Consider the following 116688-nt stretch of genomic DNA (forward strand, 5'->3'; position numbering starts at 1 on the left):
GAACAGCAGAAAAAAAGAACAATAGCAGCAGCGTCATGTTTGAGAATGTTTCGAATAGGATTAGCAACTCTTGAACATAAAACTTGTATCTAAATATATAACATACTCTTTGACATTGTCAAATCTAAACAAGATTTTTTCACACATCGTTGTCAATATATTGGAATTTTATACGTCTGTCATACAAGTGGTGAAAGGTTTAATGAGGTATAAACCAGGTTAAATCCACCCTTTTCTACATAAGAAGATGATTGTACCAAGTCAGGAATATGACAGCTGTTGTCTATTCGTTTTATGTGTTTGAGCTTTTGATTTTGCCATTTGTTTATGGACTTTCCGTTTTGAATTTTCCTCGGAGTTAAGTATTTTGGGGTTTTTACTTTTTGTTAAAACAAAATATCAGATATAAGTTTGTAATACTTTCATGACCTAAGTCATGTAAGTCAGTTTAAATCAAGAAAATGTTATTATTTTGTTGCATAGATGTAAAAAAAAAAAAAAAATCTACATTTTATTTAAAGATTCATGCATCATCTTCATACAACTCATCTTTGGACCTTCAAAATTTGTACCAAAGGACCCTTTTACCACATCTATTTCATAATTGCTTTGTCAGATATATTCTTGTTATGACAACCTCATTTTTTAAACTAATATGCATTAATGCATGTGTACGTTCTGACCATGCAGCATGACAGTTATATTGTATAACCTTATATATTATTTAAAATATATCTTTGAAATAATTAGAGAACAATAAAGTACGAAACATGAGTCGGCTAACATTATGTAGAAAAATCCATTATCTTCATCGGTAATCCATTTTAAGTACGGATTATTTAATGGTTATAATGTACAGGTTATTACGTCCCAGTTAATTAAGACCCCTCATCATATATCAGTTTATCTCACGACATAGCTGTATCCGACCTATTCTTCCTATAGGAGCGCAATAATTCTGCAATAACGGACTTGGTATTTTTAGAGAATGTCGTTCTGATTCTCATAGTTCTATTACATTGATGTAATCTTGTTGTGACGCTTTCCCCAGTATTTCTATTTAAGGTGACAAATTGTATACATTTTTGATGAATAACAGATGGTATTTACTTTATAATACAATTGCAACTATAGAAATATCAGTTATTATAACGTTTGACTTTGTTATAGATGATCATTTTCTGACATAATACAATTAACTCAAATTGAATAGTCATGTCAACATACTGATATTACTGATATCTCACTTCAGAAATAACTTAATGAGGTGATCATTTACCAAACTACTCTTGAGGAGAGATAGACATATTGGTTTCTTCTCCAATATTTATTGTTAATAGACTAATGTTTATTTAGTAGGGCAATTCATTTAGTTTCTATAAAAAAGAAAACATATCGAATGAGAAAAATAAAAATAGATGTAGTCCAAAATATACATTTTGTCTCGTGTATGGCATATGACAAGGGTGTGGAAGTAAACTCATCATAGATACCATGATTGACATTTTGTACGCTAGACGCGCTTGTTGTCTACAAAAGACAAAAGAAAATTTCAAAACAATGTTCAAATTTGAACACAAACTGACAACGGCTAAAAATAGACATGGGAAAAACGAAATAAAGACATAAAAATTGTTTGTTCACAAAACATAAAACACAGACTCAAGACTGAGCAACAAAAACGCTTTTAGAAAGCTGGTGGTGATCTAAGATGCTCCGGAAGGGCAAACAGGTTTTGTTCTTCAAATGTGTAATTTTAAATGTAGAAATATTCATTACATTGTGGCATATATTTTCTATTAGCTTAGAGTAATAACGAGAACTCATATATTGGTATTTCATGTCTTCATTTCTTAATTGTAGTTGTTTTTCTTTTGTGCTTTGTAAATAACCAAGTGAGTCAAGTAATTTCCAACTAATTTTTACAGTTTGTTCTAACGTTGTATTTATTTAGCACTGAGTAAGAGCTAGCAAACTAATAGGAATCCCGCCACACTGTATGTGCCTGTACTAAGTTCAGCACCTGTTAATTCAGTGTCATGGTGTTTGGTTTATTTCTGTCATTTTTTTTCCATTTTTGTAAAGAGTTGACCCATGAATGCTTTTTCGTTTGATTTGTTTCCTATTTTGCATGCTAATCTCCGAAAATATCATCAACTCAATAGTAATAATTTCGATACGAACATGATTTATACATTGTACTTAGCCTTCTTTAAATGTTCCGTTGATACATGAAAAAATAATTAGACAACTTATATTCTAAGTTCCCCATGCAAGATTTAACGAACGTTGATATTTGTTTACAAATGTCCTGTTTAATTCGTATAATTCATCATTTGTGTATGTCTTATACATGCTTTGCGTTCAAATGTTTATGTTTCAACGTTCCTGGTTACGATGACACCAGACAGTGATTCGAAAGAACTGAAGTGACCAATAGTTATATTTATGTACTAACGCTAGGATGATAGTCATTTCTCAGGGATATAATCAACTCAGAAATATCATCATGCATAGTTAACCTTAGATGAATTTAGCCCTATGTTCGGTTTTCTTGAAGAAGTTAATCCAGACACTGACACTCGAACGCACAAAAGAAATAAAGTGATAACATTTGACGTCTCATTGGTCTTTTTTGTCATATGACTAATGCTCTGTTTTTTTAAGCTGAAAACGATTTATATTCATTATCAATTTTCTACAATATTTATTAACAACTTTAACATGCTTAAAGCCACACACGAAAGAGTCAATAGTATATTGTTATTAGGTAGATGGGAAGAGTAAGCTATCTCAAATATATAGGAAATGAATGTCGACACACGTACCTGCAATTTTTTCTTTTGATAGACGTTCCTGAAACAAAAAAAATATAATTGTTATTACATGTATACAGTTGAAAAGGATCGTTTGTTTATATGAAAATGTATATTGAGTGATACTTGCTAGTAAATTAAGACAGCTGTTCACCAATGTTTAAATATCATCATTCAGGGAGGCAAATTAAAAAATGAATAAAACCGGAGGAAATCGCGTAAATTCTGTAATACCCGAAACCACGGTCTTCTTCGTGGTAGCGTTACTTTCTGTGAATGTATCACCAACCATGCGATTCTAGTACCAAGAGATTTTCAACTGAAGAACTTTGTGTCTTTTCAATATCATTTTATACATAATATATAGATAAAAGAAGATGTGGTATGAGTTCGAATATTTTAATTAAGTTCGACGCTATTAATCAAATATCTTTTTTTTTAAATTCAACATTATAAGGTATGGGGAAATTTGGATTCAAATCCCCCTGTATTTAATGAATGCTGTATGAAATGCTGAATTATTCGAAAACTAAGGATTTTTATCTCTAGAAATAGATAGCCTTAGTCGTTTTTGATCTTTAAAACCGTATTTTAAGTAGCTTTAGAACTGTTTTGATTCTAACGCCACTGATTCTAGTGTGTGATATCCAATTAATTGGCGTTGTAAGTTCATTTTTGACTTATTAGTTTGAATGTCCCTTTTGCATCTTTCGCCTCTATATCATAATTTCCTGTGTATTGAATTATTGAAATACTAGAGCTATTCTACCCCTGGCAAATAGGTATCATACCAGGCTTATAATTCAATACGCCAGATGAATGTTTCGTCTGCATAAGACGAAACAATGACGCTCAGATCAAAATAGTAATATAGCCAAACAAATACAAAGTTGAAGAGCATTAATGACCAAAAATTCCAAAAAGTTGTGCCAAAATATGGCTGATGTAATCTATGCCTTGGATAAGAAAACTCTTAGTATTTCGAAAAAAATCATACTTGTAAACAGGAAATCAATAAAAAATAAATGACCAAAGTTTAGAAATGTTAAGATTGAGAATATATATATTACTATGCTTTCACTTTACATGACATGAATCAAACTATCGAAATAAATGTTTAAATTGAAGTCTGAAAACTTGTGTTTTAGCGATACATCAGAAGTATTTAATTGAGTGCTAAAAAGTCACCAAAACATGAAACATATTTGGTTTTTAGCAACTTTATAACCATTATGGTGAGATATTTAAGATAGAATTTTTGCTTTCCTTATAGTTATATTTGCTCATTTATTGTATTTAAGTATATTCATTGGTGTTAATTTCTTGACATAAGCTGTATTATTGATTGTTTTGAAACAAACACATGTCCATAACCAAACAAAAGTCGTAAACAGTATTCCGTAGTACTTTATCTATTTCCATTAGTTAATTTCTAAGGAACTTTCGTTCTCGTAAGTAACCTAGGTTTGTAAAAAATAAACCATACATTAAAAGGAAACACAACCTACTTAAGGAAGAACCAAAATTAAGAAAGCTTTTAAAACATCGCAATTGAACATAGCCCAGCTGCGTTGTTATTGTGTAATTCCTTATTTCAAATGAATTAAACCATGGTTTTAGTTTCAGAAGGTATTGTTATAACGAGGACATAATTAAAAAACATTAGTTAGTGACAAAAGCACATGTTGACTGTCAATAAAATGTTTTAATGTTCTCAGTGCTGCAGATCCTTTCTATAGAATGAACCAAACTTTCTTTACTATTAGACAGTAACTTTTTGAAATTACCAGCGGATATTATTTTTCCTTTTACAGTCATTAAGTTAATGAAACTAGTCATGGTTATTTTCTTATTTGACTGACGTAACTGTTGGCTTATATAAAAAAAAAAAAAAAAAAAAAAACGAACGCAACGAAAACTACAGATCATCTTTCTTTTTAAATGAAGTGAATTTCTGTGGTTTTTTTCCATTTTTTGTTATGATTCTTGATCAGCATCTTCTTAATGGATTCTTAAGTAAATTACTGTTATTTTTTTTTTTGGTACTTTTATTAAAAAATTACTGCAGGTTTAAAGCATTAAATTGGTAACAATTATTGCTGCAATACTAATTTCACAAATCCCTTAGTTAGTGCTGATTTTACATGGTTGTGGCAGTATTGTGAAGTTCCTATCGCTTTATAATACTCAGACATGCTTAATAATCTTTTAATACTTTTTTATGCGTGCTTACAGAAGTTTATTTTAGGGTCACGTGTTGTGCTCACATAAATCAGTAAACCACTTCAAACGTTGTTCATCAATTAATTTTATTTTTCAGCCGTTTCTCTTAGTTTTAGTTTGTAACCCAGATTTGTTTTCTCTCAATCGATTTATGAATTTTTAACAGCGGTATAATACTGTTGCCTTTATTATCTGCTGCAAACAAACGCATTTTTTAAAATGTTGATTAGTATTCATTTGAATCGTGTGTTATACTGTCAAAACTATCTTGGAAAAACAGAATGTATTATTGTTTGATTTTTTTTTAACATCTTGGGACATTCTACCGTTATATTTTTTCAGGATATTCATATCAATTGCAGCAGAGCAATTATCAGTTAATGTAACATCAAATTAAGCTGTCCAATAAATTAGGTGCATGCCAATTATTTTTACGTGAAATGTCGAATTAGAATAATAAACGCAATCTGATTGCCTGCTTTTCAGAATGCATTGTTCTCACTTTTTGGGACGTCAAAAGTAATTAAAAGATAATAAATTAATTACATGCAGTGTAACAATAAAGTCAGTCATTGACTGGGTCATGTGTTAGACTAAAACTAAAATTCTGAAGTTACAAATGAGTATTTCAGAGTTTTTAGATTGTTCTTCAAAATTCAACTATTTATCAGTTATTCAATTTATTCTTCATAGCTTCGCTACAACTTCAAACAATTTCCCCATATTCTGGATTAACAGGTACTGTCGGAAGGCAATCTGATCACAATCTGCTGTACAGCATTGCAAAAGTCTTTATCTGGACTCAGTTGTATCGTGTTCTATAATTATCGGGACTCTGACGTGGGTATACTTGCAGAATTTTGTTTTATTAATGGGACGGTTCCGACAAGTTTTCGGCAAAAGCGGTTCGCCTATAACTGTCGGGATGCTGGCCAACATCTCCGGACAATTCCCGATCCGTAGGAATCAGTTAAGAAGTTACACGACTGCGTTCAGACAGTGATAGAACATTCAAAATAATTGAGGATACTAATCCAAGAGACGGACGAAAGATACCAGAGGGACAGTCAAACTCATAGATTGAAAATAAACTGACAACGTCACGTTTAAAACTAAAAGCAGAAATAAAAAAAATAATAGTACAGAAGACAAAACATAGAAAATTAAAGAGTAAGCAACACGAACCCCACAAAAAACTGCGGTGATCTCAGGTGCTCCGGAAGGGTAAGCAGATCCTGCTACAAATGTGGCACCCGCCGTGTTGCTTATTTTATTATAAATCCGGTAAAAAGTCTAATTCGGTAAGGGAAAAGGGGAAGGGTATTGTAGTTACGACATAAGGAACATATCCGATTTCATCATAACGGTCAACCAACTCGTGATGTCGTCCGTAAAATTTACGAAGGGATGTTTTCAACTTCACCACTTGGAACTCTTGGTTTGATAACATTCGTGAGCAGCAATCCTCTATCAACTATCAAGGAATTCATAATAGGAAATACAAGCCTGGGAATATTGTATCAATTGGGAGATATATATTCCGTATAAAGGCGCTGCTGGAAAGTTGCTACATAGAAATGGAAGGTTCACAATTAGGAAGTTGAAATCGTTTCCTTTGTCGTATAGTTTGGTATTCAACCGACCCTCATTGTCAATTTTTTGAATGTAAGTCAAGATATGAGGCAGACTTAACTGTATCTGTAGTACTTTGTCACTTTTCGTGTCTCAGCGATGTCTTATCTCATACGGGGTTCATTTTCAGCACTGTATAAACGCCACATTTATGATAATGAATTTATCGTCGGATCCAATTGATTCATACAGTCCTGTCGAATTTTCGTTTAATAACAAGTCAAATAAATTTTACAGATTTTGTCTATCATATAAAGCATAATTACTATTGGTGTCAGCTTGTGTGAGAAACAGATCTTTTAACACCTCTCTTTGACAAATTTCATGAGTATTGAGTATTGAGAATCCCCGTCTCCGTCTGCCACTTTGTTCGTCCGTCTCAATGCTGGTTTTCAAATGATAACTAGAGAGCTGCTACTTGAATTGATTGAAATTTAAATTAAATTTTTGGACCACAAATGACAAATACAATTCGATTTCGTCGTTTTCACTTTCACAATTCTAGAGTTTTAAAATATACATGTTTGTAGAAAAACAATAGGTTTATTAATAGAGAAACCCTTTCGAAATTGAATTATATTTTTATGGGTCGTTTTAAACCAATACGCAAACAATTTTGAAAACTTGTTATGAGGTTGGGCTGATAATGTTGACTTTCTAATAAGCCTATTATATTTGTTGAATATTGACAAAATTTACATACGTATACATAACATTTCCTAAATTACATGTATATATGTATTTTTTCACTACATGTTCAAAGGTCATAACTTATGATAATATTTTTTGGTATATTATTTACACAACAAACATACTTTTACTAACATATCCAATACCAAGTTACTGTGATGAAATGGTTAAAGTTGTCACATTTTTCCCGACACAATATTTAGACAATTAAGAATATTGCATATGTGTATGTTATGCATTGCTTAGCCTAGGTAAAGGAATTTGGTGTATAAGAGCAAATTTATTCTTGTATCACGAAGAGTAAGGTAACTTTGTTTAAAGGGGCATTAGCTATATGAATTATAAGAAGAAAAAAAAATGTTTTTTCAATCATTTTAGAAAATAAAATAGTGAAATAATAACTCGCTCGTTGAAGCCAGGTTGTTTCAATTTTGTCATAATAATGAATTATTCACTTACAACCGCATAATTCGACCTCATTCAATCTGTATTCATGTAACCTTCAATATAACCCCTTAGATAGAGATGGCGTATAGAATAAAATCACTCGAAACGATAAAACATATTATCGAGCCTATGCGTAGTCATTTTTTTTTATGATTCTTCTATAGGTATGTTATACATAAAAAATCAGAATGTGAGTCTAATCGATAAACATGAATTTGACTGCCAATGCCTCTTTAATTACACACCATTGGATTATTCAAAGTTCAAAATGTGGAATTCTTGTGTAAATTGAGTTTGTTGATACTATTGCACGAGGAAAAGAGTATATGAATTCAGTACTCTAACTGTTACTTATATTTTTCTATCTTAACTAATGACGTTTCAGCTCTTATAACCGGATTCCTTGCGTTTTAATGTTCCTGGAAAGAGCCTCACACTCCCAATCTTTTTCAAGTGTAATACACACCGTCATAATGGAACAAGTCGTTGTGTATACTATAGTGTCGAATGAGTGCATGTTGTGTGAACATTTGAACTCATGCCGTCTTGGCTGGAGTAGCAATTGTAAAACATGTGACAAAATGCACATCAGAAAAATAACATGAAGATTTTTGTCTGATAAACAAAGCAAACGTTTGCGTGCTTAAATTGATTTTTCTTTCGAGTATACTGAAATGATCTGCCATGCTGAATTACATTTAGGCATAAACCCAATACCGTATTAGCCACAAATCCGATGTATATTCATTGATTTAATAAAAAGATCGAAACACAATTTTCTAAAACAATAATTTTGTTCCCCAATAATTACATTTTGTTCGTCAAACTATATAATCTTTAAACTAGCGATTCTTTATTGCATTTATAAGATGGTTTAAGCCAAAATAGATAGACCTTATGAAAGAACATGTTTCCTGATGTTTCTGCATTTATTCTGTCTTAACTGTGAAAAGGACGTTATTTCTGCCAATAAAGAAGGACAGATACGACATTACAAATTTTCTGTTAACTACACATTGTCCTTGTTTCTATTAGATTATAGTTCAAACGTTAAAAAACTATATTTTTTATTGCTGATTATTACAATTGCAGAACATGATATGTCCAAAATTTTATCAATACAATCTTTAAAGGACTGTTAACTGGATCTGATAACAAATACTGTGGATATCTTTAATTTTGCGGACTGATGAACACTTTCATTTTTGTGGATATTTGATTTCGTTGATGTGCAAAAATCTGTATTCAAAACACAAAATCAGGATAATAAGACATACAGAACTTAAATGTAAATTCAAAAAGGAAAATTAAAAAAAATCCAAAAGTAAACAACCAACGGACTCAAATGAAAAAAAAAACCGCCATATTCCTCCCTTCGTAGAGGCATTTTCCGAAAGAAAGAATGTTTTTTAGAAAACTCATCTCTGGCTCTAAATTAACAAGACCAATCAGAAGATTTAGATTTTATATCTTTCAGATAAAGGTTTACAGTAACATCTTGAAATCCTGGATGCAATATATTTGGTATAAGTTTATTAAATGAAAAGTGTAGTTTATCTTTAAAAAAAAAACGAGGAATATGGGGCCACATAATAATAGTTGATAGATTAAGCACGAGTAATCCGGGACATCTTGCACGGCATATTCTTTGGAGGGGCGGTGGGTTAACATTGTTATTTACAATCTTTCGTTGTAAATTGATATTTCAAATGATGTCGTTGTGTATGCCATGGTCATTGTTTTCTTTTTTTCTCTTATAGTATGAATATACGGTTTACTAAATTACTTTTCACGGAAATTGTGCTCGTAACAAGCGCAGGTCATTAGTCAGTTCCCTGACACCAATTCTAATGGTTATTGTACTGTTATTAAAGCACGATATCTAAAACTACATAACTTTCGAATTCTTACAGATGATGGTTAAAGTTTTCATCAAATCTTTAATAGATTTTCAAAACCTATCCACTGTTTTCCTGTCCTAAACATGTTCGCTACATGAATGCATATAGTTGTTAAAGAAAAAACCGAATGTATTTTATTTGATTTATAGGCACTATTTACATCATCAATTTGATTATACTATGTTACAATACTAAATGTACTACATAATTGATGATTTCTATTTGGTATTATCCTTTTGACACCTGTAGAAATCCCTTAGAGATATCAATTTGGAAATTTCGTTAAACATGCAGGTTGTAATTTTCAAATACTGTATGCAACAATTAGGATTGTCGTTATTATACATAGAATTTGGAATACACTTACGGCTGATAGGTTTTATATTACAGCAAGATGAAATAGATTTATAAACAAAACAGTTAGTCTAAAAATCAATCCAGAATAATTAATAATTAACAATATATACACACTTAATTTAGTTATAAGACCCTTGCTATTGAAATCAATGGAACTTTTGTCGATTGAGCTATAACTTGTGAAGAAGATTTAATGGAGAATTCTCTTTACTCTTGTTTGTTCATATTCAAAACAAAAAAAGTATAGCGCTATCATTAAAGGGGAAATGATGTAACGATGCTTTTGAGATAACAAAAAACTCAGTTGAAACCTTTTTTTTCAGGTTGTAATGAAAATTAGTTTGATGTCAAAACATGTAATTGTAATATTTGCAAAACTGATCCCTTTTTCGGTCTTTTAATGGATGGATGTCTTATATTTTTCAAAAGTATTACAGGATTTTTCTATATTCATCTAACTAAATATAGAAAATTTGGAACTTTAATACCTAAATTTAAAGTTTGAGATTTAAAGGAGTAGGTCCGGTAAGGACTCATTTTGGCTTCAAATTTCAGTTTCATCTGACGAAAGATTTTGACCACTTTTTAAAGACTTAATTGTCTATTTCACTTGATTTAATTAGTGTAAGAGTCATTAAAAACGATCCGATTCGAGCTCAAATATGAAAAATCTCTCAAATATGCCAAAAAACGTCACATTTCATCCACAACCTTTATATATGTTATGTATTATCATAAAATACAACTTACATTTCAATATTAAGGATGAACACGAATGCGGCCACTTTCGTTTTACCAGGAAACCGTCTAAAATTTAACTAAAATGATAGAATTTTGAAGATTTCAGTAATTTAGCATGACTTAATGGTGCTACAACCCGATATAGGTGCATTGTATTGTCAAAAACAGCCCATATTTATGTAGCAGAAGCATTCAACTGTCCAATAAATAACTAAAAGTTTACATTTTAACAATTTTGTAAAAAAGTTATATTTTAGGGCCAAAAAGGGGTCTTACCGGACCTACTCCTTTCAAAACTCAAAGAGTCTAATAAGAAAGCAATTACAATGACGTGAAAGCTGATAAAAGAGAGGTCAAAGGTACAAAATACAAAATGTGGTGAGGGTATATGTATTTACAGGTGACCGACTCTCTTCTTAGCTTGACAGTAATTACATCAATAAGTTTTAAAACGTATAGACATTTGTTGAAAAGGAATTGATTCATTGTATCTAATTAATCAGACAAAACACCATTTTATTCTGATCAATACAAACTATAAATAACAACAAAATGTAGTACTGTAAATGCAAATATTTGTTTAATAATGTTTACAACTTTTGTAAACTATATCAATCTTTTACCAATTATTAAAATGTTTTGCAAATGTTGCATTAATTTTTCCCTAACAGAAATGACTACTGGTAGGGCATTTTACGATGGCTCTCAATGTTTAATATCGGACTGCATGAGATACTGATTTTAATCTCTGAATTATTCAATTTCAAAAGTCGTATTCAACCTTCAACACTTGAATCTTCAGTATCAATATCGAATCTCGAATGATCGTTATAGGTTTTCTTGGTGTGCGCACGAAAGCAGGTTTAAATCATGTACATTATATGTTTTCTTGATTCTTTAAATAAATTGTCCTGTATTATGAGAAAATACCTTACCTATGAGTAATTGTAAACCGCGGCAAAACACTTCTTTTTAGAGTGAACATTGATGTTTGTCCTGGCATACTAAATTATAACCTGGTACCTTTGATAACTTTTTGAATAAAAATCAAATGACAAATATGAAAACGGATTTTTTCTTTAAAAAATTTAAGAATTTCTGTATCAACGGATGCAGGAATAGAAAACAAAAGATTTTGTATTGCATATAATTTGTTTACAACTGTTTTAATAGGCGTCAATGCAAAATAGCATCCCCGTTGATTGTCATAATTGCTGCTTATTAGGGCAATATTAAAATAACTTGTAAGCACATCATATTTTTGTTTTGACTTCCTTTTTTGATACCACAACAAATGTGAAGCTTACATAATTAAATGAGTCTTTCCTAATCGCCGTCTTTTGGATCTGTTTACTAAAAGTAGAGAAATTTCTGCCTATTTTTATGTAATGAGTAATATTGGTTAGCTGATCAGTAACAAAATAATAGTGTTTTTAACACCTTACAAAGCAATTTTCGCCTTTGAGCTTTCGTTCGACAAAAGTCTTTGCTACAAATTTTATAAACGTCGATTCAATCTGAGCGTCACTGATGAGTCTTATGTTGACGAAACGCGCGTCTGGCGTATAAAATTATAATCCTGGTACCTTTGAAAACTAAATAGATATAGGAAGATGTGGTGTGAGTGCCAATGAGACAACTCTCCATACAAATAACAATTTAAAAAGTAAACCATTATAGGTTAAAGTACGGCCTTCAACACGGAGCCTTAGCTCACACCGAACAACAAGCTATAAAGGGCCCCAAAATTACTAGTGTAAAACCATTCAAACGGGAAAACCAACGGTCTAATCTTTATTAACAAAATGAGAAACGAGAAACACGTATATATTACATAAACAAACGACAACTACTGTACATCAGATTCCTGACTTAGGACAGGTGCAAACATTTGCAGCGGGATTAAACGTTTTAATGGATCCAAACCTTCTCCCTTTTTAAAACATTGTTATGCTGTTCTTCATGATTTATTGATAACACCAGGTTGTCCTCTATAATTATCAACGAAACCAAGCTGTAGTTCAATTGATATTCAAGAAATAAAGTCGTTTTCTAATGGTCGACTTTGAAGATCCTATTACTCTGATGTAGTGTTCAACCTTTTTCGTCTCTAATATGCCTGAGAAGTATCTGATCGTTTATGACGTCTTTACACTAAATCCGTTAAAGTTGGATGTGTACTGATTGATATTTTAGTCTTAGATGGTTTTTTTATGTATTTCTATTTTATCCATCTGATGATTTAAGTCTTTTTCAACTGATTTTTAAAGTTTGTTGTTATGTTGTACTGTTACAAAACTGTTATTACATTTACATTTATTACATTTGTCGTTTAGGGGCCTGTAATCGCTGATTATACGGTATGAGCTTTGTTCATTGTTGAAAACCGTACGGTGACCTATAGGTTTCACTTTGTAAATACAGCTGTTTCTCGAACCACGTCTCTTTTGGGGAGATTTAGAATATTCATAGATAATTAATTTTGTTTACATACTAGTTCCCAGTTCTGATCTGTAGGTTGCATCTCATAGAGACATAAATGTTACCAGTAAATATACATGTGAACATTGTTTATATTGAAATGTGTGGCAACCCTACAGTCGGATATTGGTAGTTAAGAAATTTAGTGTTAGTTAAACTCTTAGAAGTTCGGGGAATATAAACGTTGAAAATATGCCGCACAGCCCTATATTTTGACCTTTGAAAAAATAGTAGTGCATATGAACTTTCCATTCTAGGAGATAATTTTGTTTCAAAATTTCATAGTAAAAGTGGTACAGTTTTAGCCGTAAAGGGAGTTCCTATGGGAAAATGCATTGTCAATATTTACAGAAATGCAACCTATAGTTGGAAATTTCTATGTCATTTGGTCTATTCTTATTTTTATATTCAGTGTGTGCCCAAAACATTTACCAATCAATAGACAACTTTCGGTTTCGATGCATTTCCGTAAAAAAAAGAAGGTTTTAATGAACTGCATTCGTGCGTTTAGCTGCATCGTTACTTCCGTTTCCATGTTGAGCTAGTGGTTGGAAAACTATGATGCTACTTTTCACGAATTATTCGGCAAATGAATTCTCATAATTTACCATCTCATTAGTAAATAGTTACCAAAAGAACCAGGATTATAATTTAGTACTCCAGACGCGTGTTTCGTCTACATAAGACTTATAAGTGACGCTCATATCAAAATAGTGATAAAGCCAAACAAGTACAAAGTTGAAGAGCATTGAGGATCCAAAATTCCAAAAAGTAAATTGTGATTAAGTACTTAAGAACAAACATTATTTGTAGTTTATCCTGCACAATTACGACCCCTCTATATAATAGACGAGTTTTTTCCGGTGAAGGAAAAACTCGAAAGTGTCTATTTAAGTGATATATTTTGTTTTGTGGCATTGTTTCACTTTGTAATTGAGGTGAATTCAAATTATTATATTTATACGTTATTATATAGAATACTTGAGACGTTCAATCAACTTTACACTGCATGCACATATGATCTCCTCTGTATATTTCATAGAGTCAGGGGTTGATTAATAATAGCCACAAGAGTAAAATCCGATATCAAACAAGTATCAACGTTTTATAGATATAAGAAGATATGGTATTAGTGTCAATGAGACAACTCTCAATCTAAGTCACAATTTGGAAAAGTAAACCACTATAGGTCAAAAGTGTTGACTGTTTATACTCTCGTACAAACAGTGTCAACTTATATAATAATCAAAATAAGAAGTTCTATTGGTCTCATATATTTTAGAAATGCATGCTAATACGTTTTCTGATAGGCGAACAAAATGTTAAGCCTGTATCTATGATGAGTGAGATTATAATAAAAGAAAGTACAACGAGCAAACACAAATAAGTGAATACCATTATATATTCCAATTCTTTTTTTTTCTTTTGATTACTTATGGATAGAAATGAAAATGTCTGTTATGAATAGCAAAAATGGTATTCAATAATTCAAAAAATACATATTTGGTTATTAATGGGTTGTCGTAAAAATTTACGTTACCATTAAAGTGTTCATTAATTTTTAAACAGAGGTAAAATTCACTTTCTTTACTAATAGACAACCAAACAAAAGTAAATTCGATATTAATGACATATTTTTAAAAACTCATTCATTATATATTTATAAATGTTTTGACTTATAGTTGTTAGGAGAGCATGCATGGTAAATGGTTTCGTATTCCAGGCCTTTTCAAGTCATTTCAGATAAAATGTAATTCTGATTGTTAACCTTTACAAAACAACTTGCATATTTGAAGTCATAAATCGATATGAATAATTTTATTTTCAAGAGGTTCATCTTTCAAAACCTTAGAAACGTGTCTATGAATGAAATATTGCTAACATAAAAAACATGAACTTACCATAGTAGTAAATATTATCTCTTTTGTCTTTTCAATTTCTACACTTCTTTGGACTTAAATATTTTCTAGAATATCACGTGATGTGATGAAAAGTTCCTGATTGCTTAATTTAGCATTTAGTGTTAACGACGTCAAACTTCCCTACAAACATTCAAGCTATATGGTTTTTGTTGTAGCTAATTCTATCAATATCTGACTTAACTTATAATGATACATCTCAGAAGATTGCTAATCAATGCATGTAAAAGACGATATAAGTGTTAGATGAACTGTGTAAATATTTAATAATTAATTAATACCAAAAACAGACACAATATAGTTTAATTCATAGAGAATGCTTTCGTTACAGTTAGATATTTAGTCGGAATAATAGTTCTGCTCTTAACAGACTAATAAACATTGTATCATAAAGTTATTTTTGTATTGTAGGAAATGAAATGCAGGAATAGAAATAACTGATAATTTATATCTATATATGCATATTATTTACTTTTATAAAATTTAAGGATTTTTTTCTAATACATCGGTAAACGTTTTTATAATATGTCAACAGTATTCATCCCATATCCCATTTTCATCGAAAAATAGCAATAATTATGAGAATTTATGTTATCACTTTTAATCTAAAAAACTGGACAAAGGCTGCAGTTTGAGTTCTTCAGACGAGCGTTCCCGTTACATACTTCTCATCAGTTGAGTTCAAATCAAATCAGATGAAAGGCAGATAAATATATATAATTACAGAAAGATAAGCATGCAAAAAGTTGTTCCAAATACGACCATACATCCCCTTGAATTAGGATAGTTATCATTTCAGGGTTAAAAAAAATGCAACATTTTATTAGTATTCAGTTTTACAGTAAATGACCGTCTTAATGATACTGCATGTTATAGCGGTTATGTGTAGTGGGCTGGTGATACATAAGGGAACGAAACGCTCTCAACAGGGACATCGACCCGAAGATGAGAAAAAAACAAAAACAAATTAACCCTGAATAAAAGATGAGCTTTTCCCCCCAATCTATGTGTGAAGAAAACCCATCATTAACTTTTCTTACACTTTGCTAAATTCCACACAACATCTTAAGATCAAATAAAATGTATCCATTTTATTTAATGCAAAGTGACTTGTATGGCTGGTTCTCTATTCCACATTGATATCAATTATTATTAAATTGTTTTGCATATTCACACCCATTACTATTTGTTACTCCTTATTGTAGTTCTAGGACACTACGACTTTGAATTCCTACTGTCCAAAGGTGCAGATTAAAAAGATAATGTAATTCTAATAAAAATATAAAAGCCTAAACAGGATTATACACGTACCACTACAAACAGGATTCTGTGGCATCTCACTATTTAACAGATTCATGATAGCCAGTAAAAACGAAATAATAATTTGAGAACGGTAGTTTATCGAATTGCATTTACACGTATATAGACTTTATACAGATATCACTTTTTTTATTATTAGTCTTTACACCTGACGTTGCACTAATATTTTATAATTTTACTTCAATAGATGATGCAGATATATATTAAAGTTTCTCTATGTTTGAGTTCATTCAAACCTTAATTATCAGCAAATGTAATTTTGAAAAAAGGAAAGGCCTTTAATTATCCTATATTCATTTGTATTTTTACTTTTATTCAAACACAACAAATAAGCACCAGAACTATAAACACCCACATACACATACACATAATGTATATATGTGAAACATTATCTGGTAATACATTTACTTAACACTTTTCATACTCCAGTGACATAACTGTACTTACTAGACAACTAACTGCCCAGTAAGAAGGGGGGAAAAGTAATTATGGTGTTTAAAAGTGTGATTTCTCTGGACAGCTTTTCGTGTTAGTTTTCCAATGATAAATCAATACGAAAGCTGATAAATGTTTGTCTTTAGGGGTATTATCAGACAACCTAACTTAAATTACGAGACAAACTGACAGCTATCCGAAATTTATAACTCAAGATGTATTGAATTGCTACTTAAAATGGGTTTATTAGATCGAAAAAACTCCGAGACTGTATTTACACTACATTTTATAAATATATATCCATGTGTTTACATGGAATCACTTCATAAGATAGAGATATTCCCCTTCCCTTTCTTTTCAACGATCACACAAAAATAACACTCTATAAATAGTGCATGAAAACCGTGAATGAACATTGCAGACATATGAAATAAACGATTAGAATACTAAAAAGCGGATATCAAAGAAACTCCATGAAACAAAACATACACGAAGCAAGCAGAACACATATTGTAGTGTTATTGATATGTTTATAGTTGATAACAGTTGTATTAATAAATGGAGACCAGACCGCCACCCAACTACACAAAAACAACACATTTTATAGAGTAGACATGCATGATCAAATATATGTGCAATATGTCCAGCTTTCAAATCCCTGAGTAAATAAAATGTTTTAAAATAAACAAAGGCTGACTTACAAAGGTCTCCCAACTCAAGCAAATTGTCAAATAATTAAAACAGTTAAAAATATTAAACAACAAACCTAAACATATTTCGTGGGTGAACTCAACTGAGAGCACTGATCAGCAAGTTTGAGTATGGACTTAAATCTCAAAGCAATAATCAGATTATCTTAACTGTGACGGACAGTCTCTTGTAAATTGGGAAAATGATTTTAGAAGATAGCAGCATCTCAATTAGTTGAATCTCATAAATAACGTATTTATTTTTAAATCCTTGAGAAACCTAAAACATTTTTTGCCTCAGAGTCAATATTTTGATGAGAAGGAGCATGTGTTCACTCCTGCATATAGTTAATAACTCCCTCCATCTAAAATGACATTTTAATATCTTAGAAACATGAGGTGAATGAAAAAAGTTAATTAATTAGTCAATGTTGATAAAGCCTCTAGTGTTAACGGTATTAGCCCAACAATTGAAAATTGTTTCAGATATTTAAACAAATTTATGGAACTCAATACTATGGCCTTTTACACATTTTTTATTCAAATGCCACGGATGATTTTTTTTGTAGATGTAACGTGCGTATGGCGTCCAAATTTTAATCTTAATATCAATGATGAGTTTATTTACAATACTGGGTCGATATCATTGCTGGTAGAGGTTTCCTCCTTGGAGGTATCACCAGCCAAGTTGTCACCACTTCTTTGTTGACCTGAATTATCATTGGTATGGTCACATTTATAAATTAACTGTTTACAAATCTATAATTTTCTAAATTACCTTAAACAGGAATAGAATACAGTCAGGATTCTACTTCGTCAAAATTATCTCCCCATTACGCCAGTTCATTTTCACAATCGTAGAAATGGAAGCCATTGTAGAGATGACGCGTTGCCAAATTTGCTCATAGATACCAATAAATGTATCCACATTGCACCATTGCATCCTTATATGCCAGTTTTTTTTTTTTTTAAAACAAATGTATCAACTAGCAAATGAGCATCAGCTAATGATCTTGTCTGCATTGATTCAACTTAAAACTATTGTCTGATCGGTTGTCAGGTGGAATTTTCGAAAATTTATAAACATTTAAAAAAAAATTTATTAAATATTTCGTGGAAGGGCAGACGATTTTTTTTAGTTGTTAAAGACTATAAACCTAAGTTATGACACACAAAACATTATAATTTTTCTAAGATATGCATTTTCATCATCCAGCTTGAAATACTGTCGTCAAGTACTTTCAGTAAAAAAAATAGCTATTCGAACACACCTACTCTTTTTTTGTGATTCATTAGATAGGTATTTCACTTGACCTATCTATATCATCTTTTAGCACTGTGATTTTTTTATGTCATAAAGTCAACCTGTAGCTTTGATATTTAAAAATGATAGAACATGAAGCGAGACGATGTATGAAATATTCTTGCTTTGTACGTTATCAAGACAACATATTCAACTCAAACATGCCCTAACATAAAAAGGTGCACTCGATTTTCTCTTTCCGATACAATTGTAACCCTTTTTTTGGAATTTTTTCTTGAGTCACTTAATGGAAGGGCAGACACGAAAATTACTGAACTAATAGATTGATATGTTTTCCGTCCGTGGTAACTTTTTTTAAAAATCGGAGGTTATGCATTTTCTACATCCAACTTGAAAGATACCCATGTCGTCGACTTGATATCTAATTGTTCTGCTTAACTATGTTCTAGATAAATTGAAGACTTATGCAAATGGTGTTTTTAAAATAAAACACTTCGTAATTGAGAAGTAAATTGTCATTTTATTTGTTTCTATTAATTTTTAAAATTTTTGTCACTATAGTAGACATTACAGTAAGCATTTATCGCCTTCTCTAACAAAGAGCTTCGAATCTTTTGTTCTATAACAACCGGGTTTCCGACTGAATACATTGACCGTATTTGGCTAATCCTTTCGGAATTTGGGACCTTATTGCTTTTCAACTTCGTAGTTTAGTTGGCCTTTTAACACACCTTTTTATTCAAGCGTCACTGATCAGTCTTTTGTGGACGATAAAGCGCGCCTGACGTACAAAATTTAATCCTGGTATCTATGATGAGTTTATTAACAAAAACCTTCATACGGATAGTTCCATAGTATTCGTGGCATAAAATACAAAATCATTGTAGTTTGTTATCCATGTGTTATCCCTTACTTGAAAATGTATGTATGAAAGAAAAATAATTTTAGTATTATAGATCAACTCAATAAGTAATTGATTAAGTAAAACTTTTAAAGGATGTGTCGAAGCATATCTTTTAATAAAACTTTTAGAGATTTAAGCCTCGTTTTTTGTACATGTCAAACAGAATTCCCATGTTATGAGCCTCAGGTCAAAACATCAATTGACGCGAGTTGTCACTTGTGCTAATTGTTTTATCTGGTACTGTTTTTCTATAAGAAGTATATCACGATACTTTGGTATTCTTTTTAGTCGCACAATCGGGATTCATATATAACTATTTCCAAAAGTCGCCCTGTACTCTGTAAATATTCTAAAATAATAGATGCTGTTTTTTCGTGTGTCTCTTTTTCCTGTTGGTGTTAGCAGTATTGCAATGTCTGCCTGGATGTTACATGTCTCCAACTAACGTATCATTTCTGTTCGTTCATATTGGTATCTAACATAGTTGAATAGGAAGTGTTTCTTTTTTTTCTTTTTTTTGTCACAGTCGTATTATTGGATTATAAATAAGCCTAAAGCTATGGTGGTACTTATTTAGAAAGTTGTAGCATGCTCGTAATCCTGACAAAATTCTCCCTATTTCAGTGTTCGGATAGTCTTGTAAATTTCCTCGGGCCCTATATTTCCTTTTTCAAATGTATGGCAATATTTGTTGTACTTGTTCTGTGTGTATATCAAACTTAATTTGTTAATCCAGAATTACACATTACTGTTGGTGTATGGCTGGATTTTATTTGAAAGGTTTGACGTTAATGGTCTTCTGTGCCATACAAAGGTTCTTTCTTGAAAAATAGGTAGACTTCACATTTTCCATTTTGATATGTATTCTCCATTTTTCAGTCCACTTTGATTCTTGTTGAATTCTTTTTATTTCCTTCTTTTAATCATTTATGGATATCACAGAGAATCGTTTTATTTTGCTGAAAACTATTTGGAGGACCGTGCATAATTGATTCTTATGAATGTATAAGAGTCTTCTAGGAATGATATGAATGCTGGTTTTACACAAGGATAAATGTTTGTTTCTTTATTATTCTCAATTTATATCAAAAGTATATTGTGGGGATTACATCAACTTATAAAAATCTCTTCGAGGTTTCTGAATTTTCGACTTTAAGATGTATCGAATTCAAAAATGGTAGATACACAGGTTTAATAAGAAAGAATTTGATATAATGTTTTCAAAGAAAACCCATAAAGATCATCCATCATACAGCCAACTGAAAGTGTTGGTGTCTTAACGAGAACGTGGATAGAACTTTAATACTAGTAGTTAGTGATCGTTTCCGTTATGTTGACAGATTGTTCAAAGCATATGAAAACTGTTTACTACAAAAAGTATAAAATTGATGCTCGATCCCTTCAACGCCGGTTGTAACAAAATCGAATGCAACCTATAAAATGGAAATGTAATTGTCATGACATCTCGACAATGTCTAGTGAACAATATTTTTTTATCCTTTTGGTGTACTCGAGTCCGACCCCGAATTTTGAGGCTTTAATGTGTTGTTACTTTAGTTTTTTGTGCGATAGTGTTTTCTTATGTATTGTATATCTTTTCGTCAATTTACTGTTTGGCTATGGTGGTGTTGTCTGTTGTTCTTCGAACTATTGTTTTTGATTGACGACATATTATCATACTCCACTTTTAATCATATATTTAGATGTTCAGAAATCTGGCAAATGTTTCTACCTTTTCAAAGTTATTTAAGGAATGACTGTAATATTTTTTCTGTCTATAAAGAAATAACATAAAAAATTTTTTAAGCTAAATGTTCACAGTAGAAGGTTTTTTTCCTCTGCTGAATTGTAGACGGGGTAATCATTTATTAATATTATAGTAAGCTGAAGAAGAATGACCCATATAGACAACCTATAGTAGGCCTAATCATAATCTGAAGAGGCCTTTGCTGTAATGTTATTCATGCTGATTCCATTTTTGTTACTTATGATCTCAAATATTTTTATGATATTCTTTCTTTTAACTCATATAAGTATAATTATTTATACTTATTTTTCTTTATGTTTTATATGTGTTTAAATAATTTTCTTTCTTTCTGGTACATGAATTTCGTCGAGAATGTTACAATAGAATTTTTTGAGAAAAATATATGACGAGTTATCTCGCTTTTAACTAGTACTAGCCATTATCGCGTTGGATTTAATTTTACGGTTATGTTAAAATTTAATCATTGTACTTTACTTTTTCGTTCTACTAAATTGATTTATACATTTAACCCTTTCTTTTCATTTCAATGTATTATGATGTTAATGGATATGCATATGTTTGTACCCAACAACTAATCAAGCAGAACAATCGCTCTCTTGAACGCAAGGGACTAAAATTTAACAACAATCAGTAAGACTTACCATCATCATGCGTCCAATTTTGGACATGGTTTTCTATGTTCTTTATTCCTTACCTCTACACGAATTCATTAGTGACGATACGCATTTGAAACGGAGCTGGAAGTTGTAGTTCAGCATCACGTTTCCCATGTCAATCAAGAGATTAAATATATTTTAACGTACATTATTACTCTCAATCTATGCTAAATAAGTTGTAGAATGTATACATAAACATCCTGAATTGATAAAAATTAAATGATGTTATATTTGAACGGAATATCTTACTTCTTGACGCATAAAAATTAGGCAGAAAACTCATTCCTTTGAAAATACCAAGTATGTGATACCGTAAAGGTGCTGTTTTCATTTGTTCCGATATAAAAGAAATAACTTCAGGCAGGTTGAGATTATGTTTTTACACGAAAGGATAATGGAAGGATGATTATCTTTCATTTCCAAAGTCAAGAACGTTACATGTAATCTCTACAATTGTGACAACATGTTTGATGTGTAGTTTACAAAAACATGAAACTCTTGTCTATATGTAAACCATTTGTCAAAACGATTTGTTTTGACAAATAAAATGGCGTTTGCATTTACTTTTTGTCGCCAAGTTGCAGTCCAGTCACATTTTCTCATAACATCTTATGCTATTCAAATGAAAATAGTTTTAATTTTATGATTTTGGGTTTAAACTATTTGATTTAACGGTTTTAGCCTTTATAACAACGGAGACTTCTATTGCATGTGTAATGGTAGTCTCAGATCACAGGAAAGTTTTACTTAATTTAAATCAAAGTATTCTTTTACACTATAATTCACGTAACAAGTATATGTATGTAACAAATTATGTCACCCCTTAGTTAAATACCAATACATGGGGTATATACATTGACTCATAAAATATTATAAGTTTAAATAAATCGTACCGTTCCTAGTGATTTGCCGCATTGCGACAACCTATTTACATCTACAATGTATGTGCTTTTCAAACAAATAAAGATAAGTTTTCAATTGAATTACTTTCGTGTTATGTTTGCAGATTTACAAAGAGGGTAAATAGGGGATTATTACTGTTTTATTACCTCTATATATCAAGTGTTGGATAAATAATACAGTGTAATAAATGGTAATCGTGTTTATACCTGCAATAAATCAGAATTATATTTCATCAAATTAAAAAGAAAAACCAATTTCACGTTCTGACGTAGATATGATTAAAGTAAATTGATTTACAAATACATGTATGAAAGGGATCACTATATTGGGTGTCCATCCTGGCTAATGCTTATAATAAATGCTCAAATATGAAGAAGAAAAAAATCGGTTCATGAATAAACATGTTTTAAAAAAAAAATGTAGAGAAAGTAATACAATGTGTTGCTACATACTCTTTTTATGCGCAATGGCACACGATTAATTAAAGACCATAGATATTAAGCTGGTTGAATTCAATAGGTTTGGTATCCGAAGGGTTCACGGATAGACAGCATATGCATACATAGATGCCTGAAGACGACGTGTCTAAATTGTGCACTAAATTCATCTAGATGCTATTGAGAATCAAAATCGCTTTTGTTATATTTTTCCTTCTTAACACTTTTTGAATACTCCTCAACGATAAACGATTCTAACTCAAACTTTAAAGCCAGACTAAAGACATGTCCTTGCATTTATCTTACGCTATACTCGTTGGTCTTCATCTGTAAACAAATGCATCTTTATGACCATAAGTGTGGACACAGAAAGTCGCGATTTACAACATGGTGTACATTCGCTAATGTTCAAGTTTCACTTACGTTAAATATAAGGTTAGGACTAATTATTTATCGGTACTAAATACATAAAAAAATAGTGTTATGACTTGGATTGATGCCTGTAACACATTGTTTTACATCCCCTGCATAATTCTACTACTATATTAAAAAAAACCCATTAAATGCTGTTTTATTTGGATTGTGCCTGCATTACAATAGACCGATTTACAAAAATATAATTTTACTTGATATTAAACATAATATATCACCGGAAAGCTGATATATCATCCTATAAGACACATTTATCTGACCACTACCGAGCGAGATTTTATGTACATGTAATTATAAGTAACAAAAAATTTTTTTTTAACCTTTAATTGCTATACTAATTATGTCTGCTATTAATGTATACCTTTGTTAAAAGCATGTCCAGATTATCCTACGTAATGAACAAATATTCGTGTTACGTTATCGAAAAAAAAGCAACAAAGTGTTTTATAGTTGAACGAACATTGCATGTTTGAATTTGGGTCTATCCATGTGTATCTACACGTGTATTTCTGTTGAAAATTAGAGCATTTGTATTTTTTATAAATTTGCAACATAACGTTGACAATCTTAATGGTTATTATTTTTTATCACACATTTTCGGAATACAATATATCTACTATATTGGTATATCGCATTGACCTTTAAGTTGTTCAGAAGTGAGTGAACGAATTAAATCATTAGAACTACTTCTAATTTAAAAAATTAACAAATACCTATTAGATCTAATTCTTTAAATAATAAACAGTAGATCAAATACATATTAACTGAAAACTGTATTAAATATTGATAAATATAGGCAGTATTTATCACGTGGAAAATATTGAAGAGACGCACACAGCATTGATGAGTCGCAACACTGGTCCGAGACCACAATTAAGGTGGTACCTAACACTACAGGGAGATAACTCTGTAAAATCAGCTAAACCTTTTAATGACGTTGTGTTCATGAGGGAATATTAAACTTCTCAATGATAAAAATAAGTGTTTGTCAAACTGCTATATAACCAGGGTAATTTTTCTGATTAAACGGTTGGTTCAAATTTTTTGAAATTTTTATATTTTTGTCAAAGGGTCAAAGTAAATAATTTGTCAAAATTTAAAAAAAATTAAACAAGCCAAATTAATTTTAGTTAAAGTGTTAGGTACCACCTTAATTGGTAGTGCATTTCTTTTAGAACATAAATGAAAATTTAAAAAATCCCACCTGCGCTTTCTCAATGAAATTTTTTACAGTGTGTTGTACTCCTTTCGGGACAAATTATATCAAAATTATAGAAAACTTCATCGGCTCTAACTAAAAATATGGTCAATTTTGTGTTGAGGGCGTCTTGAAATCTTTTGACAGCTTCCGAAGTGCTAATTTTAACCCTTTTCAGCCGGACCAAATCACTACTTTCCTTTAAAATTCTGGACCCAAATTTTTTTACAGTGTAATTTCAACCCCCTACTTCCAATTTGAGGCATAAAACATGGAAAAATAAATTTGGAAGGGATATGAAAAATATTGGCAAGTAACCCACTGTCAACACTAGGGACTATATTCGTTGTTACCTTATTTTTTATTATATTTCGATGTGTATTGAAATTAACACATGATATACTTCCGTGTAAAATTTATCTACGCGTCACTCTATAAGACTTCAGTGTACAACATCATAACCGTTCAAAATAATTGATACTTTATACGAAAAAAGAACAAGAAAGGCAAGAACCCTTACAAATATCACAAATTTCCATTACCATAAGATAAATTCCCGTCTTCATAGAATCTCAAAGTTCCTCACTGTTAGAATTTGGGGTCCGCAGTGCTTTTCAACTTCGTAATTTGTTTAGACATTTTAACCTTTTTAAAGACAAAACACGCATATGGTGTACAAAATATCAATCCTGGTATCTACGATGAGTTTATTTAATAACTACAAACGCCGATCTTTTTTTATCAAAATGTTACGTTTCTATTGCATAATTCAAGTTAAACTTTTGGATTCTATGAAGACGGGAATTTATCTTATGGTAATGGAAATTTGTGATATTTGTAAGAGTTCTTGCCTTTCTTGTTCTTTTTTCGTATAAAGTATCAATTATTTTGAACGGTAATGATGTTGTACACTGAAGTCTTATAGAGTGACGCATAGATCAATTTTACACGGAAGTATTTCATGTGTTAATTTCAATACACATCGAAATATAATCAAAACATAACACGCACTATTGCTTTACTGGTCCATTCTTCGATGACAACGTTAATGCCCGCGTCACACTGTCCCGATTTTTATATACGATTGACACCCGAATGCGAAAACTGTAAGTTCGTACGAAGTTGGTCCCGATCTCGTTAAAATACCAAAAAGTGACCGAAGCAAGTACGATGAATAACGAAGTCTATACGATGGTGCCGAAATTATATACGATAGCAAAAGATGGACATACGAAGGTTAACCGAAGACGGGTATTCAAGCTTCATATCTCAGCCGAAGCCTACACGATGGATCACGAAGGCTACACGATGGATTACGAAGGCTACACGATGGATTACGATGATTGCGCGATGGCCATACGATGTCTAAAAGACGTCGTGTACAGCTTGTTTGAACTGTAAAATGTGTGCACTAGACTGAATAATCACCCATAATTATGCCCATGTTTACTGATCTATATTAAAGGTAAGGTAATGGGTTCGTTGATCCCTTTTATTCAAAAAGAGCTCTTTCCAGGAGAATATTATAATAATATAGACAAAAGGAAGGATGTGGGGAAAGCAGCAAATACCGCAAAATATGACATATAGAAAACAAAACGATTATGGAGTAAACATTCGTGTGACAACAACTCAGACGATACATAAAAAAATTAGAATAATGAGGAAAAAGTTGGTTTCCCTATATACGTGTACCTGCAGTGTCGGTGTACAAGGCGCGTTTATGATTTTCATTATGTTACTTGATATGAAAAATTGACAAAAAATAATATTTTACTTGTAAAAGTAAATCCTGAGCCTGTAATATCTGCACTTCTTGTTCCATTTGAATTAATAGAAACAACTCTGTCGCCTTTCTTGTTCTCATAGAATCATATGATATGAGCTCCATGTTTTGTGAACGTCTTTCTTAACTGTCGTATAAGACTGACCAGTGCATATCGCGCATGGCACTTTAAATGTATTTTAGCGCGAAAATTTACTTACATTTAGCTTGATTTATTGCCGTCGTAGTTCCATCTTGTCGCCTTCGTACTTTTATTCGATGGCAACACGACGGGATTACGAGGTCTTCACGAAGTCGTGTTGCTATCGTAAGACCTTCGGGTAGCTTCGTGATTCATTCGTGAAGTCATCGTAATGTCAAAACTGCCCGATGGAAACGATGGAAACACGAATGCAATACGATGTTCAAAGATGCATTCCCGGTGACATTACGATGGTGAGGATGGTGATACGAACTCAATACGAACCCTCAACATCGGACGCACCTTCGGGGATTTTTTAACATGTTAAAAAATTTAGAACCCTTCCCGAAGTTTTCCCCGAAGGCTAGAAAAAGTGGCCGATGGTTCTGCGATGGTTAGAGATGGCACTACGAATAGCCCGATCTGGATACGATCAGTCCCGATTTTGAAAATTTCCATAATCGTGTTGCCATCGGCGTAAAAATCGGGACAGTGTGACAAGGGCATATAGACTGAGTATTCAGATCGTTTGACATGGTTCATGCCGTAATATATTTTGACGCTAACTATTCCGTATTGTCTGGATTTCTCTAAAGAACTATAAAACAATATTGCACTCCTGAACAACCGACAAAAAAAATAGGACAGAAATAGCTTCTGTTGTTGTTGCTTAAAAGGCATTTATAAAAAAATGAAATAAAAGTCATATTATGGTTTGTATTTTGTATTAAGACATATGGTATTGTATTGCACATGGTTAATTGTACATTATTGAGGCATTATATACTGTATGTTTGTCTAATCGGGACACATTTGTTCATTTATTGTTGGCAAAAAAAATTATATACATTTGTTTTAATGTTACAATCTGTCTCTGTAATTTCATTTAGCATTGTATCTCTGTAATTAGAAATCGTCTACTTCCTTCGATAAATTACAAAAAGTCGAAATGACAATGTGTCAGGCATTACCAAAACCCATTGCAAATGAATGGTATATAACAAAGAGGTAAACTCTGTTTCAGCTGGTATGGAATGCTTTTTGATTAAACTGAATGCATACCGTGTATCTAAAAAAATGATGCTGAATGGTATGTGTAATGTTGAAATAATAGTATGAAATTCAAAACAGTGTAGCTGTGGCCATTGATTGACCCATCAAAATCATCCATTGACTGGGACAATTTACGTGAACGTTTGTCTGTAACAACCACTGTTCATGACGTACCTACGATAGACATTTAAACTGTGGGGTCAACAAAGGTTTCTTAACGCCTTTAATTATAAAATAATTCGAAAAATTAATCAGGAATAACCTTTGTGTTTTGATTTATATAATTGATATAAATCAAAATATCGTGTTATTTCTGATTAATTTTTCGAATGACTTTATTTAGGTGTTGAGAACCTTTGGTGACCCCATAGTTTAAGTGTCTTTAAAAAGTACATAGTGAGCATTGGTCGTTACATACAAACGTTCACCTAAATTGTCCCAGTCAATGAATGATTTTAATGTGTCAATCAATGGCCACAGCTACACTGTTTTGAATTTCATACTATGTACATTTAAATCTTTTAAAACACAAATTAACATTTCATCTACATAAAGATTCCTACTCATGTTATTTTTGAGAGAGTATTTACAACTACTGTCGACCATCATTACATTTTCATTCTACCAACTTGGCTCTTTGTAAGCATAATCCGTTTTTCTCTAGTAACACATTAGTTTCATAAGATGCTTCATTGAGGATGGAGTATCTCATTTACTTTGTCAACAATGCGCAAAACTCTGAAAAGACGAAACAAAAGATAAATTTATTAGTAGCGTGGGCATTGATGATGCTTTTTATAAATATTAATATACATTGGTTTCAGATATATATTAATTGCAGTATTTTATTATTCTTCTGACTCTTGCATTCACTACCAATCCAATATTTATATAAAGCTCATTACCTTTAAATGCAAGGTTACTGAAACTGTTGCCGAACATATGCTTTTTTTAATTATCAAAAATTATTTGAAAAGTGATAATGTTTTCCCACTGATTGTATACCTGCATAATTGATTTTTCCTGAAGAATTTTTATCTGCTGCTACTATCATTTCTGTGACCTCATCATAAGACAGCCGTTCTCCAAGGTTCATCATGACCTCTCTGAACTCCTGGGATGTAATGTACCCGGTTCGATTTGTGTCAAAAATTCGAAAAGCTTGAATTAAATCTTCTTCTGAATCTATATCCCCCATCTTTTTAGCAATCATCGACAAAAATTCGTCGAAGTCTATTTCCCCATTTCCTGTAATGACAAATGTATTTAGAAGAACTTAAAAATTATAGACATATATAGTATTATATTTCGTTGTTATGAATATATTTCACGTCGCTCACATGTTTTTAAAAAGTAAAGGAAAAAGATTAAAAAGGAATTGAAGTTCATACCAAACATTGAGTTTATTCGATATGCACTTGGTTCATTACACTACATAAAGTGATGAATAGTGATTAAGGAACGTGTTTGCTTAAGTAAAAAATGTTTATAGAGCTTTTTTAAAGTTGAAAATTTAAATTCAATGAGTAAATACTTATGATAATCAAAGGACTAAAGTGACAGCTCAGTTTCACAATATAAATATTAAAAAAAAAGAGAAAAAAAGGTAAATTGAAAGTTTATTCCTTAAATGTAAAATAATTTACAAACCATCCTCATCAACTTCATTGATCATCGCATGTAATTCTTCGTCGGTTGGCTTCTGACCTAACGACCTCATAACTACTCCAAGTTCATTGGTTGACACTGTGCCGTCGCCGTCTTTATCAAATAACTTAAAAGCTTGTCGAAATTCTGTAAGAGACATTGATTTTATTCAAGAATTCAAAAACAACCAAAAGGATAATTGTAATATAGTAAGATAAAATTAGTTTATAATTTAACATTATTTTATTTTCGGAGAAGTGAACAACCTTAAAAAGTGCAAAGAATTAGGGGAAAATAATGTACAGTTAAAAGATCGACCACGTAAATGTGTTGTTGTAGTTTGAATTGATCATTATTGCCTGGTAAAATATTTTCATGGCCGGAATTTGTGCTTTTTTTTTAAATGATAATCTTTAATGTATTATTTCCTACTGTAAGAGATTTATATGTTAGGGTTACAATAATCTTTATACATTTGTTGGCATAACTCGTCTGTTATCAGAAGACTTGCAAGTAATTTGTTTGGAAAATGTCTTTAATTTTATGAAGAAAACGAACTCGGTTCTCTCGTATACAACCATGTAACTTAAAGACTGAAACAAAAAGCCAGATTTCAGTATTATAATTTTCTTTTCGTTCTGTTTGATAAACTACACAATAGATATAGAAAGATGTGGCATGGGTGCCAATGAGACAACTGTCCATCCAAGTCACAATTTATAAAAGTAAACCATTACTGGTAAAGGAACGGTCTTCAGCACTTGGCTAACACGGTACAGCAAGCTTTAACTCATTATAAACTAGACAAACTGCATACATCAATATTATGCCACATAAATTTGAAACAGTAAATAGTGATGTTTAATTAGCATTTGCTTTGATTGTGTTCCGATTGAAACACGAAGTGCATGTCCCCGTAAATCAAAATGATCAGCAATAAATAATTCACTAAACATGTCCGAGTTCAAAAGATTGTCCAAAAGTGCTTAAGTTTAAATAACAACATGTACATGTATTTAAGAATAAGTCGATCATCTTCTCTTTATTTATACCTCATCATACAATTATATGTTACAGTAATTTGTTTACTTTGAAATATTTTGCACGACTTTCAGACAGAAGGGGCTCTAGGATTACATCTCTATTTACTTTTTTTTACAAACAATACACGGAACATGCTTATTGTTACTTTTAAAATCGAATGCATATTTACAACAGTTATGAGAGGTGTTTTCGTTAAAGTCATACACAAGAAGTGGCACTGATATATCATTTTAAATTAAATGATATTTCGTCAAAATTACATAAACCATCCCTCCTACAACAGAATAGGTAGAAAAAACACTTATATATATAACGTTTGCGCTTTTAAAAAACATCAGGACAACCAACCCTATTTCAATAGATTGTGCGTTCATAAAAATGTATTTAGTTTGTCAATACATTCCCACCCTTGCATTATTTACTTTCTAGTATATTTGTCAACATTTGCATAGTATTAATCAAATGTAGTGATTCTAAAGTCAACACGTTGTTTCCATTCATAAAAGTCTTCTAGCCATGCATTGCGGAATTGAAACAATATATGCTCACCTTCTACTTGCACAGGGGTAAGGCCGTATGTCGATGACTATTGAAACAATATATGCTCACCTTCTACTTGCACAGGGGTAAGGCCGTATGTCGATGACTATTGAAACAACATATGCTCACCTTCTACTTGCACAGGGGTAAGGCCGTATGTCGAGGACTATTGAAACAATATATGCTCACCTTCTACTTGTACAGGGGTAAGGCCGTATGTCGAGGACTATTGAAACAATATATGCTCACCTTCTACTTGCACAGGGGTAAGGCCGTATGTCGATGACTATTGAAACAACATATGCTCACCTTCTACTTGCACAGGGGTAAGGCCGTATGTCGAGGACTATTGAAACAATATATGCTCACCTTCTACTTGTACAGGGGTAAGGCCGTATGTCGAGGACTATTGAAACAATATATGCTCACCTTCTACTTGCACAGGGGTAAGGCCGTATGTCGAGGACTACAAAAGACAAAATACAAGATAGGAATATGAAAAACATGTATTCTTAAGCAGAAACTACACGTATGCGAAAGACATAAGCAGAAATTTCAACAATTGTTACACATTATTATTTAAATGATTAGAAAACAATGGTTAAAATAACGGCAAATTGTAATAAAAATATTTTAAAGTCAAATTATCAAACAGGAACGTTCGAACACAGCAAACTGTGATATGAATGAAACAATCTTTCAGATACACAAGCAAAAGCATTTATTTTTTAAACTCAAGGAGGTTTCACAGTATGACATTTAAAGAACATGGATATGGTTGAAACTTTCAAATACAAATTGAATAAAAATCAAAAATGTACTGTTCATGTCAATATTAATATATGTGCATCCATTACAAGAAGCTGAAAACGCACGTGTTTAAATCCGATCCAATACTGAGTATAGAGCATGTAGGTTTCATGAGGATACAAATTTCAAACACATACAGTGTATAAACAGAACAGCCTCATTAATACGTGTGCACCAATTACCAATACATAACACAAAATATGCAATAATTTCAACAAAGCAAACATATTATACAAAACATATATACAATGATTGCAGCAAAGGTTCTCAAAGATGTGAATGGTAACTTCAAGGATAAAAAATATAGAAAGTAAAGTCAGAAGAAGTCACCAGACTGACAGAATATAACATGATGGTAGGGATTCCAGACCCGGTGTAAGCATTGATATAGAAAACATGAATTATTTTACACCAGTTGGTTGGACCAAACCTGTCGCTTTTGTGAAAATCATCCTGGATACTTTGTCTTTTTCTGTTTGAACGTTCATAGAAAATACAATTCAGACAAAATAAATAGATGAAAAATGTAATCTGTGAATAAAATTAACATTGAATAAATTAGTGTTCGTCCGAAACGCTTTTTTTGACAGAAATCGAGCAGACCAGACTTATAGAACACTCGTCAATATGCTATTGCACGTTATTTAGTAGATCACTTGATTATCAGCAGTCATCGGAGGTCATCTCGATGGCTCTTTACATGGCTTTAAATATTTAATATTGTATCAATAACTTAGGTTTAAAAATATGTTTTATTATATATACTAGTATTCATAATCCATCTGTACCAGTACGTTACTAAATAAATAGGATGTGTGTTAGAATCTATACATGACAGACTAATGCTTTCATTCGAACAGTATACACTATACATAGTTATTAATTTAATAATGCTCATGACATTTAATAAGACTACGTATTTATTAGTAATGCAAATCAATGTCACATAGCAAACAAAGTGAAGTGCCAAAACATTAAATGCATTGAATATTTTATTGAATAGAATTAAATTAGAATGGTAATCCTCAACAACAATTCGCAAGTATATATAAACCTAATTTTACTTTGTATAACATTGTAAATAAACTTCGTACATTTAACAATAATGGAAAATATGTGATCAATTGAGTTTTATTGAATTTCAAAAAGGCTTTTTATAACAATACAATAAAGATCAATCTACCGCTTGAAACTATACACACTTAATAAATATATTTATGGAGTTAAGTGTATGTATAAATTGAAAACACAACTATTTATCAAAGTCAAAAACATACATTGTAGGGAGAATTATTCTTAAATGTGAAAAACATTTTTTCAGTAAATTAGAAAAGTGCGCTTACCATTTTCAGGATGTTACGTTTACTTTCGTTCTAAACCCGGATGTTCTTACGGAGCGCCATCTACAGTCGAAAAAAAAACATAATTCAAAGCAGTACTTGAACGCAGTGTGTGTCGCTATTTGTAAGCGGTGTTGACATTTAGTTGTTTTGGGGTATTATTAAAAGATTAAAACAGGAACAAAACTTTATAGATCCGATTTCATGTACTGATAATTACATTCGGATATTTTTTTTGTTCAGCTGTGATACTTAGCATTTAAAGCTAAGTATGGATTGTATTATTCTAGATCACGCTAGCCCACTGAAGTATTACGTTTGTTTTAATATTAATGTTTTAAAACATCAAGGTTATATGTCTTTAAATGGCATATGACGTGAATTTCAATGTATAATTAATTCCACTGTCCGATATCTTTGTGCTCTTGTTAAATTGATAATTGAGTTTTCTCAATATAAGGAGGGCTAGTTTGTAGTCTAAAAATAAACATCGTTAAACACTATACAGCACATGTTTGAATGCTCTAATATTACGTTGCCTGGATATACAAGTAGTGTTCAATAAAAACACACAATTACGCAAGCTAAATGCAAAATCATGTCTATATACAATGATTAACGGACGCCATCACGAGTTGGCTGACTGTTGTGGAATATCTGTGTCACATAGAAGACGAATATGTTCCAATAACAAAAGTTTGGTCCTCTTTTCCTTGCAAGTAAAATCAATAAATGAGACTTTTCGCAAAATTTCCATCACAACCATCAACGTCAGTTCCACAGTTGTCTTTAAAATTTCATTTATGAGATTTAATTGTCCTTTGATACTTTCAGTCTCATTTTTCTGTAAAATTATACTACAAAACTAAATGCCAATCACTAATTATAAAGCAGTTGATAAATTGATACATTGCAAGGTATTAAATAAATGGAAGTGTTTTAAACATAGGCCATCAAAGATTTGCCATATTCGCAATTTTTTCAAAATGATAAAAAAAAAACAAAAAAAAACATGATAAACTTGAGACAATAACTGATGAGTTTCCTTACTTGTGAAGAAAAACTACTTTTAGTCAACCTTTCCATTACTATTGCCATTGAGGTCGTCCGTTCTCCTTAACAGTTTTACGTTTCTATCTTATTCTCTGAAACACCCGCATAAATAATTGCTTCTTAACTAGAATAACTTTATAATAACTGTCATATTATATGCTTCTGATTGGACAAGAATCATAGTCACAAGTTTGATTTGCCATTTGAAAAAAAACACGTACATAGTTTATACTACAGAAACCATGACAGAATTTAACTAAACTTGACCAGCTTTATTTAAGTACTAATGGTTCTCTACAAACTGATCTCATTCGGTAATAACGGATGCAAATTGTGGCTTTTGGGTGCATTCTTAGGTTATGATTAAATAATTTGACGGTAAGCAATACAGGCTCCATAAGTCCTCCAGTCTATCACACTCAATGCACTAGAAAAAATACATGTACACGTAAATATACTAGACAATTATTATACAGCATACAAAAAGCCTACGATTTTGTTACTTGTTTTTCTGCTTTATATCGATCTGAGCTAAGCACTTTTCAACTGATAGATATAGGAAGATGTGGTGTGAGTGCCAATGAGACAACTCTCCATACAAATAACAATTTAAAAAGTAAACCATTATAGGTTAAAGTACGGCCTTCAGCACGGAGCCTTGGCTCACACCGAACAACAAGCTATAAAGGGCCCCAAAATTACTAGTGTAAAACCATTCAAACGGGAAAACCAACGGTCTAATCTATATAAACAAAACGAGAAACGAGAAACACGTATATATTACATAAACAAACGACAACTACTGTACATCAGATTCCTGACTTAGGACAGGTGCAAACATTTGCAGCGGGATTAAACGTTTTAATGGATCCAAACTGATAGTTTATTCATATGCTGTGCTGTTACCTCTGTCCAAGGGTATGGGAGGATTGGGCGCGAACAAACATGTTTAACCCAGCCGCATTAAATAACTATGAGTTTGTCCCAAGTCAAGAGCCTGTAATTCGGTGCTGTTGTTTGTTGCTTTATGTCGTATTTGGTTTCTTTTGATCAGGCCATTGGTTTTCTCGTTTGAATCATTTTGGAGCCTTATCTGACTATGCGGTATGGGATTTGTTAATTGTTGAACACCGTACAATGTATGTTGACCTATAGTTTTAACTTCTGTGTCAGTTGGTCTCTGGGGGAGGTTGTCATATCATTCAGATCAATATGCCTATCGGCTAATAATGTATTATAATGTATATATATATAAAAGTCAAAACAACGTCATCTTAAGAAAATATATATTTATATATTATATCGTTACAAAGCCTCCCACAATGAGAAAACCCAAACCATATGTCATCTATTATAAAAGGTTTTGTATGTTCTTTTTATTATGTTCGTGTTCGACAACTGAGACAGATTAAACAGGGATATCTTCGGTAATTTATTAGTGTATACCCTCACATGTGCATATGTTATTCTGAAGTATTAAATTTGGTAAACGGTCTTGTGTAATATTTTAGTTTATTATCTTCCACTTTAAGTGGAAAGAGTTGCACCTGTAACTGCTGTCTTCTGATACCCTTAAATTACTTGAATGAGTAACTCAGCAAAGTTATGATCTTTCAAAGAGACAATTCTCAAAAGCGCAATTATATATATATTTTGTTAACTATACAGCTCACAGCTGAAGTTAATATACTTTTTGTTGTATTTTCGCCCTTGTACCTGTACCAGCGTCAAATGAAAGGAGCAACATGATTCAACTATCATACACAATCTCGAAATATATCGATTTTTATGCTAATTTAGGGACGACATCAAAAGTTCAATAAAGGATAAAAAACTTAATTCACATAGTTTTTTCACTGAACCCCAATCCCCCTCTTAACTTAATTTGGGAAAAATTGATTGACCCATATAGATATATGTAAAAGTCAATGTCGGATAACCACATCTTGCAGCAGTTCAACCCCCACCCCCAAACTATTTGAATTAAGTTTGTTATCCTTCATTGAACTTTTGATGTCGTCCCTTATCATTTCGATATTATTTATGACAATTCTTTTTTAGATGATTCAGTGATGGTATTAGATTTTTAATATTGAAAATTTAGGTTTATATTTTAGACAAGACAGAGGCAAAACACTTGTAACTGATATCAAGATGGGACCTAACGACTTGAACTACCATATAAACTAATGAGGAGATGTGCTTGTCGATGAGACACCATGTTCTATCCATCAAAGACTATAACGAACTTAAACAGACAAAAAAACATGATAAACACGAAAGCAATCAACAACTAAATAGTATGGCAGACTGCAACTAACGACGACAACTGGATTAAAGGCTCGATTATGTATTCTTACACATTTTTCGAAGTGTAATTCTGAAATTAAACAGAAATACAACAAAATGTCTATATGCCAAATTACGATTTAAAGCATAATCATTAGAGTGGAGAGTTGTCTCAATGTCTATCATAACACATCTTCGTTAGTTTTAGATATACTTAGTCTCAACAATATTTATTTGACGGCATCTACCATAAAACACCGTTCCAAAAGTGTAACAATTTCCATATAAATGTACTACAGTAGTACGGTCAATTTATTTAGCATGCACATACCAAAGTTAACATAATTAACCTTTCAAAATCTAATTTAAACAAGCCATGTTTATACATTTGTTTGTCTTTATGACTATTTTCACTACGGGAATTTTTAGGATGATGGCATTTTTTTTTAATACACTACATTTCATGTAGGCACGTGCACTTGTTTTCAATTGACCTCGTCAAAGTCAGTCAAAGTACTAAACATGCCTTTTAAAGCTGACTATGATGTAAGGGCTTTGCTCATTGTTGAAGGCAAGTAAATCTACCTGTAGTTGTTAATTTCTGTGTCATTTGGTTATTGTAAAGAGTTGTCTCATGGCAATCATACCACGTCTTCTTTTTTATATTGAATCACGTAATCCTACACGTGCTTCATACCATGAATTAGTAACCAGGTTAGAATTCAGAATAATGTCTGATTCACGATCTTAACAAAAACATTTAATATAACAGAACAAAATCATAATTACACAATATTTAACAATAAATAAATACAATGTACAAATATGGATGGCAAATTTTTAGTCGTTGTTCATGGTGAAAGTTGATATCTTTTATTCAAAGTAGAAAATCGTCTAAAAATAGAATCTGTACGAAAGCTTTCAGTATGTCTACCGGAAGACTGTAGTTTATTTGGCATTTCTTTTACTTAGATGTCATCATTCTGACGAATTCTGAAAAAAGAACAAATTGCTATAAATATTGTTCATTCGAAACATCATGCATTTACATTCACCTCTAAACACAAATTATTCAACAAAAATGCGGTAATTCATTTACAAGTGAACCTTATGAAAAATCTTTAGTATATTTAAAGACCTTTTTGATAATTGCAATTTAAGTATATAAATATACTTCTACAGTATTTAACATATATATGTTAATTTCAATATATTGTAATTTATTACAACAAAGCGTAAACATTGAAATCAAATGTTTATCAATAAAAACCTACCTTCGTAGTTGACTTGACCATCTCCGTCCAGATCGGCCTCCCGGATCATTTCATCAACTTCTTCATCGGTGAGTTTTTCCCCAAGGTTTGTCATGACATGTCTGAGTTCGGCTGCACTGATAAAACCATTGCCATCCTTGTCAAACACTTTGAAGGCTTCTCTAAGTTCTTCCTCGGAGTCGGAATCTTTCATCTTCTTTGCCATCATGGTGAGGAACTCTGGGAAATCTATTGTTCCATTTCCTTCATGAGTAGAAAAATAAGAATTAGGTTTGTAAACACCCTTTCAAAACTTTTTGCGTACTATCGAAAACCGAAGCCAGTTTTATTTTTATTTTGAACATACAATATAGAAATAAGAAACTGGGGTATGTTTGCCAATGAAACAACTCCTCACCAGATCTCAAATGACGTAGAAGTTAACAACTATTGGCAATGGGCAAATATTATACCCAGAATTGAAAAAAACAAATATGGTATGCAGGAAAAACAACAACCACTGAATTAAAGGTTTCTGACTCGTGACAGGACCAAACAAAATGTTGCGGGGTGAAATATGGTTGTTGGTGCTAAACCCTAGCTCCTCTAAGATGAGACATAGTTATCAAAGGTACCAGGATTATAATTTAGTTCGCCAGACGCGCGTTTCGTATCTGTGTTTCAGTACAACATAAGAACAAATGATACAAATTGGTTGAAAACAAACTCGTCAGATCGATACAAAGCACTAAAATTAATTCACACACACCACAAAATCATCTCCCGGTCGAAAAAATATGAATTTACAAGATTAATCGTGTTAATTTTATATACAAATATATATCTTACCATCGGCATCGACTTCGTTGATCATGTCCGATAACTCTGCCTCTGTTGGATTTTGTCCGAGAGATCTCATAACAGTTCCAAGTTCTTTTGTGGTAATGGTACCGTCACCATCTTTGTCAAAGAGACTGAAAGCCTCTTTGAACTCTATTAAATAAAAATAAAAACATTAGATTTGTAGTTTTAAAAAAAATATCATGGGAAGTATTCTTTAACTGCGTCTAAAGATCTTCTGCAGAGGTATATTTCTCTTTTGAACAAAACAAGTTGAAATTACCTCAATAGACTAAAAGCACTTATAATAACGAGAATTATCAATTCAATCGTTTAAGTCATTATATATAGCTGTTATAAAATTTACTTATAAAGACGTTCTTATTTTATTATCGCTCTCTTAATTTTTTTTAACAGTTATGTCAATTTCTTATTTACAACATGCTGATGAACTAAATATTTTCTAAACTGTAAATATAGTTGTCATTGTACACTTCAGACACAACTAAAATAATATTGATCGTGAACTTTGTTCATCAATAAAACTATAAATGTCTCGGCTGCACAATATAAATCTACATTCTCTACCTACAAAAGTGTTTCACAACTCTGAAATGTGGCTATGTTTTTTTGATAAAAACTCAGTTTTTTAAACATTTTCAAAAACATTTTCAGGTCCGATTTGGTGACGTTTTTCTACTGAACTCATAAATGTGTATTTGTTTTTGTATTTTCATTACCTGTCATTACTAAGAAATTACTATAAAGAGTAATTTCTATTTAACCATATTGGTTTTTTTTGTTGTTTTTTTAATGTTTTTTTTATTAATTATGATTGACAAAAAATGAACATAAAATAAACGCTTCATGAACTTCAGCCTTTCATATATATTTTTTGTAATTAAATCATTTTCATGTTCTTATACATACCAGCAATTTGTTCTTCTGTAAGTTGATCTGCCTAAAGTAAAAGAATATGATATATAAAATAGCGCATACATATTAAATGTATTATTCAGTTCATCAAAAGTTTAAACCAAAAATTACACAACATAGGGGGATAGTTAGACTTGCTACAATTCCCTTTCTATTATTTCTTTCTTACTTATTTATATGTTTACTGATAAGTGCCAGCCTACTGATTGCCCTTAGAGAAAGCCTTCCTCCTACAGATGTCAGTATAATTGTAATCTCACGACCTAGTTGTAGCAGTAAAATTATCAAAGGGGCAAAATTTAAAAAAAAAGAGGAAAAAACATAATTAGGAAGGGACATGTAGTAAGTCTAGGGGATATTCTAATATTTATAAAAAAAAAAGAAAAGTTGGAGAAGGCAAGGCTCCATAATCACTTAAGCACTTGTCATAAGCAATAGGGAGCATTCTTAAATGCAGTGTTGTATGTTATGACATGAATACTGTTTTTTTGTTCTTTAAAACCAATATTATTGAAAAGCTCACTTAACCCAGCCACACGTTGTAAGTGGCCGTATCAAGCCAGTGGTCTCATCACTCCTTGTCCGGTTGTCTGTTCATGTTTCTGGTGTTGAATTAAGCTTAATATTTATTGGGTTGATTTTTAGTAATTTGTATTTGTATTCAGATATCGCAGATCAAATTTATTCGTTCATTGTTTAATCATACGTTTTTTGATTGAGTTAAGTCTGCCAATTGATATTTTATCGTATGTTTTTCTTTGTTATGATGTTATGCTATTGTTTCAGAAAAAGGGAGAAGGTTTGGATCCATTAAAACGTTTAATCCCGCTGCAAATGTTTGCACCTGTCCTAAGTCAGGAATCTGATGTACAGTAGTTGTCGTTTGTTTATGTAATATATACGTGTTTCTCGTTTCTCGTTTTGTTTATATAGATTAGACCGTTGGTTTTCCCGTTTGAATGGTTTTACACTAGTAATTTTGGGGCCCTTTATAGCTTGTTGTTCGGTGTGAGCTAAGGCTCCGTGTTGAAGGCCGTACTTTAACCTATAATGGTTTACTTTTCAAATTGTTATTTGTATGGAGAGTTGTCTCATTGGCACTCACACCACATCTTCCTATATCTATGTGTTACTGTTTCTGACATTGATTTCTAATTGTTCATATGAAAAACAAAGTCTAATAAAATGACTAGTGGTTCCTTTTAGATATAACCCTTGATCAACCCTCATATTCTGTTTTTGATCATTGTAAATGTGTCGAACGAAATAAATGAGTTTTTAACTGATAAAGACTTTGTATACATTTTATATTACATTTACATGTTTTTGATTAATATTTATTTGTTTAATGTCGCCTTGATTTTGATAAGGTTACATAATTGTACGGATATTTTATGATTTCTCATGACAACTTTTATTATCAAAAATTCTTACCCACTAAGAAAGAATTATGACTCACTAATAAATATTTATTTTATACCAGTTTTCTGATGTGGTAACCATGGCATTATAGGCCTCTGTCGTCTAGTCTAAAGTTCAGAAACAATTTTTATCAACACTTAAAGAAAACTTTTATACTGTTCATATAAAGCTTCTGTTTTCGTTATTATAGGTTTTTATTATCATGTTAATTACGATTAAAACAAATATTTATTCAAGTTTTTAAGTTTTAAAGTTAATGTAATAATAATAGTTAGTAGAGTGGTGCAAGGGTTTAAACATGGAAGTATTATATTTCATTTACTTCCAAGGTTTAAAGAATACTAGAATGGACGAAATCTCTGATTCTGACATTGTATTCGAATAAATATATAAAATGTTCACGAGTTCGTTTAAGAATGTTAATTACACTTTCTAATAAATTGCCTTCGCATAACTTTTTAGTGTTGATTTTATAACGGTCAGAGAAATAATTTTGAAAGATGCATCCCCATTTAGGAGTATATCCCCCATTAGAGGTGTTGACTTGACTTTTGAAGTTCCTTATTACTAGTATGTAAAATAAACTTTTCAAACCAAGCCTTCAGATGAGTTAACATGGTATTTAAGCACATAATTACTAATTCAAACAATATGGTAGTGGATTAAAACACTTATGACAACATAAGAAGTACATTAGTTTCTCTTGCGCTTAAAATCCCCCATGGAGATTTTGAAAAGTTGGCAGGTATGAAGATGTGTTGGCTATAATTTATTTCGACATTTTGATTAAAAGAAATAGATACGTATAATCTTGTGATTAACGTATCAATGAAACGCTTGTCAATCCAATAAATCAACGAGTGTTTTCTGTATTGGTTTGATCATAGATTAATGAGAGAAATTGACTATTTTAATAGTTTGGATGATTGGGAAATTTAGTTTAAACATATTTATTTATATTGGATTGGGAACCAGTTATTGCAAATTATAATATTAATCCCTTTCCATTTTGCGGGTGCGATTGCTGCCTTGTAGCGGCATTAGCCTCCTCTTTTTCGATATCTACAAGGGTTTCTTTTACGTACAAGAGATGTGGCTCTCTCTTAACACGGGACAGCCATTTATCGCTTCTTTCCGACAGACTACCATCGTTTCTCAAGACCATACTCGCAAGTGGTGTCAAGAGAGAGCCGAAAATTGGAAATGTGATTTTTCGAAGGTCAAGGAAGTGTATTTTTAAATATACAATTCCTTCAACACATCAACACGAAAAGTAATTAGCTACATAACTCCTATTTACACGTTTTTGATGATCTTCAAAACTCTCAGAACAAAAACGTATACGCTTTTAAATCAGTTAAGTTTTATGTTTAAGACACATGTTTTGCACTGTTTGTTCTTTAAAAAAAATGAAATATCTTTTAGATGTATTTAGTTTTGATATATTATTGAAAAGTAAATGCCTATACATTGATTGAAACGAAAATTATTTAAAAAAAAAAATGTCTTTAACAAAACTATTTGAAAGTTTACACCTACCATTTTGGTGACGTTCTGACTGATTGGTGGCTAACAGCGAAGTGGACATAAATCTCTGGTTTTCACCTGTAGATTAAATAAATCCAGTATTACCATCAAACGGATTCCAAATTAATAGAGGTACCTTAAAGGATAACATTTTCATGACAGCGTTAGGAAAAGAGGATTACAAAATTTAAAATACTTAACTACAACACATTATATAATTTAAATATAAAAATGGTAATTGTATTGTAACATAATACAATACTTTATAAAAATAGGCATACAGATGATTAAACGTGGATTAGAAAAATTAAAACCACCAAATCCGTATAGGTAACAATCAAATATATTATACATTGTCTTACCTGTTTCGACATGCTGGTGAAAGTATCGAAACTATTATATAACTATATTATATTGATATTGATTTTTTATCAATATAATCGCACATGACAATAATATCTACTCTGATTTGTGATAAACTAATAAGCAATACAAATGATTAAAAATATATGACAGGTTTAAATAATATATATTTTCCAAAATCAATTCGAGTTAATATGTATATTTACATGTAACTGAAAATTATTGTCATGAAGAAGTATAAAAAGAAATTTCTGAACATAATTTTTCTCTGGTTAATGCATATGTTTAACAGATTATTATATACTAAATACATATAGAGTATGTAATAAACTAGCAGTTATTAAATAAGTCTTACAGCCGATTTCATTGAGTGTGTAGCCAAAGACAACATTTTTGGTTAGCTTGCTTGCTAGCTGAACCGTGAAGTCATTATTAGGTTAGGTAAACTACCCTCCCTTAACAATAGACTAGTCCGACAGATAACGAATCTACTAGGACTAGGCTTCTTCGAAAGGAAGGTAGTATACCTTACCTATCAATGACTTCATGGTTCAGCTAGCAATCAAGCTAATGAAAGATATTTCCCTTTAGATACACACTCAATGAAATCAACTGTAATTATCTTAAGACACCCTGTTCTTACCGATATTAAGCGTATCCTCTTGATAGTACAAATGTAACAGCTTTAGACTAATACATTATTTATCATTCAATTAGTAAAAAAAGTGTCTTTACTTATTCGCTAAATCAGAAAAAAACACACAATTGTATGCTGTTATATGTCTTAAGATTTTTCACAGTAGATGAACCTATGGAAAAAAAATAGTCAGTAAATTTTAATTATAATTACACCTTATGTGAGAATCCGGGGTTTTGATTGGTTAATAGCCAGTGTATTTTTCACCAATTTACTGTTATCAAATGAATATCGTTCATTAAAGTCAACAAATATATGCATCACTGAAAAGCCAATTATTGTTAAAATGCGTATATGGTGCAGAAAAATTGGTACCGTTTGGCAGCATGAGCTTTGAAAAGCTCCTGCAACGGACTATAATAATAACATTCATTAAATTTTGTAGCTGAAGAATGACCAAATACACAAACTAAATGCATTACAAATCATTTGAGAAACCTGAAACAGCACTGATGGTTGTAAAATACAAAGCAAGCTCTAAATAAGAAGCAAATAGCTCAGAAAAGTATAAGTACAAAAAATGTAGCATGTTGCTAAGTTTACAGTTGGCAGTGTTTTTATGACTGCTGTTATTTGTTAACTTTTTTTTTATTATTTTGGCCATATTGTTGAGTGTTTATTTTCGGTCTAAAGTTTTTATTGCCCCATTTGGTATTTTTTCATCTTTTTAAAACCAGGACAGGTATCTAAATAGATACGTACGTACGTTCTTCAGCAATAGACAAGCGCGTGAACATTATGTCAAGCTCGACGTTATCGCCCCGAATAAGATGTAACATGGTTTAGTTTTGGTGCTGGGATGAAAATGCGGATATTGTTTTATTTCAAAAAGCTGTTATATAATAAGGTAACTATAGAATTTAAGAGAGGCATTCTCGTCGGCCATAGCGCAGATTCCTTGCACGGATTTTGCAATGCTATTGGTCTTTTTTTAGTATATTACTCCGGCGACGTTCTTATTGTTTGGTTTTCAGATAATTTGACAAGGGAACGTCACCATCGAAAAATGTATAACTAACGACTTCAGATTAAAAATCCTCTCTTTTGTCGTAAAATTTGATATCAATTGAGCTTCCTGTTAAAGATATATGGAATCTCCATTGCGAACAAAAATGTTATCTTGTAAAAAATAGTTATCGTATCAAAGCATATATAATAAGATCGTTTCGAAGAAAGCTCGCAATGATTAAAAGTATACATTGGAATTTGATGTGACTGTCATACAAGTGAGATATTAAGCTAGCTTTAAAACCAGGTTAAATCCACTATTTTCTACATAGAAAAGTCAGGAATATGACATTTATCCTTTCGTTTGATGTGTTTGATTAGGGACTTTCCGTTTTTGAATTTTCCTCGAAATTCTGTATTTTTGTGATTTTACTTTTTAGTCTGGCTGATACGGAAATGAATCGTGTCTTCTAACACTATGTCGGCGACAATACATCAGCCTACAGATTTCCAACATCACAAAGAAAATAACTCAAACATTTGAGCTGCAAATAAGTGAATCGCTCACAATTCCCCTTACCCTTAAAAAATTAAATTTGAAGGACATGTCTTACAATTAATTGCTTAAAGAATGATTAAACACGAAAAGATGGAAATGAAATTACACTTTTTAATATTTTCTTACAAGTGGAGTTATTTTCAAATTACGGTTTTATATTTTACCAGTCATTAGGGATGACAACGAATGCATTCTAAAACTCTCATACGAATAAATTGTTTTTGATATGTACTCCCCCTAAGCAATATTAAATATTTTCCTTTTGTCGTAACACAAAAAGTATTCCATTAACGTTTGTAAGCAAGATTATCGGCGCTGAATAACATTTGTGGTTGCACTCATAACATTCATAATCATGCGAAAGGGATAACAGTACAGCATTTGATTGTACACAGATCGTTAACCTGTGATATGTATTAAATTGCCTTTTGTATTACTCACGTCTTATACCTTAAAAAGGCAACAAAAGAGAAAACAAAATTACCAAATATTTTCCAATTAAAAACTCTTTTTACAATGAAACCTTCATTACTTCGAATAGTCGAGTACTCGTGAGTATTTAGATATTTAGATAAACTGACGGAAGTAGAAGATTGAATCAGGATGCTGTCGTACAAATTATCATAATTTTGCTAATATCTTTCGAAAACTAATTATATTGTTCTTATAAGAGGCAAAAACACAAATACAAATGAAAACCAAAAATAAACAGGTTGCAGGTATTCCTTAAGGATCCACACAGACTTCATCAGGCTTAGTACTGTTTTGATTTGAATCCCTATATTAGTTTTTATGCCAAACTGAGAAAAGATCCGTCTTAATTCATTTAAAGTTATATGATGTGAGTTTCTGGTAATTTATACTGTAATGAACATATTGAACCTAAATGCATGTTTGTATATGTCGTGTACATGTGCAACCACAAAAACTTTGTACAGGTAATTACTTGTACGATGCCAACATACAAGTAATTACTTGTACAATTTCTGCTGAGAAAAAAAAATAAGTGTTCAAATGCTTAAAGACATGGTCAGGAACTACTCTGATAACACAAACTATTAAATATTAAAAGAAACTAAGCGGCATAACTCGATAAATGTCACACCATCAAAATTCAATATAACCTCCATGGAATTGTGGTCAGATTGCAAATGAGTTGATCAATTGGTACTATGCAAATCTTAAATGTAACTTTTACGACGCACAACTTTTAAACCATAAAAAACAATCTGGACCTATATTTTATGGTCTATGACATTGTGTTTGAGTTTTGATCCAGAAGTATTTTTATTATCATCGATATCCAAGTTCGAGATTGCTCTGACGTCCAACGGGTGTTTTGCACGGCACAAGCCTGTGTGACAAAACAGCATACTCTGTACAGTGATCGTTTTCGTTCCGGAACTATTTTCCTTTACTCCACTAGGGAAGAGTAGTATGCGGATCGGAGTTTGAGCTGCTGGGAAGTTTGTCAAAACAGTTGTTCGACAGCAATCTCGAACTACGATATCCAGAAGACGAATAAACTCATTACTTAAAAAGGTAAGTAAAGCCTCGGGTACACCTTACCGGATAGCACGAACGGACGCCTAACGGATGAAAGTAAAAGTTGTCCTTTGACAAAATTGTTATCCGTTGGGAGTACGTTGATGTACTGAACGAATAAAACGAACTTGTAACGGATGCATAACGGACACACACCGGACGAGTAACGCATAAAACGGACACCTAACGGAAGCGTACCGGATAAAACGGATGAACAAGATTTACGGAAAAATCAAAGTCGACAATAATAATACATGCAAATCGCATAAATATTCAAAATGTTTCTGTGTAACTGGTTTTGGTTTGTTCTTCAAAATTCCACCGAAGGGCATTGTCTGGCCTGAATAAGAACTGCTTAATTGTGAAGACTTGCCTATACTCTAAGATCAATTATGAATTTATGAACCTTAAGAAATCTGATATACCAATAATTGGCATTTCTCGCGCGTAATTTTCAATTGGCATTTATCCCGGCGTTTCAGATCCGTTCATCATCCGTTTTATCTGCTATACGTACGGTAGAAGTACGTTTCTCATCCGTGCAACATCCGTTTTATCCGTTTAACATCCGGTAGAAGTCCGTTGGTGAATTTATCTTCCAGACCTCCAACGGATGTATAATGGACACGTAACGGATACAAAACGGAAACGAAACAGACGAGTACCGTATAAAACGGACGCCCAACGGACGTTCAACGGACATTTTATCCGTTGGACGTCAGTTCAAAGTTTTGAACATGCTCAAAATTTTCCACCGGACAGAACAGACGTCGAAGGATAAAACGTACGCTTGACGGACATGCAACGGATATGGACGGACGTCTAACGGATAAGAACGGACGTCTAACGGACATGAACGGATTGAAAAAAAAGTAATTCGTTAGGCGTCCGTTCGAGCTATCCGGTAAGGTGTGACCGAGGCTTAATGGACAGAAATCTAGATCGGTAAAAGCCAAAATCTCCAAAAAAAACAATTTCAAACATGTCCTATATTTTTTTGTCAAAGACATTTATTTTCAAAAGATTTGGTGAAGCAGTACTTTAAATATCATTAAATCCAAAAACCCAATTTGTGGCGGACGAACAGACATCGAGCAGACGGGTATAATGAATAAATCAAGCATCCTGCAACGGAAAGTGCTTTATTTCAGAAGTTGTATTGTCTGTTTAACCTTGAATTAATATTCAGTAAATATATATATATGTCTGCCATGAATTTCATTTTGATTTCAAATGCTATAACCATAGACTTTTCATGCAGTTCAGAACACTTTGCAGCATACATGTTTGTAAAAATGCATAACACTGTGTTGTAGTAATCAAACGGATAGCATCATATTAACAAAGTCTGAAATAGAAAAAGAAATCATTAATTACAATAGCAAACATACAAATTATTGGACATATGCTACACAAGAAGAAACCGAACACACCAAGGGGACATTAAAAAAACAAATGTCGATGAATATATGCGTATCGTGTATATGTATGTGTTTTTAATAATAAAAGCTAGAGGGACAATGCAAGTAAACTAAAAAAATATCAAGTTATAAACAACAAACAAACAAACAAACAAATATTTTATTTGCCAATCATGGCGCCCACAATGAGCGGAATAATTGCAGTATAAATTTTCAAACATAATGTAATGTAAATCAAAAAATGGTTAAACAAAGTACTTAATGTGATTGATTTTGATTTAATTGATTAATGTAAAATATCACAGCAAATAAAGTAAGTAATTTGTAATAATAAAAATATATAATATGATATGACCCATTGTTTCTCACTCTAGTTCTAAGGCAAAGGTAATTAAAACTGAACCAAATAAGCATAACATAACTTTTGTACTTTCAGGTTTCGTTACTTTGAAATGTTTGGTTTTTCAAGTTCATACTAGAATGTCAAATCTACTAGTATAAGGATTGGCACAGAGAAACATTTATTCTGAAAACAACCGAACAAGTCGTTGAAATTGGATATAAATTGTAAGCACCATATACTCTCAAACACAGTTATTTATACAATTAGCTTTTGGAAAAGTGTGATATCCACCAACAATCTCTTAAATTTCTTTTGTGGCAATTCTGTTCTCTTGTTCATACTGTATATTGAAAAGGATTCGTGCTCGAGATAACTATGACTTAGGAAATACTCCAGCATAGAATAGCTGTGTGTCCCAAAATTAATTATAAAAAGTACTTGCAACTGGACAATACGTTATCAACATTCTAAAGTTTATTTATACACTACAAAATAAATTTGCATTTAAAACCTGCGTTGATCACATAACAGTAATATTCATAAAAAAAGAATCTATAAAACTTATGCATGAAATATTTGGCACTGGACGTTATGTTTCTTATCGTGTGCCTTTAGTGATGGTGGAAACCTAAAATTTATTAAAAACCCGGATAACAAGTTTATAATTTGATGGGCTTTTGAAATACACACAAACTATTGACAAACGTTTAAAAAAATACTGTTAAAACCCCGCCATGCAATATTCGGATAAATATAAAAGGCATCATCGGAGTTTATAAGTACAAAATAATTAACAAAGTTAACGATTAATTCAACTCCAGAACTATGTGTATGTTCGCTCTAAACGAATATGAAATACTTGCAACTGGACAATAAACAACTGCAGTCAAAGTTACTTAATAATAACAGATTAATTTTGCAATTATTATAATCATTAAAAACCTACATCGAACTAACTTAATCTGATAAATGACATCTTCATCACGTGTGTCTTCCATCATAGAATTGTCGTAAACATTATCAGCGATTTTATTTAAGAGATACATGTAAAAGCGCTAAAAGACGTGTAACGTTTTGGCGTTAAATATTGGACACGTTTTGGCGAACAACAATTATCGGACACGTTTGGGGGTTATGAAATCGGACACGTTTGGGAAATAGTGTACACTTCGGACACGTTTAGGGAGAAAAGACACGTTTGGGAGAATCGGACACGTTTGGGAGGAAGGACACGTTTGGGAGTGTTACATATATATTATAGTTACCATCATAGTTTACTCGTCCATTTCCTTCCTTGTCTGCCAATTTCATCATCTCATCTGCTTCCTCTTCCGTTAAACTTTCACCGGATGTTAGCATCATTCGTTTTAACTCCTCTGCACTTATGTATCCATTGTCATCTCTATCAAAAACACGTAAAGCTTCTCGTAGTTCGTCGTCTGGGTGAACTTCTTTAGACTTGGTCTCAACATAGGAAAGAAACGTCTCATAGTCTATTGTTTCATTACCTGTAAAGATTCATGCACTTTTAGTATCTTAATTTTAGAAACGAGTCCGAAAACATCAGACATTGCTGATACGTCCTGTGGCAAATGTCATTCATGTTCAAGATGAATTCAAAAAATGTTTCAACAAAAAACATAACATGTAAACTTTATTTACAATTATTTTTTTACTAGAGATACATCTGTAATATTAGTAGTGAGAGAAAGTGTGAGAGCGAGTAGCTAGTTTTTTCTTCAATAACTATATTCTTTATCATGGATATGAATTTTTAAAAAACAAAATGGATATTCTTATACATATTTTTGAATGTTTACCCCAACACCCATAATCAGGTGGTGATTGTAGGGGTATTGTAAAATCCTGACAATTGAAAAGCAAATAAAAGATAGCCAAAAAAATAATGCATATGTATCTTAATCATTTGTAAAAGATAGTAGATACTGTTAAGTTACATTTTTGTAAGTTAAATATTCCAACTCTGACCTTTGTAAGTCTTTTGGATTTTTATTTTAGTTCTTTTACATGTTTCGGAGATAAGTGTGACGTCGATTTCGCTGAACTGATATTAAATTACATTATTAGGAATTTCCTCGTATCGTTGAAGTCTAATATGTGGCCCTATGCTGTTTCTACTCTTAGGTCGGATTGCTGTCTCTTTGACTTTCTCAATTCTTTCAGATTTAAGATTATTTACAATAAACATTGTAATTAAAAAAAAACGTGGAAAGTTTTCATTTGAACTTTGATGTATGATTGTCTCATTGGCAATCATACCACCTCAGTGGCACCTCTTTTTTTTTATACTAGTATTATTAAAGATAAAATCACGGCATATTTATATCCTGCTATGGAATCGGCATTTTTCAACCATATATGTTCTGCACATGAATGTTTACCTTCGGGGTCAACTGTTGCTTGAATAGCTGAGATTTCTATTTCTGGAGGATTCAGTCCTAAGGCTCGGACACATTTTCCTAGTTCTGTTTTTGGTATAATTCCCGTATCAGTTTTATCAACCATTAAAAATGCTTCTTTAAACTCTGTAAAGTGTATTCAAAATTTAATACCAGTAGTCAAACTTTTAAAAGTGTTAAGTACAGCTCTTTATAAGAACCAGACAGACTGCCATATACATGTGATTTATGAGGGTTTCAGATTTTATCTATAAATGGCATAGAAGAAGCAGTACCTGAATTCCGCTAAAAAAATGTGAGTGGAAAAATACGAGTGGTTGCCATGGTAACGGACACTCTATAGAGAAATTTAAGTTATTCTGTAAAATGTAATTCCTGTTAAACATGTCTACTATGATGCAGTTAATACACAAATGAAAACGATAAAAACTCTGTACAAATGAAGTACTAGTACTTATGATTATTGAAAGTGCAATTACTGTCCAAAAGATTGAAACTTTCAATAAAATTAACGGTACCAATTTTCTTGCACCAGATGCGCATTTCGACAATCCATGTCTCTTCAGTGATGCTCGTAGCCAAAATATTTGAAATCCAAAGCTTATATAAAAGATGAAGAGCTATAATCCAAAAGGTCCAAAAAGTATAGCCGAATCCGTGAAAGGAATCAGAGCTTTGCACGAGGGAGATACATTCCTTAATTTATAATAATTTCTATCATTTTGTAACAGCAAAGTATGTCTTAGGACTGTTGTCTGATGTATTAATTTCCATATATGTTTTATATATTTTAATATTAAATAAATCTAACATCATGCTTGAAATGGAACATACCTAAGTTCAGTTGTTCTTTTGGGTCTGTCTGGAAAAAAAATATAAAAAATACACTGTTCTGAAAATCAAATCTATTATAACAAAATGATAACCACTAATTACAATTACTGATTGCCTCGTCAGACGCTTTTCGAAAATGAATCATGGTCAAACTATTTCAAGTTTTTTTTTAAATTCTTAAAACAAATTGAATATTGATTCCATTATTTCTTTGGTAATATTACTTATATATATTAGGTAAAAGACAATGATGTTGATTGCTATTGTCAATTAGTTTTGTTGTGAAATAAATGTGTGTATGAAAAGCTCGGACATTATCCTATAGCATAAGTTTTGTTGTCACTGTTTTGTTATACTATTAAAGGATTTACTTTTAACGAAATTAGTGTTTTGTCTTTTTGCATTTTTGTGTCTTAAGATATATATATATCTTTGTTCTCACAAACCAAATTACAGATGCTATTAAATACAAAGTATTTTGTTTAGACTTCTTTCACTTTTTGGTTGTTTTTTTTTTTTGGCATGGCGTTGTTAGTTTCTCGTCGACTTATGAAAATTGAATATCCCTTTGGTACCTTTCGTTTCTTTGGTACATTTTAGAATAACAATAAAAAGAGGCAACATATACCAATAGGGATAGTCAAACTCATATAAAAGTCGAAAACGAACTGAAAATAACATGGCTAAAAACAAAACTGACGAAAATGATAGTCTACAAAACTAAACTGGTGGGGAACTCAGGTGCTCCGGAAGGGTTAGCATATAAAAGCGGATGAAATGGTTACATATATGATGAACATGACTATAGAATATGAAATGTATTATCTTACCACATATTGCAACGGTAAATTATCAGCAGACGTCATATTGTACACTTATGACGTCATGTTAGTCATTTCATTACGTCAGTGTATGTCATTTCATTACGTCAGTGTATATGTATCATGTATGTCATTTCAATGTATTACATTGGAGATCACTTCTAACCTCTTATTAGAACTGTCAGAATGATCTGTCATAGAACTGTTCTAAACTGTTCTAGAAAAGTTCTACCTAGAACTGTTCTAAGTAGCACTTCCAGAATCAGTTATAGGTAGATTTGTCAGGATCAGTTCTAGGGTAGAACTGTCTAAAACTATTCCAGGAAGATCTGTCAAAATCAGTTCAAGTCGTGGAACTGTCAACAGAACTGACCAAATCAGTTCTGAAGATATCCGCAGAACTGTCAACAGAACTGAATAAATCAGTTCAATTACCGTACAACTGTCAGCAGAAATGTCTAAAAGAGGGACGAAAGATACCAAAGGGACAGTCAAACTCATAAATTGAAAATAAACTGACAACGCCATGGCTAAAAATGAAAAAGACAAACAGACAAACAATAGTACACATGACACTAAAACTGTTCTAGTCGTAGAACTGACCAAACCTGTCAGGATTGTAGAGCAGTTCTAATTGACGTCACTGCAGTAAAAACAGTGCTGTGATGAGAATGTTTTAATATATATCATATTCCTTCGATGTGTTTATATAAAAAGACAAAGAGTTCTTAAAAGTGTTCAATGGATATAACTGACTAAATCAATTCTAGCCGTAACAGTTCTAATCGTACAACTGTTCTAGTCGTAGAACTGTTCTGGGCGTAGAACTGTTTAAGTTGTAGAACTCACCAAAGATCTAGGTAGAACTGTCTAAAACTGTTCTAGGGTAGAACTGGCAGGATCTGTTCTAGGGTAGAACTGTCAGGATCAGTTCTACATTGTTGTATGTCGAACTGTCTTTATCAGTTGTAGATCTGACCAAATCAGTTCTAGGTTAGAACTGTTCTATCTAGAACTGTCTAAAAGGTGTCAGGATGACAGTTCTACATATTGTCCTCCTGATAGATTCTGACAGATCTGATGAGAGGTTAGAAGTGATCTCTACTGTATGACGTCTTGAAATTCGTACACTTGCTGTGCAACGCATGACTGGGTCATCGATTTCGTTTTATTTCTACAAACATTGCACTTTAAACGACCTTTTAATTTGAATTTCTCGCCAGTTGATGTACAGAAGACTAATGTAAATAAAAAGTTTGAAATTTTTAACTATAATGTACAAAGTTATTGCGCTATTATATCTCATAAACCGTGAACAATCAATTTAAGTAATAGATATTAGTTGTTAATGTATAAAACTAAATGCTTACCATTTTGATATCGCCACCTTAGTTCAAATGAGATGTTTTGATATAGCGTATTGGATTTGTATTAATAGATTATATTTGACTATGCGAATATTTCTATAGTGTGTTGACGTGTGTATTATATTTTATTGACTAAAATTGATTTTAAATATAGACCTATAAGAAAAGATCCATTTAAATCCAGCTCGAGAAGTGTGTTTATCAATGAACATCAAAATAACTATTTTAAAGTATGTGTAGTGTGCCAAAAGCAGTCAACTAACGGATTTTTGTTTTAACTTTCAACATGTTTAAAATGTAATACAGTGAGACAAAGCATATTTCAAAAATTGAAATCTATAGGTTTGTGTTGAACAATAACCAAATTCGTAACGAAGGAAACTTAAGACCAAGTTTTAGTACACAGAATGAGATGCAATCTTTAAAACGTCATTCAAGAATATACGGAAACATTTTTGGTAGGTGGTGCAAATTTTGTCTCTCCTGTTATAATGCTCAAGATATTTTGTGTTAAAATATCCAGAAAAGATTATCATAAAATTTTAAGCTTGTTTTCATGGTCAATAAGATGGTCTCAAGAGTAAAACATCCTATATATTTGCATTCTGTGTGATGATATATTATTTGTCTATGTTTCATGTTGTACTGTAAAAAAACCACTAAAAGCCACAAAACTGTCCACTAACAACTCTAGTCTAATAAACTAATTAAGATTGTTAAGAACGTTTAGCATTTTTTCTCTCTTTCTAATAAACCCAACATCAAGTAATTTCCTCGCAATTTGGTTAACTTTTTTTTGGTAACAAGAACGTATGTTAACGACATGGCACATAGTATGAAATTCAAAACAGTGTAGCTGTGGCCATTGATTGACACATTAAAATCATTCATTGACTGGGACAATTTAGGTGAACGTTTGTATGTAACGAACAATGCTCACTATGTACTTTTTAAAGACACTTAAACTATGGGGTCACCAAAGGTTCTCAACACCTAAATAAAGTAATTCGAAAAATTAATCAGAAATAACACGATATTTTGATTTATATCAATTATATAAATCAAAACACAAAGGTTATTCCTGATTAATTTTTCTAATTATTTTATAATTAAAGGCGTTAAGAAACCTTTGTTGACCCCACAGTTTAAATGTCTATCGTAGGTACGTCATGAACAGTGGTTGTTACAGACAAACGTTCACGTAAATTGTCCCAGTCAATGGATGATTTTGATGGGTCAATCAATGGCCACAGCTACACTGTTTTGAATTTCATACTATTATATTTAAAATATAATACTCTTCTGTTGAAATATATGATAAAGCGTATAAAACATGGCAAAATCCGTATCACATGCCGTATCACCCTCTACCAATATCATCTCTCGGGCCTAAAGGCCCTTGGGCTGATATTTGTGTCTCGGGATGATACGACATATGATACGGAATTTACCATGTATTATTCTCTATATATAAGTTCTATCCTGTTACCCCTTTGGTCTATCTTGTTACCGATAAAATCATTGCATATATATTGTAATAGTCAAATAGGCTTAGAAATGTGTGTTTGGAATCAAAGTGAGTTGGTAGAAGCTAGGTGTTATTTGTGTATGAAATACAGTGAGATCAAATAAAAGTAAATATATACGGAATTTTAATTGTTTAGTGACAGCCTATATTAATCGCAGGATTTTAGTTGCTTTGCTAGTGCATAATACCGGAAAGCTATCTACAAGAAGACGACCACCAACGTTAATTCTCTAGTTTGGGTTTGAGTTTTTTTTTTTTATTAAGGTCAATGCAGAAGAGCGCTCTGGTTGCACGAAAATCATAAAATTTAACATTCGTTATCGTTTAATTTGACCTGCTCTTGGTCTAATTACTGTCATTATTGTAAATACAAAATATCAGGAAATAATATGTTTACTGTACTTTTATGTTGGTATCTTTTTTTCAGGGCTGATGTTGTGATATATCACATTAAGAAATTTCACTGTAAAATGAGAAAATATCAATCATATACACGTTTTTTCAACGGTGATGTATGTTTCAGTTGACATACTTTAGTTCTTTGATGCATGGCTTTTGAATCTAAATAATGATATTTCAAAAATGACTATTTAGTGTTTGTAGTCAACCTTCCTAGCAAATAAGGCCGAAAAATAATACACGTTTCCGCTAACCCTACCTACCTTCCTTTTTTGTTCCTCCGTCAAAAACTTTGATGCCATTTCGGAACAAGCATTGTTATAGTCAGACTGATTCCCTAGTTGTAACGTTAACCATCTTATAAATGTTTGTCAAATAAAAAATTATATTACCTACCTACATTGTGTACCTACCCTTTTTTCAGCATGTATAAGCGGAAGCACATGTATTTTTTTTTTTGTGTCTTATAATGACAAGTAACTACTGAGATTAACATGTTAAGCTAATAAATAATAAGTAAAGCGCAAGACATTTTTTATTGTAAAATGTGTCGTGAAGAGAAAAGGTTATTGCTAGTCAATGTAACGTTAAGTCCTGTTAAATCTTACTTCAAAATAATGATATATTAAGTTATGTTGAATACCGATTACTGCTGCTGCTTGTCAAATACTGAAGGTTGGGGAAAATATATCGGATTTAATATATTTTATACTTTCAATCAAGTTCTGGCTCATTACTCGCAGGATCTAACAGTTGTGAAATAAAAACGTGTAAGTTTTAACTTTGTATCTAAACAGAATAGTTGTAATGAAATGCAATGTACACAGTATTCGTGTATAGAAGTTGGAAATATAATTTAATTTATTTTGATACGGCTCTCTTTTTTAACTTCCCTACTTTTTTATCTAAGATTTGTTAAGGGCTGTAGATTTTGACAACAGATTGATAATCTACTCTCCTCTCCATCATCTTTCATATTGAAATGAATAGCATACGAAGCACAGTTAAAATAAGTCAGTTAGGAAAGACATTCAGTTCCCGTTTAAAATCGGTATTACAACCGATACAAGTAAAGCTTCTTAACATATGCATGCAATACCCTTTCGACATATTAAATGATTTACTGAAATTTTATATCCTAACAAAATTATGATAACTTACCTTTATATACTCTAATAGCAACACGAATACTGCACGGCAAAGTTGATCTTATGATTTCCCAAATTTTTAAACTTTTTATTTTTTTAAATTCTTACAAACATTCTACTCGAATGTTCTAAATGTACCATAGAAAAGAGTAGACAGTTTAAACATTCAGACTATACTCTAGAATAGTTTGGGACAGTACAAATCTAAAAAAAGAAAGGAAAGAAACGCCACCTGCTTTGAAATCATATTCTCATGTTAGAAACTATAGTTTCAAACTCGGAAAGAAAAGAAAGAAAAGAAAGAAAAAAAAACCTATATATAGATATAGGAAGATGTGGTGTGAGTGCCAATGAGACAACTCTCCATCCAAATAACAATTTATAAAAGTAAACCGTTATAGGTAGTTTGATTTCCTAAGAAGTTAGTAAAAACGGACAGTTATTCCTTCATATTGAGAAAATATAGATTATTTAGACATTGTTAGATAGCAAGGTGTATTGCTAAAACAATGCAACAAATTGATATGTTATTAGATCTCTATTTAGTCCAAAGGTAAAATGTATATATTTATGATAGTAAAGGAATAAATCGGCAATAAGTCTGGTATCATCTGAATATCAGTACCTTACTTTATTTGTACCATGACAGATACTGATATACCCTAATTTATTGACAGATTAATTGAAAAGGGATTCTGTGGTAGTACTGTACAAAGAGGAGAGAACTCCTTACTAAAATATGCTCCCCTTTATATACTATTATATCTTAATAATAAGTTCCACATCAAACATCAAACATGCATAGAGCTTTGTAAAAAATGACAAATTCCTCATTGGCTATTTACGTTGTTGGGTTGTTGTCTGATAGATGCATGATTAAGGTCTATCCTCTTTTACTCTTGAAATTCTTTCCAAACACAGACCTATACTTTCATGAATTACATTGTATTTGTAACATAAATTAGATTTTTTCCTTTGATGTTTTTATGAAATAATTTGCTTAAAAAGTGTGGTGAGGCAAAACCATGGTATATTATATGCAAATTAATGTTGTACCATACTTTGCTAATTAAATATGCAACTCAACTAGAATTCAAAGGAAAAAGGCGGAGCTTCAGCCATGGTATAACATATTCATGTTCATGTTATTCCATGGCTGAAGCTCCACCTTTTTTTTTTAAATGTATCCGCCTCTTAAATATTTAGGAAACTGTTAAACGTACTAAAAGGTCAAGATCTTCATTTGTTTTCATTTCATAACAAAAAGCAATAAATTATGTGTACCCACTAAAACGGACAAGCAGTTTATTCTTTTAATTGCTGTCATTGAATATCAAGAGAGAAAATAAATCCCGAAATTGATTTGAAACTTTGATACTCTATAGTTTTCCTGGAAAATATTCACATCCCTCGGTATAAGTGTACTTCCAGTTGCGTATATATTACATGCATGTCGGAACAATTGTGATGATGGCGAATTTCTTCCTTTTTTCGAGAACAATCTAAGTGATATATAAATGTCCATAACTTCGATGAGCCAAATAAAGTTATATATCGACCTGTATTTAAATCTCTTCTTCTTCTTCTTTTGGTATACTATAGTCTATCGTCATTTGATGATTACATACTGCATGTTGGCATACGTGGACTTGTCATTTTACAAAACTTTTACCCCAATTTACGCAAAATGTATGTTTCTTTCTTATGTTCTATGTATACATGTATATGTTTTAATTTGCGCTATAGGTCCGTAACTTATAATCCAGGCGTATATACGAATGGTCGACAAGTGCGTACATTTTTTAAAATCAATATTTCTGGCCTTCACCATTGACAACGAGTATATATTACATTTTACCAAATTTACCCTTGGAAAAAATACGTATATAGATTTTTATTTCATCAAATCTGTTTGGTTTTTTTTTGGTATTATTTATATTTTTATAAATAATTTTCTTTTCACCAGAAATGTTATTCATAAGCAAGCGTATGAGTTTAGTAATATCACTTTCGGACACGCAAGATAGAGGTCTATATTATACACCTAATAGTTCAAAATGGAAAGTTATAAGTTATCGGCCGTGTACACTTATCAATACACTAAGAAGTGAAACGATGCATGAATTTGCAAACTCGACAGGAAATCGCTTAACTACCTGGACGTGTCACCTCACACCCCCTACAATATCTTTGGGAGTAATACCTTTAGCCATGCGGGTGATAAGTGGAGCGAAGATCCTAATTTATTTGAATAAAGTTTATTACATAAAAGAATTATGAACTAATTAGATTTCCGAAAACAATTCAAGTTTCACGGAAGACTTATTTATGATTTGAAATTTTGACTTTTTCACTATTAAATTCCTATATTATCAGTCTAAAAATAACAGATCATGGTTATTTAAAAAAAAAAAAAGAAAATTTTCCGTATCAAGTTAGTTAACTAGTCGGATAAAACAACCATACGATTGACGAGATATCGACACGCAATTACGACTACATCGGTTTACTGTAGTTTTGGTCCTTAGACATATCGTGACTGCAAATCGAAGAAGGTGACAAAATGGCTGACCGCAGAGAATTGATACTCTAAATTTAAAATCGATGGTGATCTCTTATCTAGCAGAATAAAACTTTAATATCTATGAATTTGAGCATTTTTATACAGAATAAACATAATATCAATTTTTGATTTTTTTGCGAAGTTTCCCTTTAAGAAACCTTTTTCAAACTATATAGAATTGTTACGAATTCCCCTAATTTTGGAAACAATTACTAAATGTTTCTTCTTTAAGTTGTGAAAAAATGAAATGTGAAACTATCATTTCCTTTGCGAAGATCCGATTAAATTTCGATTTTAAAAAGGGGGTACCTATAGAAAAAAGGAATAAATATCGGCTACAAATATCTGTGAAAAAACATAGATTTTTTTGCGATCAATTAGGGGAACGTACACCCTCTACGCTCTCTGGATCCGCTACTGTTTGAGTACAGTGTTTTATCATTAAAATTGTGTTTTAATAAATAATCTAATAATCGGATTAATAAAATAACGGAAGAAAGCAGTTTGTACAAAAACTAGAAATGTATAAATATGCATTTTTCAATGAGATGAAAATTCTGTAAAATATGATAAATTTGTATGATACTTGAAAACAAAAAACAAAACAATTCTTACCGTCATTAGAATAATTATTTAATCCTTGTCCGACGCTGGAATCCGATATTTTTGTTTACCTCAGTCTGATGACATTATGAAATTACTTGCGCAAACAACCATACACTGGGCGCAAAACTAAATAAAAATCGGGAAAATTTGAGACATTTTCTTTCCATTTTGCAAATTCAGGGGTTCTATTACATGAAATACACAGAATATCATACACGAGGCGCAAAAGTGACTTGCGCGAGCTTCCATTTCATTGGATAAAACTGTAACGTGATCAATTTCCAATATAAGTTGAAGGTCTTGAAGCTGTCAATCATTTTATTTATATTACAAATTTTATATACCATGTGTCTTACTCATTAACATATTTAAACAAACTCATCCTTCGGATTCGTTTGTTTAAATATGTTAACTCGTAATAACCATGGTATATATAGTACATGTTCAAATTTATCTTAAGTAAATGTAATAAAATTATAAATATCACGAAGTCAACAATAAGGATATTTACTTTTAAATAGTGACTTGAGAATGTAGTCGTCAGGTTGTTAACCTTAATATTTGTCTTTAATCTTATGGTGGACATTTCGTGTCCAAATTTTTGACATATTAAAAGTTAAGAAAAATATTGTTCAAATGGCGAATTGGAGATACGTTCGGCCCAATCCACTGGTCCATGATACTATATTAGTCGCTACCAGTCACCTTATTTTTGCGTTCCCATAATAAAATAAATTTTAGAAATATACAAACTTTATTTGTTTTAATTGCATACATGTTCTAATATAAAGCATCACAAAATGTTGACCAGCAACGGCAGTATGATACTGTATGTATTGTTCAATATTGCTGTAAATATAACCAAGGCACTTAATTCGTCAACACCTTGGAGAGAATTGCAAAATATATTTTTTCCTGAATGACTGATACGATTTCCACATTCAGCTATGTAATCGTTGTTTTCATTTATTTGTCATCATCTTGCAGAATTCTGAAAAAGACAGTAAATATCATTAGGAAAACAATCATATTTTATTTTATTAAATTAAAAGTATTTTTAATGAAGTGCATGTGGTCTTTAAATATTAATTAAATTTTCTTTCGAACGAATAAAAAGAATCAAAACCTATTGGACAACCCTCAATGAAAAAAACCAAATGATGTTACTTCTTCATCGGTTTATAATTTAGCTGATCGATAATTAAGTCCCTCTGTAAGAATGATGAGTTGGTGACTTATAAATCATGTGGGAAATGAGCTTTCAAATGGACTTGATGCCACCATCCGATTTAGTACAGTTTACATAAAATTTGATTATTTTGAAGTTTTCGTGGATATTAACGTCAATTGTCCTTCTTGTGCTCTGCATTTTCCTACCGGAAGTTTGTAACTATTACACAGTATAAAAAATTTGGTCTATAATATTAAAAAAACTCACCCTCATAGTTTACTTGTCCGTCACCGTCAATATCTGCCTCCCTGATCATCTCATCTACCTCTTCGTCTGTTAATTTTTCTCCAAGATTTGTCATCACGTGTCTAAGTTCAGCTGCACTGATGAATCCATTACCGTCTTTATCAAAAACTTTGAATGCTTCTCGTAACTCATCCTCATTGTCACAATCCTTCATTTTCCTGGCCATCATGGTCAAGAACTCTGGGAAATCTATTGTTCCATTTCCTATTTTAAGATAATCAAAATAGATAATCAAAGTTGCAAACAAATAAGTTTCTTTAAATATTTTTTAAGTACAATCAATGAATCCAGCAATGTATTTTTATTGAGAACGTTGTTTTTCTAAAGGAAGATGGATTTTGTACGTTTCTGCATATATGTAATACCCTGCATAAATGTAATGGGTATTGCATCTATGGTTTCTGTCAGTGATAGAAACCGGCTAACAGGACACAACAAGACGATTGTTTTATATGGGTTTGAAAAACAGAAATGCTCAAAGCCCTACAATACATTAGGTTCTTTCAAATTGACGGTCGACATACATTTATGTTGAAAATCGAAACAAATTTCTGTGCAGTGAAATCCTTAGAACAAATGGGACTGAGTATGATAAGTTCTTGAATAACGCGGTAAGATGTTTCTATAAAAAATAAGTCATGGTGGTCATATACACGTATAACAGAAAATAATAACCCCGTCAGAAAACACGGTTGATCTGGCAATCAGGAAAGGTAATCAGGTAGCTGCATTTTCAATCTTTCACAATATCTTAACAACTTGTGGTAACACTAAATATGAAATATACTTTGATTTAGAAACGTTGGTGCAAACAGTTTTCATTTGAATATTAAACTTTTTCAAAACTTCAACATTTAAAACACTTTATAAAAAAAGTGCAGCAGCATTCGTTGTAGTTGATAAATACCATGTAAATGACAGTTAGTTAGTTCCGAACGCAATTAAATGATTTCAATTGTTTCTATGATTCAAGAGCAATAAAATTTAGAATGGAAATTCAAATGGGGAATGTGTCAAATGACAACAACCCGACAAAGAGCAGAAGACCTTATTGACACTGAACACGCTTAGCAGAGGAAACCAAGTACAAAATTCGAAATACACATGTCAAGTTTAATTACATCTTACATAGCTTGCTTATTATTTTCTTGCACTTATATTTCCGCTTTGAGTTAGGGGGAAAAAATCTATCAATGTGTAATCTGAAGACAGAAAATCAAGATGGTCTATAATGGCAGATGGTTGTATTTTCAGCAACTGTAAGGGACGACATCAAAAGTTCAATGAAGGATAAAAAACTTAATTCAAATAGTTTTTTCACTGACCCCCCTACCCCCCTATTAACTTAATTTGGGAAAAATTGATTGACCCATATGGATATATGTAAAAATCAATGTCGGATAGCCAAATCTTGCAGCAGTTCAACCCCCCACCCCCAAACTATTTGAATTAAGTTTTTTATCTTACATTGATCTTTTGATGTCGTCCCTAAACACTTCAATAAAAGGATTTTTTTCTCGCGTACATTAATTGCAGTTAAAAATGAAACAATAATTCTACTGTTTATAGTTTACGAAAATTTTATGTTGATATGAATTATATGGACCCCTCAATTAATATGTAAGTCTCACAACAATTTTATTATTACATGTGACGCATTTTAGGAATTTCAACTTTCTGTAAATATAATTTGACCTCATCATAATAACTGTATTCCTTTCTGTTAGATTCATATGTTTTTGAAACATTTTAGCATACAGAACCAGAAAAGTAAGATTTAGAAAGAAAATATGTCTTTTTGTTTGACTTTGATTTTAATTTAGTGTGTCAAATTATCTCCCTTCATTTAATAGAAATTGCATCACTCGGACTCTTACCATCAGCATCTACTTCGTTAATCATGTCTTGTAGTTCTGCCTCTGTTGGATTTTGTCCGAGAGATCTCATGACTGTTCCTAGTTCTTTTGTGGTAATGGTACCGTCGCCATCTTTGTCGAACAGACTGAAAGCCTCTTTAAACTCTGTTAAAAAAAAAGAGAAGGACAACTGAATTACAAAGCAATGGTCAAAGTTAATCGAGCAATAAACAAGGTAACCATTCTTGTTTCGAATTTACGAAATTATTCCAATAGGGTTTATTCGTTTATAAATTTCGATCCAAAATCTACCATGATGTTTATTTTAAAATATGAAGCATCAAGTACAATACACAAATGTTGTTATCTTATATATTATGATTGATTTACAACCTTTGCTGTTTACAAGCCTAGTGTTACAAGTACACCATTTTTTGATTATGTCATTAAAAAAAAATAATGTGAACTACCAATGTTAATGTCCGGCTGGGTGATAGTGTTATGCTAGTATAATTACACATCTTCGGTAAATCACGGGTTTTATTCTAACAACATGGAACTTATATATATATATGTCCAAAATGACAACAGCAGGGTTACGAAGTAGACATTTCATTAGTATAAGGTTAACTTGTGTTATTGGGTGCTATCATTTAACTTTTGTTCTGCATTTCCTTAAATTCATATATAACACTTTCAGAAGCACATATTTTCGACAAATTCAATTAAGGATAACTGTGATGAAATGAGAATTCTTTCAATGAAATACACACTTATCTAACAACTGAAGTGCACTTATAACTGAAACCTTAAACTCATAAATTAAAATAAAAACCATCAGTGTAAAATCATTCTATGTTTCCGTTGATTTTTACGACTTATATAAAATACTTGGAAAGACGAAGACTTTTGTAGATATGTACAAATCTTAGGAAGTGAGAAATATACAATACAATTATAAATGAACTTCGATTTCGTAAATCAAACATGACCTTTTATATAGGGTGTCGTTCTGTGCTTAATACTACATATAATTTGCGGGGGCATAATACCACAAAATCTAAAGCCATTTTAATCGATCAAAGTACAATTATCAAATAAAATAAACTAAACATTTGTTTAATTACTACGACAATACGTATTAAAAAAATATGTATAGGCTTTAAGTGGGCTCCTCATAAAATTTCATGAAATAAGTTTTGGAAATGTCTGAAGTTTTAGCCATCAACAAACGAACAAAACTATAATTCCCTAATTAACACAGTAATGCCAAGATATGAATTAAAATGTTGAATTGATAAATTGACAGCAACATATGTATGGGTGTATGTATACTAGAGTTTGCAATAGCAAAATAAGGGAAAGAATAAAATTTTTAATTATTAAACAACAAGTAGGACAACATATATCAGATAGAAATTAAAACATTTATCATAGTGCAGTGTGCATTGTGGGTACAACATGCATAATGTCAAATATGTATTCGATGATAAATATGCAAAATTTGATGTTTGTTTCTGGACATTTTTTTTTTGTTTGTCATAATTTTGGCAAATACCAACAATACTTTATTTGAACACAGGTTTATATTGGTAAAATATGTATTACAAAATCAAATTAGAAACAAGATATGGAAACCCCAATCTTTATATCAGTTCATCCCGTTTGAATGGTTTTACACTAGTCATTTTGGGGCCCTTTATAGCTTGTTGTTCGGTGTAAGCCAAGGCTCCGTGTTGAAGGCCGTACATTGACCTATAATGGTTTACTTTTTTAATAATTTGGATGGAGAGTTGTCTCATTGGCACACACCACATCTTCCTATATCTATGAAGTATGAAAATCAACAGAATTTTTTTGCTATACATATTCTGATATTTACCAGCAACTTGTTCTTCTGTCAGCTGATCAGCCTGCAACCCAAGAAAAAAAGAAATACTAAATACATCTGTCATTTTATAGGAATACAATATATATTAAATATTATAACTACTGAAGTACTATTATATAAAAGACTGTAGTGAGACAGTAGTATTTACTTAATAGAGAAGATTAGAAAATTCATATTTTGATTTAGCTATCTAGAGTGCTTGGTCCTCATAGGAACTCGTACACATGCGACTCGTGGTCGTTCCTCATAGGAACTCTTGCACGTGCGACTTGAGAACAACTATGTCTATTTGTAGAAGTGTATTTTTGTATTTGCTCTGTTCTTATTTCGATGAATGTAATAACTAAGAAAATACAGTAGTTCAATCATGGATTTCCATAAGATTCAAACCAATCACATGTCTCACAAAAATATTCCATACACAGCCATTTCACTGATTATACGAGTATCTTCAAATCTACATGTCTGCTTCTTAAATGATGTTTTAAACTAGACTTAGATCTGATATCGTTGAACAGTTCTCGGTAAACTGTATAATGAATTGTTAAAAAATACATGTCAAATTTGTATTTGGGCATGTACAGTTGGTGAGGAAATGAACAATAAACCGAGCAATGTACATTTTTAAAAAGTATAAGGATGTCAATGATAGAACAAGCATAGTAGTACATTGTTTGTTTCTTCATTTGTATGTTTGTTACGTTGCTATCTGTAACAGTTTTTGTCGAACTGTTTTGGATGTTTGGACAAAATATAAACTTCATATAAATATTGTTACACTACAATATGACAATTCTCGTACATAACCAAAATAGCAATATATCTCTCATTTACATTTCATTGTACACATGGTCGAGATTTAAAGCCCGCGAAACAACAATATGATTTGACACACTGTCGATTATTTTACAGATGTAATTTTAATGTGGATATTAAAATCTTAATGCTTTTAAATTGTCAAGTTCTTTGTTGTTTGACGACTAAATATTTATATCATTTCAATTGTAATATATTTAAAGTCCACCGTACAATAGAATTAACGAGTTTAAATGACTTACCATGTTGTAACGTATGAAAATGTGGTGTGACAAGTAAGAGGATGATCAACTTGTATACTTTTCCGTCGGTTTATCTATTTCGACTATTTTACAAGAGGCGCCAAGGGGATAAAATGACAATATGCCCGGAAGCAGCTAATACAAAATTAACAATTGTTTTCCGTTTACACCTAGAGGTAAACATTATCTCTTAAACTAACCATAATTTGCGCTATTGTTCTTTACAATCAGACCCTTTTGCATAATTTCAACAAGCATTTTTACCTGTATTATATATGGAAATATTTGTTTAATAGTGTGTATCAGTTCATTGACTGCGGGCCACCTACATGTGTCGAGTCAGTTTTACCTTTTGTAAACTTGTTTTCAAACATATCATAGGATTGGATTCATGTCAAGGGGCAATAGTCATTTATTTAAAGAAAAAGTAAATAGTTTGTTCACTTTAAAAATTTTAAGACGGGTGATTTAATTTTGCCGCAATGCGACAAACAATAATCCCACATATCCGCAATGCGACAAATCACTATGGTATAAATATATATATTTAGAAGTTTTTACTTTCTGTTCAATCTACCGTGATATTTTTATATGATTTGATTGACATATGAAAAAAAGGCACCCAAGGGACACCTGAAAAAAAGGAGATTTACATTCGAATTATAAATTAACCAGGATTATTTATCACCTGTTGAGAACAGTGCGATAATAGTTGAACAAGAATTAACCAGATTTGTATACTTTGACTGTTAAATATAAATAAGTAAACGATACAGTTTACGAAACAGCGGGAAACGAAGAAGTTTGGAACACAATCCTAATGGGATTTTTTTTCTCAAAACACGAGAATCTATTGTAGATGAGAAATACGTTTCCAGTGATATATAATTATATAAAAATAAAAGAAATATTTCTATGCATACCTTTTATTGTCATGCCGAACCTTTTATGGCTTACTTTTAGACAAAGTATGGATGGTGGGTTCACATTTCTGTATACTTTCAAATTTTTTTAACCAATTTTCAGTAAAAGGGTTTTTTTGCCCATTTCTCAGAATTCGCTTTTTTTCGCCATTATTCTCTATTTGAATGTTCAACAGCCCATTCAACATTATGTGTATTTGGCATTGCGCTAGCTTTCAGTAGATGCTAGTACTCTAATTGTCTATTGTTCTTTTTGTGCCTCATACCGATCTGTTTTGTTATTAAGCTAATTGTGCCTCATACCGATCTTTTGTGTTATTAAGCTTATTTTGTGCCCAAGCAAAATTTTAATGAGTATTAATGTTTAGTTGCTTTAACTATTGATCATTAATTGTATAAAGTTTTATACTGTTAGTGTCTCATAAGTCAGTATTTATGGCTGGATATTCAGGCGCGGATCCAGAGGGGGGGGGGGGGGGGGTTCCGGGGGTTGGAACCCCCCCTTTTTTTGGACGATCAATGCATTTGAATGGGGACATATAATTGGACCCCCCCCCCCTTTGTCCTGGGTTAGGAACCCCCCTTTTTTTAAATGGCTGGATCCGCCCCTGATATTGATTGTTTTATGTGTAAATATTATAATTGTTGTATATGTTTTATGGCAATCAATATGTGACACTTTAATAAACAAAATGTATTATCTTATTGCAACTTATGGTTACAGTTTGTTCTTATTTTGTACTGCTACACCACTGTCACAGATTAGGTAAGGGTTGAGCGCTCACCACAGGCACTTTGTCTCAGAAAAATTTTCCTATATACCTTAATAAGGTATATAGAAAAAAAAATACTGAGGCTGCTTAATAAGGTATATAGGAAAAAAAATTCTGAGACAAGTGCCTAAGGTATATAGGAAAAAAATTTCTGAGACAAGTACTTGTGTCGCTCACCCACCATGGCGTATATGCCTGTCCCGAGTTTGTAGTCTGTTGGTCGTTGTTTGTCGTTGCTTCGTGTCTGTAATAATTGTTTTAGAATGCATTAGACCGTTAGTTTTCTCATTTCAACTATTTTACTTTTTTATATTAAGGCCTTTTATCTTCGGCTGTACTGTTTTCTCATTGTCAAAGACCGTGAATTTGCCTATATTTGCTTTAATTCAACTATATAATAATGTATAAGAATATATCACCGATTTATTTCTGTCCCTATCCAATATACCCTCATTTTCCAGTGGCAGTTCAAATTTCCCTGACCATCATCCTAGATGGCCTCCATTACAACAACCTACCTATTGTATTTATTGTGAACTTGTTTTCGTCCTGAATATGCATGAAATATTTGCCACTGGACGTTAAGCAACCAACAATCAATCAACCGATTTATTCTTTCCGAGGCTTAAAACTCTCCAATTTTGTTCATACGTGGTATCTTGATTATTCATACTAGGATAAATGGTTCGGGAAAAAAGTTGAATAAACATGGATATTATTTTTTTACCTTTGAGGGGTGGTTATGAAATGGATACCAAGAGTTACTTCCCGTTCACCACTGATTGAACTTGTCTACTGATTAATGCAAAATATTCACTAGGCATAAAGTTGTAAATGAGTTATTTAATTTCTTCCTTATAAATACTGACGTTTTAAACTGGTTCTGACCCATTGTATTGGATGGAAAATAACAACTTAATACCTTTATTTTGGAACCGAAGAGTCCACTTTTGACTTTAAATATTGTATAGTCCCTGGTTGGAAAATATTTTTGTTTTCTCATCCTACCATTACAATTTCTTATTCTCAATTGTATACTCATTTAGCCTTGCTAGCAGATACATATAGCATAGAAATAAACTATTAAAGGGATATTTATCATGAACGAAGGATCCCCCCTCTTGTATACGCTCTATAGGGGTAAATTCAGTAAAAAATCTCCCATTGACTTTAATGCTAATCTATGTGTGGAAATAAATTTATACCTGATTTACCTTTAGAAATTAAAAACTTTCATATATCATTCATGAAAGTACAAATGTAGCCTTATCTTTTGCAACAATAAAAACATAGGGTCATGCGGCATTTTTGGGCATTCACATGGCCTTGTTTACAAACAATGTAGATTCGCACTGAATTCCTATGCTGACCCCCATTACTTTTCAACCCTGTAGGGGAAAAATTAGTACATTCGGCATTTATTTTTTATTTTTTTTCAACTCTAGTTTTGATCCATCTAACAAAAAATATTAATTACAAACATTATCTACCAATCAGAAGAGCACATGACTTCACTTTTAGACAGTCCTGATGACGTATATTTATTTACTGAATTTACCCCTATAATACTCATGATGTACAGATAATTTTTACTACTTAGTCTAGTATATTTAAAATTAGAAGAGTTGTCCTTCTTACATTGAGTATATTTTTTAATAAACTGTAAAAGGCGGCCAAAAGAAATAGCACCAGAAGAAAAAGTGTCTAGATGGGAATTCACTTCTAAAAATAATGTTGTTAAAAAAAAGCTGTAATGTACCCCCTTTTCCCGTCCGTTCACACTTTCAGTCTCATTGCCCATTTGGAGTATGCCTGGTTCCATAAACACAGATTTTGGTAGCAAGAAGTAATTACTTTTAATTAGTATGCTACACTTACATTTCTTATAAGCCAAATAGATACATTGTGTTTGAACAAAGACAGGCCAAGAACAATAATATTAAACAGCACTAAACAATAATGTGCTCATACGGATGCCCCACCCACACAGTCATTTTATTCTTCAGTGGGGCCTAAACTCTTACGCGACATTAAAATTAAAAAGCTCAGATCATAGGGAACATATGTACTAAGTTTCAAGTTGATTGGATTTCAACTTCATAGAAAACTACCTTAACCAAAAACTTGAAGCGGGACGGACGCACAGACCGAAAAAAATAATGCCTCTAAGTGTCGATTAAAAAACGTAATAGAACACAAAGATAGCAATAAAGATATACCAGTTCAGTACTGTTTAGAGAATCAATACAATTTTTTGAAATACAGCGATAATACAAACGACAAGTAACAGAGGCGGATTTAGAGGGGACCAGCCCCCCCCTTTTTCTGGGAAAAAAATGGTTGATTATATAGGGATTCATTGAAGCATGACGGGAGTGGGGCCCCTCTAAGGCAGTTAGTGGGCCCCCATTTATGAAAAATTCTAAATCCGCCACTGAGTAAAACAACAAAACGGCATTTAGTAAAAGGGACGATAATTTGAAATATGCAATTATACTTTGATATTAAAAGGAGATACCTAAAGTATATTTGTGATAGCTCTGATTCGCTTGTTCACAATTTGTGCGAAACAACAAAGAACGTCAGTGATTGAGGGATTTTCATGCCTTTCATTTCTGTAGTTTTCATTTTTGAACTCAATCATTCCCCATTCTGTAATTTATACGCCTTTTTGTTTATTCTTTTTTCCTTTAATCTCACAATGGGTGCCCAATAATCAAAGACATAATAAAACATAAATTGTAATACATAATTTATTACATGTAACAATAACATTCAACAGATGAAGCGACAAGTAGTACACAGAAATGGTCGTTCTTCGTTCGTTGTCCTTTTAGCAATGATAATGTGTATTTATAATGTAGAAAAAGTCGCTTACGCATTCATCAAACATATATAAATTGAGCAATGGACGGGTCACTTAGCTGACATCATGTGGACAAATTCTGAAAAAAAAATATATGCATACATTACAAGTAAAGAAAATAATATATGTCATCATGTACAAATAAAAAAAAAATAATATGCAAACATGTACAAACAAAGAAAAATAATAATGTACATACATGTAAAGAAAAATCTTGTGCATGCATGTATACAAGTCAATATTAATTTTAAACAGTTTGACTTAACACTAGTATTTATATAAAAAGCTGTAAATGAAATAGGATTTCTATACAGTAGATATAAACAAAATGGGTCAGCAGTTGATGTTTCAACTTGGTTTGTTCTGTCCTTTTTAGTTTGAATGTTTGCTTGCCACTTGGATTGATTTTGTAAATTTATATGCCGCGCAAAATATCAAATTACTATTTTAGTCGGTAATCCGTCTTTTCTAGTACAGGACAAATCATTATATACAAGCAATATTTTCGTATGAACTTTGATGTGTGACAAGTTAACGCCTTTCCATAGAATTCACCAAAGTGATAACATCTATCTTGCAATGTGTTAAAAAGTAAAAACACAAAAATACTGAACTCCGAGGAAAATTCAAAAAGGAAAATCAAAAATCAAAAGGCAAAATCAAAAGTCCAAACACATCAAACGAATGGATAACAACTGTCATATTCCTGACTTGGTACAGGCATTTTCTAATGTAGAAAATGGTGGATTGAACCTGGTTTTATAGCTAGCTAAACCTCTCACTTGTATGACAGTCGCATCAAATTCCATTACATTGTCAACGATGCATGAACAAAATAAACATACTCAAAGAGTAAATATTACAACATACTGTTAATTTTATCGAACGTATCTTTCCGTGTTTTCTATCGTGCCTCTTAGCAGCTAAAAGTGTTTAGATCTATTTGCAACAGATATCGCAACAAGTCGAGAAAATTTATACATATTAATGTATGTCAATTCATAATTGTACCTTGATAATTAACTTGTCCATCCCCATCGACATCAGCCTCTCTGATCATTTCATCCACTTCTTCGTCGGTCAGTTTCTCTCCGAGATTTGTCATTACGTGCCTGAGTTCAGCTGCACTAATAAAGCCATTTCCATCTTTATCAAACACTCGGAATGCTTCTCGTAATTCTTCTTCGGAATCTGTGTCTTTCATCTTTTTCGCCATCATTGTAAGGAATTCTGGGAAATCTATCGTTCCATTCCCTAGAACAAACCAGATAACACTTTGTGAGAAAAACCATCACTAATGTAGAAATTCATTGAACAATATGCCATTTGGACTTTACTGGTCAAAGTTATAATAATCAAGAAACAGTTTTAGGTCTTCGATTGTACCGCAATCGTTTTGGTTCTTAATATCTATCTCAGAGATGAAAGATTCATGACATGTCTTGTTTCTTCAGATTGGTATGGAAGCGTATATGGTACAAATTAAGTATACTTATTGTCAAAGAATGTACGCTTCCATAGATTGGGCCTGATGTTTTTGTATTTGGTTTTAGAAAAAAGAACTTTAAAAAAAAAACGTTAACAAATTTTTATATTAGGAATTTTATTTACCATTGGGCGCAGGATTCAAGAAAATAAAATGACAAATCATTTTAATTTAGGTACAATAGTTGCATAACAAAAAACGAATGTTGAAGATATTATAAGAGGGGGGGCAAGGGGTTTAACTGTTATGCTGTTATGGGGCAATTTAATTCTTTGTTATCTGTTATTTTGAAAATATATTTGCTGTTAGCTGTTATTGTCTTATTCTTTGTTAGCTGTTATTGGGCTTTTAGTTTTTTTGTTATCTGTTATTGTGATAATGTATTTGCTGTTAACTGTTATTGAAAATTGGAATGTTAGCATTTTTTTTGACAGTCAATATTCGGTATAAATTGAAGATCATTGGCCATTGGGGTCTACCATTACTAATATGTTTGTCCCGTATTCAGAGAAGGATTCCATTAACATATACCCATCACAGAAGTGAGGTCCAGGACAATTCAAGTATATCTTATGATTATCCTTTGTAATAAATTCCATTTTTTTTTATGAATGTGTATTTAGAATTATCTTAATTTTTTGTATGAGAATAATGTTCCTTGTTTTCCATACGAACATATTAAATTAAAACAATTCTTAATATGACAAAAAGGAAAACATATGGCCAGGAATATCTGACAAGGATCTCAATTAAGGAATAGGTCCTAACAACCACTTAACTTTTTATATAATATGGTACATAGACTCAGCTCTGTAATTCTTTTCAAAGCAGAACCAAATGCATTGTACAATGAAAGTTCCAACCATGTACTTGGGTCTGAAGCTGCACATAACTCATTACAAACAAAGATTTATTTCGTTTCAAGCCATAGTTTCCCCACTAAACTATGTATTCTACTTACTAGTACACTTGGTACAATCAAAAACCTCAGCTGATAAAAAATTGTTCAAATAAGTCCTTTGAAAATAGTGGAATAAATTGCTTTTAGAGTGTCAAAATTCGTTCGAAGTACTTGATAAATTGCATGCTTATAATTGGTGCTTTTGATTTTTCTACCCTATATACCACTTTGCCTCGTAGTTTAATTAAGAAAAATTCACACACCTCATTTAATGGTCATTTAGAAAAAGTCAGAATATTCAAACTCTTTTAGGTCACTTTTTTTATTAGCAACAAAGGGAGCTTCAGTCAATATATATAAACAATGCACCAACGTTTCATGAGAACTGCTCAAAACAAATTTGTGTTAATGTCTGAAAACTGGAAAATTACCCCTCTTTAATTAATAAAAAACGTTATAAAACTCGGAAACGTTCAATCAAAATTTACAAAAATTGAAAGTTACCTCATGTTAATAGATATAAACAATTCACCAAAATTCCTTGCTTTGTGAAAGCATTTTTGAGATATTATCAGAAATCTTAAAAAAAAACCACCAATTTTATTGAATAAAAAAAAACCCATTACCCAGAAACTTAAAATCTAATAGAAAAAAAAGGGAGCTCACGTCAATAGATATAAACAATTTCCCAAAGTTTAATGCAAATGGTTAAACTTTAAGAGTTTTTGAGTAAATGTCCGACATGTTGACAACAGACGGACAACAGTATACCATAATACGTTCCGTAAACGAGCGTATAAAAAGAATTATAATAATATATTGAGTAGTAATTTAAACACATTCTAGATACATAAATTAATACTAAAAACATAGTCATAAAAAATGGAATGCATTACAAAGGATTATTTCCGTAATAAGAAATACTGATTTGTCAAAGACCGAATTATTTTAATATTTCATTTACTGTTATCTGTTTTTGTCCATTTTAATTCCTTGTTATCTGTTATGAGCCAAATCAATTTGCTGTTTTGCTGTTATTGGGACCCCCCTTGCCACCCCTCTTATAATAATACTGTTCAAATTTTTAGATATAAAAAAAAATGATCAAAAAGAACCTGCCACTGTTAAAATAGAGAATTTGGCAATTTCACACCTCCACATTAAAGGAACTGAATTAGAATTATACGATCGGTTATATAATGCTCCTGGTCTTAACGTGCATGTCTTATGCCTTAAGATAAAACTATTGTATTAGAAATTCGAATTAAAGATTTATTTAATTGAGCATTACGGCGGCCCCTCAGTGTATTTCAGACAAATGGTATTCTTACTAGCAATTTTATATTTGATATAAAACTTTATCATGTCCAATTTCGTTTCTATCGCCTGTTTTGTTCTATATTAAGGATCGTGTCTAATTATTAGTTGTCACAATGTCTAATCATATTATCTACATACCATCAGCATCAACTTCATTAATCATATCCTGTAGTTCTGCCTCTGTAGGATTTTGTCCGAGAGATCTCATGACTGTTCCAAGTTCTTTTGTGGTAATGGTACCGTCACCATCTTTGTCAAACAGACTGAAAGCCTCTTTGAACTCTGAATTAAAAAAAATATAACTCTTTTTATCAAAGTGATTTCTCCCTTCCGATCAATTTTCCCTTTTCCTTTGCCTGTCATTAATTCCAATACTTTGCAGTTGTGATCTCTTATTAAGGACAGAGTATGTTTTATTAGCATTTAACATTTACATTTGAGACCGCAACCATTTGATTGCCTTGAGGAGGACAGGAATTTGTACTTCTAGCATTTTTTTTTAACCCAGAACGGAAACCATTCTTTTTCATAAGTTGAAAGTGCAAACATTGTTTTTCATGTTTCAAAAGCAAAAAAATGATATGAATCCCTGCTCCGCACACCACAGAGAATTGAAAGATTGTCCCTGACATTTGGTTGTTATCTACTCTTACACTTTAGACTTCTAAGGATTTCCAACCATTGATATCCATGGTTCGAGAAAAGTGAAAGGTGTGACGTAAATATCTATAATAAACATTACAATGCGAGGTGTTTATTCCAATACAGACTCTTTGGGAGGAAAAAAGGGAAAATGACAAAAATACAATGCATGATATCGGTGAAATGAAAACAAATAGTCGAGATTATTTTAAATATTTAGTTTAGGATTGTGTGCGACAGTGAGACCACATGCAGGAAAGGCATATATTTGGTTGGATTGGTTGCTAATCTGGATAGAGAACTCATAATTAGTTGCTAAAGATTAATAGGAATCTTCCAATGTCTAAACAAGTCATGATGGCGATAAAAATGCCAAAAGTAGCGAGCTGATTTTTTTTTCCATTTTATTTAATTTTCAACCTTATGATTTTTTTTTTATTCTTTGTGCAAAAATGTTATCAGTTCCCAAAAGTAATGTTGGCCTGATTTGCTTTTTTTTCTTCACATACTTGCATTGTTAACTAATTATCACATTTTATTACAACTTTCAACATAGTTGGTTTTATCATATTTCTCAGATTTATGGAACAAATGTCTTTTTTTCAAGTCTTAATGGTATGGATTTCTTTTCATACTTGTGTCTTTTTTTAACGGATTTGTGAAGACATGCTAAAATTTCTGACTCACAATATCTCTCTCAGATGTATACACATAATCAACTAACCTGCAATTTGTTCCTCTGTGAGTTGATCTGCCTGAAAAGTAAAACGTAACATTCAAAGTCGATAATTATAGTCTTGTAACGATACCTATATAGTATTAATATTCACAAAAGTATCAAAGACTAAGATCAACACTATACATAATATATATGTGCTTTTGTGAAGGCAAAATCAGTAATTCAGTGGTTGTCAATTGTTGTTGTATATCATATTTGTTTATCGTTTATTGATCTTTATAATAATATATATCCTTACTTTTCTCCTTTGCATTGTTTTACATCTGTTATGTCATAGCTTATTTATAGCTTGCTAAGCGGTATGGATTTTGCCCATTGTTGAAGGTCGAACGAGAATCTATAATTGCTAGCTTCTATGTCATTTTGTCTCAGTTGGAAAAATGTCATACTGACAAGCATACCCCATCTTATTCTTAAATGTTTAGAATTTAGCCCAGTAGTGTAAAATCAAAAAAATCATAATTTTTCATTTATAAAATGGGGAAATAATGAAGTTTATTATTGCTTAAGCTTACATTGAAAATGCAATTCCTAAGGAGTGTAATATGGATTTATCAATTTTTATAAACGTCAGTTACTTTAACGTCACTAGATTGCTGGCTTATTTACCATAGACCGTATATCTCTTTTTAGGTATTGAATTATATTTAAATGTTTACGGGGCAAATATAAAATTCTTATCACACATCACATAGTATGAGGTTTTGCAAATGTTGAAAATATATCTTAACACTAAAATAAAAATGTAATAGATACACATTGAGAGCGTTAGACCGAAAGGGTGTATATAAATAAACCCAGATATTCATTTCTCAATACAGAATGATAACTTTCAATAGTTCAGGAGGGGGTCTTTCGGCACTTTATTCAAATGTTATTGATAAATGCACTGTATCCAATTTATTTGAATGACATAAATAATGTATATGTAAATCCTTGGATCGTAAACCTGTTCAAAGCTCTGGTGTCTTTCGTTTATCGAATAAAATTTGATTTAACTAAAATAATAAACAGTCCGTATGCCTTTTTATTGACGCGAAGATTGTATCCTTATAAAGATTTCCGAAAGAACAAAATCATCAAACGAAATACATTTTAAAGACTTATTCAATCAAACAAAATAGTAAATACCCCCCCCCCCCCAAATAAAAAAAAATAATAATAAAATTAAAATATAAATAATAAGAAAAAAAATGCGTTGTTTTGTAATGAAATTGTCTTGAGAGTTTTAATAATTCTCTTAATGTTACGGTCTAACTTTGTAAAAACAGTTAAAATGTTCTTCCTTCAAACGGACGAATCGATATCCCCCCCCCCCCCAAAAAAAAAAAAATTATAAGAAAAGGTATATGCATAATGTTGCCAATAAGAATGTCTTGTGTGTTCATGCTAAAGTTAGTATACGGTCAAAAACTCTTCGAAACAAAAGAGTCCATATCGAAAATCCTCCCTCCTTAAGAAAAGAATTAAAAAGAAAAAAAAAAGAAAAGAAAAGTATATGCATTATTTTTTCAATTAAAAATGTCTTGAGAGTTTAAGTTCTCTTAATGTTACAGTGGTATTCAAGTCTTCACTAAATATTGCAGCTTTTAAAATAATAGGAATATATTCTCAATAAACTTACCATGTTGTTTACCTGGATGTCTTTCAGTCCGATAATTGGTGATGGTTTAAGGCTTCCTTGTGCGAAAGTTGTGGCCTCACAGGGTATTTCAATTGAAGAAAGATAAATATTATCTTATATAATATAAATACGGTAAACGATAATATTGATATTTATTTGTTTGGTCAATGCTTTTAAACATTTCTACACTTAGTTTTATTGTTGTTATCTTTACTTTGTGATAATTGACCAATAAGTTTGGTCAATAGAAATAAAAGTCGATTCAAAAATTTCATTCGTGTACAGTGAAATGAATACAACTGCTCCAACATAAACAGAGGCGGATTTAGGGAGGGGGGGGGGGGGCTTTCTGAGAAAAGTTTGGTTGATTATATAGGGAATCACTGAAGCTTGACCGAAGCGGGACCCCTCTTAGGCCAGTCAGTTGGCCCACTTATGAATGTTCTGGATCCGCCACTGATAAAGACCTATACTCTGAGGACCTATACCTATATATATCTACATGTAGTTATCATTGAGACTCAACAGGAAAATTCTGTGTTGATTTGTATAAATAAAAAAACAAAAGCATTGATAGTAAAATATGAATAAGATTCCTTGAAGACATTGAACAAACTTTTTATACGAAAATAAATTATAGAAAAGAATACAAAAACTGGAGTTTTCATTTCCCCCAATTCACGGGCCTCTTTTTTCTAAATATCACATACAGTTCTTATAAAATGATGTCATCCCGCAATGCGACATATCTCTATGGTGTTACGGCGTTGTTTACTATGGGCTAATATTTCTTTGTTGACTTATCAAGACGTATATATCATGTACAAACTGATTTCTTCGTTTTTGTTTTTAAATATTAAATGCTTTTGACGGAAATTTACATTATTTTTGCACAAAATCGATAATTATTTAAAAGATATTGAATGACATCCTCGATATCAAATTTTAATGGTTTAAAATATAAAACAGCATATTTTTGTTTTGTTTTGTATTGGTGTAATTTCTTTATCACAGAACTTTTTGTCTGTTGTTTTCTCACGCAGGACTTCATTTCGATCTAAAAAGAGACATATTATGTTCAGATTTGAAAAGCATAGGGTCAATTTAAATCATAATCCGTTTAACATAACGTAGTCTCGAGTTTGATTTAGATGTTTTGAATACATTAATTGTGTTATTCTTTCGTCTTTATATTTCTTCATTTAACGTGGTACATTGCATTTCTATTATCACAACGATTTTAAATCTGGAGTAGTATTTTATAGGGAAAATGGAAGTAGTTTTCCCTCCGAGAATACTAACAATTTCTAAATTTATGTGAGATAATACTTTCTTAATCTGTTTTATTGAAGTCAAAGACCATGGCCATTTCTAAACGGCGCTTAATTGTTTATAGGATATTCATAGCCACCGTCATTTTACATCAAATTTACGAAAATTATAAAGCCCTTTCTAATAATTCTCAAGAAAATGTTTTCCTGTATTTAAAAGTTTCACTCACTGCAATTATTTTTAATCAATTTTAAAGAAAACTATTTATTATAAATTAAGTACCATGGCTTACATCCAATCACAGCGCTTCAAAGTTGACTTCCTTCACCTGCTTACATAAAAGGCTGAAACCAGGAAAATTGTAATGCTACTTTTTTCTTCAGACGTGCCACACGTATACAAAATATTTTTTAACTGGCCCAATCTGGAATCCATGCCTATCTCTGCTTTATAAGTGAACAAAACTTCAAATAGTCGACAGTTCCTTGTTACAATATTACGATAATACCAATTTCAGTTTAATCTGTATGGACATCAAGTATGCTGCAGAAATAAAGTTTTTTGTTTTTCAAAGATTTATGAAATAAATTGGGAGAAGATTTCTACCTACTGGACAATCAAAAACAACAAGGAGTTTTGAAACAGACGACACCATGACCAAAAAGGAGAAACTTAAATGCAAAAAAGTTCACAAGACACACACCACAAAGAACAACAAAAACATTGACCAGCGGCATATGCCTCATTAAAAAACCCAGCATGAACCTCAGTAAAAAAGCATCTCCTGCTCCACTATAGGTTTTATACTCCTAATTTGATACGTTAATCATCTATATCAAGTTATATAATGTATACAATCTTTACATCCATCCTGTAAAACTATAGCAGATTGGAAAGCATTTTTTGTTTTAACCTAAGACATCACTTGTTTCTTGAAACAAAACAATTGACCAAAGTAAATTCTCTAGCAATGAACTTGACAGTAGGAAAAATAAGGGAAAATACACGATTGTCAGCACTGTGTCGATGCCGCTGCTGGTTACCTTGTCACTGAGGGTATTATTAACCCACCAGATTGGTTGCTTCGCTTCTTACATAATTTATAACATACGCTCAGATTTAGAAACTATAAAAGAAAGGTTCACTTAGATGAATCCTACCGGTGATGTCAAAAAGAAGTGGATTCTTCAAAAAGATATAAGTTTGTACAAACGTATTCAGTCGACAAAATAAGGGATGGGGTAGTGTAGGCGCCTTCAAACATGTTTAATACAGCCTCATGTTGACCATGTCTCAAATCTAGAGCATGTAGTTCAGTGGTTGTCGTTTGTTCATGTCTTCAATATTTTTTGTTCGTAAATTATTTTATTATAAATAAGTTGCCCAAGGATACTATTGCAAGCCCTTATTTGCTGACCTGTATTTATATGCCGCAGAATTTTTAGCATTTATATAAACAAGAGTTCACACGCTGTAATGTCTCGCCTTCTTCACTAATCATTGATATTATGTTGATGGTCCTAAATATGAAGCTTTACTACAACTAGCACATACACTTAACATGAATTAATCCAAGACAATGAGGTCTAGGTCATATCAACCAAACAAGAAATACATGTAAACCTTACAATCATTCAATATACTAAATATAGTTGACCTATAATTGCTTATAGTTTCTAAGAAACAGACTTAAGGGGGCTCCTGGGTATAAATCAATTTTTTTTTCTAATATAGGATTTCGTTATATTTTTTTTATAAAGGAACTTTATCCTATACTTAATAGAAAAATAAAAAAAAAATGGAGTCACTGTTCATTTAACTCGCAATCATCCTCCGAAAGAAGCATACATTTTTGTTAATGTCCTTTTTTTCTGTTGAACTAATAGGCGAAATTGAGGTAAATTATATCGAAAAAAAATAACCTAATTACGGAAATCGCTTTAATGTTACAATTATTCAGTTTATGTATAGCTTATTTGAAAATAATAATAAAAAATATAGGTCACCGATGAGTTGAAAAAGATATTAAAAATTTGATGCAAAAAATGGCATTTTTGCACCAAAGGGAGATAATTTGGAGCTTTTTCAATGATATTAACATTTTAAAAGTCTTTTGGGGCCGAACTGAATCGATTTTTTTGGTTGATTTTTGTACCAAATCATAAAGTAATAACTAATAGTGTAATAAATAAGATTTATAATAAAAAAAATAAAGGTTTGATTTTTTCCTGAACTTTTTGTACCCACGAGCCTCCTTAACATTGACCAATGAACAATGAGAATGAGATCAATGTTAGATGAACCATGATACCAGGCAGACATGTACAGCTAACAATTCTTCCATACAACAAATATAGTCGACCAATTGCTCATATATATAGTTTAAGAAAAACAGACCAAAACACAAAAACTTAACACTAAGTAATGAACCTTGAAAATGATGTCAAAGTCAAATAAAACCTGCGAGACTGAAATGTACATCATAAAATATTTCCATACACCAAATACATTTGACCTATTGCATATAGTATTAAAAAAAAGACCAAAACTCAAAAACTTAAAACCATGAAAATGAGGTCAAGGTTAGATGACACATGCCAGCAAGACATGTACACCTTACATTCATTCCATACACCAATTTTTATATACCTATTACATCCAGTATAAGAAAAACAGACCAAAACACAAAAACTTAACTATAACCACTGAACCATGAAAATCAGGTCAAGGCTAGATGAAACCCGCAAGTTGGACATGTACACCTTAAAGTCCTTCCATACACCGTATATATTAGACCTATTGCTTAAAGTATCCTAGATATGGACTTAACAACCACCAAAACTAAACCGTGTTCACTGATCCATGAAATGACCACCAAAAACTTTACCGTGTTCACTGATCCATGAAATGACCACCAAAACTTTACCGTGTTCACTGATCCATGAAGGGAGGTGGGGGTCGATTGAAAACTGTTTGACGGTCATGAGGACCTTGCAAGGTACGCGCATACCAACTATAATTACCCTATTACTCATAACAAGAGATAAATTAGCATTACAAAAAATTCTTAACTCTTTTTCATGTAGCCACTGAACTATGAATATGAGGTCAAGGACAATGGACATGTGACAGACAGAAACTTCGTAACATGGTGCATCTATGTATACAGAATGAAACAAACAGGTCTTCCATCTTCTAAAATACAAAGCTTTTTAATAAGTTAGCTTACGCCGCAGCCGCTGGATCGCTATCCCTATGTTGAGCTTTCTGCGACAAAGGACGCAGGCTCGATAAAAACTTATTCTTATGAAAATCATTGCCGCCAATAGCAATTAATGGTGATTGCAAAACCCCTTACCACCGATTCACATTTAAGTTTCTCGTCTGGAAAACATGGTGGTATAAGTGACATATAATTTCCGTTGTAGCTCTTTAAAATTCCGATAATCGTCTTTTTGTCAGCATCTACATTTACACTTATGCACATGAATACTGGGTTAATCATGTAATGGACATTCTTATACAGCTGACTGATTTGGTATTGATCGGACGAATAAAAAAACTGCTAGATACAATAATTGATCTGACTGGCAACATCATCATCTCAAATTTGTTTCAGCAGTACGTTCCATACATATTTTTTTTTAAATTCGGGGGCTTAAAATGGTATTCTAAGAGCGCTATAGTGATGCTCTTATTAAAATCTTACAGCACATTCTATTTATGTATAATAGATTAACATATTGGCGAAATAGGTCTTACTAATAACCTTGCATTCAACAAGCATACAATTCTTCTCATTTTGACCAATGACACCGACCTTAAGATAAACTATGACAGTTGGTGTCCCTTTAATACCTGTAACATATAACTTGCATTTTGACCAACAAAAAAAAGGAAGAGCGAATTATACTGATAATAGAAACACCCATCTGAATGCATAGTTCAAAAAGTTGAAATTGTATTGCACAACTTTATTGTTTTCTTATAACTTTTCTTCATTTTGAGGCCATCATATGAACGAATTCTGAAAAGAAAAGAACGATAAAGGTAACTTGAGTAGACTTCCTAAAACATATGATTCATTAACAAACAGTGTAACATTACGTGTGTGACATTGACTATACTATATAATTATTATATGATTTTTGTGCAAAACACAATTGTTTAAATGTCGTTGATCGAAAATTTCATTTTGTTGTTTTTTTTTATGCTGGAATTTGGGTCGGGACCACATCACATCATATCCATTATATTGATTATCAGATATATTGCAGCGAAACTTTTTACCTTTATTTATATTATTAACTTATCCTTCTTCTACAGAGCTTCTTAAGTGCCAAAAATGAAATTTTAAATATTTGTACGCGCGCGACTTTAAATTTTGTGCGCATAACTTTAAATCATGAGAACACAACTTTTAAACTTGTGCGCACAAACTTTTAATCTGGTCTTTGAACGATTGCAGATAACATACGATGTTTGTGCTACAGTGAACGATCATACATTGCATTTGTCTTATAAAGATCATGCTGTTGTTGACAAATAAAACGAAATTCATTGAACTCAAACTGGAAAATCAGTTCTCATTTAGATTGTAGTTACTTCAAAGTTGCTTTGAAATAAAGAAGAGAAAAGACACCAAGTCTACACATTCATACCACCATTCATGCAAAGAGATTTTCCACTACATGGTTTTTCAACAAAAAAACTAATTGATGTAAACCGAATATCTACGATTAGTTGTTTTATAGCAGTATATTTACATACTTAAACAATGACGTATTTTTGTTTTTGTAATTCCAGAAAAGGCATATGTACCATATCTGGCAACGGACTATTTGTACAGGCAACGGACTATTTGTACAGGCAACGGACTATTTGTACAATGTTATCTGGCAACGGACTATTTGTACAGTGTTATCATGCTTCGTGTGATACTTTTTTCTTTATTTTTCTATATCCTCTTATCTTAACTGATAATTTTCCCGAAACTGTTGAAAATCAAGTTAATTGCTGGACTATTTTACAAAAGGGGCGAAAGATACTAGAGGGACATTCATACTCATATGTTAAAATGAACACACAACGTCATGGCAAAATAATAAAGAAAAAGACCAATTATAGACAAACAGAAATACCCAAAACACGACTTGGAAGACTAAAGACTGAGCCACGAAAACTATCATGTTATTCTCTTCGTCACTTGATACGCGTTTAGAATTAATGATAATTCAACAATACTAAAAAAAATTGGTAAAATATGTCGCGATTTAACTATATAGTAATTAATTATGTGTAGATCTTGAATGTGATACATATTGACGTCTCTATATACCTTCATAATGAACCTGACCATCACCGTCTTTATCAGCAGCTCTGATCATTTCGTCGATTTCAATCTCACTTAATTCTTCTCCCAAATTTGACATTGCTTTTCGGAGTTCATCTGCATCTATAATGTCATCTCCATTTTTGTCAAATGCTTTGAAAGCTTCCCGAAGTTCTTCATGGGAATCTGTTTCCTTCACTGTCCTTGCCACAAGAGATAAGAAATCAGGAAAGTCTATAAGTTCTTCTCCTGTTTAAACAAAGAAAAGTGAAGATGATCGATATGGAAAAAACACACATTTTATATACAATGAAAAACCAAATGCAAAATCATTACTGTAAGACGGAGAAACAATTTCCATCTGAATACCTGTAGGTTGTTTATGTTGATGAATATCATGGCGTTCTCTTCTTACTTGTTTCCCCGCGTGTTTATTTCATATAGTTAATACTTCGTTGCGAAAGAAAATATATCCCATATATTCATGTTTGAGTTGTTAAATCATTGTGTCTTTTTTTTAGTTCAAAGCAAGTCTTGGTGTTTTTGTTTTGTTTTTGATTTATCTATAATTAAGATTCAGTTGAGATATACTTTATGGGTTTTGACTACGTGTGTATACTGATGATAACATTGCTATATGAAGTCTCTTTGGAGGTAACCTCTTCTTACTTTAAAGTGACAAAATAATTTTACTTTATCAGGGAGTTGAGTACTTTGTCAATGAGTCCACTTTCCGTAAATGTATTCGAAATAATTTTGTTCATGTTTGTTATGCTTATACTTTAGTGTTTTCTATGATATGGCAATCCCAACATTTATCGAGATTAAAAGGGGGTGGATAGACCTAAACACAAATCGTAAGTTACACCGTCAACTATATTGTTATGCTTATATCACGTGAGGAAATTCGTCAGAAGTTGTCTTTATGTCTTTGACCATCTTCTTTTTTAATTTGTTTTGTGCCAAATTAATTTCAAGATATACCAGTCACCCAGAAAGAGACACACAACACACACTAATGTTTGTCCATAGATCACACTAGCTCATACTAGACTTAACATGCAAAGAGTTAAATAAACATAATTATCTTTGTTCAATAAATGTTCTAGCAAACTTCATATCAGTACATGTATATAATGGTTTTGTTTAGACTTAAATGCTTTAAGACATTAAAATGTCCGCTGACCAATCCATTTAAAAACTGATTTTTCCCCTTGAACGTTGTTTTGCTTTTGCACCATCAACTACTAGCAAGCTCACATAAAACATAAACATATAACGACAGCAGTATACCATTGCTATCAGGATCAGCATAAGCATGTGTCATTTCTTTCAATTCCTGGTTTGTAGGATTCTGTCCTAAAGCCATCATAACTGTTCCGAGATCTTGAATACTGATAGATCCATCCCCGTCAGTGTCAAAGGCACGGAAAGCTTCATAATATTCTGTAAAATGTACAATTCTGACAATTAGTTTTTAAAAATTAAAGCATTTAGATATGCTTTTTTTTCTTTTTTCTCTCAGTTTAAATTACAATACTACATTTCAGATATTAAAACATATTAAAACATAAACAGATATAAAAGGTTTTAATATCAAGTTTTTAGTCTACAATTTATACTATTTCAAGAACCCGTTACCGTATGATTGTTCTTCATCGAGGAGTTAAAAATGTACTTTTCAATCATTTGCAAAACAAAGAAAAACCAATGCAAAGGATCATACCTGCTATTTGTTCTTCTGTAAGCTGATCAGCCTACAACATTAATTTTTAAATGAAAAATGCATCTTCGATAGCCAGCGAAAATAGAAAAAATATTATGCTTTTACATAGAATTATTATACAGACTCAACTATATATAAAAAAAAACAAGGAGATGTTTTATGATTGTAATTGCGACAACTGGCCATCACAGTCCACATGACGTGCATGTAAGCAGCAATATAGGACTCCGAAAAGCCCTCAACGACGAGTAAACCCGTCATGGCTACCAACCCGTCATGGCTACCTTTTGGTTAATGAACTTCTACAATTTTCAATCACAATATCTGAACCTGTAAAGAAAGATCGCACATTTATTGAACTTTTGAAAATGCTTTATGGAATCATTTAATGAAAATATTCAAATGTGTTTCAGATATGAGGACTTAAACTTTTACGCTACCGAAATTGTGTCATCAATCTGCAGTTTTCAATACATTGATCTTCACAGAATGATTCCTTATATTGTATTTGTACGCCTCCTATTATAGATTTTTCTGAAGATTTTACTCATTCTATATATCTATGTAATCAAATATAAAATAAAATATGTCGTTTGTCCATATTCTCACTCGCCTTACATATTTGAAACCGTTTTCAAAAACAGACATTCATATGTTTGCTGATGTCCCAAATAACAACACTAAAATAGTCTTTTGACATCCTTTTTTTAGCGTCTTTAAATGATCGAACTTAATTGCCGCAGTAGTCTCGTGATCGACAATGCCAGATATTGATGCAAAAAGACCCTTAAAACACCTACAAGGAAATATTATAACCAAATAAGTATATAAATTGTGACTTACCATCTTCTATATCATTTGAAAAAGTAGTATATAAGATCAAACTGTCTACCGATTTAATTTAACATTGTTCCCCCATTCATATTCATTGACAAGAGTATACATCTACTTAAAAGACCATTCTAATCTTATCGGTAAACTCGTCCTATTTCACTTGTAAAGATTTTGCTTATATTTGTGCTAAACCCATATACACAGAGATCACACTCTACTGATCACTTATTGAAGTTTTATTTTCTCAAATGCACAGTTGTTAAAAGATTTAATAACATATTTACATATAAATGACAAATATAGCATTGAACAATCAAACGAAAAGACCGATCGGATTGTTTTGTCGAAATTCTATAAGAAATGTTTGAACATTGAGTGTACACAACAGAAAATTTAATAACATTGGGATCTCGAGTGATGTTTTTTTAAATGGCAATCAACATTGGTTTTCTTGAGGTGGTTGATTAAAATCATATATCTTTTTATCTGTTGTTGTCAGATTCAAGCTTAGCAATGAAATGTGTAGATTTAAACACATATTTTGAGGATAAAGCAATGGGGCGAACTGTATAAACGTTTCTACGTAATATTCAAGATCATATAAAATAAACCACCATCCATTTTAAACGTACATGTCTATGTAATAGGTTTTTATCCGAATCGGATGTGAACTTTTACTATTTTTCGTATGTGTATCAGTACGTGTCGGAATATACAGATTAGTAATAACTCTTCAGAAATTGTATATGATTTATCAATATATCATGTGCGAATGCAGTTTAAAAAAAAACAAACAACTAAAGATCACACTGTTCATTCTGACATTGATTGAACAAAATAATGCCATTGTCAAATCAGAGACATATATACGTATATTTTAAATAATGTATCAGAGTTGTCTCGCATGGCCGTAGTCGCTTTAATAATCGACCGACCTTCGATAGGAAAACTGACTTTCCTAGTAAATTAAGATTGGAGTCGAATGCACCCACACGAGCGGGGTTCGAACTCACAACCTCAGTGTTGACTGGTTAGTGATTACAACAGTAACTACTTAGACCACTGAGCCCCCCCCCCCCCCTAGTAGAACAAGAAAACGTCAACTTCACGGTAAGTGAAATATAAAAGTCAGTTGAACGTACTTATTTACGTTATTACAACCACAGCCACAGGCGCTTGGGTGTATGATACATTTTTTTTTATTAAAATATTAAATTTTCTATATTTATAATACGTATCTTATTCTATCACTTCTATGCATAAAAAGTAAAATCACAAAATACTGAACTCAGAAGAAAATCCAATTAAATAATTTTGACGTTTGTGGTTCAACGTATTTTCTAAATCATAATAGAAATATATCATAATAAAATATAATAGAACAATATCATATTGACGGGATATTTTAAAGTACAGATTCACGTTATACTGTTATAAGAACCAAAGAAACACAAAAAGTCGCGTATACAAAACACACCTGCAAAAAATGAAAGATAATACAAACACATAGAAGGGATGTTTTAAATTAGTACCGAACGGTCAACCACGTTAAACGGATATCACACAAACCAATCCAACAGTACTGGTAAAAGTAATATTAATAATAGAACAAAGACAAATGAAAGAACAATATAACACGTTGTTAAGATGACAAACAACATCAGTACGCACAATCTATACACCAAGACCATCATGTTACGATTGTATCATTTGGAATATTTACCAACAAGGTCTTGGTACCTTCCGATGATTTTTTTTTTTAGAAAAAGGACGAGACGTTCTTTGACACACCCCTGGTTCATCAACTTTCTACTCAGACACTGATGACGTTTTGCAAAGTCTTTTAAAAGTAGGAGCTGCAAGCTCTTGGATATCTCACCTAGTTTCGAGTGATTTAAACGACTTAGAGAAAATACCCAATTTTACCATCCATACTAAAATTTATTTCTGAGTATGGATGGTAAAATTCGGTATTTTCTCTAAGTCGTTTAAATCACTCGAAACAAACAAAAAATCTGTATCATATACCCAAGCGCCTGTGATTACAACATGACTTGTATAACTTACTCATCTGTATGTTTTGCTTTAAACTGATAAGGTAACGATAAGTTGACTTCCAGCTCACGAATAACGAAGCAGGCAATAACCGTATCTTAAGAAACCTTGGTTGGATGCGAAATGAAAAAAAGTAAGTAAAAAAGCATAGTTTGTGTATTGTTGAGTACTGTTCTCTTGTATAATTGACCATTATATATATTTTTTGTTAATTATGTGAAGCACTAGGATTGCTGTCACCTTGACGTATATACATATTTTTCTTCCAGAAACTACACCTATATAATCAGCAGCATAAATACCTAATTTGAATTAAAATGATATGCGGACAGATCGAACAGATGTAAGAATTGGAACCACCACATATGTACATTTCTACCTCGCGATCTAAATGAACTAAAACAACAGTAGTTAACCGATGTCCAAATCTTGTAAATAGCCGAGAAAGAGACAAATCAAGGTCAACAACAGAGCTCTGGTCAACAACAGAATCTAAGGACATCGCATGACCTCTTAAAGGAGCGAAACTAGGTGCGTCGACATGATAGAATGAAATTCAAAACAGTGTGGCTGTGGCCATTGATTGACACATTAAATTCATTCATTGACTGGGACAATTTAGGTGAACGTTTGCATGTAACGTCCACTGCTCACTGTGTACTTTTTAAAGACACTTAAACTATGGGGTCACCAAAGGTTCTCAACACCTTAATAAAGTAATTCGAAAAATTAATCAGAAATAACACGATGTTTTGATTTATATCAATTATATAAATCAAAACATAAAGGTTATTCCTGATTAATTTTTCGAATTATTTTATAATTAAAGGCGTTAAGAAACCTTTGGTGACCCCACAGTTTAAATGTCTATCGTAGGTACGTCGTGAACAGTGGTCGTTACAGACAAACGTTCACGTAAATTGTCCCAGTCAATGGATGAATTTAATGTGTCAATGACCGTCAATCAATGGCCACAGCCACACTGTTTTGAATTTCATTCTAAGCGGTAATCTCCAGTTATGCATGCAAAACTCGACATGCGAATTCACAATCAGTCAAAATACCACAATCTGTAATAGTCTTTGCGGGGAGGGTTGAGATCTCATAAACATGCTTAACCCCGCCGCATTTTTGCGCCTGTCCCAAGTCAGGAGCCTCTGGCCTTTATTAGTCTTGTATTATTTTTAATTTTAGTTTCTTGTGTACAATGTGGAGTTTAGTATGACGTTCATTATCACTGAACTAGTATATATATTTGTTTAGGGGCCAGCTAAAGGACGCCTGAGGGCGGCCTCTGGGTGCGGAATTTCTCGCTGCATTGAAGACCTGTTGGTAATCTTCTGCTGTTGTCTGTTCTATGGTCGGGTTGTTGTCTCTTTGACGCATTCTCCATTTCCGTCCTCAATTTTATTGTTTTATATTACCGACTTTTAACTACGGTTCTATATTTTTCGACAGGTTACCTACTCTGTGGTAAGAAATCCTGGTACTCGGTCAACGAACAACCAAAAGAAGTAAAATAACATATATAAACAGTGCAATTTCGGGGGAAAGATTACTGCTTTCTGATGATTTAGTCATGTATAATTAAACAGCAAACTTTCCCTTAGATAGTATCGATTAAAATCTTGAATTTACTTATTTACGTTTATCTTGCTTGACCGAGTACCAAGATGTCCAACCAAAGAGAAGGTAACCTGTCGGAAAAGTATATATTCCGTAGTCAAAAATTGTCTATATGATGCAATCGATTAAAAATGCTTACTGACAGTTCTAATGATATCGACGATCTTAATACACATTTAAAACATGTCGGCAGTGAGTTGAGTCACTCGTTGAGGAGGGGAGGGGTCCTTCTCCCCGCTCAATCCGCCTCTGGTTTTGTTTAGGATCACATTCCTGTTTAAGAAGTCCACACGTTGTGTAAAAAGAAAAATAACCTTATTCAATGCATTTTGCTTAGGCAATCTCATTAAAAAAATGTAGTATTGTCTATGATGTATGTATAAGTGGGACGAAATATACCAGATGGACAGTCACACTCATAGATCGAAAATATACTGACAATGCCATGGCTAAAAAAGAAAAAAGACAAACAGACAAATAAAAGTACACACGACACAATATAGAAAACTAATTTAAAAGACTAAGCAACATGAACCCCACCAAAAACTGGGGACGATCACAGGTGCTCCGGAAGGGTAAGCAGATCCTGCTCCGCATGTGGTGCCCGTCGTTTTGCTCATGTTACTAACCCTGTAAATAGTTTAAATCGGTAGGTACATTTGTAAAAAGGGAACGGGATTGTATAAGTTACGACATAAGGAACATATCCGATATCATCTGTGAAACAGATATTCCATAACGGTCAAACAACTCGTGGTGGTGTCCGTAAAATTTACAAAGGGATGATTTCAACTTCACCATTTGGAACTCTTGTATATCGTACAACAGCATGGTATCATTAGAAGAGTGGTGACGTTTCTCTGTTTTATGAAGAAAAAGAAAAAGAAATCATGATGAAATATTTTAGCAACAAAAAACAATCAATTTATTTGCAAAATAGTTTAATCGCCATGGCAGATGCTTCAAAACATTTAATACATATCCGACCCAACTACCCTGATCGTTACTAGACAATTCTTAATAGTACTGAATTGGTATACAGAACGGAAGACATAGACTTTCAAACAGATCTCTTTTATCATGTTTATCGCCTGGTTCACTTTCCTGGTTTTCATGGATTTAGGAAAATTTAGTATTCTGTAAAATAAAAGAAATATTATATACCAAAACTACTTGGGTCTTTCTTATCTTTTGATGAAATCATGCATATTCAACTTAACATTTCATTGTAGTAATAAACAGTTGCACATGGTCTTTCAGCTTTACGACATTATCAAACGAAAATGCCATTTTATACATATGTTTAAGAACTAAATTAATGGTGTTCACTTATTCACCGTTAACCAATAAATATTTAAGGGAACAACTTTGATTAGACTAAGCCCACCACTTTAGAATTTATCGTTTTTATCTTTAAATGTGCGGATTTCTATTTGAATGAATGGGCTGTAGAATTATTTCTAAATGTAGATACAGTAATGTAATTGTCACAATTTGACATACGATATATGCAGTTTGAAACTACTACCAATTAGTTGTTTAAAGAGTAGCAATCCAAAATCTTTTACATTGCTAATCCCATATATTGATACGAGAAACTTATATAATCATAAATCACAACTAATAAAATCATTAACCATGTCAAATAAATAGACACATAAAATGTGAAATTACCCCGTACATACCCCATCTAAATATTTTACCACCATTTTCAGGTCAAATATCAGTTTTACTGAGAAGTCCTACAATATCAACTAAAATGGTAAGTAACTTTTATTTCTATTACACGCAAAACGATGACATTCTAAACATACACACATAAACATATATGTTATTATATATACACTATATTTTTCATGTATTATTATATTTAAGACTTATTAAGGAAAATAAAACAAGACACGCCTTTTTCATTTATACATGTCTATAAAACTATGTGTAGTAAACTATAGAAAGATGTCCAATTGTGTAAAATATAGCGTACTTACTATTTCTAGGCCAAGCAAATGATCTATAAATTTGTATCCGTCCGGTTTTAATATGTTAAATGACCATGTTTACAAATCCAGTCTTAAAAAATAGACGGAAGAAGTACTTTATAGGTTTTGTTTTCCAATGTTTAATTACAAGAAAACCTGAATGAAAAAACGAAGATTGAAAACAATACCCATATCGCGTTAATACGTTCGACTCGAAAGATTTGAATGATGTTACATGCAAGGTCGTCAAACAATGAAAATGTACTATCACAAACATACTCAATTTCTGTTTTATCAAATTCAAGATATTCTTATACTATCCTATCTCGAAAAAATCTAAAATTCCAATATTAAAGGCAGTAAAAAGGGCAGTGTCAAAATGTTATTCGTGGATAGTAGGGTTTGAAGCGTATATGATTAGTTTAATTTATTATGTGTGTAAAATAAGAAAAACACAGTTAGCATCTAGCAGAATCTTCCATCTTCACATTAAGATATATTTGTCAAACAAAATAGTTATCTACTAAACGTTTTTGTTGTTATTGTCTATCGTATGCCTTTGAAAACAATCAACTTATTTATTTTGTTTACATTTATCCTGTCCTCAGTATGAAACCAATAAACGTACATTTTACTCGAAAACAAACAGGAAAAAAAGCTCAACGAGTCCAGATTTTCTTCCTGTTACTATACGGATGTGTTCATTTTCTTACAATGTATATGCATTGTATGGTCATTATTTCAATGAGCCAAAATGAACTTGGTTTTTTAATCGATTGTATGTCTATATACGAATGCATTTGAAGACTAATAACACATATTTATGAAAAAGGCAATGCGTCTAGTTTTCGTATTGTTATCTTCCATTCTTTAGTACCACTATACCGTTTACGTATATGTAATTGATGTGAAATCGCTGAGTATATTCAAATAATGGGGTATGTTCTTTTTACAAATGGACAAATTGTCTGAAATAAAAAAAAACTTCTTTAAAAGCTTATATGACCGGTATTTAGTTTTGTCTTCACTGTATATGTTTTCCATGTATATTTGTCTGCGTATCACCATTTAAATATATTGTTGTAACTTTAGTTTTGAACTCAGGGAAATGGATGTATATGACTTTTGATTCCTAATTATACTTTTGAATTACTAAGATATAAGAAGATGTGGTATGAGCGACATGAAATAACTCTCCAACCAAGTCATAATTCGTAAAAGAAACCTTCATAGGTCAATGTAAGGGCTTCAAAACGGAGCCTTAGCTCAAATCGAACAGCAAGCTATAAAGGATCCCCAAAATGACTATTGCAAAACCATTCAAACAGGAAAACCAACGGTCTAATTTATATAAAAAAAACTAGCAACGAGAAACACTTATGAACCACATCATCAAACGACAACTTCTGAACATCTGATTCCAAACTTAGGACGGTTACAAAAAAATGTAGCGGGTTTAAAGTTTTAATAGGTACCAACCTTCACCCTTATCTGAAACAATAGTGTAACATCACATCATAGAAAGACACACTATAAAATATCAAGAGAGGGACGAAAGATACCAAAGGGACAGTCAAACTCATAAATCTAAAACAAACTGACAACGCCATGGCTAAAAATGAAAAAGACAAACAGAAAAACAATAGTACACATGACACGACATAGAAAACTAAAGAATAAACAACACGAACCCCACCATAAACTAGGGGTTATCTCAGGTGCTCCGGAAGGGTAAGCAGATCCTGCTCCACATGTGGCACCCGTCGTGTTGTTTATGTGATTACAAATCCGGTAAATAGTCTAATTCGGTAGGTCACATTCATGAAAGGGAAGGGGATTGTAGTTACGACGTAAGGAACATATCCGATATCATTTGTGAAACGGTTATTCCATAACGGTCAACAAACTCGTGATGGCGTCCGTAAAATTTACGAAGGGATGATTTCAACTTCACCATTTGGAACTCTTGGTTTAATAGCTTCCTTGTGAGCAGTAACCCTCTATCAAGAAAATCATGATAGGAAATGCAAGCACGGGAATATCGTATCAATTGGGAGATATATACCCCGTATGCAGGTGCTGCTGGAATGTTGCTACTTAGAAATGGAAAGTTCACAATTGGAAAGCTGAAATCATCTCTTTTGTCGTAAAGTTTAGTTTTCAACCGACCCTCATTGTCAATTTCTAGATGTAAGTCAAGATATGAAGCCGACTTAACTGTATCTGTAGTATCCTTAATCTCCAATTCGATGGGATAGATGCGTTCCACATAGTCACCAAATTTTGAATTGTTTTGTGAAAGAACGTCATCTATATAGCGGAAAGTAGAGTTAAAGGATATTGCTAACTTCTTATATCAACTTGTTTACTTCGTAATTATTTACATTCGACTGTAATTATGCATGACATTAATGAAATATGTTTATACGTAACATATTTATGATGTCTCTTTTAAGATTATTACATGATGGATGATGCAATAATCAAGGCAAATTCCTACCTTATTAATTAACCATGTATCACACTTTATTGAATTGGTGTGATTCAAACTGTTAAAATCTCAAAATATTTTTTTTTCACTGATGAACTAAATTGGCCTACTGGATAATGAACTATAATCAGTCAAGCATATGAAGGTGTACCGTGTTTAATAACATATTTAAATACAATTGTAAGTGTAAAGTAATATTTATCATCTTCTCGTTCGTATGGCGTCGCAGTGTGACTTTAAATGAACAAATATGCACTTTTATGAAATAAAGGCGTGTGACGGTTAAACGCCTACATATAAAGAGTCACTAAATAAACACCTGCTAAATTATCTGTTTATTATTTACATATAGGATTACCTGTATACTTTTGATACGATTTCAATGTTCTTATATTTGTAGAGTAACACATTTTCAGACGACCATATTGAAGGTAAATTGTTATTCTAGTGTATTGAGTACTGTGATTCTTATGGCTTCCAAGAACACGTTCAAAAGTAAACAAAAACAGCACATTTAAAACAAAACAGGCAATTGACTTCCAAGAACCCGTTCAAAATTCAATAACTGCGTCACATTTAAAAAATTAGGCAATATGCTTCCAAGAACCCGTTAAAAAAAACACATTAAAAAAAAATAGGCAATATGCTTCCAAGAACCCGTTCGAAATGTTTTAAACAAAAAAGGTAATTATAAATACATTGATTTCAAAGATCTTCAAATGAGGCCAAAGAAAAGTAAAATATGTCCAAAGCAACAAAATCAACAAGGGCTATTTTGTGCTCTTAATTTGGTAGTTTGCTTTTTCAAACTTTTTTACATATCCTTTAAACAGAAAAAAAATGGACCAATCAGTCTGCATTCGATGCCTACCTATTACTCGCATCTATGACTAGATCTACTGAAAACAAGCTATATATGATACATCTTATCTTATGCTTATAAGCGATCTTTCAGTTACAAGTTCTAGGCGATAAAGGATTTTTCTCAATTTACTGCTTTTGCTGAATGTCACATGTCCAATGTTTACCACTGTACCATTTGTAACGGTGGGTTGCTGCCAATCTAAATACAATTAGCTGTAAGTTATCTTTAAGACGCTCTCCACCTATATATAGCTAGGGAGCGCAGTGTGTCACATCCTGGTATCTACACTGAGTTTATTCACACCATTGGATTTTAATCAAATTGGGTTGCTGTCTCTTTGACTGAAAATCCGATATCTCCTTTTATTCAAAAGTGATTGTCAATTCATCTTGTGTGAATTCGAATTCCTTGTTTCAATCAATATGTGACACTATAATAAACAATTTTATTCTAATTATTATTCATCTTAATAAAAAAAATATTAAAATAAATGCGATAACAAATTAAGAATAATCTTACATGTTGTATAATCAAAAACCTGATAATAATCATGTATGCATTTTTCATACATACATTTTGTTCATCAATAATTATTCTGTCTTTTAGAGTTGAAGGACGCCTTTAATTTATTTGACAAAAATGGTGATGGTCGGATAACAACAAATGAGCTAGGAACTGTTATGAAATCTCTAGGACAACACCCGACAGAGGTGGAACTAAGGGATATGATACATGAAATTGATGTTGATGGTTTGTTGTTTAGTAACATTGTGTCATTGCCGATTTTTTTTCCTTTTCAGTCAGTTCTACAACATTAAAACATTACAAATTGTGAATTTTATACTCGTTTTATAGCACCGACATACCAAAACTATCGTTTTTTTAGTCTCTGTTATATAGTTTAATTATTCATTGACAGACATACCACATAATTTAACTTACATTTGTATTTTTTAATTATATTATAACACGTGTGTAACATTTAGACCCATATTAAAAAGGGTACACACTGGTTATATGGCAAAACAAGTATGCTGGACTCTTCCAATATATAGTTTGTCGATTTGTAACATATTGTATAACAAGATTGAAGTATAAACCAGCACGATATCAAATTAAAATGTAGTTAAACTAATAAAAAAATATAAATAATTTATTTCAACGAAGGCCATTACCGATAGCGAACATGTCCATTATTACTACTTACAAAAATTAGAAAGATCATATCATATGCAACAAGTGTAGTAAGTTTCAAGTTGATTGGAATTCAGCTTCATCAAAAACTACTTTGACCAAAAACTTTAACCTGAAACTCCCACTTCCATTTTCTATGTTCAATGGACCGTGAAATTGGGGTCAAAAGTCTAATTTGGCTTTAAAATTAGAAAGATCATATCATAATGAACATGTGTACTAAGTTTCGAGTTGATTGGACTTCAGCTTCATCAAAAACTACCTTGACCAAAAACTTTAACCTAAAGCGGGACAAACGAACGAACGGACCCACAGACCAGAAAACATAATGCCTATCTACTATTGTAGGTGGGGGCATAAAAAATTTAATAGATAACACTCATAATGCTCAGATTGGTTGTCATCGTGCAACATAGTTAATAACACCATATAGAAAAAACATAGAACTCATTTTGTCATAAGACACTGTCAAACATCCATACATACTATCCACACTCATCTGTGTCCACACTTGTTACTACTTACAATAAATTTAAGCGAAGAGTAAATGTCTATGTGACCTCAAATCAAGGACACATTTACACATTAACAAATAAGACGACATCTAGAGCCAATCATACTAAGGCTAGAAAACTTTTAATTGCTCTCTCTGTTTTACAAATAGGTAATGGAACAATAGAATTCCCGGAATTTGTAGCCATGATGGCAAAGAAGCAACAAGATGGCGGCGACCAAGAAGAAGATTTGCGGGAAGCGTTTAAAGTATTTGATAAAGATGGAAATGGACAAATTAGTCAGTCCGAATTAAAACAAGTAATGCTTAGTCTTGGTGAGAATTTAACAGAAGACGAGATTGAAGAAATGGTTTTAGAAGCAGACATTGATGGAGATGGTCAGGTTAACTATGAAGGTATGGTTGATCATGAAACAAATTGTCGAATACATATGATAAATGTATACCTGGCGGTATGAAATAAACCTAACATAACAAAGAAAAATAAAATGAAAATGTTTTTCACAAACGTAAACAAGTTTGAAACAAAATGCAAGTAGTTTTTGTATCGTGTGTTAACTAATGATAGCATATTAAACGAAACATGCTTGTATATTTATTACAATATATTCCATTTCTTATGTTCTGTTTTCTGTATCGTGTAAATAAAAGATGAGAGAGTTTCAACAGATTTGTCCTCTATTGTAATATATTCATATATACAGTTGTTATAAACTTCGCCGAGTTTCAATTGATATGACAGTTGTTATATTTGCATGTTTATAAGCCGTTTAGAAAGCATAACAAGTAGTACTGATATTATTTTTAGCATCAGTTACCAAAAGACTACTGATCTATTGTTACCGAGTCATTTGTGTACAATTTATTTATGACCATTAGAAATACTTTGAATTGGCTCAGTTCTTTATAGAAAAATGATAAGGAGATGTGGAATGGTTGCCACATGATAGCTACCCAGCTAAGTCCGAATGATGTGATGCAACCGCACACCATAAGTATAGACTGTAATCATTTTAGAAAGTTCTCATCACAATATATTGGTTTGAAGCGCTAACAACAAGTAACAGAATAAATAAAAACACTAAATTTGTTCTTTGTTTTTTGTTTATTTCAGAATTTGTTGCTATAATGGCACAAAAGAGGTAAATTTATGTACAGATGTACAGCTGCAATAAGTAAATGGACTTCAATACGGAAAATGAAGTTCTATGACAGTTTTGTAATATTTGTGGGAAATCTACCATGCAAAAACAATTTGCGCTTGGAATTCATTAGTACTTATTATACTAAAACAATCTAAATGAAAATGTAATTTATAAACTCGAATTTGTTTTTTGTACAAAATAAACATAATTGTATAGGTGTATGATAATGTGGGATTTGCATACTGAATAATTATTATATAAATATGTGAGATTATACAAACCATTCTAATTTTATCCCGATATACAGATGCACAAGAACCATTTTCAGCATAACACAAATCTATAATACTAAGTGTTTATGTAGACAGTCTATGTCGACACATTCATACCCATTTTCCCTCTACATGTAATTAGTGTACTGTTCTACCTTTAAGATATCAACTACAACGAAGTTAATGATTGGCTTTGAATTTTATTTGTTGCATTCGGTTGCTTTTTTTTTAATTTAAGGTGGTACCTAACGCTACAGGGAGATAACTTTGTAAAATCAGCGAAACGTTTTAATGAGTTGTGCTGTTAAGGAAATACAAAGTAAATTTAATTAAAATTAAACGGACCAAATTAATTTTAGTCAAGGTGTTAGGTACCACCTTAAATGGATGAATGTAGTTAATTATCTAAAATCATGCTCTAAAATCGTGCGGTAATTGGACAGTTTTATATGACACATTTCGAATTGGTAAAGAAGGGTTGTTGCACAAATATTCAAGAGTTTGACATGAAATGTTTATCCTATTGCAATTATAGTTACCAAGGTCCAGCATGATATATTTCCGAAGATAATATCTTAAGTAGTGTTGCAGTAATCCTATAAATGTACGCTACCCAAGTCTAACATTTAACGAGAACTTAAAAGATTTCAACAGATGAAAGGCTTCCATACTCTTGTATTAGATACAGAAGGGAAAAGCACTGCCACCATCTGTTACAGATACCATGAACATGGATAAAAAAAAAGACGAACGCATAAAAACTGTCTATAAATCTTCTACACAGCCAGAGATCTAAAGATAAAGCTAACTGAACACTAAAATTACTCTGGTGATCTTAATTAGGGTATCTAATTCCTGTTCCAGGAGTTGAGTCAGACACCTCCAATATATGTTGAATCTGTTGCTGTATTGTAATGTTTAGCAATAAATATATGTTCAGCCGATATGTTGGGTCAAATGCGACAATACATTGACGCAAATACACAGTGCTTCACTACACATGACCATATTTATGTTTAATGATTTAACAGATTATTGAACATCTCGACAGAGAGTCGGAAGATTCCAAAGGTAGATTTAAACTCGTACGTGGAATACAAACTGACAACGCCATGGAAAAAACAAGGTTAATCACCAACATGACAAACAACCGTCTACAAAACACAAAATAGAAAACAAAATACTGAGCAACACAAACCCCACAAAACAATGGAGCTGATGTCAACTGCTCAAGAAAGACAAGCAAAGTCTGCTCCACATACAACAATCGTCGTGTTGCTTATGACAGTACAAATTCGTTGAGGTCATATTCGAGAAAAAGAGAAAGTGATTGTGGTTACGACAATTTCAAATTAAATCACGTCATCTGTGAAATAGATTTTCTAAACGGTCAAACAACTCGTGATGCCATAAAAATTTGCGAAGGGATAACATGAAGTTTGTCCTATTTTTTTTCAATTTCAAGGAACACCGATGGCGCTTTTTATCTCCTTCGTTCAGAATGTTAATTATTTATATTGACAAGTTCTGGTCACACAAGTATGTGAGATGATATATGCTAGTAGTAAACTGAACAGTTCACAAATCGTTTAAATTTTAATAGTTGCTACCCAAATCATGCAGTGGCAGACCCAGAAGGATTAAGGGGGCAGGGGTCCGGATGTTAGAACACCCTTTTGAAAATGCTTGATCCGCCCCTGTTACTTTATGTATATTATTCCCCGAGTAACTTTTTCATCAAGATTTTCTTTTCTTTTACTATATAACGAATTCAGAAATAAGATGTGATATGATTGCCAATGAGACAACCTTCTACCAGAGTCTAAAGAACGCAGCGGAAGGGGGTAATTTAACTTTATGACACCAGACAACTTTTAATAATGAGCAACACACATACCATATAGAAAGCTATGCATGGTTCTGAAACAATTCAAAAGAAAAAAAACCAACTGCTTTAGTTTTGCTAATAACAACAACACCAACCAATAACAACCACAGAATTACACGCTCTTATCTGAGATAGGCACATAATAGAATGTGACAAGTTTGAAAACACAAAACCTCCCTAAATTGTTCTTGTATGAGTTGTTTCCATATTTTCACGAAGGGGTCTATTAGAACCAGCTACACGATATGGAGTACGGAATACTTAGCTTATGAGAACATTGGGGGCTTAAAATTCTCCAGCAGTGGTAAAAGAGACGCGAAAGATACCAACGGGATATTCAATATCCAAGTTGAAAACAAACTGATAACGCCGTAGTAAAAACGAATAACAACGAAAAGACAAACAACAGTATACAAAAGACAAGAAAGAAAACTAAATACTGAGTAACACAAACCAAACAAAAACAGAGTTGACCACAGCTGCACCAGAAGGATAAACATATTGTTATCCAGGTGTGGCACCCGTCGTGTTGCTCATGCAAGTATGCCGAACTCTGCTATACGTCTTAATCTGCTAGAAGTCTTACTCAGTATGTCACATTCGAATAAGGGAGGACAAAGTTGTGGTTACAACAATTGGAACACATTTTTCGTCATATGTGTACTAGATATTTTATAACGATTAACCGACTTGTGATGGCGTCCGTAAAATTTGCGAAGGGATGGTTGAAACTAAACCCCTTGCAGCTCTTGGTTCAATAGCTTCCTTGTAAGCATCTACCCTCTATCAAGGAAATCAAAATTTGAAATGCAAGCTCTAGAATTTTTGAATAAACTGGGAGATATATACTCCATATGAAGGTGTTTGGATGTTGCTACATAGAAATGGGTAGGTTCACAATTGGGAAGCGAAAATCATCTCCTGTGTCGTAAAGTATTGTTCTTAATTACAACCGACTCTCCTTGTAAATTTCTAGATGTAAGTCAACATTCAAAATATAACTTAATATTTGTTAAATACCTCAAATGACTACAATGATATCTTCAAACAAACATTTCATCTGTAGTAACCTAGATAAGGTTTATTACGATTATGTGTACCAAAAAAAACGACATAGAAAACGAAGGACTGAGCTACACGAATCCTATCAAAAAATAAAATAACAAAACAACCAAACTCTGGTGAAAAATTCAAAACGAATATTTGATAATCAAATGGCAAAATCAAAAGCTCAAACACATCAAACGAATGGATAACAGCCGTCATATTCCTGACTTGCTACAGGCATTTTGTTATGTAGACAATGGTGGATTTAACCTCGTTTTGTAGCTAGCTAAACATCTCATTTGTATGAAAACACCCACAACTTCATTATATTGACAACAACATGCGAACAAAATAAACAGACATAATAGGTGAAAATGTCAAAAATAGGATAACAGCAGTCAAGAAAACTATTAAGTGACATTTGTTGTTATGAACGGATATGCCTCTAAAACTCATATTTAACAAGAATCACCTTCACGCTTCATGCAAATGTGTCCACTACTTCCTTCATTTATAAAATCAAAAACAAATAAGGATTCAATTATATAGCGAAAGCCCTGTGGTTGTGACACAGTGATGCCTGTTGTACCCATATTTTGACTATTTACCTATCATGTCTGTTCTGTCCACTCATCGTTGTTAATATAATTAATAATTTTCCTCGGAGTTCAGTATTTGTGTGATTTTACTTTTGACTATTTTTAAATAACCCAGTGCCATTTCAATCATATTTAAAGAATATAAACTATTCTTACGAACATGTTGTCAAATCGTACTACTAGAAGTATTTTTGAAACAAAAGTAAAACATATTGTTGTGTAGTTCCTACTTAACTATCGTATAATACAATTCAGAAGATTTTGTTTGAATAGGATAATATTTTAGTATTTGTCTTTGGTAACATGTATATAGGGTGAAACATTTCAGGGAAGAAGGTAGTGGTTCTTGTAGCAATGTTCTATTAAGAAATCATAATACACACCTACAATGTAAAAAAATGTCAATTAACATACATGCAAACTTGTAAATACATAATGATATTATTTATAATCTCACAAACATGTTTAACCCCGCCGCATTTTTGCGCCTGTCCGAAGTCAGGAGCCTCTGGCCTTTGTTAGTCTTGTATTATTTTAATTTTGGTTTCTTGTGTACAATTTGGAAATTAGTATGGCGTTCATTATCACTGAACTAGTATATATTTGTTTAGGGGCCAGTTGAAGGACGCCTCCGGGTGCGGGAATTTCTCGCTACATTGAAGACCTGTTGGTGACCTTCTGCTGTTGTTTTTTTCTATGGTCGGGTTGTTGTCTCTTTGGCACATTCCCCATTTCCATTCTCAATTTTATTATCATAGATTTGTCATAAATTTGATTGGGTTCGGGCAGTATTTGAATAAATGGTAGGAAACACGATTAATACCAAAGACGCTCTTTCGCATTTGAAAAATCATTTTAATGAGTATGAAGAGTATTTACAGTTTCCTGATTTCAGACTTTAATATTTTGTAGGAAAGTTTTAGATTTCCAATGTAGCTCGGCTATCGTATAGTTATGTTCTATCTAGTCATATACTTATATGTCGAATCGATTGGACATTGCTGGTAGAGATTAAAAAAATAATTTACTCTAAACTGCAGTAGTAATGTACTCTAATTGAGGTACAAATACACGTAGAACAACTACGATTACATTGACTTATAAGCAACCAACCAAGGAACATATTTGATCAGGTACACTGTTGACAAGAAACAATTCATGTGTTGCACACAGAAGAAAGGGATAAGTAAGCGGAAATGTCATTTGTTATCACTAAGTTAGTATTAGTAAGTCGGAAACAAAGAAAGAATTCATCAGATACCCGGGGGATTATTATATACGAAAATTATTCATAATGAATCTATCGCCATTGTAAAATCATCGCATTATTACAATGTTAAGTATTAAAGCCGAATTTATATTGAACTTGTGTAGAATATTCTATCCTAAGAAATTACAACACCATTACTAGTCTTTATCCATATCTGAATGTGTTTCTTTTAAATCATTCTTGGAACCGTTTCGTTCATTTTCCATGCCATCATTGAAAGGAATTCAGGGAAATCTATTGTATCATTACCTGCAAAGAAGACGTGTTTAATGTGAAAGAGATAAACATCTCTATGAGTATTATGTAGCATATTTACCTGACGATATCAGGATATTGGTATTTAGTCACTTCTTAACCGGAATTTGTGACACAATTAGAATTAAAAAATTTATATAATGTAAACAACATGTCGAAATATTTAGGCTTGAAATAAATATATTTTTGGATAAGTTAATGCAAGCACACGAGGTGTATAGTGTCTTATACGATTACAGGTTTGTAATGTTTTTAACAACATATTATATCAGTGTGTAAACACGTTAATTATTAGCTTTGAAAGTCAAGTAGTTCGAGCATTTTCTGAGTAAGTGTTAAAAAATTTCAAACAAATATTCTTTACTGTGGTTAGCATTCATTAGTCGTCAGTATCTATAGACTAACAACTTGTGGTTATATTGATAATTTAGAATCTTCCTTGAAGGTGGCGCACAAATTCGCAGCTAAATAATTCGATTGGTGTGTCATTTGTATACAAGAGTTATATTTCATTGAACTATGAGTCTATGTTTAATTTCATAAAGTCAATATGTTGATTGTCTACCTTATATTGCTGTATACCCCTACGATTAAATGGTTAAGTCATGTCGTATATAAACCCGATAGCGGATCACATTTCTGACATATTCTAACATAGTGAACAAGCAGGATCCACGACATTTGTATCAAGTTAAGTGTTTATGGTCATCATTATTATATATTTAGACAAATATTTTGAAAATGAATAAATAAATCATTGCATCTATAAAATAGATAAACTTCATTTTTTGTAATAATAGTAAACTTTGTAAGACTGAGGCCTTCCTACATACGCATGAACTAGGTGTACCAGTTTAGGGCGATATCATAGCTATAACGGAAAGGAAATCAATATGATATGTCCCCGCTACGACTTGGAAATCCTTTCCGACTAACAGTTCATGTGGACCCTTTGGGGTGCCAGCTCTGTTTCTGGTGACAGACATTTGAATGGGGAGTGGAAAATCTTGAAACGCCAGTTTCTTAATAAGATTATAAAAACAAACTAGCATCAGTTTCAAACAGAATTTATTAATTAAAGATACATTGTATTAAATTTGAACAACATTAATCTTTAACGTCACTAGCTTTCACCCAAGAATTGAATTTCACAGGCCAATTCAACCATTTTACAAAATATTGTTTATTTCGACCAGTTCCTTTTCCTTTTATAATTTCTCAATTTTCCACTGTTCATTGTCACTTAAATCCACTTTCTGCAATTCTGACTGATAAAATGAGCCTGTTATTTTTATCGTTATTATAATCTTTGATTCGATATATCTAAATTTGACCCCTCCAGTATCTTCTGAATACTGTGAAAATTTCACCTCTCCATTTTTTGGTCATATTCCCTTGAAAACACATTTCTCATGTGTGTTATTCTTACTTTATATCTCCTTTCTTGTATCGAAATTGTAGAAGTTTCACGGGTTTCGTCGATGAATGTGAAGAAAAATATGTTGATAGACGGGCGATCTCCTCATTTGCATTGCTCACTTCAGCTGGTGGCATATATATTGTACGATGAACAGTGTAATTGTATGCATCTGCAATACTTTGGAACTTTTCTATACACCTATATGTTTGTTTGTAAAGACTGGGTCATACCTTACCGGATAACTCGAACGGACACCTAAAGCCTCGGTCACACCTTACCGGATAGCTCGAACGGACGCCTAACGGATAACTTTTTTTCAATTCGTTCATGTCCGTTAGACGTCCGTTCTTATCCGTTAGACGTCCGTCCATATCCGTTGCATGTCCGTTAAGTGTACGTTTTATCCGTCGACGTCCGTTCTGTCCAGTGGAAAATTTTTTAGCATGTTCAAAACTTTGAACGGACGTCCAACGGATAAAATGTCCGTTGAACGTCCGTTAAGCGTCCGTTTTGTACGGAACTCGTCCGTTTCGTTTCCGTTTTGTATCCGTTACGTGTCCGTTATACATCCGTTGGAGGTCTGGAAGATAAATTCACCAACGGACTTCAACCGGACGTTTAACGGATAAAACGGCTGTTGCACGGATGAGAAACGGACTCCTACCGGACGTATAACGGATAAAACGGACGATGAACGGATCTGAAACGGATAAATGCCAATTGAAAATTTCGCGTCATAAATGCCAATAATGGGTACATGTATGTCAGATTTCTACAGGTTCATGAATTCTTATTTTTCATAATCGATCTTAGAGTATAGGCACGTTTTCACATCAACAGCTCTTATTCAGGCCAGACACTGCCCTTTGGCTGAATTTTGATACCAAATTAAGACCAGTTACACAGAAACATTTTGAATATTTATGCGATTTACATGTATTATCGTCGCCTTTGATTTTTTTCGTATATATTGTTCATCCGTTTTATCCGGTACGCTTTCGTAAGGTGTCCGTTTTATGCGGTATTCGTCCGTTGGATGTACGTTCGACATCCTTTCTGTCCGGTACGTTTCCGTTTCTCGTACGTTGCATATTCGGTGTGTGTCCGTTATGCATCCGTTACACGTCCGTTTAATTCGGTCAGTACACCAACGGACGCCCTACGGATAACAATTTTGTCAACGGACAACTTTTATTTTCATCCGTTAAGCCTCAGTCACACCTTACAGGATAGCACGAACTGACGCCTAACGGATGAACATAACGGAAGCGTACCGGATAAAACGGACGAACAAGATTTACGGAAAAATCAAAGGCGACAATAATAATACATGTAAATCGCATAAATATCTAAAATATTTCTGTGTAACTGGTTTTGGTTTGTTCTTCAAAATTCCGCCAAAGGGCAGTGTCTGGCCTGAATAAGAACTGCTTCATTGTAAAAACGTGCCTATACTCTAAGATCGATTATGAATTCATGAACCTTAAGAAATCTGACATACCAATAATTGGCATTTCTCATGCGAAATTTTCAATTGGCATTTATCTGTTTCTCATCCGTTCAACATCTGTTGGTGAATTTATCTTCCAGACCTCCAACAGATGTATAACGGACACGTAACGGATACAAAACGGAAACGAAACGGACGAATACCGTACAAAACGGACGTCCAACGGACGTTCAACGGACTTTTTATCCGTTGGACGTCCGTTCAAAGTTTTGAACTTGCTCAAAATTATCCACCGGACAGAACGGACGTCTACGGATAAAATGTACGCTTAACGGACAAGCAACGGATATGGACGGACGTCTAACGGATAATAACGGACGTCTAATGGACATGAACGGATTGAAAAAAAATTATCCGTTAGGCGTCCGTTCAATTTATCCGGTAAGGTGTGACCGAGGCTTTAGGCGTCCGTTCGTGCTATCCGGTAAGGTGTGACCGAGGCTTAACGGATAACTTTTTTTCATCCGTTCATGTCCGTTAGACGTCCGTTCTTATCCGTTAGACGTCCGTCAATATCCGTTGCATGTCCGTTAAGCGTACGTTTTATCCGTCGACGTCCGTTCTGTCCGGTGGAAAATTTTGAGCATGTTCAAAACTTTGAACGGACGTCCAACAGATAAAATGTCCGTTGAACGTCCATGTTAGGCGTCCGTTTTGTACGGTACTCGTCCGTTTCGTTTCCAGTTGGCAGGATTAGATGGATTGAAATAAATATTCCTTGGGTAGTCTGTCCAAGACATGCTCGCTGTTCTGCGTTCTAACGTTAAATATTGTTTTTTGAAATATTTGCAGTTACTTGTATTTCTATTCACCAGCCTCGCTTTCATTATCAGTTTCGTCATCAGTGTTGCTTTCGTCTTCACTACCGCTTTGGTTGTCATTTCCATTAGAACGAAATTCAAAACAGTGTGGCTATGGCCATTGATTGACACATTAAATTCATCCATTGACTGGGACAATTTAGATGAACGTTTGTATGTAATGACCACTGCTCACTATGTACTTTTTAAAGGCACTTAAACTATGGGGTCACCAAAGGTTCTCAACACCTAAATAAAGTAATTCGAAAAATTAATCAGAAATAACACGAGGTTTTGATTTATATCAATTATATAAATCAAAACATAAAGGCTATTCTTGATTAATTTTTCGAATTATTTTATAATTAAAGGCGTTAAGAAACCTTTAGTGACCCCACAGTTTAAATGTCTATCGTATGTACGTCGTGAACAGTGGTCGTTACAGACAAACGTTCACGTAAATTGTCCCAGTCAATGGATGAATTTAATGTGCCAATCAATGGCCACAGCCACACCGTTTTGAATTTCATTCTATCACTTTCATTGTCTTCCGATTCAGCGTCGTCATCTTTACCGGAACTTAGGCTGTCTTCTATGAAGTTCTCAAGCTGGTGTCTATATTTTTTAATCCCCATCGGGATGGCTCTTTGATCACCAAATCCACCACGTAAATACGCTTCGGCTTTATTCATAACATTTACATACACTTTTTCATATTTTAATCTCATGATATATTCAATTACCTGTACATATCTATTTATAAATATATCCCAGTCCTCATTCTTTAGCTTGTCATTTGCTCTCTGTTTGGCTTCTTTTTTTGAAAGCCCCTTTTTCAAATAGTTCTTTATTTTCGACTCTCTTGCTTCTTCATTGTAGTCTCTTGATATTTTGCCTATCTTCAGAAAAGCTTTATTTTCTTGCTTGTTGTCATTTTAAACGTACTTGTTATCTGATTGGTTGTCGGGTCTTGCCTTTTTTGATGAATTATTTTCTTCTATATCTTCAGGCAATTTTCTTTTTGATTCTTTATTTTCCGGGCACCATGTTTTAATGTGTTTCTGTAGATCATGAATAGTTTCAAACAAAACACCACAATCGTCACATGAATTCATTTTTGAGAGATCTCAATTTAACGTCTGTGTTCGGTATAATGTTGTAAATCTTCTTTGACTGCTGTATTTGTATCATTTGCGTCTGTGTGACGTCACGAAGTTTTCTTCTAAAATATTTGCTCTTAATCGTAAAGTTTCGAGAGTTATTGGTTTCAAATCTACTAATAAATATCCGGAGGGTTGTTTTATAGCTTCCTCAAACTTATTCATAAAATAGCTGACTTTTCCTGGATACATTTGTTTAGCTAATGTCATCACTTGTTGGTTATCTATTGGATTAATAAACATAACTAAATAATGACAGTTTCTCCTCTGAGTAGGATCCTTGCTGTAATACAAATTTTGTTTAAGAACTACTACGGATAAATTCCTGTGGTGGCTTCCTTCAGTAAACAAATCGGTAATTTTCGGGTCTTTGGCTACAGTAGATATCAAGTCGTCCAAAATAATCAAGTTCCGCTCTGTTGGGTAAAGAAAGCTATCATTTTCCAAATCTAAAGGTATCCCTTGAATGAATTGTACTCCTGGTAGAACTCTGTTTTTTTTTATTTCCTCATACAAAGGCTGCCATCTTCTATACAACCATATAATTCTCTGTGGTTTGGGTGAAACAATGTCTAAATTTTGAAGCAATTGTTTTAGAAAAAATGTCTTCCCACGAGAAGTTGGTCCGCTCACTGTCATTGTGAAAGGATGTTTAAACACAAAGTGTTCTGCATTCTCGTTCCTCAGCTGCGATGACTGCGGGCTAATTCCCTTTTGCGGATGCGAAGGAGGAGGAGGAGGAGGCGGTAGGCTATCGTCCTTTGGCGGAGGAGGCGGCGGTGGATACACATCATAGCTATGCAGACATGGACTAATTCCATGTTTATTTCTATGATGTCGCAACATATTATCTTTTCTTGAAAATCTCAACTCACAAATAGGACAATTTTTTGTATCCATCTTCACACATGCAAGATTGTTGTAAATATGAAATGAACCGATATTTTCGAAATTTTATCTAGTCATCGAAATGCATTCTCGGAAAAATTATAAAGTATAAAATGTATATTCTAGATTATTCTGGTGAACTCTGGTTTTATTTTATGTTGCATTATGGGTAATATTTTAACCTAGAATTTTTTTTTATTGTAGATACTCATTCATTTGTGAACCACTAACGAGGAAAGATGGAAAGTAAAGTACATGTTTCAAAACATCATAGCCAGTCCAAACAGCATGAGATGTATTAATGTGACATTTGTGGAAAAAACTTTGGACGAAAAGACAATTTTGAACGTCACCTATTGCGACATAAAGACGATGCGCTGTTTCAGTGTAATGCATGTGGTGTCCTGTTTTCAAGAAAGGATAGCTTACAACGTCATCTTAAACAAATCCATAACCAAGCTGGAGGAGGCTTAAAGAGAAGAGTTACCACAGAAAATGGCGCTTCTAAGAAACGTCGTCTTACAAAAAATGATAAACCGGATCGCTTCTATGATCTACATATTGTGTCAGAGCGTAATTTACCCAAATTTAGGACAAAATCAACTGCATATAAAGTTTCGTTCAAAAACATAGAAGTACGTGGTCTACCGCAAATTTTAAAGATGCTTCAACTATTGTTCCAATCCCTTATCAAGGACATGACTGAATTCATGAAAACTGATGATCTCATACGAATGTCAATACAGTGTCCGGAGTTGGACTTTCCTATAACAATATCATTTATGAAAGTGGCACAGTTGTCAGCAGAAACATTGCTAAGAGAAATTGAAAGAGTATTACAGTCATATGAACAATTTGTTCTCGATAATTCACTGGAAATGTAGATTACCCATGTAGATAGGCCGAAAGGAAGCGGGTGAAAGACGTGTAAATTCGTAGCTTTGGAAAGGTTTCTGAAAGACAAAAAGTGTATTATTTAGATTCAAAATAATGATGAAATTTGTTTTGCTAGAGCACTAGTCACTGCTAAGGCCAATATTGACAAACATCCGAAGTGGGAGAGTATACGGAAAATGCAAGATACAACAAGACATGGCTATCGAGTTGCACGAGAAGGCAAATATTCCTCTTAAAGCTTGCGATCTTGAAGATATCAACTAATTTCAAAGAGCGATGACCGACTGTCAAATTAATGTCGTCTCATAGGATCATTTTAATGGGATAATTTTTCGAGGACCAGAAGCCGATCAGAAAATAAATTTATATCACCACAACGAACATTATGATGTCATAACAAGTATGTCCGCTTTCTTAAAAACAGAAGTTATTATTGTAGCATTTGCCAAAAGGGTTACCAGAACAAAGAGGAACATAAGTTTAACAATACTTGTAAATCTTGTCACAAAATACACGAGATTGAAAATAAAGAATGGATCTATTGTAAGGATTGCAATCGTTATTTCCAAGGAGACGTGTACTTTCAACTTCATGCCAATAAAACTAACCAAGGACGTTCAGCATGTGCTTCTTATTACAGGTGGACAGAATGCGGACAATCGATCAACAGAAAAATGCACAAAAAAGAACATAAATGTGGAGAAATCGACTGCAAGACATGCAAGGATTATTTCGAGTCTGGACATCTCTGTTTTATGATGCCTATACAAGACGACAAAAAGCTTTCTTCAATTGCAGATGTTGACACCAGTTTAAAACGGAATACACAAGACGAACATTCAAACCAAGGCTGTATTTTCTTTGATTTCGAATGCACACAGGATGATTTATTTCAATGTGAACAAGGATATGATCGATCAGGTGATAGCCTTAAATGTAAAAACTGTAGAAAATCGCGGTGTGGAGTGTATGAACACAAGCCACACTGATGTGTAGTCCACAGAGTATGCTCCGGCTGTTTGGAACAAAATGTTAATTCTTCATCGACATGTGATACCTGTGGAAAAAATGAAATTATATTTAGTGGTCCCAATACAAACGCCGAATTTTGCCAATGGTTGTTTTCTGGTGAAAACAATGGAGCAACATTTCTCTGTCACAACTTCAAAGGCTATGATTCTTTTCCAATCCTTTCATATCTGTATAAAAATGGAATTCTACCTAAAATTATTCCTAGCGGTGCAAAGAACATGTCTGTTGAAGTCCCTGCTTGTAATATTAGAATGATTGATTCGATCAATTTCCTTCCTACCGCCTTGTCAAAATTACCAAAGATGTTTGGGCTAGGCGAATAACAGAAAGGATATTTTCCTCACCTTTTCAACAGGCAAGAAAACCAAGCTGTTGTACTTGAACATTTGCCTGACATTAAGTATTATAACCCTAACGGAATGAAAGTTGATGATAGAAAACTTTTCCTTGAATGGTACGCCACAAATGCTCATAACAAAGTTGATTTTAAGCTAGAGCTTTTGAAAAACTGCCAATCAGATGTAGACATTCTAAGACGATGTTGTATAAAATATCGGCGGTTATTTATGAATATGACAACAATAGACTCTAACAAAGATGGCATTGATCCTTTTGAGAAATGCATAACTATAGCTTCTGTGTGTAATTTAGTTTTCAGGAAAAACTTTCGTCGTCCAGAAACAATTTGAATCATTCCAGCGCAAGGCTACAATCCAGAAGAAAAGCACTCTATTAAGGCACTGAAATGGCTGAGATATGTATCCAAATCAAAAGGAATGCATATACAACATGCACGCAATGGCGGAGAAAAGAACATTGGCGACTACAGAGTTGATGGCTATCATAAGAATGATAATGGAGAAGAAATTGTTTTTGAATATCATGGATGTTTCTGGCATGGGTGTTCAAACTGCTACAGTAAACAAACAGTAAACCGGTTAATAAAATGACCATCGCTGATCTCCATCAACGAACGCTTGAAAAAAAGAATTATGTAGAAAACCAAGGTTATAAATATATATCTAATTGGGAATGCGAGTTTGACAAGGAAATAATTGAACATATTGATATTAAAACTTTTGTAGACAGTGTTAACTACGTCACTCCACTTGAACCTAGGAATGCATTTTCGGGTGGTAGAACAGAAGCCTTTAAACTATACCATGAAGCTAAAGATGGTGAACAAATCAAATATTATGACGTAACATCTTTGTATCCATTTATCAATAAAACTGGCAAAGCTGTATTAGGACATCCTTCTATAATAACAGAGAATTTTGGGGATATTTCTAATTACGATCGTGGCCTAGTGTGACTGCGGCATTATGTCTTCTTTTTGTTTAAATGAATCGTTTAATTCAGTTCTAAGAATATGTATTTAATTCCGCTAACATGATCCTGTTTGTACATCACGACTTAACGATATGTTGTTGTCAAATCAGATTTTAAATCCGAGTTTGTCGTGTGGTATGAATGCAAAGTTATACGAATCTGTACTAAAATCTTATTGGTCTCCTTATTATATTCATTAGATAACTTATATAAGTACTATTATGGATAATACCTTTCTGTTGGTTAAATTATTAACATATAGAAAGGAGTAGGACCGGTAAGGGCCGATTTTGGCCTCAAATTTCAGGTTCATCTGATGAAATATTTTGGACACTTTTTAAACACTTAACTGTCTACTTCAGTCTATTTAATTAGTTTATGTGAAAATCTATCAAATATGCCATAATTTGACACTTTTAATATGTTTTTTGTCAAAAATGAAAGTGGCCGCATCCGTGTTCACTCAACCTTCATATATGTTATGTATTATCATCAAATACAACTTACATCTAAACATTGAGAATGAACACAAATACGGCCACTTCCATTTAAGACGAAAACCGTCTAAAATTTAACTCAATTACTAAAATTGTGAAGATTTCAGTAACTTAAGCATGACTAAATGATGCTAGTACCCAATATATGTGAATTATATTGTCAAAAACAGCCCATATTTATGAAGCAGAAGTATTCTTCTTTCCAATTAAACAGCTAAAAGGTTACATTTTAACAATTTTGTAAAACTGCAATATTTTGTGGACAAAAAGGGGTCCTACTGGATCTACTCCTTTTATAGAAAATCAACAGCATTTGTTCTTTCCATTTGTACTAATATTCAACAACTCGGTACTTAAAAGATAGAGTTAAACTGCTTGCCGTGCTAACACATATTTATTTTAAATAAATTTAAAAAAAATTATAATCAAAGCAAATACAAGTATGGACCTATTCAAGTACGCACAGTAAAGTCATTAAGGATCTTTTTAAAACAAAACAAACTTGGTATCTTAGCAAGAACAAACAAGTTAGTAAACAATATTTGAATAGTTTTATCTAAACTCTGTTATAAAAAAAAAATGGATTTTGAAAAAAAGATAATCGCTAAAGTCACACAGTTTCGTCTTGTATATCCTTAAAATGCAACTAAACAATATATTTTATTGCTGCGAACGATGTTTCCACGTGAAATGTTGTGGTCATTTTTTGATTGAAAAGGTGCCTTTACACCAAGATAATCACTTTTACGCAGCATGTTGAAATAAAAGATAACTTGAAAATACAACACACTTTAAAGGCTAATCTGATGTTTGTATTGTTCTGTTTTGCATTACTAAATAAAATGCTTTTAATCATCTTATCATGGTTGTTGAAATATTCCTTGTTATAAGACAAATAACGAAATATGTGATCTGTTTCTATGTACTAGTAAAGTAATAATGACTTTTTCCAGTACTGCGTAGATGTATTTAAACATAATACCCGATATCCATAAAATTTGTAGTGAGAAATCAAATTGGGAACAATAAGACGAAAACAGATATAAACGTATTATGGTTATATTTTTTTTATATGTACATATACATGAATAAGGGCATTTCAAACATTTTTGTTGCATTAGTCATCACATATAAGTAGAAATAAACGAAAGAAAGACCAATAGTGACGTAATTTTGTTTCAATTTCTAGATTCCTACCTGACATTTCGCACTTCCAACTTGATATACATCACATCCTATTCGGTCTTTCTCCCTTCACGTTGAAATTTCTTCAGCTTTGCGGTTGCAAAAATCAAGCGCAAACTCTCCTGTTAGGGATTTGGGATCATACCATTATAAAACATATGAGAAGATAATTAACCTGTATCTTGCAAACAACTGTTTTAAGAATTAGTGTGTTTATTTCCGATACAAAGACATTATGAGTGAATCAATATTAATACCAAAATATGCAATCCTTAATGACCTGACAACAGTATATTCACTATATCGCTTCTGAACAAGTGTGTTTAAAGGTTTGGTTAGTTTTTGAGGTGAATTCCGAAAATTTTGTGTTCTGCTAAGAATATTACCATAAAAGATTTAATTTAAAATACCTCAACGTATAAGATGTTTGCATGTTAATTTGTATTTACAAATGATATCATTGAAACGATGATAAAATTTAGTAAAAGGTTTGACGAGTAAGTGATATCGAAACCCCTTGTGTAATAGTTTTTCATTAATACAGAGATTTCTTTCGTTTATATGAAATACGTTGTTATATATACGAGTGAATCGAGCAATTTGAGATAAATAAACACCATTCGATGGTGACAAGGGAACGCCACCATCCAAAAATTGAATAATCAAAAATAGAAAAAGAAAAATTATCTCTTTTATAATAAAATTAAGATATAATAGATATCACGATCCAGGAAAGGATAGTGTTCATTGTTAGTATTAGCCTTATTTAAAGTCAGAAAAAATAAAATAAAAAAAATAATGAACTCCGAGGAAAATTCAAAACGGAAAGTCCCTAATCAAGTGGCAAAATCAAATGATAGAACACATCAAATGAATGGAGAACAGCTGTCATATTCACGACTTGGTACAGGCATTTTCAAATGTAGAAAATGGGGGGTTGAACCTGGTTTTAAAGCACTAAACCTCTCACTTGAGCGACAAATTGATTATATCAGTTCGGCAGGATAAATCTCTTGAGTGTACTTACAGAAATCGTCATAATTGAGAGCTGAAGTTGGAGCTTTACCAGTTGTATCGTATTGGACAAGTGTTATAGCTTGTAGGACACATAATTGTAGCAAAAGGACAAGTTTTTTCCTGACCTAGGACATTTGGTTATAGTTGAAATGTGTTCCAGTTGTATATATATTTGAATAAAAAAGTTAGGATCATTATAAAACGCAAAGAGCAGTTGTACATATTTTAGTTCATTGATGTCAATTTATGATTAAAATTAACTAGCTAGATAATTTGCAAATAGAACATTTCGGATCTTGAATAAAAATGTTAACGTACCTTGCACAAAATGGAAATAAATAAGCGTAGCCTATGTACGTGTTACAATATAAATGCTACATATATTGTATATAAAATTATATCAAAATATTTACTATATTCAGAAGCAGTTTGGGAATGCATATGTTCCTTCACTTCCTTTTTATTAAGGTTTCCGATGTCCAATGGATTCAGTCATGTCACCTAAAAAGGTCCGTTTATTGGGATTTTTTAAAC

General features: G+C 32.3%; 7 protein-coding genes and 2 long non-coding RNA genes across 12 annotated transcripts in view; 2 read left to right on the forward strand and 7 right to left on the reverse strand.

Moving 5' to 3' along the window:
• LOC139517166 (calmodulin-like) overlaps positions 1-15313 on the reverse strand; it is a 23400-nt gene extending 8087 nt beyond the window's left edge. The window contains exons 1-2 of the mRNA XM_071307884.1: positions 15190-15313; positions 2829-2856 (exon numbers count right to left, since the gene is read on the reverse strand). Of these exons, the coding sequence (XP_071163985.1) occupies positions 2829-2856; positions 15190-15192 (31 nt within the window). The 5' untranslated portion in view covers positions 15193-15313. The remainder of the gene's footprint in view (positions 1-2828; positions 2857-15189) is intronic.
• A 13425-nt stretch (positions 15314-28738) lies between these two features.
• On the reverse strand, positions 28739-33742 carry LOC139517170 (calmodulin-like). The gene is made up of 5 exons (XM_071307891.1): positions 33618-33742; positions 31894-31930; positions 29884-30027; positions 29239-29481; positions 28739-28971 (listed from the first exon to the last, which is right to left on the reverse strand). The coding sequence occupies exons 1-5, from the start codon at positions 33618-33620 to the stop codon at positions 28946-28948; spliced, it is 453 nt and encodes a 150-aa protein (XP_071163992.1). The 5' UTR covers positions 33621-33742; the 3' UTR covers positions 28739-28945.
• On the forward strand, positions 33100-36921 carry LOC139517173 (uncharacterized). The gene is made up of 2 exons (XR_011663100.1): positions 33100-33316; positions 36785-36921. It is a non-coding gene; the product is annotated as an uncharacterized lncRNA (long non-coding RNA).
• A 773-nt stretch (positions 36922-37694) lies between these two features.
• Positions 37695-43075, reverse strand: LOC139517171 (calmodulin-like). Its single transcript, XM_071307892.1, has 5 exons — positions 42947-43075; positions 39980-40010; positions 39059-39202; positions 38231-38473; positions 37695-37949 (listed from the first exon to the last, which is right to left on the reverse strand). Exons 1-5 carry the CDS (start codon positions 42947-42949, stop codon positions 37921-37923), a joined length of 450 nt encoding a protein of 149 aa, XP_071163993.1. The 5' UTR covers positions 42950-43075; the 3' UTR covers positions 37695-37920.
• A 5094-nt stretch (positions 43076-48169) lies between these two features.
• Positions 48170-54369, reverse strand: LOC139517168 (uncharacterized). 2 transcript variants are annotated; one of them, XM_071307888.1, is made up of 5 exons: positions 54256-54369; positions 52065-52092; positions 51213-51356; positions 50076-50318; positions 48170-48394 (listed from the first exon to the last, which is right to left on the reverse strand). In XM_071307888.1, the coding sequence occupies exons 1-5, from the start codon at positions 54256-54258 to the stop codon at positions 48366-48368; spliced, it is 447 nt and encodes a 148-aa protein (XP_071163989.1). In that variant the 5' UTR covers positions 54259-54369; the 3' UTR covers positions 48170-48365. The 2 variants fall into 2 exon arrangements, with proteins under 2 accessions (XP_071163989.1, XP_071163988.1); XM_071307887.1 differs by lacking the exon at positions 54256-54369 and adding an exon at positions 52895-52980.
• A 4425-nt stretch (positions 54370-58794) lies between these two features.
• Positions 58795-87399, reverse strand: LOC139517169 (calmodulin-like). Its single transcript, XM_071307889.1, has 6 exons — positions 87226-87399; positions 86383-86413; positions 85950-86102; positions 84663-84905; positions 82036-83351; positions 58795-60037 (listed from the first exon to the last, which is right to left on the reverse strand). Exons 1-5 carry the CDS (start codon positions 87226-87228, stop codon positions 83323-83325), a joined length of 459 nt encoding a protein of 152 aa, XP_071163990.1. The 5' UTR covers positions 87229-87399; the 3' UTR covers positions 58795-60037; positions 82036-83322.
• LOC139515393 (uncharacterized) lies at positions 61232-78175 on the reverse strand. Its single transcript, XM_071304962.1, has 10 exons — positions 78053-78175; positions 76414-76444; positions 75186-75329; positions 72352-72594; positions 71395-71419; positions 67043-67118; positions 65712-65742; positions 63851-63994; positions 61935-62177; positions 61232-61487 (listed from the first exon to the last, which is right to left on the reverse strand). Exons 1-10 carry the CDS (start codon positions 78053-78055, stop codon positions 61459-61461), a joined length of 969 nt encoding a protein of 322 aa, XP_071161063.1. The 5' UTR covers positions 78056-78175; the 3' UTR covers positions 61232-61458.
• Positions 87400-88205: 806 nt separating the features above from the next.
• LOC139517167 (calmodulin-like) lies at positions 88206-99306 on the forward strand. 2 transcript variants are annotated; one of them, XM_071307885.1, is made up of 7 exons: positions 88206-88326; positions 89315-89404; positions 92613-92659; positions 95768-95798; positions 96839-96982; positions 98091-98336; positions 99055-99306. In XM_071307885.1, exons 2-7 carry the CDS (start codon positions 89395-89397, stop codon positions 99084-99086), a joined length of 510 nt encoding a protein of 169 aa, XP_071163986.1. In that variant the 5' UTR covers positions 88206-88326; positions 89315-89394; the 3' UTR covers positions 99087-99306. The 2 variants fall into 2 exon arrangements, with proteins under 2 accessions (XP_071163986.1, XP_071163987.1); XM_071307886.1 differs by lacking the exons at positions 88206-88326; positions 89315-89404 and adding an exon at positions 89781-89802.
• LOC139517172 (uncharacterized) lies at positions 91822-95553 on the reverse strand. 2 transcript variants are annotated; one of them, XR_011663099.1, is made up of 4 exons: positions 95377-95553; positions 93762-93844; positions 92583-92639; positions 91822-92034 (listed from the first exon to the last, which is right to left on the reverse strand). It is a non-coding gene; the product is annotated as an uncharacterized lncRNA (long non-coding RNA). The 2 variants fall into 2 exon arrangements; XR_011663098.1 differs by lacking the exon at positions 95377-95553 and adding an exon at positions 95095-95221.
• Positions 99307-116688: the final 17382 nt, after the last annotated feature.

Source organism: Mytilus edulis, chromosome 3, assembly GCF_963676685.1.
Source record: "Mytilus edulis chromosome 3, xbMytEdul2.2, whole genome shotgun sequence".
Taxonomy (NCBI): Eukaryota; Metazoa; Mollusca; class Bivalvia; order Mytilida; family Mytilidae; genus Mytilus; species Mytilus edulis.

Coding starts and splice junctions, on each gene's coding strand:
- LOC139517168 (XM_071307887.1), bottom strand. CDS start 52,930: ATGACGTCTGCTGATAATTTACCGTTGCAATATGTG. Junction 52,093..52,894: donor ATTTACCGTTGCAATATGTG/GTAAGATAATAC, acceptor TTTTTTTTCCAG/ACAGACCCAAAAGAACAACT. Junction 51,357..52,064: donor AAAAGAACAACTGAACTTAG/GTATGTTCCATT, acceptor TACACTTTACAG/AGTTTAAAGAAGCATTTTTA.
- LOC139517171 (XM_071307892.1), bottom strand. Junction 38,474..39,058: donor CAACGAAGTCGATGCCGATG/GTAAGATATATA, acceptor CTACTCATGAAG/GAAATGGAACAATAGATTTC. Junction 37,950..38,230: donor TGGTCAAGTCAACTACGAAG/GTAGGTTTTTAT, acceptor TTCTTTTTTCAG/AATTCGTCAGAATGATGACA.
- LOC139515393 (XM_071304962.1), bottom strand. Junction 72,595..75,185: donor TAATGAAGTTGATGCTGATG/GTATGTAGATAA, acceptor GGTTTGTTCTAG/GGAATGGAACGATAGATTTC. Junction 63,995..65,711: donor GACAGAAGAACAAGTTGCTG/GTAAATATCAGA, acceptor TTTTTTTAACAG/AGTTTAAAGAGGCTTTCAGT.
- LOC139517167 (XM_071307885.1), top strand. Junction 96,983..98,090: donor ACATGAAATTGATGTTGATG/GTTTGTTGTTTA, acceptor TTTTACAAATAG/GTAATGGAACAATAGAATTC. Junction 98,337..99,054: donor TGGTCAGGTTAACTATGAAG/GTATGGTTGATC, acceptor TGTTTATTTCAG/AATTTGTTGCTATAATGGCA.
- LOC139517169 (XM_071307889.1), bottom strand. Junction 86,103..86,382: donor TACAGAAGAACAAATAGCAG/GTATGATCCTTT, acceptor TACATTTTACAG/AATATTATGAAGCTTTCCGT. Junction 83,352..84,662: donor TGGTCAGGTTCATTATGAAG/GTATATAGAGAC, acceptor TTTTCTTTTCAG/AATTCGTTCATATGATGGCC.
- LOC139517170 (XM_071307891.1), bottom strand. Junction 29,482..29,883: donor CAATGAAGTTGATGAGGATG/GTTTGTAAATTA, acceptor TTGTCATTACAG/GAAATGGGGAAATAGACTTC. Junction 28,972..29,238: donor AGGAAAAATCAATTATGCAG/GTATACAATCAG, acceptor TCGTCTTTTCAG/AGTTTTGCGCATTGTTGACA.